The following is a 124,105-nucleotide window of genomic DNA, read 5'->3' as shown; positions in this document are numbered from 1 at the left end:
TTCTTCAAGCGAATAATCAGGTTTAGGCACACCCATTAGTTTTATAGTAGTATATTCAAAATTGTGGTGTGATGATCTGCACAAAAACCAATAAAGAAAATATAACCCTCATGTATTTTCTATCATCAATCTTATATTTGCTATTTGTTCATGTGCCCTTCTGCTTTTTCTAAAAGATGTCTGTTCATTTCAGATTTCCCTGTCTACTGTTCTTTGAAACTCTTAAGGAAACTTTAAGGAATCACTGCAATGGTTTGATGAGCAATATCTTACATGTTTGGTTTCTTGGACAGAGACAGCTAGTACTTTTACAGCCACTTCCCCTGCAGCTCTTATTTAATCTATATCTAGATGTGGTCTATTTGGTTCCTGTTATAACTATCTAGTCTAGTGGAATCTTCTGGTGAGCATATTCTTTCTCTGCAAATAAACTTTTGTTGTAAATACTATGTGAACTCTTTTTCCTTCTAATTTAGGCAAAACTCTGGATATCTAGCAGTATATTTGCTCTAAAATAACAGGCACAATTTCTGCCTTTTATTCTCTAAGCCATTTCTCTTCTTCCACAGTCCTTGTGTTTCTGTTCTTACCAAATATGCTCTAGACCTAGTGGCAGAATGGTAAAGAAACTTATTAGATTAACAGTAATATCTTTACATAATATTGAATTTGATCCTTTCTTTTCTGAGAAAAAAACTCTAAGTTAACTTCCTTGATCATTTCATTAATCACATTGGCATTTCCTGATATTTGTCTTCATGGTTCCTAATGCCATGTATGAATTCCAGTTTGTTCTATCCTCTTATTTTAAATGATTACAAATTTATTATTTATAAATTACCTTGTGAAAAAGACTGATTTTTCTTGATTTACTTTCACAATTCTTTTTTGACTAAAGCCACCAATTTGAATGAAGGTTTCTTCTTTTGAAAATTAAATACACATGCTACATTTCCTTCTTTTGAAAATTAAAAGGAAGCGCTAGATGTTTCAGAAAGTTTGCCCGATTATATCATAATAATTCTGATTGACTGTGTGACTGGCCAGAAACTCTGAAAAGTTTAGTCCCTACACATTTAGGAGCTTCACACAATGTACCATCAATGCATATGTAGATAGTCCTTGAATTATTCATTTGATTATGGTCCAAAGCTTCAATGGCCTTGGAAAAAATGATTTATGACCCGTTCTTGTACCTATGACCATTACACCACACTTGAGGTCACATAATCACAATTTGGGTGCTTGGTAACTGGCTTGCATTTACAACCATTTTCAGCATCCCATAGTCATGTGATCATGATTTGCAACTTAGCTGGCTTCTGACAAGTTGCATCAATTGGGGAAGCTGGATTCACTTAATGTCCATGTGATTTGCTTAATAGCCACATAATTTGCTTAATGTCCATGGTAAAAATGATTGTAAAATCAAGTCCAGTCAATGATTCATTGATTCACTGAACTGCATTGCTTAGCAACTAAAATTCCAATCCCAATTGTAGTTGTAAATTGAGGACTACTTTTAGCCATCTAATGCTATGCAATTAGGTCTGCCAATAGCAATACCCCCAAATCTCATCAAGGGAAGATCTTTTTCAGTCCCATTAATTACTGTCTGAAACATGAAGAAGTGAGAGGCTACATCTTCTGTATGTTAACTGGTGCTCTGCGCCTAAATATTGTTTGGGTTTGTGGAAAGACAACTTTTCTCTTTTAAGAAATTACAACTGGTATTAAACCACTCTGCATCACTGCTCAACCTAAGAAACATGAGTGGTACACTGCAAGCCATAAGGTGCTTTGCCTCTTGCCACATATTTTGCATCTTTGTGGTATCCCTGATAATGGGCAGCAGGCTATTCCCTTACAAGCGCAGGGTTACAATACTGCACGGGTGTTTTTCAGAATTACCTAGTGATTAAATTTTCATGCGAAAAAGTGAAGAAGTGGGTTTTATTTTATAAAAATTAAGTAATGAAAATCAAGTATTATCCTCCATCCCTTAGTTTAAATCCATGGCCTTTTTAAAGAATGTTAAGGACTTCCCCAGTGAGTGCTGGAGGAAGTAAAATGCTTTGACTGGGATTATAGAGAATAAGATTGTCTTGTTCTCTCTAACCCCAGTCAAAATGCAAAGCATTGAGCTCATACATCTAGATTGTCACGATGTTGCAAGGTTTTGTTAAATTGCAATATGTTTCTACACATGATCAGATCGCAGACATGCTTAACAAACCACTTGCCGCAAATCAACACGAGTATCTGCGAAAGAAGATGTGCCTTAATTGATGATTTGATGATGTCAGCCCAGACTAGCAAAAGAAGGGGTGTCACGATGTTAAAACGTTTGCTAGGCCTGAACTGCCTAAACTGACATTCAAGAGTTAAACTAAGAAAGCTTTATTGCGCAGGTCATAAAACAAAAAGTTCTTATCTGAAAGTGATTTATTGCGCACGCGTTACACATTCCAAATTCCTCTCTTCTTTGTTCGGCAGCCAACTTTGGCAAACGTAGCTTTCATTATCAAAATGTAACCAATTAGTTATTTTCTGTTTCATTTACTTTTATTATTTTATTATTAAAGTTTGTTTATTAATTAGAATACTTTAAAGACTTATTTTTTCTCAATATCTCAAAAGATATGCGGAAGGGAATCAGCCACGGTCCATTGATCTCCAACAGGGTGTTTCTCCCCTGACATAGATTGCCACATTCAGTTTATTACTTGTACCAATCACAAAATTGTTTGAGATGCTTGTTGCTTTTCTGTGTGCAAAGTGGAGAAAAAGAAGATTTCATGAGAGGACAACTGTAATAGTTTTAAAAGGAAGAGATTTGTTATTACATTAAAGCAAAGATTTGATGTAATTGAATGACATGAATTTGGTCCTAGCAATGCTTCAAGAGGCATTCAGCTTGAAATAGCTGAATCTACAGTGGAATTTGCTTTTATTTTGCTTTCTAGAACTAGTCTGTGATTTTGTTAATCATACATTAAGCTAAAAGTATATTTTTATCCCTTATTGTAATATGCCTATAACATTATTTTTTAAAAAGTCAATATTACTGTTGAGCTGTAACCAAATACCCTATTTTCCATAAAAATATCACTTCAGATATTTCATAAACTGAAATAATGCAACCATTTTGCGAAATTCATTAACTGCTCTAATTGAGACCTACCTATATTATAAACGTTGAATGGAATACTGAATGCAATGGCTTTTGTATTGATAGACAGTCTGAGATGGGTGGGATTCAAAAATTTTAGCAACGGGTTCTCCGTTACTGGGTGGGTGTGGCCTAGTTGGTCTCCTGCATCATGAGGGGGGGGGCATTTTCATCCTCCCTGGGTTCTAGAGGCTTTTTTTGAGCCTCCGGGAAGGCAAAAACGGCCTCCCCTGGACTCTGGAAGCCCTCTGGAGGCCAGAAACGAGCCCGTTTCTGGACTTCCAGGAGGCCCGTTTTTTGCCCTCCCCAGGATGTGGAGGCTTTTTTGCGACTCCAGGAGGATGAAAACTCCCCCCCCCAAGCTCCGGAGGCCCTCCAGAGACCAGAAACGGGCCTGTTTTCGGCCTTCTGAAATTCGGGAGGCCTGTTATTTACCCTCCTCGAGCCTCCACGTGGCCCTGTACCAATGGTGGGTTTCAAAATTTTTTAGAACCTCTTCTGTAGGTGTGGCCTGCTTTGTGGGAGTGGCTTGCTGGCCATGTGACTGGGTGGGAGTGGCTTGCCAGCCATGTGACCAAGTGGGGGTGGCTTGGCAGTTATGTGACTGGGTGGGCGTGGCTGTAAAATGTGGTGAAACTCACTTAACAATGCTCTTGCTTAGCAACCAAAATGTTGGCTCAGAAACTCTGGCATTTGAAGCACGCAAGTCTTAAAGCTGTCAAGTTACAAGACCTTTGCACCCCTAACCCTTTAGAAAAAAAAACCCAGGGATGTTCAAACTTGACAGCTTTAAGACTTTAAGATTTAGATAGGACTCTTAGAGGCGGGCGGGGCAATTGGTGAGCCAGCCAATCACTGAGCGGTGGGTGGGGCAAGTGTGGTGCGGACGGGCGGGGGGAGGGAGCTGAAACCGGTTCTAAACAACACAGTAGATTTGTGGAACCTCTTCTATAGAAGAGGTTAAAACTGGCAGGAACCCACCCCTGCCCTGTACTTACCTGGCATCCCAAACGGGCCACATGGAGACTCCTGGGAGGAGAGGGGTGGGTGGGGCAGGGTGGAAAGGGCAAGCAAGGGGTAGGATTTGTGGGTTCTCTGAACTGGGCAGATCCTTAGCTAGAGGATTGCCCGAACCCATGCGAACCCCCAGCAGCCCACCCCTGGTCTGAAAGACATCTGGTACTTCCTGACTGACAGGAATTATCAGCTTTTTATATGCCTTCTTTGCTTAGCTACATTATTTGCTTTTGTTTTCCGTTCCAACAAAACATGCTAGAACATTCATTGTCTAGACATTAGGATCTCTCCACTTTTGCTGGCCACCTGGGCTGGAACAAGAAACTTTGCCGCCTAAAGGGGACTTTAATCTGCCGTCGATGGGAGAAGCGTCTGAGGGGGTTCGGGAGTTCATGGCTTCCATGACAGCCATGGACCTGACCCAATTAATTCAGGGCCCTACTCACGAGGGAGGCCACACGCTGGACCTTGTCTTTGTCTCTGGCCAGTGGACGAGTGATCTGGGAATAGGGGATCCAACTATTATTCCCCTGTCATGGTCAGATCACTCACTTCTCCGGCTTGACTTCCCCGGTGCTACCCCCCGCTGCGGGGAGGCGGAACCGGAAGGTATTAGATGGTTCCGCCCCAAGCGCCTGATGGAACCAGATAGGTTCCAGACGGAGCTTGGGCCACCTCCTGTGGACCTGACCCGCCCCCGAGTGGAGGACCTGGTAGACGCATGGAATAGTGCGACTACCGGGACCCTAGACCGGGTGGCGCCTTTGCGGCCTCTCCTGCGGCGACGAACCACCCTGGCCCCTTGGTTTACCGAGGAGCTAAGGGTGATGAAACGCCACAAGAGACGCCTAGAGAGTCGTTGGAGATCCTCCCATTCCGAATTTGACTGAGCACAGGCACGAGCCTATTTGAGGACGTACCTTGTGGCATTAAGAGCGGCCAAACGTCAACATTGCGCCGCTCTTATTGCGTCCGCAGATAACCGCCCTGCTGCCCTGTTTCGGGTGACTCGCTCTCTCTTGTTTGAGAGACCGCGGGAAGCCCCTTTACAGGGCAGAGCAGAGGAGTTTGGGAAATATCTACAGGACAAAGTCGCTCAAATCCGGATGGGATGGGCCCCTTTCAGTGGTCCAGTTGAGACGCCCGAGGCGAGTCTTGAGGGACCGCTCTGGGAGGAGTTTGACTCAGTTGCCATCGAGGATTTGGACAGGTTGCGTGGACGTCTGCGACCTACCACATGTTTATTGGACCCGTGTCCCTCCTGGCTTGTACTGGCATCCTGGGAGGTCACGCGCAACTGGCTCCTGGGCCTAGTGAACGCTTCGTTGGGTGAGGGGTTTCTGCCGGCCGCCTTGAAAGAGGCGGTTGTGAGGCCCCTGCTCAAGAAGCCTTCCCTGGACCCATCGGATCTAGTCAATTATCGTCCAGTCTCCAACCTTCCTTTTTTAGCGAAGGTTGTAGAGAGTGTGGTGGCACAACAGTTTCCACGTCACCTGGAGGAGAATGATTATCTAGACCCGCGCCAGTCCGGCTTCCGACCCGGGCACAGCACGGAGACGGCCTTGGTTGCGTTGGTTGATGATCTCTGGAGGGCCAGAGATAGGGGTTGTTCCTCTATCCTGGTCCTATTAGATCTCTCGGCGGTGTTCAATACCATCGACCATGGTATCCTGTTGCACCGGCTAGAGGGGCTGGGAGTCAGGGGCACCGTTTTACGGTGGTTTGGCTCCTACCTCTCTGGCTGGACGCAACGTGTGTTGGCAGGGGAGCAGAGATCGACCCGGAGCCCCCTCACATGTGGGGTGCCACAGGGGTCGGTGCTCTCGCCTCTCCTGTTCAACACATACATGAAACCGCTGGGCGAGATCATCCGTGGTTTTGGGGTGGGATATCATCTGTATGCTGATGATACTCAGCTATACATTTCCACCCCGAACCACCCCAACGAGGCCGTTGAAATGATGTCCCGGTGTTTGGAGGCCGTACGGGTCTGGATGGATGGCAACCGACTAAAACTCAACCCTTCCAAGACGGAGTGGCTGTGGCTTCCGGCCCCCCGGTTCAACCAGTTACTTCCATCTCTGGCCATTGGGGGCGAGCAACTGGCCCCCATGGAACGGGTGCGCAATTTGGGCGTCCTCCTGGATGCCCGGCTGTCCATGGATGACCATGTAACAGCCGTGGCAAGGGGGGCGTTCCATCAGGTTCGCCTGATGCGCCAATTGCGCCCCTTATTGGACCGGGATGCCCTACGCACAGTCACCCATGCGCTAGTGACGTCTCGCCTGGACTACTGCAATGCTCTCTACATGGGGCTTCCCCTGAGATGCACTCGGAGACTGCAGTTGGTCCAGAACGCGGCCGCGCGGGTGATTATGGGGAGGACTAGATACTCCCCTGTAACACCTCTCCTGCGCGAGCTGCACTGGCTTCCTGTAGTCTACCGAGTGCGTTTCAAGGTTTTGATTATGATCTTTAAAGCGCTTCATGGCACAGGACCTAGTTACATGCAGGATCGCATCCTGCCCCATACATCCCTACGACCAATCCGCTCACACAGAGAGGGACTTCTTCGGGTGCCGTCCGCTAAACAATGTCGGGGGGCGACACCCAGGAGCAGAGCCTTCTCTGTGATGGGCCCAGCCCTGTGGAATGACCTCCCCCGTGACATCAGGATTATTTCCGATCTCCGCTCCTTCCATGTACAGCTGAAGACCCACCTCTGTCAATTATCTGGCCTGGCTCAACCGTAAATTTTTTCTTATTCCTCCTGACAGTCCATTCAAATTTTTTAAATTTTTAAATTGTGTTATTACTAATGGGGTATTTTAATGGTGATTTTTAACTGTCTAAATGTGATGTAATTTGTTACCTCCTCCGTGCATGTATGTCTTTGTATATGTGTATGTTCATGTGTTTGTACATATGTTTTATGTTTTATATGTTTTATTGTACGCCGCCCCGAGTCCTGTCTGGAAAGGGAGCGGCTAATAAATTCAAATTTATTATTTATTATTATTAAAGTAAAGGTCAAGGAAATGGTCTTTTTGTAACTCGTGTTGAATAGCTGGTATCAAGACAGCATCCTCCATTATGTCTTATAGGAGCAAGCTAACTCAGGAGATTAAAAGCAGGTCGTACAAATCCGACATGTCACTTTCTTGCTGCTCCCTATGTTCAAATATCCATCTGATCTAATAATGAATCTAGCATTATTATAACCGTTCATAACATGGGACTGTCTGGCTCATTTAACTCAGGATAGTTACACCCAGAGAAACTGCTATGATAAGTCTTCTTACTAACAATCCACTCATGTACACCCATTTTGCAAATTTCCATATGGAAGTTTCATAAGCCGGATGTGATTGCAGGCATCTATTTAAAGCTCAGGGGATAAAGTCCAGAACGCTTTGTGTTACTGCCTAGCTACAGTGTAGTGTAGGACAAGCCAGAAAAAATGTACACGATTAGGACTTTGGATCTGAGGGAAGATTAGTTGTTCAGACTAAAGTTGTTCTTTGACTGACTCTTAGAGGTAAGCATATGTTCCACTCCTACCCAAGAAAATATCATTTTGTCACTGATGGAATTTTAGATTTTTTTTTCTTTCCAATGGAAACAGACAGGTGAGGGTGAGGGTTCATTCTCCGAGTTTGTGGGTTGGTTTCCAAACATTTCATTACCAGTCTAGGTAACATCTTCAGTAGAGTTTAAGGATATCAGTGTTCTTCTGTTGGATTCACTGAACTGCATTACCTAGCAACCAAAATTCCAATCCCAATTGTGGTTGTAAACCACAACCTAAACTCCACTGAAGAGATTATCTAGTCTGGTAACAAAATGTTTCAACCTTCATCCTCATCCTACACCCGAGCTACAGATACTTGTCACCTGGCCTAATTCCAGCTTTCCCACCTCAGTTTTATTTTTAAATTTTTATGATTGGTTTTATGGTCTAAGTTTTTAATTTTTATAAATTCGTACAGGGGCTATTTAATCTAATTTTAGCTATGTATACTATTGTTTGTATGGTTTTTAAATGTATACCTGTACACCGCTCCGAGTCCCTTCGGGGAGAGGGGGCGGTCTAGAAATATAAATAAATAAATAAATAAATAAATAAATAAATAAATATTGGAAATAGAATTGTGTCAGCTTCCTGGAAAACGTCTCCAAGCTTTCACAAAATGAGGGTGTATATTAAATACAGTATATCCTGATTTCAAATAAAATATACTTTTATTTGCCAAGCACAACTCTGTAACAGCAAGAAGATAATTCAAATGTAATTCAGATGTGTTGCTATGTCCCCACAGCAGATTAACTCTGCTGTAGAAAGGAAGAAAATATTCAGCTACTAAGTACATAGGATGGAAGCCTGAAAGAATAGGTTTAACCTCCAGCTTCCAAAAAATGTAATACTGTCTACAAAAAGGCTAAAGCAAGCCCACCATTAAGTGTGGAATTCAGATTCTGCTAGGTATCCTGTCTACTTTCGCTAGACTTAGTTACAATATGGCACAACCATACAGTAACACAAAGGTCACAAAATGCAGGTGAGATAAAATAGCTGCCTTCAAAGGCAAGTCCAACATTGTCTTCAAATTGGTGGGCTAGCTTGAAGGAAGATGACTATTGGTGATTTGGACTGTGCGAGTATCATTCAACCCATTAAGGGTTCTGCAATCTAATGGCTCTTATGTTAGGACTGCAGAATTACCTCAGGACATACTAGTTAAAGATTCTGCTTATAGTCTTAGCATCTCCGAGGCAACTCAACTGGTTGGAAAAAGCTAGGAGCAGTTTAGAGCACTTCAATGAGTTATTGTTCTTCCAGATTACATTTTGCAAACAGTCAATGTAACAAAAGAAGCAGAATTCAAGGTCTTTCAGTTGCATAGCTTTTAGGAATATTGAATAGATTTTATTGATCAAGCAGACACTTTAGCTGGGCCAGCCTTCCCCATCTTGGGCACCCTTTAGTTCAGGGGTGTCCAAACTTGGGAACTTTAAGACTTGTGGACTTCAACTCCCAGAATTGAAGTCCACAAGTCTTAAAGTTCCCAAGTTTGGACACCCCTGCTTTAGTTGAATAGATTTTGAGTTCTACCGTTCCTAGCCATTCCAGGGATTGCTGAGAATTCTGGGATCTGAGATTCAGGCATCTAGAAGGTAGCAGATGGAGGAAGACTAATGTATACAAAGATCACTAGAAAACACGCACCTTTTAGTATTATTGTTGCCTGGAACTGCCATATCCTAAGCCTGTAAGTGATGCTCAAAAGGTAATCTTTTTTTAGATAGTTCCCAGCATATGGAGATCTGAGGTTTACATGTGTAACTGCAGCTTTACTTGCCTGCCTGTACCAGTTTATATTAGCTAGGAAAAAGCATATTATAACGAAAGAGAATGCTGTTGCCACCAACATTCAACTACATTTTTGACCTCTTCTGGACTTGTCTGGGCGCTGAGAGCTAAGCAGGATTAGAATTCCAGAGCTACAGGTGCCTTTCAATCTTGGCAATTTTAAAGTCTGTAGACCTCCATTCCTCAAATCCCTCACAAGCTTGCTACACTAAAAAATTTAAAAATTTATCCTGGAAGGCATTGGCAATCCTCTACTATGTCATTGTCAAGGGAACTGCATGGCTGTGTCGTAAATTGACTCTGATTGAACAAGTTTACATAAGCTTTATATACACATTCAAGGTTAGGAGCCGCCTTCAGTCTAGCAATAAAATCTTTATTGCCAAACTTGACCTCTTTCTTCTGCTCAATGATAGCAAAGTACTTGTCATACTCTCGCAATGCATCACTGAAATCGCACCGATTTGGCCAACAGACTTTGCACCGACTACGATGAAGAAATGTGTAACATCTTTGCGAAAAGGCCCTCATTAAATGTAAAGTTAAATAAACCAACACCACCGCTCTGGTGCGACGCATTCATATGTACCCTTCTCAGTCTGCGACTATGTTGCAAAACATTTCTAATGGTTAATGAAGTTTAACCATTGGCAGATGAGCATCAGGTATCAACAACTGCTTGAAACAAAATCATTTATAAGAATCTATTAGAAAAAAAAAAAAAGACCTGGTCCCACATCCAAATAAGTAACCATTTATAGATCATCTCGCCAAGGAGAACTACAGGTAGTCCTCAGCTTACAACAGTTCATTTAGTGACCGGTCAACATCACAACAGCACTGAAAAAAAGTGACTGATGGGCCTTTTTCACACTTAACGACCATTGCAGCATCCTCATGATCATGTGATCAAAACTCAGACCCTTGGCAATTGACTCACATTTATGACGGCTGCATTGTTCTGAAGACACGTGATCGCTTTTTGCCACCTTCTGACAAGCCAAATCAATGGGATCAAAGGCTGGATTCATTTAACAACCTTGTTACTAATTTATAACAATTGCAGTGATTCACAACTGTGGCAGGAAATGGGGCAAAACTCACTTAACAAATGTCTCATTGAACAACATAAATTTTGGGTTCAACTGTGGCCCGTACTTGTCATACAAGAGAATAAGCCCTCTTCCATGATAAACATTCACCAACATGGGATCGTCTTGGGGGGAATGCAGGGAGGACTGCTAGATATGCTTTGAACAAAACAAAATCCAAATATAGAATTACTAGATAGGCTGCTATGATAGAACCGAATGATTTCTCCTACTCATGTTGTTGTATCAATCTGGCATTTTAAAGTCTTCAGATTCCATGGGGCCCTTAGCACTCACAGGATAACTGCAACGAGGAACATAGCTCAGATGCTGCTGGATAGAGGCTCAGTTTGTCCATTAAAACCAGTCCACAATGAGCCCACAAGAGCTACTGGGGCAGTTTATGATCACCATACAGAAATGAGATGTGGTTTACAAGATCTCTATTTAAAGTCAGGGTCCTTCAGCATAGCAGTGTTTGCAGAACAGATCTTCAAATTAAAAACACAGCAAAATCCTGCCCTGGGAATACAAATCTGAAATAAAATATTTTATGTTTCAGGAACCAAAACAAAGCAGCCTCCCAAAAGCTATTGATTCCAACTGCTAGCAACCTTCCCTGTTGGCCAAAGAGACTGGGATCGATAGGAGTTGCAATTTAAAAGCCATATGTATTGCCTATCCCAGATCCAGCTGATTTCTCCTTTGATTCACTAAAGCCATATCAGGTAGCTTCCAGAGTTCCTTGCTAGAGTCATATGGAAGATTACGGTGGACTTTGACCCACAGCTAGAACAATAGGAACCAGCCTCGCCCCCTTGCCTTTGGGGATATGGGAAAGGAATCACATTTGAAGTTTTGTAAAATAGATTCTCCTTGTTCCTTCAATCACTAGGAGACAGGAAGAGAGGTGATGGCAAAGAAGAAAGCCCTTGGAATAAGACGGTTAATCGGTATTATATTTTCATTAATAAATAAGTTCTTTTAATAACACTGAACATTTCACAGATCTCCCCCCCTCCCTGCCCTCCCCTATTGCCTTTCTTTCCACACATATACACAAGATCAATAGAAGGTCATTCTCTCCTCCCACCCATCCCAGCTTTATCTCAACGGGGAAGGATGCCTGGGCACCTGTATCCTAGATACAGAGAGGGGTACATGTGTCGGCCCAGGGGGAGAAAGGAGAGATGCTTGCACTCAGTCCGCATCCAACAGGCAATTGACAAGCAGCAGATGGACGTGATGACCTAGGAGGCCAAAGGAAGATATTAACTGTGCAGTGGCAAGGCAGGATAGTGGTGGTGGTGATTTTTTCCCCCAGTTCCTTCAAATATGCGCAATAGTCACCAGAGCTGCTACTGTCCATGATGTTGCTGTGCCAAGCCCCAAGCCTTGCACCAATCTTCGTTCGAGCCGTCCAGCTGTACTTTGCCGTTTCCCCCTCCTCCCTGGATAGGAGGAAGAGAGGGAAAGTGGATCCTTCTGAACTTTCCAGCTCTGGCTTGGAGGAGCCAAGCCATTCCCTGAATCCCACCCTAGAGGGGCCACCTGGAGGCCCTGAGTCTACAGCGGTTCCATCACCACCCTCTGCGGCCAGCCCTTCACATGACAGAACAACTTTTTGCTTTCTCCTTCTTGAAAGTGGAAGAAATGAGCTCCGATCGGCTGGGAAGACGGAGAAGTCTCTTGGGAAAACTCCGGGCGGGGCTCTTGGGGCCCCCCGGGAGGCCAGGCTTGGTGAGACAGAGGGACGCCACTGTCCGGAAGATGCTGTGGACACTCTTCTCTGATGTGAAGGCGGAGCATTCCAGGTAATTTTCTGCTCCCAGCTGCTTGGCTACAGTACAACCCTGGAAAGGAAAGGAGGCGTTAGGACTCACTTAAGGGCTTTTGTCAAACAAACACCAGACTCACGGTAGGATCTTCAAGGGCCAGAGCAGGGGTGTCAAACTCAAGACCATGGGGCTGGCTTCGGCCCACGGGGCCGGCCTGGAAACAGCAAAGGACTGGCCCACAGTGCCCCTGCCAGCGAAAATGGCGCTCAGAAGGGCCACGTATGGCGCTTGCTAACTCCGTTTTCACTGGCAGAGGGCTGCAGGAGGCCGTTGCAGCTGAAAACGGAGCTCGGCAGAGTGCTCGTTTTCACTGGCAGAGTGCTTGAACGGCCACAGGTGCTTATGACATGACTGACATCAAGCTGGCCACACCCACCCAGTCGTCCCTTCGTGCCCCCCCCCCCGAAGGTCAAACACAACCCTGATGCAGCCCTGAATGAAATCGAGTTTGACACCCCTGCTGTAGAAGAATAAGGATATGGAGGAATAAGGAGTCCCCCATGAGGACTGGATTATCTATCTTCATCCTTCAGGAGCTGACCAAGCAAAATGACCTTTTGCTTTCTATAAAAGAACACTTTTCTCACTCAATCAGGGGTCTTTCCTTTCACAAAGAAGAGACCTCCAACACTGATGCAATACACCTTACAATAGAAATCAGTAATCTAAAATCAGGATTTTAGACTACAGTTTTCAGAACAGCAGTAGCACTTAAGAATTTTATACTGCTTCATAGAGCTCTCTATGCAGTTTACAGTAGCAGCAGCATCCCACCCCCAAACCATTTGGGAACCAGGGAGCGGTTCCAGGGAGAAAGGTTTTTCCCTGGACTGGAAGGAGTGGTTTCGCCTGCTGCCTGCATCCTGCTTATGGGGCTTCGCTTGTTTGCGCGGCCCAGTTTCTGGCATGCCATGGCCCAGTATCAGTCCATGGACCGGAGGTTGGGAACCCCTGATTTACAGAGTCAGCCTATTGCCCCCAACAATCTGGCTCCTCAGTTTACCAACCTCGGAAGGATGGAAGGCTGAGTCAACCTTGAGCCAGCCAGTGAGCAGAATTAGCCTGCAATACTGCATTCTAACCACTGCTCTATCACGGCTCTTATTTTTCAATTTTCCTTGATTAATCTTAGTATAACTACGGGTCCAAACCATTTAGAGCAGTGGTTCTCAACCTGTGGGTCGGGACCCCTTTGGGGGTCGAACGACCCTTTCAGAGGGGTCGCCTAAGACCATTGGAAAACACATATTTTTGAAAAAATACAGAAAACATAAAATAATTTTATGGTTGGGGGTCACCACAACATGAGAAACTGTATTAGAGGGTCGCAGCATTAGGAAGGTTGAGACCCACTGATTTAGAGTATACCAGGTTTCTATCTCTGGCCTGGAATCATCATCACTGGATTAACTTTATGGATTTAGATTTATCTGGCCACCCATCTCAAGTACTGTACATGACTTTGATAACAAACAAGATATTTTTGCAGGAATCGGCTGTGATCCAGCAGAGGTTTTATATTCTTATAGAAATAATGCTTCATTGCAGGCATTTCCAGTAACACAGCAATACTTGAAGGTGAAAGATGGCATTAATCAGCATAGGCAAGTCTTAAGTCTAGCATTCCCGATACTATTTTAGTCATCTTGGAAAGAGGGAAAAAAAGGTAAACTAGAACAAGTTTGAAAATGCGGACTCCTGATACTCCAGGAAGGGTCGGTGTTGAAAGAATGGCAATAGATATCCAGACCAGCAACCTATATTTATGCCTCACCTGTTCGTAAGAGATTGGGGCTTGCTTTTGGTGAGACAACTCCATCAGAGTGCTGAGATCAGTACGCAGGTCTATCTTACATCCTATCAGCAGCACACGGGTATTGTGACAATAGTCCAAGATTTCAGTTTTCCACTGGAAAGAAAAAGTACAGTGAAAGAAACATTAAAAGACATTTAATACAAGCCTTTAAAAGCACATCTTGGCAGAGAAACTGCCCTGCTCTGCCATAAAAAAAAAACCACATCACAAAGCAAAGTAATTAAACAATTGGTGCCACCATTTCCCTTTTTGCCACAATGAATGCAGGCTTTTTAAAAATATCAAATGTCCCTATGTGAAATAGTAAGGTCCTTTCAAATGTACACAGAAGAAATCACTATAGCTTGATCTCAACAGTTCTACTTCCAAGCCGAGTTGCATTGAATACAATTAGAATAAGATTAGGGAAAGAAACTTATGGAGTGACATTTCTCACAAATGCAGCATATGGTTGAAAGTACCTAGTAGGAAACTCTCAAGAATCTGAAACTTAGTTGTGATTTTGATTACAGTAGTGTACTTTAAAAAATAGTGTAGAATTTCCTTCTCAAAATACAACAAGCAGTTCTTCCTACAATCCTTTTAGAGGCTTATATACAAGTTCCAGAGTATTCAAAATGCTTGCTACAACAATGAAATTTATCTTGTGGGGAAAAATCAAAATGATGCCATGCAACGTGAGTAATTATATGAACTGTATTTAAAACTACTATATGTAAATTATGTTTAAAGTAGGGTTTTGAAACTGCAGCTATGTTTTGCTTCTGGTCCGCCCTACTTTTGGCAATGTTAGCTTCTCTCTCCTCAGCGCCTCAAAGTCACTAATATTTTGTTATAAGGTGGGGCCTTTTTTTCCCTTTAAAGAGTAAACATCCTCAAACCTTTAGATCAAGTCAAATCCCAGTAGGCAGGACAATGGGATCACACCTTCCTTACCTTCTTCATTGCACTATCCATGGTCTCAGGGCGACTGACATCAAAACAGAGCAGGACAGCATCTGAGTCACTGTAGCATAGAGGGCGCACATTGTCATAATATGGGGATCCTACGAGAAGCAGTGAGAAAAGCCATGAAGCGACTCAACGCATCCTCTCTTCCCCTTTTTGCCAATATCGTTGGAGGCGGGGGGAAAGGTTGCTTGCTCTAATGCCAGATGATATAACTGCCCAGTGCTAGGATTAAATGCACTTCCAGGTTTTGTGCTTTTAACACCCCCTCCCCCAAAGGAATAACATGAAAAAATAACAGGAATCAGAAATCTGCAGGGCTTTGCTTACTCACTCCCATCCAGAATATCCTCAGGAAATAGTTCAGCCGTGTTTTACATAAAAAAGGCCATTTCCTCTTTCACACCTGACATGTAAGCAATAACTGAAATGTGAAAAAGGGGTACAGGCTTTTCCATTTATAGAGATTTACGAGGAGGGTATGCAACTTGGAGGGAGGAATGGAGTTGCCTAGTAACATCTCTCATTAAACATGGAAAAAATGAGTTGTGCATGTTCCAGGCATGTCATACATGCAGGAACAGAGAATGGACTATGGCAATGTACTGTTGGTTGGCTGCAAAGTGAGGGAGGAATGAATAATATACACAGGCTATTCTCCCCCCCCCCCCCCCAAGGAACTGCAGCATCCAAAATGTTTCTGCAGCCCAGACACTTCGTGCCTAGAATAGGAATCAGCCCCTGGTTTCCCTGCACCAGCACAATCACCATGGCAACAAGGGGATCCAAATAGCCAGGGTCCCCCACTTACAGTCCCCTTCAAAAGAGGGGATGATGCCCATCCCTAGTTGCTAGGAGAACTCTCTACTTGGCACCTCCTCCATCACACATACAATACTTTCAAGAGCCCCCTTATTGTAAAGAGCTGCTTTTCCCCTCTCGATTTCTCTTGCAGAATCCACTGAACTCCTCTGTCCTGGGATTCTACCTCCATGTGGGTGGAAAATGGGCAAACCACACACACACCAACATTCCAGGAGAGAAGAAATGAAGGGATGGAGAAAATAGATGGGAGGGGGTTCAACAGTCTTCAGAGGATTTATCAGGAGGACTGGGGAAAAAGCAGGTGCAAGCAGCAGGAGGGGTGGGATTGCTGCATTTTTACTTAAAGTCTTGGATACCGGAGCATCTTATTTAAGAAGCTAGAGAAAGTCTCGAGCCCAAGTTTGAAATCACAAAATAGATGTTTAGAAGTTCTCTGCCATACCCCAATATAAATCCTGTAGGTTTAAGAGATGTTCATTTCTGCATAGAAATGCAAAAAGTCTCCTTCCAGTCCAAGACAGCAACACAATATGCAAAACACATTATCCTTTCGTTGGGCTAAAAGCTTTGAAATACCTATACATTCTGACTTGCCTCAAAAACTACCTCTAAGCCAGGCCATGTATTGTTCCTAGTTATGACAAAAAGCACCTTTATGCATTTTTATCTGCAGTATAATCTTCGTGACTTAAAAACTAAACAGATTAAAGTCTTCTGCATTCCCCTTCCTCCATTAGAAACAGACAAGATCTCCTTCTCATTTCATACACCAGACACTAATCTGTAGCAAAGGCTTTTCAGCATTAATATATCTTGGCCAGCTACTAACTAGGTCCTACACAAGTTAGTTCTTCAGTTAGACCATTCCATTGCAGCATAAGGAGAGGATGTCAGTCATAAGGTCCTGAACAGCAGCCAAGCACAGAAGGAAAGAGGTGTCCCATAGACTTACCAGATGTGTCCCATAGACTGAGCTCCACCCGTTGCTCCTCCGTTTCCAGGCATGCTGTGTAGTTCTCAAAAACAGTGGGCACGTAGGTCTAGAAATAAAGGGAAGATAAGAGTCACCTGGTGGACACGCAATCTTTATGTCGCATGTGTGTTTTTTGGGAAAACAAGGTGGCTTTAGCCAAAATGGCTTACCTAGCTCCAAAAGGGAATGTACAGGAGCAGAAATGGAGATTTAGGAGGGGGGGGGTTGCCAGCTCCTGCGCAGGACTTGCACACAGCTCGAAATCATAATTACCACCAAGCAAACAGCAGAGGTGATCAGTGAATGCTTCTGCATCTCAAGCCGCTTGCAAGAGGGAGGGGAAATAACGACAGACTGCAAAACCGACGAAACAACCGCCCCGAAATAACAGGGACCCTTCGCGCGCAAAGTACCCCAGGAAAAGCTACAAGGGGCGCCAAATCTGGGCAGAGAAGGAAACCAATGCTTTGCAAGACGATCGGGCTTCGGTAAGACAAGAGTCCCAGAGAAGGGTCGGGGAGCCACGTGAGGCCATTCTATCCACTTCGATCTCCGGGCTGGAGGATAAAGCCGCATGGCAGGCGAATTCTGTTGACTGCAGTTCGCCAGTTCGAATCTCACCAGGCTCAAGGTTGACTCAGCCTTCCATCCTTCCGAGGTGGGTAAAATGAGGACCCAGATTGTTGGGGGCAATAGGCTGACTCTGTAAACCGCTTAGGGAGGGCTATAAAAGTACTGTGAAGCGGTGTATAAGTCCACGTACTATTGCATGAGGACCACATCCAATCATCAGCGAAGAGGGGCAAAAGAGAGCGCGGATGCCAAAGGGAAGCATAAGAGAACTCTTTTCGCTCTCCCGCAATTGCAGAGGAAGCCCCCCACTCCCCATGGCTGGTCCTCTTACCTCCGGGTAGCAGTCTTTGGCCAGCACCTGAAGCATGGCCGTCTTGCCGCAATGTACATCCCCCACCAGAACCAACTTGCACCGGGCCACTACTGGCTGAGGAGTCCTTCTCTCCCTCATGGTGGTGGTTAAAAGAAGCGGGCGGTGGCGGCAGTTACCAAACCAGCGTTCGCGACTTGCAGCAAAATCCCAGCAGTCCCACCCGCCGGCTAAATTAATACAGCGGGCGGGGCAGAGAATCCTGATAGGGAATGTGGGTAGCCAATGAAACGTACAGTTGGGCGCCAATCAGCCAATCAGAAGAAGCTGGCCCAATGACCACTTGGAGGGGGAAGCTGAGTCAGTTTTTTTTATTTCCCCCCACCCACCTCCGTTCTTACCTGGGCGGGTCATCTTTTGCCACGGGAGTCAATCATTCAGCCAAGAGGCGACTTATCACCCACGCTGATAAGGGTTTTCCCGTGTTTGTTTTTCCTTAGAGTACGCAGCATTACAGTCGTCCCTCCGCCCATGATAAAATAGGTCGATTCTTTCAATAAAGCAATGAGTGACTAAGACGACCCGCATCCTCCTCCGCTGGCCGCGCCAGGAGGAGGAAGTTGCCTTCACAAACCTTTCAGAAACACCTGGATGGATAACAGTTCATTTGACGTACTCCTGAGCGTGTTTTCGTGCGACCCATTTCTAAAGAGGGTGTGTGGTGGTGGTGGGGAGGTGTTCCACTTTCTGCCAGGCCAAACACAGCCTTTCTGATGGTCTGCAGCGGTGGCCCCCAACTAAGGTAAGGAGTGGGAGAACGATCATCTGCCCTGTTTTGGGGGTCATCGGAGGCTGCTGTGAGCATACACACACACACACACACACACACACACACACACACATATGGGCTTTTGACTAGTCAAGACTCTGCCAAAGTTACTCCAATCTCCCAACTTATTTTGCAAATTAGGCCAGATCTGGCAGCAGATCTCCCAAGTTATTAGGACTGGGAAGGATGACAAGGTACTTTGGGGGGGGGGGGGGAGAGCAGCTCTTTAGGCATCAGGTCTCCTATCCAGAGATCTTCCACTTGGAGAACTGTTGGGGAGGAGGGAAGCTGCTTGTTAGTGCCACCCTCCAGGGTGCAACTGCTTCTTGTTCCAAAGATTTGGGTGAGGCCATTTTTGACATGTGTCCAGTGGGGAGATCTGAATATATTTTCCTATGTGTTCAATGTTTTTCAACCCAACTGGCACCCAAAATGCATGCTTTTCCTCCATTCTTCCCTTATCTTGCACACGCTTGCAAGAGAAATGGGGAAATCAGGTCTCCTCTCTCCTTGCAGCTGTTCCCATGGCTGACAGAGAAACAGGGGAGAGATGCATTAAAGATCTTTTGGTGCCAGTCCTCTGATCCCATAGAGCAGTGCTTTTCAAATGGGGAATTCTGGGACTTGAAGTTCATACATTTTAAAGTGGCCAAGTTTGGAAAACAGTGGCATAGAGTGATGCTAAGGGGAGTTAGAAAACTGACAGCTGAAGATCAATGCTGGCAGAGAAGGCTTTCTTCATCCCATCTCTCTTCTCAGGTTCATATGAAGAGAACCTGTTCTTCTTCAGGGGTCTCACGGCCAGCGGGCCAAATGCCACATGCTGGCCACACCCATGTCCGATTTAGCGAAGGGGAAAAAAGTCACGATACATCACATGACAACCAGGTGGTATTCTGCCAGTTCTGACCAGTTCTCCTGAACCCGTAGCAGAAGTGGCAGATAACCCCAGCCAACTGCCCGGGCTCTATGGCATCCCATTTAGGACCTTTTTAAAGGCAAAGCACATGCGCGGAAGACGGAGCACATGCACGGACACGCTCTCACATTGGTAGGGAAGGTAAGTAAATACCACCCCTGATGATGACATGAGTTTGACACCCCTGTTCTATTTCATTGCTAAAGTAGAAGAATAATTAGCAATCAACACAGAAGAATTTGCTTTCCTTCCAGCTTCCATACTAGAGAATAGTACTTCAATGCTATTGTGCAAACGTTTGTTGGGCCAGTGACTGAGTATTGTTTTTCTTTCAGGGATCCTATGTTAGAGGAAATGTGAAGGTATCTATATATGGTTTTCACCCAGAAAACCAGCCTGCATGAGTATGTGTGCAGTCATCTGATTCAAATCTGCAGTGGAATCTGCTTGTGGAAAATGTCAGGTGTTCATAAATTCAGAAAGGGGCACATAAACTTTTCAGCACTGATATTTGAAATATAATCCTGAGAGCAGGTTTTCAGAATGTATTAAATGTTTAGAGAGCTCAGACGGAAAAGAAGGTTTATAATTATTAAAAATAACACTATATTCTCATTTAGGGGGTACAATTGGGACATTTAAGTGAAACTGGCTGTGGCATATGATCCTACTTCAGCTTTGCTTTAGAGGCCCGTGGAGATTGTAAAAATTAGGATTGGTCATAAAATTACTTTTTCATCGCTGACATAATTCTGAACTGTTGCTATATGAAACATTCACTAAAACACAGTTGCTCAATGAGGCAATTGCTAAATGAGGACTACCTGTAATTATCCCAAGTCCCACTAATAGTCTATTATGTACTTAAGCCAGCAGTGGCTCTTCAGGTTTACAGTTGGAGGTCTCTTGAAGCTTTCCTTAGGCCTACATTAAGTGTGCCATCTCCCTAGTCCACAGAGAACTATACCTGGCTTTATTTTATTATTTATTTCTTAGATTTTTAGACCGCCCCTCTCCCAAAAAGGGACTCGGGGCGGTGTACAGTCAATACAATAAAACCAGTCATAATAATTAAATACATTTAAGCTACATTTAAAATACATTTGGAGGGGGAGATAGGCTGTACTAAGAAATAAATACCTAAAAACATCACAATTAAAACCCCAAACCCTAAAATAAAATAAATCCCTGGGAGGTAAAACTAAGAAAGTGCCAGGCCAGCTGATTGAAATAGGTGAGTCTTTAACTTTTGCCGGAAGGAACGGAGGTCGGTGGTAGTTCGAATGTCTGGGGGGAGGTCATTCCAGAGGGTTGGGCCCATCACAGAGAAGGATCTACTCCTAGGTGTCGCCCGCTGGCATTGCCTAGCAGACGGCACCAGGAGGAGCCCCTCCCTGTGTGAGCGGATAGGTCGCAGGGACGTATGTGGTAGGATGCGATCCTGCAGATAACTAGGTCCTCTGCCATGGAGCGCTTTAAAGATGGTAATCAATACCTTGAAACGCACCCGAAAGGCCACAGGTAGCCAGTGCAGCTCGCGCAGGAGAGGTGTTACGTGGGAGTAACGTGTACGTCCCATAATAACCCGCGCGGCTGCGTTCTGAACTAGCTGCAGTCTCCGGATGCGTCCCAAGGGAAGCCCCATGTAGAGGGCATTGCAGTAGTAACATTGTAAAATGTTATCCTCATCACATGCCTCTTCTGCCTGCATTCTCAATCACTGTGTTCCCCTGACTTCCGGAATGGATGACGAAGTCTAACAGGTGTTCCAAACCTTGAGGCTAGTCTTAGTTGGTGTCAGAGAAACACTATTTCAGCACTGGAACAGCCAAGAATCATCTAAGCTTATCTAACTATGGGGATGGGAAAGAGGGGAAAGGGAATGTTGTGAGAGTGATTGAAAGAAACAAGGTTGCAGGCCATACTTTACTGTAGTTTGGCACTAATTCAGTTGAAGAATTTCAGATCCTTTTTTATAAGATAACTCAGATCCAATTGGCCTGCAGATCATGTGTTTTAGCATCAAATTGTAGTCTTTTCTCATGTAGTGGAGATCAAATGACATTTTTGTTTTTGTGTTCTTTGACAATGTATGTTTCTCAATGGCATATTCACAGTTCTCTTGTTTTACTTTCATAATACTCACATAAGGAAAATTATTGCCTGAGAGTTATTGGTTACCTGAAGTACATTATTAAGCATGGAATTCAATTCAGGCCTCTTAAACCTAAATGCATCAGTCAGTTCACTGCAACAAGCAAGTCAAAATCTGAGCAGGCTGTGAAAAAGATGCTTGGATCAAATTCCACTTGTTAGAAACCAAGATATACTGCTTGATTCTTAAAGCTGAATTGTAGGCATAGGTCATGTTGCACAGTGCTGACCTAATCCAGTGATAAACCAGCAGATGTATTACAGCCAGGCAGAATTATTTGAGAATAATATCCCACTTTCAGAGAACTGTATCTGGACACACAATGGGTGTATTCCTGTCCATGCACACCCTGTCAACAATAAGGGCTATGGGTAAAAGCTGTGAATTTACTAAAGCTAAGAACCATGGCTCTCTTTCAGTTCCCAAAATTGGATAGCAAGTAAGTGTGTATCCTGTTTCATTATGAACCATGTAACAGCCTGGCCTGCTTCCTCATCCACGATAATGCTGCTAATGTGTGGAGAACATGAGTTCTTCCACAAATCTGCGATAACCTTCTATATTAGGATGTAGCTGAAGGTCAAATATTTATAAGAGATTTATAAGAGACATGGCTTTGTTACCTAGTTTTAAGCAAAGAGTAGGAGGTGCCAAGTCCTCCATTACTTAACATCCTTTGAGGAAGCAAGGTAAACTAGCAGGCAGTAGCAGTAATAAACAACATGGTTCAATATTACCTTGGTTTCTGGACTCTGTGACCCTTTGTTAATGCTGAAATTTGAGTAGACAGTCCTCAAACTTCTTCAAATATAGTTTGGATTGATGAGATTTCTGCTATGAAACTGTTTGGGAACACGTTTGTTTACTTGGGAATAAACAAAGCAATACACAGGCAAACAATAGATACAAACTCAAGGTAAACCACTCCAGACTCGATTGCACAAATATGACTTCAGCAACAGAGTGGTCAATGCCTGGAATGCTCTACTTGACTCTGTTGTTACATCCTCAAACCCCCATAACTTTAATCTTAAACTGTTTGGCGTGGACCTCACCCCTTTCCTAAGAGGTCTGTAGGGGGCCTGCATAAGCGCACCAGCATGCATACCATCCCTGTCCTTTTGTCCCCATTTATTCGTACCCATTTCCTGTGTTTATGTCCATGATTAAACTTACCTTGTACATGTTTGACTAAATAAATAAATAAATAAAAAATTGGTTGTATACTGCCAGCAAGTCCATGAGATAATTCATGGCGGCTGTAGTATAACTCAACTATCGTTTATCTTTCCTTGAGAAGAAATCTATCATGACGTGAACTCCACTTTCTAAGGTATTCTAAATTGTTCCAATAACTGGATAAAGGGTTGTCAGCGGGGACATTGTATGCCAGTATAGTTTTCTGCTGACGGCAAGGTAATAGATGCTATTTCAGCTCAGGAGGGGGGAAAGTCTTCTGCTTCAAACCACTGCAGTCTTCTGACTTCCTTCCTAGATGCTGTGTAAGAAAATCTAACAGCGTGTGATGTCTATTGGCATTATCAAAATAATAGGGAAAAGAATACTTGAATACCAGTGCAATGAGGGTAGCAGCTTCAGCCTGGCTCATTCATGGACTGGGGATGAGATAAAGAACTTCATAGGGAATGGCAGAGGAAAGATGTGGCTTCAGCACAGGTGGGTTTCTACTGGTTCGCACCAGTTCGGGTGAACAGCTAATGGTAATTTGGCCTGGGTCGCAGAACCGGCAGTGACCCAGACTGGCCACGCCCCTGAACTGGTTCCCTGATCGCCGCTGCTGGCATATTTTAAAGTAGTTTTTCATGTTCTTCATGCATGCGCAGAACTATTTACAATGAACTGTGCATGCGTCCAGGCCACACCCAAATCAAACCAGTAGCAACGCTGGTAGGAATCCACCGCTGCTTCAGCATGGTTGTGCCATAATTATATGTAAGGGGGAAAGGCATAAAGGTTGATATTGGAGGATGGAATTCAGTGAATCTAAATAAGAATCTACTGGCCAACCTCTGCTTTAAAAATATAGAAGTAGTCCTCGATTTACGGCCACAATGGAACCCAAAAGTTCTGTTGTTAAGTGAGACATTTGTTAAGGGAGTTTTCCCCCTTTTACAACCTTTCTTGTTAAGTGAATCATTGCAGTCGTTAAGTTAGTAACATGGTTGTTAAGTGAAATTGGCTTCCCCATTGACTCCTTGTCAGAAGGTCGCAAAAGGGGATCACATAATCCCAGGACGCTATGACCATCATAAATATGAATCAACTGCCAAGTGCCTGAATTTTGATCATATGACCATGGAGATACTACAATGGTGTGAAACCAGTCATCAGTTTTTTCAGAGCTGTTGTACGTATACAGAAGAAATAATGCAAAGAGGAATAATTATAATGGCTGCTGAGCACTGGCTGCCAATTGCTTAACATTAGTTTTGTTTTAATGTTATAGCTTGCTTTTTCTGTTCTCCAAGCAAACAAAATTAGAGATGAATAAAATATAGCAGGGTCGAAGTTTTAAAACAAAATCAAGAAGGGTTTCAAATCTTCATTCAAACATGACCCAGCCACCAAAGCTTGGAGGAAACCTGAAATCTTTAATGTTATATAATAACAAGACAGATTTGGGAGGGGCAGAACATGGTGGAAGGACTCTTCCTGATGCAGACTTTGTCCTCTTTCCTGCTAAAAGTGAGGCAGATCCCGGCAACCTCTCCCCCACCCTGACTTCTTCATTTCATCCCCAACCCATATCTGAGGCACCTTTACAATTCTTCTGGTGTTAAAGCTATCTTTTCCTCCTTAAGCAGGCAACAACCCATCTCGTTTTAATGAGCATATGATCCAATGTGTTTCGTTGACCATTCTGTTGTTGCAAGAGAAGGAATGATGTTTGGGGGAGGGAGAACAACCTAGCATGTATTGTATTGGCACATTAAGGTGAGGCAGTTGTACCTCCTCATGCCTGCTCAATGTTCTTAAAGGCCAGCCACAGCTTCTCACATTTGCATGGGGGGAGTAGTTGAGACCAGTTTGTTCTCATGTTGTTTGCTGCTGAACTTGTTGGATCTACCCCAGGGATGAAATTCAGCAGATTCTAACAGTTTCTGGAGAATTGGCAGTGGAAATTTTGAGTAGTTTGGAGAACCGGCAAATACCACCTCTGGCTGGCTCCAGAGTGGGGTGGGAATGGATATTTTGCAACATCAGAGTGGGGAGGGAGTGGGGATTTTGCAGTAGCCTTCCCCAAGCCATGCCCAGAGAACCTGTAGTAAAAGAAAAATCAATTTAGCCCCAAAACCCATATGGGCAGGATAGGAATTGGCATTGGAACAATAATTTTATGATGATATAGTTTTCTGTCAGGGCAAAGAATGAGGGGGGGAGGGACACATTAACTTGGCAGGGGTAAAGGCTCTTGCCAGTTCAAGAGCAAGAGAATTAATCCCGGCCAAGCAACCCTGACAGGAAATTCCCTGTAATTCTTCTGAAATGATTTGGGAAGTTCCCAAAATAGCTTGTAATGGAAAGTAACTTGGAATTAATAGACTTGTTTTTGCATGCATGCCTAGATCAAGGAAGTGTGAAATCTTCTGCTTTCTATTTTAAGGGTTGATTCACAGCCTGCCCGTAATTAGCCATTTTAGATCATTCACGTCCGTTTGTAGACTTGCTGCAAATACAGTATGTCTGAGAATTGTGAGATGGGAATTTTAAAAATCTTATCCTAAAGTATGTATAGGCAGTTGAGCATGTCAAAAATTTATACTTTATGGCAGAAGGGGAAAAAAATGAGGCACGGAACTATGAAGATACCTTAAAGTTATGAAGATACCCTTAAAAGCCGTGGTGCCACAGTGGTTAGAATGTAGTACTGTAGGCTACTTCTGCTGACTGCCAGCTACCTGCAATTTGGCAGTTCGAATCTCACCAGGCTGCCTATCCTTCCGAGGTTGGTAAAATGAGGACCCAGATTGTTGGGGGCAGTAGGCTGACTCTGTAAACCGCTTAGAGATTCGAACCGCAGTTCGAATCTCACCAGGCTGCCTATCCTTCCGAGGTTGGTAAAATGAGGACCCAGATTGTTGGGGGCAGTAGGCTGACTCTGTAAACCGCTTAGAGTCTGTAAACCGCTTGTGATGCGGTATATAAGTGCTACCACTATTAAATGTGGTTACCGGCACCTCGGTTCAACCAGTTGATTCCATCACTGGCCATAGGGGGCGAACAACTGCCCCCTGTGGAATGGGCGCGCAATTTGGGCGTCCTCCTAGATGCCCGGCTGTCGATGGATGACCATGTGGCAGCCGTGGCAAGGGGGGCGTTCCACCAGGTTCGCCTGGTGCGCCAATTGCGCCCCCTATTGGACCGGGATGCCTTACGCACAGTCACTCATGCGCTGGTGACGTCTCGTCTGGACTACTGCAATGCTCTCTACATGGGGCTCCCCTTGAGATGTGCCCGAGGACTACAGCTAGTTCAGAATGCGGCCGCGCGGGCTATCATGGGCAGTACTAGGTACTCCCACATAACACCTCTCCTGCGCGAGCTGCACTGGCTGCCTGTGGTTTTTCGGGTGCATTTCAAGGTGCTGATTACCATCTTCAAAGCGCTCCATGGCACAGGACCTAGTTACCTGCGGGATCGCATCCTACCGCATACATCCCTGCGACCAATTCGCTCTCACAGGGAGGGACTCCTCCGGGTGCCGTCCACCAAGCAATGCCAACGGGCGGCGCCTAGGAGTAGAGCCTTCTCTGTGATGGGCCCAACCCTCTGGAATGACCTCCCCCCCGATATTAGAACTACTACCGATTTCCGCTCCTTCTGACAAAAACTTAAGACTCACCTGTTTCAATTAGCCGGCCTGGCCCACTTATAGTTCTACTCTTACCTCCTGGCGGATATTTTTATTTGGAATAGTTTTTAGGGTTAATGTTTTTTAAATTTTTAAAATTTTAATCTAACTTAAACTAAATCTGTACAGTGAACCATTGCTACCTCCTCCAGTCCTATATTTATTTTATTTATCTTATATTTATACTATGTATATTTGTTCAATTGTTTTAATATGACTGTACACCGCCCCGAGTCTCTTCTGAGAGAGGGGCGGTCTAGAAATTGAATAAAGTTAAGTTAAGTTAAATGCCATAGATTATTATAAAGTGCACTTACTTCCTGTTTTTAAACATATTGGCTCCATTTTGAAAGCCAAGAAATGAAACTTGAAATCCTAGTAGTCTTCTTGTAAATGGCTCTTCCCCAGATTGAACACATCCACAGTGACAGGCACTGGCTTCGGAAGGGGGGCAGTGATTAGAGGTTTTTGGACTTGATTGTTTCCTCAGGTATATCTAGAGTAGGCATGAATAGGCCTTTTGTTTTTATTGGATAGCTGTGTATATTTTTTAACTTCTCTATCTTTAATGTATGATCTATGATTGTATCTTTTAATAAACTAAGGATGCAGTTGGGTGATTGCAAGTTGTCCTTGACTTACGACCGCAATTGAACCCAACATTTCTGTTGCTAAGTGAGACATTCGTTAAGCGAGTTTTACCCAATTTTCTTGTCACAGTTGTTAATTAGTATCATGGCTTCCCCATTGACTTTGCTTGTCAGAAGGTTGCAAAAGATGATTACATGACCCTGGAACTCTGCAACTGTTATAAGTATGAGTCAGTTGCCAAGTATCTGAATTTTGATCATGTGACCATGGGGATGCTGCAACCGTCATAAGTGTAAAACCTGTCATGTCACTTTTTCAGTGCTGCTGTAACTTCGAAAGGTCACTAAATAAACTGTTATAAATCAAGGACTCCCTGTAATGCCCTGCCTCTACTTAGGTGTATGCAATGCTTGCAACACACTTTAAAAGGGGATAGATAGGACTTTGATCACCTGATATCCCTGCCATTTTATAACCAGTGATTGTCACTTCAGATGCCGCTGCCTTGGGCCTCCCTCAGTTGGTTCAATATATCTATTGTTTTTGTTTAGAATGCTGATTTTTGGCCGCAGGAATATAAACTTTTAAGTGCATATTTCTTTGATGATTGAACTCCTTAAAATATTTGCATAAATAACAATTGGGAACTTCAACACATTTTATTCAAACTGTAGGCCATTTCATCACTGATGCAGGCATTAACTTTTGCTGTATACATTGGATTTATGCTGGAATTGAACACAGTAGATTGCTCTTTAGGGGTTTATCCAGCTAACCCAGCTATGATCCTTTTTGAGAAATTCTATTCGTTTTCCCCATTGTTCATTTTATCAAGAGTTCAGTTATCAATGATTTGTTTAGTAATCGTGTCCATAGGCTGCTCCAATCTATATAGATGTTATATAGGTTCCAAGCACAATAAATTAAAAACCATAAAAATGAACTAAATTTGATGGTTGCCCAGATACAACTAGGGGCCAAAAGCACACTGAAATAATACTCATTTATTTGCTTTCACAAAGAGTTTGGGACATTCATACATAATTCAAGAGAAAGAATTTTTGGTAGAGCAGAGGCTACCCCGGAAAAGGCCTGTCACCTGCTCCACCATCCATGTGGCTCAGCAGGAGGTGGGATTGAAAATGTTGCATTGGACAAGTGGATTCTATTTTGGAGATGGTTGCCTTGTGTATCTCAGTGCTGGACTAATTCTTTATTGTGTTATTTGTATATATTTGTATCTGTTTTTATCTTTTTATCTTTATCCATCCATCGTCCGTCCATCCATCCATCCGTCCATCCATCCATCCATCCGTCTATCATGTCTCTTCTCTCTCTCTCTCTGCTTGTGTCTGTACTTCTGCAAACCCTTTTCAGAAATATCTTGCTTCCTTGCTGTTATATCTGGCCCTGAGTAGGTTCTTCAAATTCATCTATCATTCACTGACAAGAAAATAATTCAGTATTTTTGGTTACTGACTATCAGTGGTTACTCCCATTCTAGAAAAACAGCAACCTTGAAATCCACTAGAATTAGTAATTCTTATCCACCCTCTTTTCTTTCTTTCCTTCCTATTTATCTTACTGGCCCAAATTCAAGTTCTTCACAAGGGTTAAGATAAGAACATCATTGCTTCCAGTAATATTATTGCAGCTACTTTTTTTAAAAAAAGAAAAGAGCAACTACAATATGGCTTCTAGATGTGTTTTTCAATGTAGGTTTCCCTGCCAGTTGCTTGGCAAAAAAGATCACTGCAACTCCCATTGGTCTCATATGTTTCAATACCAAGGTGCAATAGTGGATTTCTCCTATTAACCCTCTAACTTTGACCTAAACCTGTCCCACTAATTATTTTTAAATGCAATATTTTGATAATGTTGCTTCTTCATCATCCTCAGCCCACAAGAGAGGTATCTTATAGTCTTTTTGCTCGTTCCATGTTTAATATAGTGCTTTCCCTTTCCTTGCTAGACAGATTTTGTTGTAGATCCAATCAAATACGCTTCATTGACAATGTGGTTGCTGAATAGATCACAATTGGGATCTGCCCTGCAGCTATTAGACACCTCATCCCTTCCAGTTGATGAAGCTTGCCCTCCATTCCCATTTTGACTTTGGCTGCTGGACAAACCAGGCCCCTGTCATCTGTAAAAGCTTCTCTGTCCGTGTAATGTCTGATACTTTCTGAAGCCCTTAGCAGCTAATAATTCAGATTCCGTATATATATATATGTGGGTTAGTGTTCTTTTGAAAGAATACTGGGTGTTATATACTGACAGCCAAATGGGAGGCTCCACCAAGGTCCTCCGATGCAGCGGGAAAATACTCCAAGCTGATTGGCCGAGCCGCTTGACAGCTCCCTATAAAAGGGCTAGCTGTCAAACAGGCCGGTGCTGGATTTGTAAATAGTTGTCTAATAAAGAGCTGTTGTTTGTCACTGAAGCCTGAGTCTGTCTCATCCATTCACCCGATCTAACACTGGGCCTGTTTTTAAAAATGTTTTTTTGAGCGTGCTAATCCTATGTTGCTGAGAAGGGAGATCTATCAGTTTGATTAATTTTCTATTAGTTACATTATTTAGTGCTTAAAAAACATTGTGTATCTGGGCATACAATTTTCTTAACAATACAAATGCCATTCTTACTCTCCCTCCCTTTTTCCCAACCATTGGTAGAATAAATTCCAAGTTTGATAATATTCTGCCTCTTCTTTCTGTTTAATTTTCAATATAAGTCTGTCCATTTTTGCAGAGTCTAATATTTTTTTTAATTATCTCTTCACCTTGGGGTGTTTCTTCACCTTTCAAATTATATGAAAATAATCCTTGCTGCTGTTAAGATATGTAAACTAAATACACACTTCTCTTATCAGGTTTTTCTAATATCATCCCTAATAAAATCAGTACAGGTTTAAAATATATATATTTCCCTATTATCTTTTCTAGCCATCTATGTATTTTTGTCCATTTTTTTTGCTTTAGCACAAGTCCACCACATATGTGCCCATCTTTTGATTATATTTCCAAATTTTTGAATACCAGGACTGTTTTTTAAAATGTTTTTTTGAGAGATCCAATCTTGTGTTGCTGAGGAGGGAGATTTAAAGTGGAAGTCAAATTCAACCAGCTTTGGTTGCTGGTTTGGTCACCAATGATTGCATTACAGGCTCTTTACGGCCTCTGTTTTGTGTGGCCATAACTTTGAGGGTTAACATTCTGATAGCTCTTAAGCTGTTTTGCTTATTCCACAGGGTATTTCTAGGTGCTAGTGGTCATGGCTACTCCCTGCCAGGTCTGATAATTCTTGGCAGGCATGGTAGAGGATGGAACTTGCTTGTTATCAAACAGCCGCTCCCTCTTTGTCCGGTACCATTCTTCCGTGCCTGTTGACCTGCCTAATGGGTCAGAGATACAACGGAAGTGTAAGGAATGAAGCAAGGAGAGATTTTTTTTTTTGTGAAAGTCATCAAGACCACAAACATTTTCATTAAGATTTTGGAAAGGAGGAAGCGTGGAAGCTGAACTTGACTGAGTCATGTGGTGCAATACAGGTTACTAGAGGAAAAGCTAACTGGTTGCAATCTATGAGAAAACAAATTCCTAGATGCACTTGTCCTTCATGTGGTAAAAAAGAAGAGAGACCAGCGAATTGAAAGAAGTTGGGTTTTGATTACTTAAATTTTGTGTACCTTGCCCCTGAGCTTCCCTCCCATAATCTGGAGATTTTACTACTGTATACAGGTAGAACTTGCTTATTAACTGGTTGCTTAGTGACTATTTGAAGTTACAATAGACCTCTCCAGAGCTACCGGTACTTACAACCCATTTTGAAAGTACTGACGGCCACGCCCCTCGACGGTTATACGATTGAATTTTGGGTGCTTGACAACCAGCTTGCATTTTACAGTTGTTTGCAGTGTTATGTAACTGTGATTTTCAACACCTTTTGCAGGTTTCTGGTGTTTACTTCTAGTTTTGGGCAAAAAGTGACCATTGGGGAAAACACACTTGCTTAATGACCAGTGTGTTCACTTAACGATCACCACAAAAAAGATCATAAATTTGAGTGCAGTCACGGGGTGAGCCACTTAGCCAGCATCATGATTTACAACTGTAAGAGCCGGTTTGGTCTGGTGGTTACGATACCTGGCTAGAAAGCAGACGACCACGAGTTCAAGTCCCAACTTACTCATGAAAGTCACGTGGGTGACTTCGGGCCAGTCACTCTTTCTCAGCCCAACCCACCTCACAAGGTTGTTGTTGTTTTGTTGGGAAAATAGGAGGAGGGGGAGGAAGGTATGTTGGATATGTTCATCGCCTTGTGTTATTTGTAAACATAATAAAGGTGGAGTATAAATTAATAATAAATAAGTAAATCTAAAAATTCCTGTCTCAATTAGAGTTGTAAGTCGAAAGCTACCTGTATAGTTTGGCAAATTAAAGGAAGTGCTAGCAATCAGGGTCTCTATGCATTGGACATTAGAAGTTCAAAATGGCTCCTTCTTCCTCCTGCCAGTGTGTACCTTTCTTGGTAGTTCATGAGCAACTGGCAAGAAGGAAAAATAGCCACAGAGGAGGAAACAGAATGCCTTGTCATGCTGTCAAGGTGTGCCACATAACAACTAGTCCTTCCGACTCACCCTAAAAAGTTGGCTTTTCCAGCAAGCCGGCCTGGCCTGTTAATTTTAATTTATTTTAAATGTATTGTCTTTTAAATTCGGTTTGTTTTTTGGACATGTATTTAATTTTTTTAAACTTTTGGGATGTGTGTTTTTTTAATGTTGTACGCCGCCCTGAGTCATTTTGGAGAAGGGCGGCATATAAATCCAAACAAACAAACAAACAAACAAACAAACAATAATGGATAAAGAGCAGCACAAAGATTGCTTTGAAAAAAACAATATATAGCCCAACCAACTGAAGGGACCTTGTGAGGTACTGGATAAAGTGGGAGGGATCTTCGTAAAATTTCATCTTAATGTTTCCTCTTCATCTTCTGGGCTACGTTTTAAAAGAGCACTAGTTCAGAAATAGATGAGCTAATAGGCCACGGATGCACATAGCCACTGGGTGAAACAGAAGGAATGTTCCTTACAATCTCTTTTTCATTCTTATGACTGATGGGAGACAGGCGGCATGCTGATTTAATAATTTATTATCCTCATTATTTGAGTTATTTCTGAACAACATGTTTAAAGAAAAAGTCTAGTGCTCTTTTAGAAGAGAGCTAGAGCCATGATCAGATACAGCTTGTGTGACAGGGCACAACTCTATGCCTGTGATCTATCAGATAGGCAATGTGAAAGGTGATGAAGACTCCTTCATACCCATACTCTTTCCCACAACTATGCCCCACCACTCATTAAGGAGAGGAATCGATGATTGTTTTATCTGCTGGAAGAATAATGTTGAATTGGAGAAACAAAACTGGAGAATCTCTAATCACTTTTCTTAAGCGTCCCAGATTAAAAGTATAAGGATACCAACCTTCATTGGCCTTGCTTTGGAAGCACAATTTATGCTGGTGTACTTTTCTGGAGGAAATCATCCTCATGCAGTCATGAAGAAGACCACCTGTGTATGTGGGGGTGAGCAGGGAATGGAATGCAAGAAAAACTGATGCAGTTTTCATTGTAAGAAAATAGGAAATCTTGCTTCTTGCTGTTGCTCTAGGACAGGGGTGTCAAACTCGATTTCATTGAGAGCTGCATCAGGATTGTGTTTGACCTCGGAGGGCTGGGATGGGTGTAGCCAACTTGATGTCACTCGTGTTGGGGACGCCTGTGGCGGCCCGAGCACTCTGCCAATGAAAACAGGTTCCCGAGCTCCGTTTTTGGCTGCAATGGCTTCCTGCAACCCTCTGCCAGTGAAAATGGACCGCCTACGTCCCTCCCGAGCTCTGTTTTTGCTGGCAGAGGCACTGTGGGCTGGTCCTTTGCTATTTCCAGGGCAGCCCCATGGGCCAGATTTAAGTATCCTGTGGGCTGGATCCGACCATTGGGCCTTGAGTTTGACTTCCCTACACTAGGAGGAAATATTTTGTTCCCTGAAAGCAACCATTTGTAAGTTTTTGTTGTTCAGTCACTAATTCAAGTCTGATTTTCACAACCCCATGAACATAGCATGTGAGCCCCACCTTCCAGTGTCTCTCAGAATCCACCCAAAACCCATGGCTACCACATTGATGATACTACAGTATCTAACAATCTCATCTTCTTCGATCACCTCCACCTTTTGCCTTCAATCTTTCCCAACATCAGGGTCTTTTCCAATGAGTCCTGTCTTCTCATTTGGTAGCCAAAGTACAGGTAGTCCTCTACTTACGACCACAATTGAGCCCAACATTTCCATAGTTGAAACACTTGTTAAGTGAGCTTTGCCCCATTTTGCGACCTCTCTGGCCTCAGTTGTTAAGTTAGTCACCCAGTTGTTAAGTGAATCTGGCTTCCCCATTGACTTTGCTTGTCAGAAGCTTACAAAAGGTGATCACATGACCGTAGACACTGCAACCATTTTGCTCACATTTTCATGGGGATGCTCCAATGGTCAGAACTGAAAAACTGTCATAAGTCACTTTCTTCAGTGCCGTGGTAAGTTTAAACAGTCACTAAATAAACTGTTGTAAGTTGAGAACTACCTGTATTTGAGGTTCAGGAAGAAGGATGATGGCTTCCTCCTCCAAGTACATGTATAATGAGGACAAACCCCTCTGTGAGCTAGAGAAGGAAGAAGTGAATTAAAGGGCCATCCCACATCTCTTCAAAGTTTATTGTTTCCATGTTAATGACCCCTTACTCTGATTGACCTAATAATGTGAGCCTCTCTGAGAGCTTCGGGTACTTTAAATAAATACCATAAAATAAATCTCAGGTAAGAAAGCAGAACTAACCTTGACATATCTGAAATTAGGGGATATATTTTCAAGATGATGTAACTTCCAAGCAGCCTCAGTTCCTGGCATGTTTAGTGAAGAATTTAAGCTGCTTTGGTTTCTTCAGAATGTCACAGATGTTGCAATGCATATATTAAACATTAGCTACTCAAAAAATTCCCTGGCAGACAAACTAAAGGTAAAAATACCCTCAAATCCACCTTAGCCCTGGATGGATGCCTTGTATTCTTGTGGGCGTTTTTTGGCATGATACGCCCTTCTGTTTTTGGAAATCAAAATACTGTTTTCAATTTCCTCATTTAACCAGCTTCTCTGGAATTTCCAGGTGGGATCCCATCCAAGTATTAACCAAGCCCAGCTCTCCTTAGCTTCTGAGAGTAGTGGAGTGATTAAAACACTCAAACAGCTGGAGTACAAACAGTAAAATATAGCAATGAACAGCATGGGGAATATAGAAAAAAAATATGAATGCCATTATCCCTACAGAAAATGGATATTAAGAAAATAAATTCCTATAATGATTTCCAAAATAACTGTCTCCCCTTAGGAAAAGCTTTCCAGAGGCAGAGCCCCACAACTGAGATGGCCTCTTTCTTGTGGCTAGCCACCTAACTTCATTTGGTAGAAATATCTGAAGTGGACCTCCACATGTGGTCAAAAAAGGAAGAAGGGGCTGGTTATTCCAGGATTCTCTTATTACTGTTCTACAGCACTGTGCTACAAATTTTGTAATACTCCAGAAGTTACTAAATCCTAACTCCCAGAAGGCCATAATATCATGGCCAATGATGAGGAGAACAGGGTCTTGATAATCTTCCACACCTATCTCGTTAACCATAGCACATTCCAATTTCTATGTAGAGAATATTCTGTGAGAATCTTTGGGGATCTGACAGTGGTGAGTTAAAAGTGATGAAAATAAGTCACATGGGATGGGTAAACAAATCCAAGGTGAGGTTGTTTACTTGGGATAATAATCCCAATGTTACACCATTCGATTTCATAACACCTTCCTCTGTTTATTCTTTCTCTTCATTCTCCCCCACTCCTCTCAATAAATAATGCAGACCAACCCATATTTGAGAGAGAAAATTTATTACTTAATCCCCTTTGACTGCTGGAGCATCAGTGAAAAACGGGGTTCTAAATTTAGCTTAAGCTTTGGGCAGATTTACTTTCTGAATATACATGAACCCATTTGAGTGAATACACACTTATGCCCCCTTACATACCCCAATTTCCTCGAAAATAAGCCCTATCCTGAAAATGAAACCTAGTATGTTTTTCCATGTGCACCTAATATAAGCCCTAAACCCACAAAATAAGCCCTACTTAAGAGCCTGCAGAGTCAGCCACCCACCCATTCCATCTGGTTGCTCGTGCTGCAGCCATGAGGCAAGGCGGTGTGGTGGTGGAGCTGCCCCATATGCCCTGAACTGGCTTATCTCTGGGCCCTCACAGCCAGACCATCCATGCCCCAACATCTGCCTCGCGGTGGCAGCACTAAAAACTTGGTGCAGTAGGAGCACACGTAGCCGCTGGCCCACTTCTGCTTGCATACTGCTGCAGAAGCCCAAGTAGTGTGTTGGTGGTCTGCTTCGGGGGCTCTGAGCTAAGCCAGTGTGGGGCACATGGGGCTCCATACCCCACCTTGCCTCATGGCCACAGCAGCAATGTGTCACTCAGCTTCCTGCTTCGTTGCAGCTATGAGGAGGCAGAAGAAGTGGGCTATTGCTCACAAAGAGTCCTGCTGGATGGGGCTGTTGGAGCCGCTGCCACGAGGTAAGCAAACCTCAGGGTGAAGTGGGGGGCTGGCTGCGGGGGCCTGAGGTAAGCCACTATAGCGTGCATGGGGCAACACCACCTCGACTCACAGCGGTGGCACTGGCACACCACACAGCCTCCTGCCCCACTGCAAGCAAGTAGAAGAAGTGGGCCTTCTGTACATGGAAAAAAAATAAGACACCCTCTGAAAATAAGCCCTAGTGCTTATTTTGGGACCCAAAAGAAAATAAGGCCAAATCTTATTTTTGAGGAAATACCCGTAACTAGAAAAATATGGTTAGTGTATCTGGATCAGAAGTGGTATTCAGCCCATTTGCAGTGGTTCACCCAAACCGCTGGCTGCCATTTCCCACAGGTTGGAGAACTGGTAGCGATGGCCGGCTGGCCACACCCCTGAACTGGTCCCAATGTCGCTGGTTGCTCATCCCGCCCGCTGTTCGCCCTGCCTCACTTTTGCAATGCCAGCAGCTTTGGAAGACACTAGCCCAGCCAGCGGGGATGTGGGGGGCAGCCCAGCAAGCTTTACAGCATTGCAGCTGCGGCGGGGACAGGGGTGGCGGCATGGAGGGTCAGGGCAGCTGCATCCTGTGCTGCGGTGAGCTGGAGTTGGTTATCTTCTGGGTTCTTTGTGGGGTCTGCTACTATGTCATCTACAGAGAGGAGCTGGCCCAGGTGAGTGAGCCGGCTGGGGTGGAGAGCCTCCTCCTCTGGGCGCAGTATACCCAAGGGGGGCGGGGAGTTCCAAGCAGCGGGCGAAAGGTGAGCGAGGACCTAAAGCAGTTTGAAGGAAGTTAACTACTTAATCATTTATTCTCAAACGTGGGAGATGATTGTAGGGACAGTAACTTCAGCCTCAGTAAGGAAGAAATGCTTAAAATGAATGTGAAGAGCAGATCTAATGGAGTTTTGGGAGACTCAATTCTGGTCTGCATCTTTGCTGCGTTTGAGTTCCAAGGTACTGTAAAGTTTGTTCCAAGTTCAGTAATTGGTTGTTGGATATGATGAGAAAGAAAGTCCTAGGATTTGGTGCAATATACAGAATCTGAAATTTTATGCAGTATACCTTGATTCAGGTTATCCTTGACTTATGAACACAATTGAGTCCAAAGTTTCTGTAAGTAAGTGAGACAGTGAAGTGAGTTTTGCCCCATTATATGACTTTTCTTCCCACATTTGTTAAGTGAATCATTGCAGTTGTTAATTTAGTAACACGATTGCCAAGTGAATCTGGCTTCCCCATTGAGTTTGCTTGTCAGAAAGGTGATCACATAACCTTGGGATGCTGGAACCATCCAAAATATGACTCAGTTGCCAAGCGTTGGAATTTTAATCATGTGATTTCTTCTAATATATCAGCTAAGGGTTTTTTTTTTTAAAAAGGTCATGTACAGGGTTTTTAAAAATTGCTTTGAACTTTTTTGTATGTTTGCTTTTGTTTCACTAGTTTATATGTTAGTTGATTAAGTATTTGGGTTTTGTTGTGTTTTGTTTTGCAAACTGGAATATGAAGGAAGTCGAGGAGGGGAGGGACCTATGTAGAATGACACGAATGTGGTGATGAATAGGAGAAAAATGCTGCACCGCAGAGTTTCATTTTCTAGCAATGTTTTCCTGGCTTTGGGATCATATCTGGAAATTCTGATGATGTCAATGTAAGTTTACAACAGTCAAAAGCACCTTTGATGCCTGGAAATTGTGAAATGGAATGCTTGAACTCAAAGTCAGTTAGAAAGGAAAATTTTTTAGCTGCATCTGTTTTCCTTAGTAATCCCAGATAACTGGGTGTAGAAAGTCATGTATGGAACAAATTTAGTGGCTAACCAGTAAAGTTGTTGTTCAGGAAATCCTGGTTCCAATCTCATTTCAGCCAAGAAGTAGGTCTCAGATGATCCACGTATCCTTTAAAATAATGTTATACCAATATTGTAAGAATTACTCAACAATTGCCAAGATGAGCACTGCAATAATTACACAGCTATTTATTTATTTAAAATATACATACACCCCACAGCTTCTTTATGGGATAAAAAACAACCTTCCCTAAATAGCGTGAGAGATTGGGAGAGTGAAAAGGAACAAAAGGGACAATAAACGTAAGTAATGTCTAATAAATGACAGATCAGCCCAGGTGACAAGAAAGCAGGGAAGAAGTATTTCAAATTATTCAGAGACTCTAACCTGTTGAATGAATTCACTGAAAATGAGATGGGAAATTCCTCTGGTAGTTTCCAAGGCTCTGTATTTTCCCCAAGATTAGTATTAAAGATATTTTACTTGAGTCTTTGTGGAAGGAGAACCATGTTAATCCATGGTAGTAAGAAATGAGAAAGTGGTACTTTTTTCACAACTAGTATATTTTATTAAAAGGCATCATGAGCTGCAGCCCACTTTAGCAGATGCATAGGGTGGCTAGATTGATATAGATTTAAATGAGGGGAAAACAAGCGTCGTTGTGCAGAAGTAGGTTACCTCACCAGAGTTTAAATCCTAATGCATTAAAAAGTTGGTATCTTTTAATTAAAGTTCTTAACTGGAAAAGCTGCTACCCGACTCCTCCTGATCTTTTACTGAAGTCTTTTTATGTCAATATAGCCTGGGCCAAGAAACAGACACCGGGGGGATTCTAGGACTGCTGTTTTTATTATTTCCAGTATACAGAATCTTAAAAGTTTATGCAAAACCTTCACTGCTCCTTTTTAAAGACGAGATCAGGACAGGAATATGAGAATGGGCTTGTCAGGCCTGGAAGCCATCTTTTGCATTGGGCTTTCAGGCCTGCCACATTTAATGCTGTGGGAAACTGGGAGGGGGGATTATATGGAATATGGGAGATACAGTCAAAATAACATTCCTTTCTCAGAGAGTCAAGGACATCTTGCCCTGCAGCTGCGATGGGGTGACTGGGAGGCATCCTGATTGGACCATGTGATGGACATGTGGGGTGCTGGGCAGGGACTTGAACTTTCACTTGGTTGGGGAAAACCTGGAAACTTTCAGATTCGGGTTTTTCCAGATGTGCCAATATGACATCTCTAATAAAATGGAACTTTGAGGAAACTCAAGCCTCGGAGTCTTCTTTCGTTGGGGGTGTTACTTGGAACCCTGACATGGTTTCATTCAGTGACATTGTGAGCAATGTCCATCTATTATGGAATATTGGAACTGACACAGAATTCCGGGATCAAACAGAAAAGGTTTATTGCGCAAGATTCAGTCGCTACACAAGAAAGCAGGACTCAATCCTGAAGGATTCTAATGCAGTTACTTTTGTACATACTTGTGACATTTCATGATTAGTTACATTTTCTGACAGCCCACAGCCCCCCTCCCTGTTGCTATGCAGGTCACAGGCAAATCTATCTACGTTTCCTGCCTAAGCTTCCTGTCTTCAAGTCTGCGGTTTGGCTATGTGTTATTAAGTCACATACATTACGATTCCTATTATCCCATATTATTCCATTCCATCTTACATCCTTCAATATTCATCCCTAAGGCCAAGTCACACAGTCCTTGGTGGTGCATCTGAATTCCAAAGCAGTTTGTTATAAATTGTTCTCATTCGTTATTTAATCAATATGAGGCAGCCAAATTATTGTACTGTACATAACGAGGATCTGGGCAGGCCTGGTGGATGAGTATATGCCATTCTCTTTTTAAAATGTGCAAGCTGGATTTCAAGTTAGGCAGCAGAGTCTAGGAGAGAGGAGACAGGATGGCTTTTTCTATGTGGAGGTCTGTCCTTAGAGCTGTGCCCCATAGATAACTGGAAGGGAGACTCTCTGGATCAAATTGTGCTCTAGGAAAACTTGGGATTGCTCCTGCTGTACTGCGTTCTCTGTTGCCCAGCATCATCCCTGCCCCATTTGCTAGACTTCATTGCCAGGTAATCAGCAATTTCAACCTGCCTCTGGAGACATTTATTCTGGGACAACTCAGAAGTTCAGAGTTGCTTTGGTAACCACGAACTTGTCCCAAGTTATTGAAGGTTCAACACATACCAGTGATCACACACCTATTTGTCTCAGGGCAGTTGAAACACATCTGGCAATGAAGAACATTACTGTTGCTCCTTGTCGTGGTCAGATCACTTTCTGATTGCTTTTTGGCTTGCTAGTGCAGCTATCTCAGGCACTGCAGAGAGGTAAGAACTGCTGAATTGGTCTATACAATCAACTAATTGACTCTGTGGGGCTTCAGAGAGGGAGTTTTGGGGATTTTCCTTGAAAATTTGTAAGCAGTTTGGTCAAGGACTTAATCACATCTTGGAATGGGTAGGTGATATAGGGGTCTTGGATTGAATTTCTCCTATGTGCCCTCTCAACTTTGTCAATTCCAGAGTGTTTCTTGATTCTCCAAGGAACTCTGGGAGAAGAAGTGCCATAAGAGATGCCCAGAGGATCACTGAAGAAAAATGAAGAGTAAAATCCAATCAAACATGAATAAAAGCCCACACTGTAGATCACATCTTGGCGGCAAGAATAGCAAAATGTATTTATTTATCTGCTCTTATTGTGTATGCCAACAACTATCTGGCAACCCTGATCAAGGATGATACTGTATATTTCTTGCTGGAGAAGAACAATCTGTAGGACCATCAGATGCTGTGAGAAATCCAGTGGATAAGACTGCTATCTGGAAGATAAAGTCTCTCTAATCTACTTGCAGTTGGACTCTTGACTGGGCATGTCTGGATGAGCAGCCTGAGGCATGGTCTTGTGATGGAGTGATTGAGCCTATGACTCCCAAGGCAGTAAACAGGGTCCTTCAGATTATGAATCTGGCCATTATTAAATCCATGTCCTTCTTGGCTTGTTAAGTCTCCTTGAGAGATGTTTTGCGCTTGGATCCATGTTATGATGTCACTTCTTTGAGGGAGAGGTTGGTTTTACTGGCCTTAAAAGGAGGTGGGGAGGGGTACATCCCTTCTCAAGAAGCTATTGCTGGACCCAACAATTCTGGGAAGCTTTAATCTCCGGTGTTCCTTTTTTAAGAGAAGGTACTTTATTCTAGACCCGTTTTGGTTAACTTTCAGACCAGGATATAGTGTCAGGCCTGCAGCCATCTTTTCTTTTGGATCTTTGGCCTGCCACACTTTCTAATATTCTACTATGCATTTTCTTTTTAAAAAAATATTTTTGTTTTCTATATACAATTATAGGTATACATTCACATAGTTATTATTCTTTTTTTACATTCATGGTTCTTATACATTTGCCATTCCATTTACAGAATTATAATATTCCATTTGGGTTGCTTTGTTTACCATCCCTCGCCTGTTTTGACACCACCTTCTTCCTTTCTTTTCTCCCTCCTTACCTTCTCTACTTCCTTCCTTCCTCCTTTCCCTTCCTTCTTCCCTTACCTCTCTCCTCCTCCTCTCTTCAGGAACGGAATCCTGAACCCACCACTGGGGGGATTGTAAGGCGTGAGATACTATGTAGCCATAAGAACATTCTTTCTAAAAAGCCAAGGTCATCCTTTGTCTTTTTACTTCTGCACTGACTGGAACTGGATGGGTGGAATTGCCAGCATGGTAGTGGAAGATTGGACCATGTGATGGACTTGTGGGTCTGGGGGAACTTTCAACTAGGTGGGGAAAACAGGGAAGCTTTCAGATTCGGGTTTTCCCAGATGTGCCAGATGTCTCTTAATAAATTGGAAACTTTGAGCAATACTTTGCCTTGGACTCTGATTTACTTTTGGATGCTATTTGGAACCCTGACACATAGTATGAAGATGACACTGATCACCTTTGTTGGTGACTTCTGATGGAGCTAGCACAGGGGTGGCATGTCCTTCCTGGTTCTCCGTGATTTCTCACCAGTTTTTGGTACCATTACACTGGGACCCTTCTGAGATTATTATGGAGATTGGGGAGGGGGGTACATCATATTGCACTGGCTCTCCTTTCCATGCAGGTTGGTTCCACAGTGTTGAAAGAAGGGAGAGTTCAATCCGGTAGCCTCCCACCCCCCATTTGTAGAGTACTTATAGTTCAACTCTTATGCTTTTGGTTTGCATCTGCATGAAATCACTGAGTGAGAACTTCCATCAGTCTGGAGTCTGGCCTGCTGATGACATTGAATAATGCGACTCATTCCTGGGCTACCCAAGCAATGTTGTCAGTGCCTTTGTGTGCTCTTATGACAACATTGTCTTGCAAACTAAACTGGTTGCCGGTCAGCTTCAATTCAAGGTATTAATTATCATGTATAAAGCTGTTAAAGGCCTGGCCATTTCAGGGACCATGTAACTCTGATAATTCGTGCCCTTCCTATGCCATATGGCAGGATGGGCCTTTTGTAGGTTCCTTCACTTAAACAATGTGGTCTGTCAGCTCTAGAAAGCAGACCTTTTCTGTTGCAATGCCTGCTCTGTGTGTAGTGTTGCACACCGCTCAGAATTGTTTGGCGTTATTGGCCTTCTAATCCCAAATTAAATAAAACAAAAAGGCAGTTCTGTTCTGTTTCTGGTGCTTTTTACTTTCCCAGGGTCAAGTAATCATTCCATTCCTCTTCCCCACTTCCTTTTCAAGGCCAGAGTTAAATTCCCCTGACCTTAGCTGCCGGTAGCTATGTAAGCCTTTCAATTACAGGTAGTCTTAGACTTACAACAGTTCATTTAGTGACCATCAAAGTTACAACAGCACTGAAGAATGTGACTTATGACCATTTTTCATAGTTACGTCCTTTGCAGCATCCCCATGATCATGTGATCAAAATTCAGGTGCTTGGTAACTGACTCGTGTTTATGACGGTTGCAGTGTCCCAGGGTCATGTGATCCCCTTTTGCAATCTTCTGACAAGGAAAGTCAATGGGGAAACCACATTCACTTAACAACCGAGTGACTAACTTATGAACTGCAATGACTCACTTAACACCTGTGGCAAGAAGAGTCGTAAAATGGGGCATACTTGATTGTTTTAGTTATTCAGTGTTTCCATGTTCCATTCTAATATCAATAATCTTCTTAAACATGCATAGTAATACCATCTTTCAATCTCTCATCTTTCCATCTTTACTAAAACAATCGAGTATGTTAATATTGGGATTATACAAGTTTGATTTGTTGCAGAAAATGACAGACTTAGACTTCTCAGGATACAGGAGGAGTTTATTTGGCAGCCAGGTTCAGAAAGCTAGCCCGTGGCTAGCATTGCAAGTTCTGAACAACCTTCATTATTGCAGCACACATTTTTATACATTCTCAAAGGCAGCGTAACACGGAAACACTTAACTCATTTCTTATTGGTTACCTTGAGGAAAAAGCCTTATAACGAGATGGGGTCTTACTTCTCCTTTTGTCTTGGACCATAGATGCTGACTATGTGTCTTTATGTGAACTTTAATTGAAACTTGTGGTTTTGGACTTTTGACATAGGGACGTTTGCTGGAACATGTTGTGATTGAAGGCTGATGACATTTCCCTGTCCCTTTAAGCAAACTTCTAACTGTCCCTTTTATGCCACATCTTCATTCTTATATTTTAATCCATATTTTATTCTATTTTAGATTAATGTAACAAATGACTGTTGTTATTTGTATTAATATGAGTTATACCCAGAGGTCAACTGTTCAAGTATTGATATTGCTTTATGTTTAAAAATAAAAATCCAATAAAACTTTTTTTTTAAGTCGTAAAATGGAGCAAATCTCACTTAACAAATGTCTCATTTAACAAAAGAAATTTTGGGCTCAGTTATGGCCATAAGTCAGGGACTACCTGTATAGCCTTTAATTTTATTGGGACTACAGCTCCCAGAATTCCTCTCAGCAAGTTTCACAGCCATGCTGATTTGGAATTACTGAATAAGAGGCCTCATACACATACATGGAGAGAGCCCACTGTTTAAGAAAGACAAGGGTGGATATTTACCCCTTCTTTGGGGATTTGGGAAGAATATCAATGTTCAGGAAACAAATCCGATTTCTATTTTAGGGTCAGTTTTTGGAAGTTTTCAGATAGATAAGTATGCAATAAGAAAATAACTAACTGCATTCCCCCCTCCCCCTGAAAAAAACATGGAGTGAATGAAAGAAAATCAGAAACACGTCTTATGCATTGGGACAATTATATGACTGATAAGAGTTCTATATTTTATTTATTATTTTGCCTCATTTATTTCATTGTCTGGGTATTTGTTTATTCAATTTCTATACCACCCAAATCAACCAAATGCGCATTGTTGGACTCAATTTTGGGAGAGAGGCAAACAAGATATATTCTAAGTTCCAAAAGGGAAGAAAAGACCTGTTATGTTAATAAGAGTATTATTTTATAGTTTTTCAACTTTACTCCTTTAAGAGCAACCTAACTGAACATTCCTGGGTAACTGATATGCACTTAAGGTATATATTATGAGAAGATGGGAGTGAATTGAAGAAGAAAAAAAACCTACAGCCATTTGGGACTACAACCAAGCTTTTCCCTCTCATGCCATTCACACTCAGAAGTACTTTTGCTGCCGTTGTTTCTCCCTGTAACAGCTGTTTACTTCAAATAGCATCTTTCAGGCTGAATAGTAGTCATGGATGACACTTTTAAAGAGGAGCTAGGTAGCACTTTTACAGGAACATAATACCATTGACACAGCATTAAGTTTTGTCTGGAGACCACTTCATTGGAAATAGTAGTTTACTGTGGACCATGTATATGTTTTAGCAGCCAGTATGAATATGGTTTAAAGGCATGGATAAGGTGATTTCTGGTAGAGGTATTCAAACAGTTCATCTATATGGAAAGGAAAGAAGGAACGAAAGTAAGATAGACCATATTTTAGAGCAGCTAAAAGATAGTGCAAATGTAACTTTCTACCCAAGAGCTCCCAAATTAGGATATATTTGGATCATTATTTAGGATACTACTGCCACAACCCCCAGTGTGCACAATGAGAAAAATTTCACAGCATCCTCAATCCCTGTCTATCAATTATCTGTTGGCAGCTCAAGAAGTTGATGGAACATACGAATTAATCCTCTTCAGATGAGATTTAACGTTTAAACTGGTGGTTTGGAAATGTTGGGAAACGTTTAATTTAGTCTTCCCCAATTTGGTAGCCTCCAAATATATCTGGGTCTCAATATATCTGGCAGGCGGAAGAAAGGGAAAGGTTGATGGAAGTTCTATTGAATATGATGGTCCTCAACAGAACTGCCTCTGTGTTCATCAGGACACATCCTCGGACTAATAGCAACTAGTTGAAAGGGCTGCCACCTTGTGGTATTTCATTTAGAGATATTCTGGGGCTGGAGAAAAAGAGCAGGTAAGATTTGTTTGTAGTTTTATTAACAAGGCCGGGTGATATTGTAAGCGGGAATATAACACTTTCAGAATAAGTCCAATGAGCTGTTTAACTTCCTTTCTTACTTCTCCGAGGCAATGTTGATAAGATTGTTCTGAGAGCTGAAAAGAAGGGAGTCTATTTGTCCAATCTTTGGCACTGGCAATCCATTTGAAGCAAATGAATTCATATCAAACCCCACTATTTAAAGAAGTGCCCTCCCCTGCAAAAGTAAATCAGGAAACACATATGTGCATTTTATTTTTAATTTCATGTAGTACAGAAAGCTGTTGCAAGGAGAAAAAACCTTTCCCCCCCAAACTGGGATGTGCAAAATGGTTTCTTTCTTTTCTTTTTTAACCAACAGTACTTCGCTCTTCTTAGACCTTGTTCTTTTAGGAATAGAGGAACCATCAGTATCTAGATTCTGCTAGGGTTCATTTGACTATGTTCCTGTAAAGCCTTTTCTGAAACTCACTACATTTTAGCTTATCATAATTCAGTTTTCCCACTTGTATTTTTGAAATTCTAAAGAAACAGTTCTTCTGCGGTTATTAGTAACGGTGGGATGCTTTTTGTCATTTGAACACTGTAAAATTTTTGAACTCTTATTCTTTGAAAATGCCCCCAAAGGATGCTTGAAGGATAAAGAAAATGGAAAAACTTTTCAAGATTCATAGAAAAGGACATTGTGGTGAGGCAATCAGCTTCTTCTTTTATTTATTTGTATCTCTCCCTTATTATTTTTACAAATAATTCAAAGAGGTTGATATACCAACCTTCTTCTTATTTTCACCCAGCTGGCCCTCATGCCTAAAGCAGAACCTGAAGTCAAGATCACCCGTTTTCTAGCCTAGTGCTTTTATACCAATTTATATAGCTGCCCATCTCACAACTGAGCGATTTGGGCAGCATACCAAAGAGTTAAAATACTAAAATATACAAAAACCAATCTAAAGCAAAGAATGATAGTTGAAGGGATATTAAAAATAACAGAGCCACCTTCACTAGTTCATATTTGTTTGTCTCCCATATTAAATCAAATAAAAATGAAGCCATCTTAAGATATAGTTGTTTCAGATTTCATTCCATTCTTCAAATTTGGCAATGAAGGTGGCGAGATGTTCTGTCCAGAGAGTGGTTAATATGATCCCTGGCTGGTGGATAACCCAGCTTTTTCATTATTCCCGCAGTCCTATCCCTGTTGAAAGAGCAAGAACCAGGCACTGTCTTTGTGTTCCTGAAGATGCCTCTTGGATGAAAGGTCAAAGGTTTTCAAAGAAAAAAGCCAAGAAAGGCCAATTTTTTGGGGGAAAGCACCTGTGGAACAATTGTTCTTCCAGATTAAAGAAGAGGAAACCAGGAATATAAAATGAAGTTAAATGCAAAACATCAGAGAGAGAGAGAGAGAGAGATGGAGAGGAAGAGAGATCTAACTTCACTGATTGTGTTTCATAGGTCTGTGTGTGTGTGTGAGGGAAAGAATCTCTCAATGCCATCTCCTTTTCGCTTTCCATTCTAGACCCCTGACATCCTCCGCCTGAGTATTTATAACACTTTCAATAATAGTTTGTGGAATAGAAACATCTTCATGTGTACTTCTTAAAATTTGAGGCTGGGGTGGACTAATTTGCTTATAGTGTAGGATTCTTATTGCTTCCTAACAAATCGAAAAGTAGCCAGGTATTAATACACATCTACTTGGGGATCATGTCTTCCACTGAGAAACCTCGTCTGGTTTTCCTAAGTAGGTTAGAAATAATCTTGGCAAGCACCTTCATCACCTCCATGTACTAAAGTTTGCCTAGTCACCCAACTAAGCTGCCTGACAAACTGCTCGGAAACTCCCCAACAAATTGAGGCAACCAGCTGGACCCACAACTGTAGACCATCTGGTAGAGATTCATGATAGCCATGAATCTCAAAGTCCTGAGAATACGTCATGATTGTGATGCAATACTAGCTTCTAGCTTCAGATCACGTGTCTGAAGGAGAAAAACGGATCAAATGTGTGCCCTGCACTGTAAATTTGGGCCTTAATTATTTGGGATGATTACTGGATTTTCATCGTAGCAATGAAACCCCTGTTCACCCAGACTGAGCTCAACACAGAAATGCTGATCTGGTTTAATATTTTACAGGGATTATTCCTCAAAAGATTTTAGTCGTGACTCTTTTCATCCCTACTGCGCTTCCTCTTCTGTACTGTGTATTTTGCTCCCTTTCCACTGGAAATGTAGAAGATGACCTAAAATTAAAAGGGGGCTCCTTGGCTATATTTAGACTGCAGCTTCCTAAGGAGGTCCAGGTTATATCTGAATAAGTTGACTACCAAGCGCTGTTGCCATGGCAACTGAAACTCTCTCATCTTCAGACCAGGACATTGCTGTTAAATACTGAAGCAAGCATTCAAATATCTCAGGGGAATATCTATAGGAGCACATATGTTAACTGGCTCTATTTGGCAGCAGGAATCAATTTTCAACCCCAATTTTATTTTCCTTTGCTAAGGCTCAGACTAAGTAGATTTCATATGTCCCCCTTTGCCAAGAAGAAAAAAAAAACAGAAGCAAACCTCAAAATACCAGCATTTAGAATTGTGGGTTTCAAGGATTAACTTCCAGGTAGATTTTGAGTCACAACAGAGGCAGTTGCAGTGCTGATCAGTAGATGACTCCCAATAATTTCCATCCTCTGTAAAACTAAGAAATGCCTTTTCTGTTCCCTTTGTATTTTATACTTTGGTTAATAAAAATTTAAATGATAATAATCTGGTGGAGAAACAATCTTGAGCTTCTGTACAAAAGCGAGATATAGACTTCATTAATACATACAGTCTACTTTTTACTTATTTAAATGTATTACCCATCCGGTACCAGTGGACTCTCTTGGCCCAACTTTTGTTAAAGGGAGTTCAACCGGGTGGGGGGGAATATCACAAGCCTACTCAAAGAATGAACCGTTCAAAATTTCCAAATATGTTTCCTGGAAAGGCCTGGTTTTCCCTGGGGAGGTGGCTGCAGCCTCTCCGGTCTCCCTCAATTTCTTATGCGTCGCTTCCGCTTCGTCCTTCCTTCCCCGGGGCTTTGTACACTATACCAGCAGGGCGCAGGGCACTCTAAGGCCGTCCTCCTGGACAAGCCCGACTAGGGGGCGCTGTGGCGCTGGAACGTCTCCCCGGTGCGTCTCCGGGAAAGAGGCCGTTGCTAGGAGACCGGGAAGACTCGGCTTGGAGCAAGCGACCCGCTCGCAGAGAGGGAGGCAGTGGGTCGAGGAGGAGGAGGAGAGGAGGAGGAGGAGGAGGAGGAGGAGGAGAAGAAGAAGAACGGGAGGGCCGGAATAAATAATACACGATCAGGCTCTTTTGGTGGAAAGGTCGGTGTCAATTCGTAGGGAAATCTTGGGCTTGCGCGCGTGTGTATCTGTGTGACGGTGATCGAGAGTCAATTCCTATTATGGGATGATGACCGAAAGGGAATTTTTGAAAAAAAAACCACATGTATAAAACAGTTTTGTTTGCTCTGAATATCTACAGGTAGCCCTTATTAAGTTCGTTTAACGACCCTTCAAACTTACAACGGTCCTGGGAAAGGTGACTTATGACCGCTTTTCACACTCACCACCTTTGCAGCATAGGTGGGATCAAAATTCAGCTACTTGGCATCTGGTTCATACTTATGACCATTGCTGTGTCCCAAGATCATGGGATCCTTCCTAACAGGGAAAATCAATGTGGGGGAGCGAGATTCGCCTAACAACCAAATTATTGAATTTGCACACTTTTTTCTCCTAAAAGAGGCGCTAAGTGTATTGAACACTATAAAAATGAAGGGAAATCTAGACAAATGAATTGGCCAATTAAAATCCTGTTAATATAAAGACACAGTATACAGCCACATTAAGACCAAATTGACAGATAATTAACTTTAATGTTAACACATCTGCCTAAATAAAAACATATTTGCCTACTATTGGAAGAGGAGGAAGGAGAACATCAAATTGTATTTCTTTGGTAGGGAAGTTCAAAATGTGAACCATCCATTCAGAAGGAATTATTTTCTATTCTCCTTTAAACTGCTTCTGATAGCATTAGGACCAAGAGAATTCCAGTTGTAAAATTTGGGATCATTGTACAGAGAACGTGATATTTCAAGTATCCATTTCTTATCAATCATCAGCAGAATTTTGAGTTATAGAAAGGAGCATAGTGACACTCAAAGAAGCAACTACTGTAGAGTCACAGCTCCTAAAACTGGTTCCATTCAATAATTTGGCCAAACATCCCTGATCAGCTGATGCTTCTAATATGTTCAAGTTAAATTGTGTTACAGTAGTTCGTACAGGATGCAACTGAGCATTTGGGAAACGACTTCAAATCCCAGCTCATCTGCAAAGCACATGGTAGACTTTCTGTTTCTCAGCCTGAACCTCCTCACAGGGTTATGAGGGTGAAAGGGTGGGACGGGAAAAATAATATACTATGTCTAAATATTTTAGAAGAAAGTGAGGATAATTATGTATAAAGAATGGTAAGCAGACAGGATTAAAGGAATGAGCAATATAACCATTTAATTTAGAGATGTAAATAGCAGCTTGTTTTAGCAGTCAGAATTGTATCTCTTAGCTTAAAATGGGATTTCTCAATTTAGAACTTTCCAGAAGTGTTAGCTTAACAATTTACATAATCTTTAGACAGGATATGTCCAAATCAGAAAATATAATAGGCATGCAACTTAATACATCTATATGCCAATATATTGGAAAATTGGGTCTTTCTTCTGACAAATCTCTCCATTTTCTAAGTATAAACATGCCGAAAAAGAAGGGAGCCAAACGGGCTGTACTCACTGAAGAAGAACGGTTGCTTATGATGCAACAAAAGCTGCTGGCTGAGGAGGAAATGAGTAAGAAGAAGGAGGACATGTTGATCCAATTTCTAAAGGTACTACTTGGTACTCAAAAGTTAAAGAACACCATGCTACAATGAAGCCAAAAATAAGTGAGACGTACTCTGCTCTAAGGAGAGGACTGTTGGACCAGCAAAATATGCTGCATTCTATCAAATGTGAACGATAACTTTATAATATAGACATAGTATTTGTATCAGATATATACAAACTTGCTCAAAATCAAAAGTCATGTGTCAACATTCTCTTTATGTTACCATTGAAGCAGAGCATGGCTTTCAAATGTGAATAGCATGAATCACAAAATAGTAGAAGCAATATTAATAAATGATTGAAGAATACCCTGTAGTCTGAAATGTTTTATGCAAACACATTAAATATAAAATAATATCAACATCTTTTACATATATTTTTGGACCTCATGTTTTGATCAGCCTGTGACAGAGTTTAAAATTAATGAGGTGAATTGAATAAGAGGTGATTGTATAATAATGAATGTATTTGCTATTTGAAAAATGATCGGGAATAGGCTAGTGGTTCAGAGGGATGGGTATAAGACAAGGAAGGGTAGGTAATGCCGTTAGTCAGTATTTACTGGAAACTCCCAGACTTATTCACATGGAGCTTAAAATGTTTAATCAGTGGAATAATATTTGGCCCAGAATAATATCTAACATTCAAAACAATGGTTAAGATGATACAATTCCACTGAGGGGGATTATTTTCACTTTTCCCTGGCAGCTTCGGATATGTCTTTAAACTCCTCTTTGATGGGAAATCTTTGGAACAGATTTTAAAGGGCAGGGTGCAAAGGGCTGGAGAGGCTAGGAGACATCTTCATTGTATAAACACATTTCAGCTTACATGGCAATGAACTTCACCCTTCAACTACTAGGCACCTGTAATTTTTTGAGTGAAGATCTTTAAGTCAGTATTGGGATGACAACCAATAAATATATATTTACATTATTTCAGTGCATACTTGCTTCAGTTTGTACAAGAACTCTAATCAAACAAATGTAGATAGTTGATGAAAACAGTTTCCATTATGAATTTTGCATGGCCCTAATTGCTTCATTTCCCATATTTTTCTCAGTGAAAAAATATTCAAGACATTTTGATCTTCAGAATCATTTAATATTTAGCCACTGCCTGCATTGACTACTTGATTCAGGAGTAAACTCTGGAGGAATTGCATTGTAAGCTGTGACTTGCATTTCAGGACAAATTGGCCAAGGAGGAACACAACAGCTCAGTGAATCTGCATAAGATCAACTTGCAATGGCGCACTGTTCTCCGTGAAGTCAAGGCCAGGGAACTACGTAAAGATATTGAGATTCTCAGTCAGACATTTGAACGTGTTGTGGATTGCAAAGACAATGTCATTAAGGTGAGCAACAATCTCTAAAAGTCCATGGAAGAAGACTGTATCAAACAATTGGGGATACTCTTATAGAAAGGCAAGGCAGGTAGGTATAGAAAGCAACTTGTGAAACTCTCTGGCTATATGGCATTATGCAAAAAGAGTATGAGCTGTGAAAACAAATTATATACATTTAAATAAAAATTGTTCTCAGTTGGTATCATCTTGTGCAGTATTTATCTCTTTTATATATTTTAGTCGTCTTGCAGGGATAAACTGTCACATATTGTATATAGTGAGGAAAGGCAAGATGTATTAATATAACAGTGTGTTAGCAAACATACAGACATAACTTTAAGAAGCTTCTCTGAAAAATAGAAGTGCTTACTATCTCACATAAAACAAGATAGGTAATAAAGTAGTTTGCTTTTGTTCTCTACATTCTCAAGCACAGAAGACCAGCAATATTGTTCCCTCTCATCTGTCTAAAGTTTAGTTTTAAAGTATGCACAGTTATTCCAGGCTGCATAGTGCATTGTTTCATTATGAGGCTTGGTCCTCTCTATGAAAACAGAAATGGGACAGGAAGTGCAGCATTCCAGTTGTGTGAAGTTGCCGCACAAGCTCAGCATCAGGAGCCAATGTGATGCTCTTCAGGAAGAAGCCATGGAAGACCCAAAGGTGCTTTTCAAAAGGCAGCTGGACTTTCTTGGTTTTTTTTCCTTCATCCAAGAAGCTTCTTCAAGTCAGAACTGAAAAAGTTTCTTGGATGAGTAGCGAAACATTTTCAAGGAAAAAAACCCAAGAAAATCCTGAAGAACAACCATGACCTGGATGATTGAGAATCTCCATAGACATTAAGCCATGGAAGAAGCAAGGCACAAGTCAGTATATCATCACTTTGGGACCACCCTCAGAAAACTGGTGACCGTCAACATAACCCATCTTTATGGGTTTAAAAGGGTCCTCTGAAGGGTTGTTCAAAATAATACAATTCCAAAATCTTTGCAGCTTTAGTGGGTAACCTCCCACATGTCCAGCTACACTGGCAGCTGATGTAGCTTGTATTCCTACTACTTTAGTAGTATTATCAGTATGGAGAACAAAAAAAATCAATAGCTTTATATACATTTGCCTGCCTGATATAATTGGTCTGACTACTGTAGATTTCTAATTTTTTTAATGCTGATTTCCATAGTTGATTCAAACCTACCTTTTGTCCTGATTTTATGGTTTTCTCTGTCTCCCAGTCCCTTGCTAAAGACCTAGCTGAAGCAGAAGCTCAGTACACCCACGCCTTGCGTAGCCACTTACACAACATAGATCAACTGTTGAAACTCCAGAACTGCCGCCTGGGCTACTTAGAAGAGGATTACCAGACAGAGCTGCGGGCATTGCAGAAGGAATTTGACACAGAGAGGTATGGATATGAGAAAAGAAAGGACATAGGGTTGGGATAGATAGTCATGAGGGGACTTGATTTGTGAAATTCTTGATGCTCATGGGACCATTTCCATTTCTGCCAGGAAGTTAATCTTAGAACATCATGAGGAGGAGAGTCTCTATCTCCAGGATGTATTGTTAGCGATGGAGCAGAACTTTGCTGAAAATGAATATGAAGCCAGACTTGATTTCCAAAGTACACGAGATGATGTCAAAAATAAGGTGTGAGTTAAGATAAGGGAGCAAACTTTTGGATATTTTTGAATTTGCTGTTAAATGGGAAAATCTGATCACAATTTAGAGCAGACAGATGAATCTGCAGGAAAAATCTTTACGTGCAGGTTTCAGCAATCGTATAGCCCTCAATTTTTTCTTTAGCAAACTGTAATGACATATTGATAGAGCAGTCATTACTTATGAAAATGTTCTCTTTTTCTTGTTATGAATTTATTGGGTATTATCTGAGAATTATATTTTTGTTTTATATTGGTGTGTTGATTTTAAAAGGAAGATGCTAGTACTGGTAGGAAGAACTTGGAGTTGTTTGGCAGTAATCAATCCAAGACATCCTATCATAGTTCTAAATAGGTCAGGTGTTTGATATCAGACCTCACAACCTATTCTAGTTACAGTGTTTGTTGTCTCTTTGCTTATTAATACTCAAATCTATATTCTTTGATAGGTTGTTCTTTCTCCAGTGCATTGTCATCACAGTTAAGATACATTAAACACCCGGCTAGGACACATTGGCTAGGTTCATACATTAAACTAAGCTATGGTGTGGTTTCCATGGTTATAGTTTAGTGTGTTGTATGAATCCAGTTGGTGTCAATACTGGTAGTACTGTACTTTTTGGCTTAAAAAGTGTGAACCTGGCTGATTATGACACATTCGGTTAAATAAAGATTATGGCATATTCAGTGAAACAAAATATATGATGTTGAACCAGGCTTCTGTAATCAAACTACTTGGAGGAAACTCAATAATCCTTTTGTTATTTCAAGCTGATATGTATAGTTGAATTCTGTAGCTGAACTGGGCACAATCTGTTTAAAGATTGTGGGTCTGTTCACTGGGTTCATATCATTGTGCAGCTGTGATATATTGAAAACGACTACTATTAGGAGGGTTCATGCAACACAAAATCATATGCTACAAACTATGTTGATCAAATTTGCACAGCTTTGCCAAACCAAAACCAAAGGGCTTAGTGTGTTTTGGGAACCAAGGCATTATAAAATATGGAGCCATTTCTGCTTTCCTTTATTTTCTCTCCTCTTCTAGATACCGCGGGGTATAACATGAGCCATGAGCTAAAGTTGAGGGACTATGAAATATGCTAGCAGCTTGGGAATCCAAACTGATTAACTCATTATGGATGCTGTCCTTATTTCCAATACTTTGAACTGCATCCACAAGGAATAAGGGTTATGCTAACAGGACCCGAAGCAATCAAACAAATCAAGTATATTTTCTTGTGTCTGCAAGGAAGTCATTTTTTTCCCTTGAGAAATGTCACTTGATCAAACAGATAAAAAGTACAGTACAGGTAGTTGGAGAAATCTAAAGCTAGCAGGGAATGCATTGGGGGAGTGTTGACCCATTTTCATTCCCTACAGAATTTGGAGGACAAACATTACCTTCGCATGCAGTTGGAAGGGAAAGTGGAAGAGCTGTGGAAGCGCTTTCAACTGGCTTTACGTAACTACACCGAAGCAACAGAGGATCGTAAATTTGCTTTTGAAGGTCTCAAGCTGAGGGATGAAAGGAGCACCAGGGAGATAGAAATGCAGATGAAGAAATTGCAGAAGATTCAGGTAAGGATTCTTCCCGAATGAGTGACACAAATTGCTTCAGCTGTACAGGTAGACCTCAGCTTACGACCACAATGGAGCCCAACAAGTCTGTCATTAAGTGAGACATTTGTTAAACGGGTTGCACCCCATTTTTTGACCATTCTTGCCATAGTTGTTAAGTGAATCAGTGCAGTAATCCATTTGTTAAATGAATCTGGCTTCCCCATTGACTTTGCTTGATGGGAGATTGCAAAAGGTGATCACATGATCTTGGGACACAGCAGCGGTCATAAGTAGGAACCAGTTGCTAAGCATCTGAATTTTGATCACATGTCCATGGGGATACTGCAATGGTTGTAAGTGTGAAAAATGGTTGTAAGTCACTTTTTTCAGTATAGTAACTTTGAATGGTCACTAAATGAACTGTTGGAAGTCGAGGACTACCTGTATTTTCACATTTCTAACTTCAGGGAGCCCTTTCTGGGTTTAACTGTCATTTGTACTTCTGTCCTGACACATTGCGGAGGATTCTGTGGCATCTTCTAGGCTAGGGGTGTCAAACTCAAGGGTGCTTATATCTGGCCTGCAGGCCTGCCCTGGAAACAGGGAAGGACTAGCCTGTGGTGCCTCTGCCCGTGTAAATGGAACTCGAGGGGGTGCCCTCCCTCCCCCTGAGCTCCTTTTTTGCCGGCAGAGGGCTGCAGGAGGCTTTTGCGGCCGAAAATGGAGCTTACAAGGACCCCACACAGTCCTCCTGAGCTCCGTTTTCACTGGCAGAGGGTTGCAGGAGGCCATTACAGCCAAAAACAGATCTCGGGAGCCTGATTTCACTGATAGAGTGCTTGGGCCACCACAGGTGCCCCCGACATGAGTGACATCAAGGTGGTTATGCCCACTCTGGCCATGCCCCTCTCCCCATGCACCCCCAAGATCAAACACAACCCTGATGCGGCCCTCAGTGAAATCTAGTTTGACACTCCTGTTCTAGGCATTTCCAATGAGATGACTGTCTGGACCTCATTATCACGTTGCATGAATTCAAAAGTACTTCCTAAATTACAGTATTGATTGGGCAACTACTTTTCAAGGATTTTTGTCCAGAGTTTTCTTATTGATGAACTGCTCTTCAGCTTCCACATACCCCCAAGATCCCATTGGGGGAGAGGTCTGGAAATCACTTTTCCTTTCTTTTTCCTCACATGGTACATCTCTTATCCTCAGCATCCATGCCCTAAAATTAGCCACAATGCATTCGCCTGGGATTTCTTTGATGTACAATAACAGTAGATAGCATGTCTAAAACTGCTATTTAGCTGCATTTCAAGCTGCTGCTCTACTTTTCAATTATAGCGCCATAGAAAACATTCCTTTTAAATCGAGGACTGAATTTTGGATGTGACGGGGGACTACCGGGTGTGGGTGGGTGTGGGTGGGATCCCATTCCTGTGGTAGGCAAAGCAATAATGGTCAGGATTGGAGCCAAAGAGTGTAGCCAAATTTGTAAGAATATCCTTTGTTCTCTTTCTCTCTCAGTTCCCTTTCTTTGCTTTTCTCCTCTCTGTTCTCTGTCATTACAACGAATGTTCTGTAGTCTGAAAATATCTCCTTTGTGGTCACCAGGATCTCATTATCAGTCTGAAGAACAAGATTGCAGTCCACGCAAGGGAGAGTGAAGAACAAAATCGCCATGTCCGTGATGAGAAGGAAGTGGTTTTGAAACAGCTGCAGAAGCTCAAGAGCCAGATGAATCGGGCAAGAGCTAAAGCCCGTAACAATCTGGCTAAGCTGACGAAGGAAAGCAATGCCACTCTCAAGGCCTTGGAACACGTGGTGGGAAAGGTAAGCTCTTTGGAGACTACTCCACTCTTGTTTGAGACTTCTTTCCTTGCAGTGTTATGACCCAGGTGGTTAAGGCAAAGCAGGCCTCTCCAGAGAATCCTTCATTTATCTCAACAATTGGTCCAGCAAACAGCCCTCCCAACGACTGGTAAGGCTCCATGCTATCTTGAAGGCAGCCACCCTTAGTCCCGCAAACAACAGCCCCTATAAGTACAGATAAAGTCCCCAGAGTAGGCGCACGATCACAGGGGCAAGGACCAGGGTTCCTAGTCTGGTGAACAAGGTAGAGTCCAGGTACAAGACAGTGGCAGTCCTCAAGGCAAAGAAAAGGTCCAAGGCGAAGAAAAGGCCCAAAGCAGCCCATGAAACAAGGGCAAGCGTCCAAGACAAAAGAGCAATCCTCCAAGCAAGGCAAGGCAAACAGCTACAGGCATGAGTTGAAGGGGGGTGGGGGAAGTGTAAGCCAAAGCAAACAATTGTTCCTGCCGAAGACTAAACTCTCCACGGCTTCTCCTTAAGTTACTGTACTCTGGGTGTTCTTTGTGAGGAAGGGTGGAGCGACCTCCTCCCAAGTAGCCTCACAGCCCTTCTCTGAGCTTGCATACACTCTTCTGGCTCCTTGGATCGAGTGGGGGAGGGAGCTGTTCCTCATCAGAGGAGATGTGCTGCCTATCAGCATCACTGCCTGTCAGCAGCCGATCCTCCCCGGTGCCTGTGAGGGCAGGCAGCTATCTGTCTGGTTGACCACCTTCCCCAATGACTGAGGGGCCCGGGGACAACATCGTCCTCAGCCCCTGACCTCTCCAAACGTGCCAAGGGAGACATGCCATCCCTGTCCAAAGGTCGCACTTCCAACTCCAACTCCTCCTCTGTACTGGGCTCCAATGGGGCCATGACACAGAGGCTCCTAAAGAAGAGAGGGAAATAAAATTAGGCTTAATTATATTAAAAACTGCTTAACCTATCCACACAATACAATCAGTCCTTGACTTACAACTGCTCACTTAGTGACCGTTCAAATTTACAATGGCATTGAAAAAAGGAACTTATGACAGTTTTTCACACTTACGACCATTGCAGCATCCCCATAGTCATGTGATCAGAATCCGGATGCATGGCAACTGACTTGCAGTGTCCCAGGGTCACCCGGTCAGATTTTACAACCTTCTGACAGGCAAAGTCAATGGGGAAGCCAGATTCATTTACCAACCGTGTTACTAACTTATCAACTGCACTGATTCACTTAGCCACAAGGGCAAGAAAGATTGTAAAATGAGCAAAATTCACATTTCACTTAGCAACAGAAATTTTGGGCTCAATTGCCCAATAAGTCAAGGACTACTTGTATCTGCTTGGCCTGAGTTGATCCTGATTTTGTGAAAGCCATTTTTCAGATTCCAGGTGTCTGATGTTTTCAAAGTAAGAAGAAATCAGTCAGAATTTTCTTTCCTGGTTTCTCTTCCTGAATGCCAGGTATGTGACTCATAAGCACTGCACACACACACACACACACACACACAGACACACATACCAGTAGTAGTATCTTGGACCTTTCCCTATTCTCCATCCATCCTTGGGTTAGCAGAAAGCCTCATTGGCGTGGCATTTGCTGTTCTCATTGCCAATATTTATTCTAACCTTATTCCCTGCTATCACTGATCATCTGCCTTTCTTCCAAGTAAGGATGACAACAACGTGTCAGATTTTACATACCTTGAGATTGTCCTTGGGCAGCGTTGGACTAGGGGGAGAAATACCCTTAGTCAGTGCAGCTTGTGAAAATTTAAGGCTATCTTATTCATGGGATGAAAATGAGACAAAAACAATATTACAAGGCCATTGCAGGAAAGAAGAGATCGCCAAGCTATTTTTGTTCAAGAGAGAAACAAAATGGACTATATGTGGATACAAGAATGATCAGAGGCTGCCCTGTGCACTAGGAGAACAATGGTGTTTGGCTTTTATTGAATGTTCTTTCTTATAATATTTATATATTGCTAATACTTCACACTGACTCCCAGGAATATTTCCCACAAAAACTGTTAACACCTGAAACCATTAAAATAACCATTATTCCTCTCCCAACATCCAAAATCCCAGCAAAATTTATCATGCAGGATGAAAGACACGGCACTCAGCCAAGTTGAAGTACAAAAGGGGAAAAGGGAATAAACTAGTTCTTGGTTACATTTTGGGCATGTGGCTATTTTCATTCATCATTCCTGATAAGAGTTTATGGGATCTTAGTGGGAGATAGGTAGGTAATCAACTTTGGCACATCTCCTGTTTGTCTTGAATGTCTGAAAACCTTTCCAGATATTATGTAGCACAAAAATCTGTCACATATTCTCTACTTGCCAAGGAGCTGCTGCCACTTAAAAGTTCTTCTGTGATGGATGCATTTCCAAAGATCTGTTTATCACACTGACATATGTTCTCTTTAAATAAGCAATTTAGCACCCTTAAAATTCCATGTAAGGGAAAATATGTATCAATGTGTGAAAGTTGTGCAAATGTCTAATTTTGTCTTCATCATCTTGGGAGTTACTTTCAGATATGGAAGGGTAGCCAGAAAGATAACACCCCATCAACAACAAACTTTCCAAAGCCTACCCTGCTTGAATGAAGAGGAATTGAACCACCATAAATATAGCAGCTTTGAAAGCCTAGTCATGAACATCTTTCGGTTATTATTGGAAACACTGCCTTAACTTTTAAAATGTAAACTGGCTTATGGCTTAATCTATCTGGAGGACTTTTATCTTGTTATCAGCCAGCCCAGAAATTTTGGCTGGCCGAAAAGACTCTTTAAAGATGCTCCACTTTAAGAGGTCCATTTGTTGGGTCTGTGAGAAAGGGCCTTCTTTTGCATTGATCCTACACTAGGGAATCTACCTGTTTTCACCTATTCCAAGTAGCTGGCCTGGCTCAACTTTGATCTAACCATATCGCTCCTGACGGGTTTTTAATTGGGTATTTTAATTATATTTAATTATTTAGGGGTTTTTTAATCACTGTATTCTAATTGTTTTTTATTCATCAGCCGACCTCCTCCTTGTGTATGTCTCGGTATATGTCTCTGTTATATGTTTGTTTTGTCCACATATTTATTTCATATGTTTCATTGTACGCCGCCCCGAGTCCTTCGGGAGAGGGTGCGGCTAAGAAATAAATATTTATTTATTTATTTATTCTGAATCTTTAAAAAAGAATTCAAGGCCTTTCTTTGGAAGTAGTCATTTAATTATCAATAATGTCATGCATTTAGCTTCACCATTGACTCCTGATGACTGCCTGGACTAATTCCTGCAGTTTTCCTGGCAAGATTTTCAGAAGTAGTTGCCATTGTTTTCTTCCTAGGGCTGAGAGATAGTGACTGGCACAAGGTCACCAAGCCATCTTTGTACCGAAGATGGGACTAGAACTCATGGTCTTCCAGTTTCTAGCCTGGTGCCTTAAGCACTGCACAAACTGGAGTCTCTATTAATATTAGTTGTTGTTTGAACTTTGTTTTATATTTTGGTAACTATTGTCAGTCTTCTTGAACATTCTAGGAGAGAGAAAGAGAACATAGATAAATAGACAGATGATACGATGCCAAGAGAAACCTAGGAATTATAATTCCTAATTTAATACTACATTACAGATAGTCCTTGACTTACAACTGGTTGCTTGGTGATGATTCAGAGTTACAACTGATCAAAAAAAGGGAACTTAGAATCTGATTCAAAATTCTTGACAGTTGGGCACCCTTTGTGGTCACCATCATGACCAAATTTTGTGCGCTTGGCAACATGACTGCATTTATGGCTGTTTGCAGTGGCCCTTGGTCACATGACAGTCTTGCTGAAAACCAGCATTTCCAGTTTTTTGGCAAAATCTCACAGCCAACCATTGGTTTGCTTAACAACTATGGCATTTACTTTGCAACTGTCACGTTTGCTGAACACCCACCTGAAAACATCATAAAATGGGTCAAGGAGTACCGGTACTTGCACTGATTCTCTTAAGCTCCAGCACTTTCTAAATATACTGTGCCAAAAAACCTAGCAAAAACCGCATCGTCACTTTTTTCCTGTTTTTGCAGGCAGAGATAATTCTGCGCCTGGCTGAAATGTGCCGTAGGCTGGAGTCGGAGGAGGAGAAGGTGCTACCATTTTACCAGAACTCCCTAAACTGGGAAGAACAGAAAGCAGTTGATAAGTTGGCTTTGGAAAAACCAGTCGAGCCACTTGCTCAGGTGAATTGTCTGAATTCAGAAATGGGTGGGATACATTTCTTCTTTGTTGCCAAATGGAAGAAATATTTCCTTGGTTTATTGTTTGGAATAATCTGTATATTAAAATTAATCTGTATCTTCAGGGTTTATCAGTTGGCATTTACTGTGCCTCTCCCAGGAGGGATGATAAGATTGAGGCAAGGACTCGTTGAAGTTAGGAGGGTTTATTTTTCTGAGTTTGGCACCAGCTGCTCGGAGGGATTTTCCTTGAAACCTTAGCAAAAGGGGGGGGGGGAAACTTAGCAAAAGGGGGAAAAAACCATTAAGCCTCACCCTCTCCTGATCCTCAATTACCTTTGAATCTGCTTTTCATAGGGAAAAACTGATTCATATGATCTGATTGGTATTTGGTGCAGATTGACTCTCTAATATTTGCTCAGAATTTGCCTCTGGCCTTTTAACATTCTAGCATTTTGCTTTCCCCTCTGCAAGAGCAAATTTATCTGAAGTGGGGCTTTTCATTTTGGTATTGGGCTGTTACCCACCTAAGGGAACTGGTCTTTATCATCTTTCTAGTGGCTGTATATTTCCCATAAGGATCTCCCAATTTAGAATTGGCTTGGGAATTGCATGTTTCACACAGCAGACATGAAGCTGGGGGTTTTATGTAAGCAGGGTCTTGAACACTCAAAAGTTGCGATGTAGTTCCTTGCAACCAATCCAGGCTTTTCAACATTTTATAGATGATGCTGGACTACGTGGGTCTGGAACGCTTTTGGCAAAGATACAACAAGGTGAGGTTGGAGCAGCTCTCACTAGAGCGGACGAAAGCTGTACTGATGCAAGACAATTTTAAGTTGAGGCATCTCCTCAAGCAGTACTTGGATGGTATCTCAGTGAATGATGAAGTCCTGAGCCAGGTCAATCCTCTGATGATAATTAATCAACCTACAACTGTCTCAGATGGGTCTCAGGCAGCACCTGTCAGAGGGTCCCAAGCCAAGCGGCCCATCTATAATATTATAGAGGCAGCCCATGAAGTTTCACATATCCTCTGAATTGGTTTTTCTATTGTGTTAACACAGCTGTTGGGCACAAAGAAGAGCCAGCCCATTCTAGTTGCAGTCTATGCTGGGACCTTTTTAGAAAATTTCCCCCAAACTGCCATTAAATGGTAACTGATGTGTCTTGTGGCTTTTTCTTCCATGGTCAAGCCAATCCAGAGACCTGTACAATGGAAGCTGAAGATATGCCCCATGCCTATATGTAAACTTGGAAACACATCTGTCTCTGTGCCTTTGCAGACTGGGCATTTAATAAAGCTTTTTTTCCCTTTACCATACCCTCTTTTGCCTGTCAAATCTGTTATACACTATGTTTAAAATTCCTCTTTCAAAAACGTGAAATACTCCATGAATGGAAACTCTACTAAGCTACTAAAGAAAACCCAACAAGGACATTATTTTGACACCTTTGCAACCAGAACACACAGCCTGTGAGCCACTAAGATATTTATTCCAAGGTCTTTTGTCTATCTTACAAACTTATGCTTGATTTATATCAATGTAATTGATATAATGTAATTGTCTGTTACAAGGCAGTAGTATTAATCTCTCACTATCTTTATATCCTTATACGTTCTTATTTCTTGGGAGATGGAATGGCCATTAGACCAGTGTAAGTTTGGACTATAATTGGGGTTAAGCTACTTGATACCATTTAAGTCCACTGGACAAATTCCTATCATTCTCAGGCACTTATTAAATGTACCTGAGGATTTGTAAAGCATTCTCCTATTTTAGCTATCTTTAGTATGAATGTTTAAGTAAAACCTATACTATAAAGGCATATGATTAATAGACACCCTATATAAACTCCATACAGTGACTTCTTAAATTAACATATTTAAGTCAAGTATGCAAAAACATTCAAAACCACTCTTCTGTGCCACTTACATGATTAAATCTTGTGCAAACTATTAGATCAGCCTTCATGAATCCAGAGTCGTCTTAGAAGCTCATTGGCTAGAAGGAAGTAGTTGCGATCTCACATCTAAAGGGCAATACAATGAAGTTCATGCAATGATGGGAACTAATTCCCCATCCTTGGCCTTTTGTGCAAGAGTTATGTCTAAGTTGTTTAGATACTGTGTACGTGTGGGAAACAGTGTGAGCACTCCTCCCCTACACACACATTCCACTCAAAGATGGTTGCTCTGGGTTCGGCTGAACTGATAGTGGTGATTTGGCCTGGGTCGCAGAACTGGCAGTGACCCAGGCTGGCCATGCCCCCGAAGCAGTTCCCCGGTCTCTTCTGCCATTGCTGGCATGTTTCTGCGCATGCGCAGAACAAATTACAGTCAACTGCGCATGCGCAAGCAATGAGTGGCGGATGCGCACGCAAAGCAAACCGGTACCAACCAGTACAGGAACCCACCCCTGATTCCACTGGGAAACAATGTTGAAAAAGATAAAGAACAACTTTATTTCTTTTTGGCCTTGTTTTTCTTCTCTTCCTTGAGTTTCTTCTTAGATATTCGGGGCATCTGGGCTTTTTTGTAGAGATAGTAACCAATCAGTCCCAGCAGGGCTGGGACAAGCCCAAAGCTCAGCAAGGGGAGTATGTCGTTGGACAACTTCTGCCAGTAATTGGCTCTGGAGAGCTGGATTAATTCAACTTCAAATTGCAGAACAGCATTATCTGGAAAGAGATAAAATCTGTGAAACATACCTAGAAGATCCTACATAATACCATGTTCCACAAGGCAAACTAAACCTAGAAGTTTACCTAGAAGTATTTTTGAGTTAATATGTTTGCATGCATACTCCTGAGTTATCCTTTTGTGCATTTCCTCTTCACCACAGTTTTATAACCCTTTTTTCTTAAGTCCTTCCCTGCAGCACAGATGTGGCTTTACAATATTACTTCCTAAATGCCCCCAGTCAATTCCTTTCCAGTCTCTTTTTCCTGGCCCAGTTAGATAGCATGTCCAATCAACATTACAAAACAACAGGACTAGACATCCTTGTCCATACAGTGCTAAATATCTGGCTACCTCCTGCTCCAGTAGGCTGACTGGCCATTAAATAATTGCTGGTAACCGAATCCTACCTGGTATAGCTGGTGGGGAACCTCGCTTGCCATATGCCAGGTGAGGAGGGATAATGATTCTTCGTTTCTCCCTGCCGGGAAAAAAATGAGTAAAGGCCAGGTGGGTACTGATAAGATACAGGTGCACAAGGTTCTTGGTTTCAGTGGGATTTTGCCAACTGATCACCTCTAAGCTAGAATAAGCATTGCAGCCTTTAGCAAAACAAGCTATGTCCTTGAGGAGAGGGGAAGTCCTGGTAAAACTGGGCAGACATGCTGGACCAGTTTTTCTGACCAGATTACCTATTTTCATGTGTGGAGTGACATTTACATAACTGGAACACAATTTTTTTATTTGAATTTTTGAAATTAAGGCCTAGAGCACTTTTGAATGTTAAGATAAGAACAGAATGAATTGGTGAGGGCTTGCATTAAGGTGTGAAAGAAAACTAAATGAGATTTTTTTCAATTACATTTTGTCCTCCAAGCAACATTGTTTCATTTTCCTCTGCACATATTCCAGTTTGTTAATCTTAATCTTCAAGCATCAGGCTAGAAATTGTGAGGAGATTCTTAGTTGTAATCCATCTTTTAGGTACAAAGCCAATTTAGGCCAGCCTCTCTCTCTCAGCTCTAGAAAGGGGGCAATGGCAAACCACTTTTGAAATCTTAGCAAGAAAACTGCAGGATTTTCTGTCACCAAGAGTCAAGATTGACTTGAAGGCAGCCCCTGTTGTCCCCCAAATTTTTATCTTTGGCAAGTGAAACCCCTTACTTCTTTGTGCTTGCCATCTTTTACTTTATTTTTTTATCGATTTTCCTATAATTTGATTAATAAATGTGAGCAATCCAGAGTTGTTGAGCAGCATGTTGTTAAAATATTCTGGTTGATCATACAGCTGTCAGATGTTTAGACTGGATTTGGGATTTTTATCCACCTAATGAGTCTTTCCCAAAAACCTGGGATAGCCAGGTGTTGTTTGTTAAAGGCACTGCTGCAGGATGTAAGCTGCCCCAAATATAGTTGCTTCCTGCAATTGACTGATGGTGATTTTGTCAATGCTGATGGTATTCAAGTGGTGCTCCAGATGGTTTGGGATGACACAGAAGGTGCCTATTACTCTTGGTACAATCTTTGTTTTATTATGCTTGTTCTTGCAAACACTTTTCCAGCTCTTTCCCTTCTCTATTGACCACTGCCTTTTTAGCAGCAGCTCCTCTTTGATGCCCATCTCTATATAATCACAAGGATGGGGGCTATATTCTTTTTCAGATGTTCAATTCCATGTCCCATAACTTCTAGCAATACAATCTCTAGTAAGGCATGCTAGCAACTGCAGCATTATATTGAAAGGGCCAGGGTTTTTCTATGGTGGTCTGAATAAGCAAATAAGAAAAATATCTCTGAATGCAGACAGTATTTTTTGTGTCGCTTGGAAACTGCAGCCTTCCTTGCCTTTTCACAGAGAATGAACAGAATTTAAAACAAAGAAGGCCACAGGTTTGACCAGAGTATAGCAACTACCTATGAAGGTTTCCAGTTACTGGGAGTTACTTACCCAACACACATATTCAGCAGACCCTGTTCTAAACCTGAATTGGGAGGAAAAAAAGAACTTAATTAGAAGCCTTTCTGTCCCCCATACACCCTAGAACATTCAGATCTTTTATGAAGAGCTGTTCATGATAAATCTCTGTTTGGTTGCCAGAACACAGGTTGAGATTAATCTATCAAACCAAAAAAATAATAAACAGGCAGAAAATAAAGTTGGGAGCCTAGGAAAAAAAGAATGGCATATATAATAGAGCATGCAAATCACAATCTTACACAATCCCACAGATGACTACTGTAGTTAGTGCTGGAAGTCTTCTAACTGAAAGCACTATACTAGGTTGCAGGATCTAATGCAGTGGTTCTCAACCTGTGGGTCGGGACCCCTTTGGGGGTCGAATGACCCTAAGGCCATCGGAAAACACATATTTTCAAAAAAATATGGAAAACAAAACATAATTTTATGGTTGGGGGTCACCACAACATGAAGAACTGTATTAAAGGGTTGCGGCATTAGGAAGGTTGATCTAATGCTTTTATCGCTAAAGATTTGTTTTAATCTTCAACTAGCATCTATCCTTCTACAGTGGGATGCATGTTGAGTTTGGGTCTTCTTCACGGCCAAGTGGTTTCCATCAATCCTTTAGGTATCATAAAAAAGATACCAGTGAAATATGTGTTAACTCCTTGTCAGCCTCTATCCTGCCACAGGCAAGATGTCAGCAAATGTTGCTGTCCTAACTCAAGTCATACAGAACACTTTAAGGAAAAAGAACTGGTGGATACCCTTGGCTTTGTTTCCAGGTCTTTCCTACCAAACATCAGCAGTCACCAGGAAAGCATCCATTATCAGCATAACATTTGGATGGAGTTGGGGAGAAGATGAGTTTTGCCTGCTGGCTAGAGCAAGAAATTTAGCCATTTGTCAAAACTTGCTCTGTTTTAGTACAAGTATTTTGCATGGATACTGTTCAATGGAAGACTTAAGCAACAGTCAGGCTCCATTCCTTTTGATATTCCAAAAGAGTGTTAACCCCGTGTCCAAAAGCAGCCTGAACAATATTTAAAAGGGTTGGAAACAACAGAGATATAGTCTTCTCCCTCTCTCCACTTCACCATGCAGCTCCATACTGTCATCATGAGCGTGCTGAAGGGAAGGAACATATCTGCATTAACAAGATAATTCGAGCTAATCCCATGTCCAAAGGAACATATCTGCATTAACAAGATAATTCAAGCTAATCCCATGTCCAAAGGAACATATCTGCATTAACAAGATAATTCGAGCTAATCCCATGTCCAAAAGACAACTGAGTGCACCACTTCAACAATCAGTAAAGCATGTCAGATTGTAAAGCATGTGTCCAGAGCAAACGCTATGTTGGGAAGATAAGGGAGGAAACCACCACTAATGGTACAAGCTAAAGATGACTGAAAGTTCTCAGATATAATTTGGGGTCAAATGATGAAGTCAAATTTCATGAGGACACAGCAGGAAAAAGAAGCTGGTTGAACATGTTTGTGCCATAGCCACATACAAGTGAGAAGAGTCTCAAACTCTACTTTTGTGGCAACTGTAAAATAGGAACAGTGGCATAGTGAGAAAATACTTATTTAGTGAAGAAACAAGTATGTTTCTTTGACCAAAGTTTGTGAACACAGATTTTTTTTCTCCCTACTGCTTTCCTTGGTGTGTTCCTCAGTTAAACTAAGCATCTTATGATAAAGAACAGAGGTCTACCTGGGATGACTTGTCTTTTGCCCAATTCCACTTGCAGTGGATCACGGGAGAGTGAGGTATCAATAACACGGCCATCTTCAAGAATACCCTGTTAAAAATATTCCTTAAATTGAGGGTATGTTTGCATATTTATAACATCAAATGACAATTAGCAATTGCCCTATGCAAAAAAATTTTTGTTTTAAATCAAAAGAAAATGCTGAAACCTGTAACTTTGCAAGAAATGAAATATCATTATGTCCCATGATAAAAAAGGATGGACAGCAATTTCACGTAGGTCAATTTAATTTTCTATTATACTTCAAAACAAAAGTACTGCATGCAAACATGGGGAACCATTTTAGGAGAAGCCGTTTTTCCTCTTTAGTCACAGGGATGTCTTTTTCATAACAGCAGTTCCTGCAACTACCGTAATAATTCAGGATAATTCAGAATAGTTATTTTTATTCATATTCAAAATTACAGTATATAATCAATTTATGAATGACTAATTCTCACGGAAGTAAATCATGCTCCCTTTCTTTCAGAAGATGATTAGACATACTAAGAGAGCTGGTTATGATGCTGTTCTGAGCAAAAATTACCTTTTTTAAACTTACTGATACTTGGATCACTATCTCAGTTTGGCTCGGGGCACAAAGATAGGAGGCCCCAGAGGAGTGAACTGCATATTTTCCTGTTAGGATAAAGTATCTGAAGATGATTTCAACTCTTACTCTGTAGATCTCTGGGTAACAAGTGATAAAAAATAAAATAAATTGCTTCAAAATAAAACCAAGTCCAAGGATATGCAATATACTCTGACTAGTTGTGGCGAAAGTGATTACAGTTTGTACTAACCAAGAGTTTCCACATTAGCTTCAAGTATCTCCACTCATAAAGAATTACAGCAATTTAAACTAGAGGTTACCAGGCCTCTTTACATAATTGCATAAAACAAAAGATGTGGGCAAGGCCTGTGCTACTGGACTCTTGACAAGATGGGCTTCCTGCCTTCCCAGAGCAGAGGCTTTCCTATTTCATCCATTTGCTTTCATATCCTTTTCATCCATTTGCCTACTTTACACCTGCCTCTGTGCCTTTAACTGACATAGCTCTTTTGCATTAGTAGTATAGACGCCTCACCACATCCCATCCCAACAGCTACTTCCATCAATCTTGGCTAAAACATTTGGAGACACAGGTTTATCCACACTGCATGAAGGAGATGTTTCATGAGCACTGTGCAGTAGCTGAGAAAGCTACTGCACAGTGCTTTTCAAATTTGGCAGCTTTAAGATGTGTGGATTTCACATCCCAGGTACATTCTATTGGGGAATTCTGGGAGCTGAAAGTCTCGTATTATTTTTTTATCCTGCCCTTTTTTCCCCACTCAAGAGGCAAACATACCAATATTCTTCCTACTGTTTTTCTCACAAAAAACCCTGTGAGGTGAGTTGGGCTGCGAAGGAATGGCTATTTGAAAAACACTGTCTTATTGGATGTTACTACGTTCCTAGAATTAAAACGTTCAAGGAGTAACTTGGGCCATGTCCTATCCTGGCTTATGCAGGAATACAAATTAAACAGGTAAAAGTAAAGGTTTCTCCTGTCCAGTTATGTCTGACTCTAGGGGGCAGTGCTCATTTCCATTTCCAAGCTAGGTTGTTCAAATTCAAGCCCTCTACAAGTAGTCCTCGACTTACGACCACAATGGAGCCCAAAATTTAAATGTTTGCCCCATTTTACAATCATTCTTGCCACAGTTGTTAAGTGAATCACTGTAGTTAAATTAGTCAAACTGTTAACTCAGGGGTGTCCAAACTTGGGAACTTTAAGACTTGTGGACTTCAACTGGCTGGGGAATTCTGGGAGTTGAAGTCCACAAGTCTTAAAGTTCCCAAGTTCGGACACCCCTGTGTTAAGTGAATCTGGCTTCCTCATTGACTTTACTTGTCAGAAAGTTGCAAAAGGGGATCATGTGACAACCCCCCCCACACATACACTGCAACAGTCATAAATATGAGTCAGTTGCCAAGTGTCTGAATTTTGATCACAACTTGACCATGCGGCTGCTACAATGGTCATGTGAAAACTCATCATGTCATTTTTTTCAGTGCTGTTATAACTTGGAACGGTGACTAAACGAACTGTAGTAAGTCAAAGATCTCCTGTAGTAAAATAAATGAACTGAACACACTCAATGAAGGAGAGCCCGTTTCCTCTTAAGGGGACCACCCCCCAGCCAATAAATTCAACGATCTAAAATAGATCAAAATAAAATAGAGATGGTGGCAGGTGTCACACATAAGTTGGTGGATCACACATCCCCCTTTCTATTTCACGGGGGTAAGGCAATATAGAAACCTACGGAATATGATTCTCACACTATAGCTGCTACGCGTTGGGCATAAAGGTAAAGGTTCCCCTCGCACATATGTGCTAGTCATTCCCGACTCTAGGGGGCAGTGCTCATCTCCGTTTCAAGGCCGAAGAGCTAGCACTATAAGATGTCTCAAACGCCAAACGTTGTTACCTTCCCACCAAAGTGGTTCCTATTTTTCTACTTGCGTTTTTACCTGCTTTCGAACTACTAGGTTGGCAGAAGTTGGGACAAGTAACGTGAGCTCACTCCGTTACATGGCTAGAGATTCGAACCGCCAAACTGCCGACCTTTCTGATCGACAAGCTCAGTCACCACGTCTCTTACGCCTTGGGCATTTGCCTTCCAAAACTTCCGCAGTTTAAGCGGGCCACGAAATAAGCCTCAGTCCATCTCTGCCTCCACCCCCTACGCAACGCGATTGGAAGGACACTCCCTTAAAACCTCCCAACGCTCCTCCCAGCCGGCGCTGGGCATCTCACAGGAAACTCTACAGTAGATTTTCCGAGACTTCCTCCTCTATCTCGATTTGTGTTTCCGAAAATAGGAGGTGGAGCCTTCGCAAACTCCGCCCACCCGTGTAGGGAAAGCCCCCCCCCCCAGCTCCCCCCCTTCCACCCAGCAGGAGGAGGCTGTGCTGACGTGTTCGTGCGGCTTTGCTTTGCTTCCCGGCGATGCGCCTCCCTCCCCCCTCCCTCCCCCCCTCGCTTTACTCACTGTGTAGTGGATAGCCAGAGTGTCTCCTGTCGCCGAGCGCTCCGTGCAGCCTTCAGGGGATGCCACCTGTGGAAAGGGGAAAAAGAGGGGGGGTTGGAGAAGTGAGAGACGCGGGGAAGATGAGGGAGGGGGCGGCGGCCAGCTGTAGCTCATCCTTCCTCTCTCTCCTCGGTTGAGAGCAATGCGGGTTAAGCCTTCGCGGGGACAGCAGCTTTCGCCCTGGAGAGACGCGCGCGCAGAGACGCTCCGTCCCGAGAGGGTGTTGTTATTCTCCTTTCGCCCTCCCCAATTCGCCCGCGAGGCGAAGCATTAGTACGTGAGGGAGCGCCTAGAGTCCTGCATCCTCTCGCCTCCAGCTGTCATTTAAAAGCAGCCGGAGGAGGCGAGGCGTGCCGGCTCTTCCCCGCAAGTAGCGGAGCAGCGGCGGCGGCAGGAGCGAACGGCACATCGGTTCCTCCCAAGCCAGATGTGCCCACGCGCACTTACCAGGGTTTCAATCTGCAGCGTCTGGAGCGGAGTTTCGCTTTTGCTCTCCTGCTCCTGGCCTCTCGCCCCACAGCTCAGGAGGAGGAGGAGGAAGGAGAGGCTGACACGGAGCCGAAGTAACATAGCTAGGGGAGACGGAAGCGGCTCGGGTGGGCAAAAGAAAGAACCAGCAACTATTACCCGGGCTTATACCTCAAGGCTAAGGGTGCCTCCTGGCGCCGCCCCTTGTTGCCCTCTTCCCCGCCCCAGAGGGAGGAGAGCAAGAGAGAGAGCAAGCGGGAGCCCTCCTAGCAAGCGGGAGCGAGAGGGGAGACCGGGGCCTTGCACCCTACCTCCATCCAAGAAATGGTCCGATGCAGCGATCGGGCCCTTCGCGACTGATCGATAGTACCTGTGGATCCTGAAAGTGGAATGGATTTAACGGGGGATGGGTGTGGCCCTTATGAGAGAAGAGCCATCATTTAGAAAGTTAATGAAAGTTGTTTTATTTATTTATTTTATTTAGTTTGTCAAACATGTACAAGATAGCAAGTATAAGTATGAACATGGACATGAGCAGAGGAATTGAGTACAAATAAATGGGGACAGTAAGACAGGGGCGGTAGGCATGCTGGTGCACTTATGCACGCTCCCTTTACGGACCTCTTAGGAATGGGGTGAGGTCCACGGTAGTCAGTTTAAGGTTGAAGCTGTGAGGGTTTGGGGATGTAACAACAGAGTCGGTAGAGCATTCCAGGTGTTGACCACTCTGTTGTTGAAATCGTATTTTCTGCAATCAAGTTTGGAGCGGTTTACCTTGAGTTTCTATCAATTGTTTGCCCTTGTATTATTGAGGTTGAAGCTGAAGTAGTCATTGATAATCTAGGCAACTTGCACAAATGGTATATATATCAATGTTTTTCAACCATGGCAATTTTAAGACGCATGGGCTTCAACTCCCAGAATTATTGGCTGTGGAGTTCAGAGAGTTGAAGCCTACAAAGTTGCCAGGGTTGAAAAAACTCTGGTGATATAGGTTGGCACAAACAACATACACTTTGGAAAGGTATAAAGAAAAGGTACCAGTGGAAATAGGACACTGGCTATGGATATAATTGCTGAAAAAAGCCACTCTGCACATAATGAAAAAATGTTTTTGTGTGATTTACAAGTATATAGGTTTGGTGCCGAAAAACAAGCTCTAGTGATGAGCATGTACAACAATAAGATATTGTAAGAAATGATTTACTTTATAGAATAGAACAATTGTTTGGATTCACACAACATGCTAAACCAGGAGTAAATACCCTAATGATCCTTTGGCAACATATAGTTCTTGAGGGAGGGGGCGTGGTCATGTGGCCAGCATGACTAAACGTTGTTTTGAGGTAGGAAATAACCCAAAATATAATGTATGTGCTAACATGAATAATGATTCTTTATTACAGTTTATATAAATTACAATTCTGTAAAAAATAAAATTAGTCCTTTAATATTGCATCCCCAATTCACTTCCTAAAAAAAAAGCTTTTGTTTCATGTTTCTGACATCATCATCATCACATTCCCACCCAAGCTGTGAAAATGGTATATATTTTGTGCCTGCCCATACATTGGTGACATTGGAGAGCCAGTTTGATCTAGTGGTTAAGGCTAGAAAGCAGGATTGTGAGTTCAAGTTCCAACTTAGTCACGAAAACCCGATGGGTGACTTTGGCCTAGTCTCTGTCTCTCTCTGTGTGTGTGTCTCTCTCCCTCCCCCTGACCTATCTCACAGGTTGTTGTGAGGAAAATATACCACCTTGAGTTATTTGTAAAAATAATAAAGGTGGGATACAAATTTGTGTGCGTGGTTATAAGCTAAAATGTTCCTGCCCATGGAATCTTTAATAAAATATGAAAGATTAATGTAATCTGAAGATAAACTGTTGGTAATATGTGAAATTGAGTTATGTCTCAAAGTGGTGTGGAAAAAATGCGAGTTCTCCTCCAGCAAGGTGAAAAACAACAAAAATAATCTACTGTAAAATAAACTAAAATCCAAAAGTTTGATTCTTAGATCTCACAGAACAATTTTGGTTGAAGGGGTTAGCAGAGTGAGATTTCCAGATCATGTGGCCATCTGTTCTTTAAGTTCTAATAGTAAACCAGAAATATCCTGCAGATACATTTTATATTCATAATTTTTTAAGTTTAAGGGATAGTAACTCTTCTGTTACATTTCAGGCTGCAGAATACATTTCTCTAGCCACACAACTTCTCAAACCTTTGGCTCAGATAGATTGTTCTATTGCTTCATGACAATGGGGGTGGGTGGGAATTGATTTTCTGTAGCAATCTAGTATTTTTCTTATTTATAACACTAGTCAAAGACTTGTGTTACAAATGTCTCTGCAAAAGCAGAGATGACAACTGCATCAAAGTCTGAAGAACTGGTGAGTAGAATAAGGAGAAGACAAGAGATTGCCCATGTATGCTCCAGATGGTTTTGGCTTGTGAAGAGGGCCATGGGGCAGTGGCCTTCCATGGATTGAACAGTGGAAGATGAAGGGATTAGCCATTTTGTCTGCAACTGTGGCAGAGCCTTTTAAGGGACACTAAAGTTTGCAAGCCTCACATTCTAATGACTTTCAGAATTTGTTTATTAACCATCTTAACACTATCAGACCTTCGGAACAACAAGTTTGAAGAGTCCCAAAGTAGTTTAGTTTCAACTCTGAACAAAAGAAAAATGAATTAGTAGTTTAAGAACTTAAAGAATTTGAGATAAACATTTAAAAAGGATATGATTTTGAATAAATAAGTTACAAATTTAAATTTAGAATATCGGTTAAATTTAGAATATAGGTTAAATTTAGAATATCGGCTTTACTATAAGGTTTTGGAATTAATTATAAAAAATAAATAAGTTCTCATGGAAGCCAGAGTTATTTTAGCTATATTGGCTCATAACAGACATTTTTTAGAAATTGGAAATTAAAGGGGATTAAAGATTCTAAGTAGAAGGAAAAAGAAATACAAGCCTGGTTTTAGTCTTGGTTAACTAAGACACACAAAATTATATAAAGTGGCAAGATATAAAGGGGTGGGAAACATAGTTAGGATAGATTAGCGAAGGTAAGGGAATAAGAAATTATACTAAATTATATTTGGGTTTGCGGAAATACCATCCCAAGAAAACATAACTGAGATTTGAAAGAGACACCTATAACAACAGAAAAAGAAAGGGAGAGGAGGAGAGAATTAGAGGAAGAGAGGAGAAAAGAAGAAAGAGGTAAGGAGAGGAGAGTGGAAGGGAGAGAAAGAGAAGGAGAGCAGGTAGGAAGGGGAAGAGAAGAGTAAGAGTAGGGGAGAGGTAAGGGAAGAAGGAAGGGGAAGGAGAGGAGGAAGGAAAGAAGTAGAGAAGGGAGGGAGGGAAAAAAGAAAGGGAAAATAAGGTGGTGTTACAACAGTTGGAAGGGATGGTAAATAAAGCAACCCAAACTGCATACAGTATTATAACCTATTAAATGGAATAACAAATGTATAAGAATGACAAATGTAAAGAAGAATAACAATTATGTGAATGTATACTTAAAATGGTATGTAAGAGAATTAAAAAAAACATTTTTGATATTCAAAAATTATACAAACCGTCATAACATTGGAAATATTGAAGAACATCTTCGAAGAACAGAGCCAGAAATCAGTAGCTATAAAATGAACAGTGTCAGTAATGATGTTTGATTCCATGGCTAGATTATGTCAAAAGAAATGATAATGAGGCAATGACAAATGTGGAGCAAATTTTATCTGACGACACAGTACCCAAAGTAGAATTTCAAATGATAGGCCAAGAGATTGATTTGGAAAAGGAAGTTACAAGAGGCAGTGAACCATTTTATGTGATTGAGCCAACTGTTCTTTGGCAAATCATGGCTTAGCATCATGTTTGACACTGAAGCAATGATCATATCTGTTGCCCTGTCAGATAATTAAACTCCTATGCCAAGGTGACACAGAATGAGTTATGTAAACAATCTTTTATTGGTTTATATGAAATATCATACTTAAATGCAGACATTCTACGAACAAACTATTCATGATTCAAACACCACATTCTGCCCATAGAAATATACCAGGATAGAGAGACAAATGATGACATGCTTAATTGGGGGTGGGGGAGCCCTTTAGAATTCAACATCTATTCAGCTACAAAGCTTCTCCAAACATACAGAATGAAAAAAATTTCAAGCTTTACACATGCACTTTTTCAAATTGCATTGCGTTTGCCAAGTAAACAAACTAGTTGTTTTGTAATACCTACTATGTTACCTTGAGACAGGAATAAAACACTGTAAAAAAAACAAGATGATATCTGGAAGAAAGAGTGAAAAGTCCAGTCTTGGCTCTCAAAACAGTTCACAATTCAATAGAGATTGGTGCCTTGAATCCCAAAGCTGTGAAAAGGATAAATTTCACGTTGAGAAAAAATTAAAATGAATTTACCAATGTTGTAATCCTCCTATACAAATATTGAACTGCTCTGTAGGGTTCAGATCAATATACTCAGCAAAGTAAGCTGAAAAAGGTATAAAAATGTTGTTCTCAGTTCTGAAATAATATTTTCTCTAGGATGAGATTTTTTTCCTCATCTTAAAATGAGAACTACGTATATGTGGTGTATGGGAGTGAGATAAAAATATGAGAGGTATACAGAAAGTAGATACAGGTAGTCCTCACCTTGCAACAGTTCATTTAGTGACCATTCAAAGTGAAAAGGGCACTGAAAAAAGTGACCCATGACTGTTTGTCATACTTGCAACCATTGCAGCATCCCCATGGTCACATGATCAAAATTCAGACACTTGGCAACTGACTCATATTTATGATGGTCGCATGTTATGGGGTCATGTAATAAGCAAAGTCAACGGGGAAGCCAACAACCGTGTTACTAACTTAATGCCTGCAGTGATTCACTTAACAACGGTGGCAAAAATGATCATGAAATAGGGCAATTCTCACCTAACAAATGTCTCACTTAGCTACAGAAATTTTGGGCTCAATTGTGGTGGTACGTCAAGGATTACCTGCGCTGTATCCACATTCTTTCATTGTATTAGAACCCCTGTAATCATTGTAGAATAGATCATAAAACAATTGATCTATACACACGGGAGACAGTGTAACAATAGCTAGAAGCTAGAATGGTTTTATTAATAAGAAAAAGGCTTGTCAAATGAGTTCCTTGTTTATTTTTATTGTTCAGCGGACATAATAAGTGAGGTGCTAGAGTTTTCAGTCCTGGGCCAGGTACCTATCAACCCTTTCATTTATGAGGTAGATGCCATAAAATAGAGAAAATAGTACTATAGAAGATGGAAGCAATATGATTTAAAAAAAGCTTTTGAGGGGTTCAAATGCAAGACGAAGTAACAGCATTGTATAACATTTACAAGTGCAAAGTTCGCTATTGAAAAAAGTATAATTAAATGCACAGATACTATCTCATTGTATTTAAGTAGTCCCTTTCGGGAGAGGGGGCGGTATATAAGCGCTAATAAATAAATAATAAATAATAAATAAATTAAGTACAATGACAATAAAGATTATACTTATAAGGCAACAGAATTTCGTTTGTGGTGTGTCAGTGAGCTCACGGTAAAACAAATGACAATAAAGATTATCACATTATGATGGGGGATTTTCTTTTATTTGAGAAAATTTATGTGGCCACCCAACTCACTCTCAGTGACCCGATAGAGATACCTTTAATTTTTTTTAAAAAAAAAAACTTTAATTGTAGCTGATCATAAGCAGAATATGAGTCAGCAGTGCAACATAACTGCTAATAATGGTAGATCTGCTTTTAAGACATCCTCAACAGAAAAAGAATTTTCAAATTGCAGCCTGAATACTGTTGCTATATTCTGCATTAACCAGATCTCAAATACGTGTCCTATTGTAGGAGTCCCATTTTAAGGAAGAAACTAGAAAGGCTGCAAATGAAAGCTAATGGGGATGATCAAGGAGCTATAAATGAATTCAGAAGTATTTATTTTACTAAACATAATGTTGTTTGTTTGATTTTCATTCTTTTTATTTTTATTTTTTTGCACAAACACAAACAAATACAACACAAAGATTCCTCTTTCTTTACATACTATAGAAAGTGTTTCAATTGGCCGCTTATCCAAGGGGAGGAACGGATTGAACATTCTTTTTTAAAAAGCTGGCAGTCTTTTTTTTTTTCCTCAGTCAAAAAAGGGAATGGGGGGGGGGGGAATTTCCACCTCACCACATTGCAGCTGCAGCCTTCAAATCGTCAATCTCGCCCAGCTGCCTCGACGCGAAAGCGCAGAGAAGCGCCTCCCCTTTTGCCTCCTGGTGCCTAGGGCAATGCAGGGAGCCCCCCCATGGCTGCCGCTGACACAGGGGACCCCCCCGCTAGCCACCCCCTCGGCAGGGGCCCCTACGAGGCTCCCTGTGCCCCCCCGATCAGGGGGGAGCCCACCAAGATCGCGGGGGGCGAGCAAAGCATGCCCGTCGCGATCCGCAGTCCCCCGGAACCGGCTTTAAACTGCTCTCTGCCCCCGGAGGAGGAGGAGGAGGAGGGAGAGCGCTGGAATGAAATCACACTCATAGCAAGCAGCAGATTTATTTTACTGCAATTGTGAAAATGAGGTGATGATCTGTCTTTTTGAAAACTTTAAAAACTTTTGGTCTGTTGCCTTCTGATCCCGGTGCTGGCAAGGCAAGATGGCACACTTCCCTTGTCTTCATGTACTCTGAAATTTGACTCCACCCACAGAAATTGTCGGCATTTTGTCTTTGTCTCTGGGACACTCAGAGATATCTCTTGATACATTATATTCTGGACTTGGAACAATGGATTTTGTTGCCTGGATTTGAACCTTAGAAAAGGTCTTTCTTGGTCTGGACTGCCAGCCTTGTGATCTCTCTCGGCTATCCACTTTTACAATTGCTTTACACAGACATTTCTGAGCTCTTCTTACTATAATGGCACCAAAAAGACCACCACCTGGGAAACCAGGCTTTGCTGGCTCTGCCCCAACATCCTCAAGGTCCAGCCCCAGTGGCCAACAGACACTAACATCTTTGTTGCAGCCCAAACTCCCTGAGGAGGACCTGACCCAACAGATGTTCCAAAAGATTTTAAAGGGGCAAGAGGACTTGAAGAATCAACTAAAAGAAATGAACGAACAGCTCAGAGAAAACCAGAACCGAACGGCCCAAAATACGCAAAAATTGGAAGCTTTGGAGGCGGGGACGGCTGAGATGAGGAGGGAGGTGAGGGGGGTCCAGAGGGGAAACCAAGAACTTGAGAACCAGCAGATAAAAATGGAGTTTGAAAGGATGTATTTTTTCCTTAGATTTCAAAATGTAATTGAGGCTGATGATGAAGATTTGAGGGAAATTATGACAAAGCTACTGGCTGAATATATAAAAAAAGACAGACAACAGCTGGGATGGGAGATTGACCTGGTCTATAGAGTAAATTCAGCATATGCCATAACACATAATGTTCCAAGGGAGGTCCACATTAAATTTCTTAGAAAGACTACAAGAGATGAGATTCTGAGTACACAAAGTGGGCAAGTGTTAAAATATAAGGATAGAGAAATAGCCATCTTGAAACAAATCTCAAAAAAAGTTAGAGATAAAAGAAAAAATTATTCGCTCTTAGCGAAGAAATTATACCAGAAAGGGGTGTGGTTCAGATGGCTCATGCCAGAAGGTATGCTCATATTCTGGGAGGACTCTAGAGTTAGAATTAACACAACTAAGGAGGCCGAGGCCTTCATGGAAAAAAACAAAGCCCTCCTGGAAAAAGCTGATGATACCACACGGGACATATAGGACACGGGAGGTGCTGAAGCCTTGCTGGTGGGGGGAGAAGAGGCAACACCGAGAAAACTTAGATCACAAAAGTGAATTAGAAAAACAATGCAATTGCTAACACAGAGAACTTTTTCTGTTTGATATAAAATAGATTGAAATTATTTGAAGATAAAAGGTTAAAAGATGCTGACAAAATATTACTAAGTAGTAACAACTTAATGTATTAATAAGTGAAAGTTATGAGAATTGGGGGGAGTGCTATTTCCTGCATAATGTAGCTGTCAAAATTTGTAACCTTATCCACCATCCCTTTCCCTGAATTTTTTTGTAAAACCAATAAAAACTTTGTTTGGAAAAAAAAAAGTGTTTCAATTGGTTACAAAAAAGCTTTTGTGCATCTCTTCCACAGTCATCATCTATATTTCATATCAAATCATATATTTTAAATCAAATATATTTATAGATATTACTATCATCATACCTCAATTTTCATTTGACTATAATTGTTTTAACGTCCTTTTGCATAGAATATTTTTTTTTCATTTGACGATCTTTCTTTATTAAAAGAGTTTTGTACAAACAAATTTCCCCCCTTTTCACCCCCCCTCCACACAATATAAATCTCATACAAATGCTATACCCCCCCAACCCCCCCGCAAAAATTCACATTCAGATATTATACCAAACACTTTACCCCCTCCTCTCCCCCCATCTTAAAATAGATTACTCATAACCCCTCTCCTCCCAACAAAAACTATATAAATTACTCTTAAATTAATAATAACACATTGATCATTTTCTAAGCTAATTTAACATCTATAACTCTTAATATAAATTTCTCCTAGCCTAACAATGTTTCATTAGTCCCATCTTCTAATTTATTCATACATATATATTGCCCCACCCTCCACCCTAACCCTCCCCCACCTCCCACACAAACCCACCCCCCTGACTTCCGCTGTATACCACTCTAACAATTCCAAACATCCCATATACTATTTACTCAGATCATCTATCGGTCTAAACATTCTTACCTAAAGGCTAGGTAATAACTCCTAGTCTGGTATTTATTCTGTATATAATCAATCCATTTTGCCCATTCCTGTGTGTAATCCTCCTGTTTCTGAGCTTTTAAGAAAGCTGAAATTTTTGCCATTTCAGCGAACCCCGCCACCTTCTGAATCCATTGATCAATTGTCGGCAAAAAATCTTTTTTCCAATGTTGCGCAATCAACAACCTAGCTGCTGTAACCATATACAAGGCCAATTTTGTTTCCCCTTTGGTAAAATCCTTAACTATACCCAATAAAAACATTTGTGGAGTGAATTGTATTCTTTTCTTAAATACATTCTGCATAACCCACCATATTTTTATCCAAAAAGCTTTAACCTTGTTACAAGTCCACCATACATGAAAAAAGGTAGCATCTAGACACCCGCATCTCCAACATTTTGGTTGAACATTTGGGTACATGCATGATAATTTTTTAGGATCTAAATACCATCTGTAAAACATTTTATAAAAATTCTCCCTTAAATTCTGTGACTGTGTAAATTTAACATTCTGAACCCATATTTTTTCCCACGTTTCCAACATAACCACTTCACCAAAATTCTGAGCCCATTTAATCATACAATCCTTAACCAATTCACTTTCTGAGTCTCTTTCTAACAGTACATTATATATTCTTTTAACTTGTTTTGGACCAGTCTCTTTTATCTGCTTAATCAGTTCCACTTCTTTATCCATAAAGCCGACCCTGCGATCTTCTTCCCATCTCTTCTGAAGCTGTATGTAATGTAACCAATTTAAAGTAATTCCTTCTTCCAACAGCTGTTCCAAAGTTTTTAACTTCCATTCGCCCCCATCAGCAATAAGCACATCTTTATATAAACACCCCCCGAGTGACTTAATATTCATAATCCCCATGGTGTCTGCAAGATCCAACCAAAGCGGTATTTTATAATCCCAATTGGGCCGGTGCTTCTTCCATATTCTCATCAAGGCACTACGGAGAACATGGTTGTTGAACATTTTATCCACCCTGTCTTCATAAAAAAGATATGCATGCCATCCCAGAACAAGATCATGGCCTTCTATATTGAGCAATTCCATTTTTGTTTTCCCGAACCAATCTGCTACATGCGTTAATACCGCAGCTTCATAATACAATCGAAGGTTTGGGAGTCTAAGGCCGCCTCTTTCACGTGTATCTTGCATAATCTTCATCTTTACTCTCGGTTTTTTCTCCTTCCAAACAAATTTATTTAATGTTGTTTGCCAATTTAACAAGGTTTTATCTGACTTGAGCACCGGAATCATCTGGAATAGAAAGATAAATCTAGGTAGAATGTTCATTTTAATTGCTGAGATCCTTCCAAGCAAAGACAATTGTAACTTTTTCCACGCTTCAAGATCTTTCTGTATCTTTTGCCACAACACTTCATAGTTATTTGAGAAAAGTTTTGTGTTTGATTCTGAAATTTGTATTCCTAAATATTTAACTTTAGAAACTATTTCAAAACCTGCTAAACTTACAAGTCTCTTTCTTTGAGTCTCTGTCATGTTTTTAACCATCATTTTCGTTTTGTTTTGATTTAGTCTAAACCCAGACACCATGCCAAATTCTATTATGATATTTTTCATCTGGATTATTGATTTCAAAGGATGTGAAAGGGTAACAACCAGATCATCGGCGAATGCTCTAGTTCTGTATTCCTTTTGCCTGATAGCTATGCCATTTAAGGATTTTGAGTCCCGAATTGCGTTCAACAAGACTTCCAAAGTTAAAATAAATAACAATGGGGATAATGGGCAACCTTGTCTTGTGCCTTTTTGTATCTCGAAAGTTGTTGACAAATTTCCATTAATAATAAGTTGTGCATTTTGTTGCTGATAAATTGCTCCAATCGCCTGCCGCAATCGTGGTCCCATATCCATCTTTTCCAAAGTCTTGGTTAGAAAGTTCCAATTCACTCGATCGAAGGCCTTCTCTGCATCCAGGAAAACCAGCATAGAATATTAAAACATAACCACATAATGGCATTTCGTTAGCTATTTCCAATATCATCCAATAACATTAAATCCTTATGACCTATTCTAAATAAAAATCAATAATATTTAGTAACCAAGTTTCTAGTCCTCCTTTCCAAATCACTGTTTACAATTTAGATCCAATTTCCTTTTATTAAGCCTATGTATGTATGTATGTATGTATGTATGTATGTATGTATGTATGTGTTACAACCCCTAGTATGCCCAAATATGGGAGGGAACTCACTACTCCCCCTTTCTGTCTATCGCCTCACTGCAGGAGACCATCCAGACAGAAAACCATATTTTTAATGTTGCCTTTTTTATATTTGTGTTGTATTTGTTCTGATAAATAAATAAAAGGAGACTAGTATAGATCTATTTCAAGCTATTTAGCTCTCATCAGATAGCCATACCCGAACCATAGGTTCGAATCGCAGTAAGGGTATGGCTAGCTGATGAGAGCTAAATAGCTTGAAATAGATCTATACTAGTCTCCCTTTATTTATTTATCAGCACAATTACAACACACACACACACACACGTATGTATGTATGTATGTATGTATGTATGTCCTTTCCCACCATCATTTGGTGGTAGAAAGTATTTTCTAACAATTGTAGATAATCATTCTAGATACGGATTTGTATATCCTATGAGAGAGAAATCTGAGACCTTTCAGATCTTTAAAGACTTTGCAACTTTTGTTTCTACACAATACCAAGTCTGCATCGCCAGAATCCAGAGCGACCATGGTGCAGAATTCATGTCTCAGCGTTTCCAGGACTGGATGCGTAAGAATGGAATTCTTCATCAGACATCCGCTCCATATACACCGGCTCATAACGGAGTCGTAGAAAGAAGACAAGGAGTTCTACAAACCATGATGCGTTGTCTCCTAGAAGATGCCAATCTCGGTAGCATATACTGGGGTGAAGCAATCAAATATGCAAATTACATTGTCAACCGTACTTGGAGCAGTGTAATAAATCAAACTCCTTTCTACATGCTGTATGGCTACAAGCCTGATCTCAAGAACCTCCACATTTTTGCTTCATACACTATGGTGAACACTCCCTTAACTCAAAGAAGAAAGGGAGGTCCAGTAGCAAAGAGACTGAGATTTATGGGCATTGATGATAATTCAAAATGGTGCAAATTTATTGATCCTAAACATGTGATTGTCATTTCACAATCTGCTAATTTTGAGGAAGATATTGACTGGTCCAGGATTCATTCCAATGATCCTGGAGTTTATTTTCCTAGAGATGATATTGCAGATGCCACGCAGCCTGATGACAATTTACAGGCAGATATTCCTTCTACCAGTTCTTCACAACCTGATGTTCCGTCTTCGCAAGCCGCGGATGCTGATGCTAGCGATGAACGTGAGGACGAAGAAGAAGAAGAAGACTGGACTGTTGTCCGACACGTTCCAAGAGGGTTACAAAAGGAATCCCTCCACAACGATATTCGTGGCAATTGACAAAAACACCATTGCCTTTGATTTGCAATGTTACTCTTCCTCCTGAGACATTCACACAAATCAATCAGCTTCCTGATTCAGAGCAAGACAAATGGTATGATGCAATGCAGGATGAAATGGACAGTTTAAAGAAACTTAATATATTTACTCCTGCAAAACCTCCAGCAAACAAGAAAGTCATTGGCACTCGATGGGTCTACAGAATCAAGAAGAAACCAAATGGTGAGTCTTTATACAAAGCTGTATCTGTTATTTGTTGTTGTTGTGTGGACTGTACACCGCCCCGAGTCCCTTTTTGGGAGAGGGGGCGGTTTAGAAATGCGAAGAATAAATAAAATAAAATAAAAGCCAGACTTGTAGCTCAGGGTTTCGCTCAACATTATCCTGAGGACTACACAAACACTTACTCACCAACAGTCAGAACTGAAAGCGTAAAAATTGCTTTAACCACTGCAACTATTCTTGGTTTAGAAGTTTCCAATTTGATGTGGACACAGCTTATTTACATGCAGACCTAGATAAAGAGATCTACGTGAGAAGCCCTCCAGGATTCCGAAAGCAAGAAGCGGATACCTGGTTCCTGAACAAAAGTCTTTATGGTCTGAAACAGTCAGGTTTAATGTGGTACTTATGTCTTACTGACAAACTAAATTCAATGGGCTTTATTAAGTCCGAAACTGATGAATGCGTGTTCACAAAAAGATCTAACAATGCATATGAGATAATTCTTGTTTATGTTGATGATATTGTTTATATTGGTCCAAATAAGAAAATGAGTGAGATTTTTGCCAAAAGATTGCAGAGATACTTCACACTGAAATCTTTAGGACACATTAGCACTTATTTAGGTGTTCAGATTGAAAAAACACAGAAGGGGTTTAGTCTTTCACAAGAGGAGAAAATTGACCACATTTTGCATCATTGCAACATGAAAGATGCTAACACAACAAAGACACCCATGGAAACAGATTTTCACAACTTAACACATGAACCAGGTCCTGAGTTCGAGGACCTAACACTTTATCGTTCAGTCATTGGTTCACTATTATACATTAGTAGTTGGACCAGACCCGACATTGCACTTAGTGTTAATCTTTTATCACGACACGTAGGTAAGGCAACACAATTTCATTGGACATGCATTAAGAAGTTATTGAAATACCTGAAGCACACTAAACACATGAAGTTATTGCTAGAACCAACACACACTGATCATCCAAAGTTATGTTGTTATGCCGATTCTGATTGGGCAAGTGATAAGAAATCACGCAAAAGTACTTCTGGTTACATGATGTTCCTGAATGGATGTCCTGTTTACTGGCAAGTGAGAAAACAGAGTTTTGTTTCATGTTCATCTACTGAAGCTGAATATGCTTGTGTTTCAGATGCTTGTAATTCTCTAACGTGGTTTGATGCTTTGATCACAGATATCTGGACACGTCCGATTCGACCAATCACCGTGATGGAAGATAATGTATCAGTGGTTTATATTTCTGAGTCACATTTTACAGGTTCTAGGTCCAGACACATTGACATTTGTTATCAAAACACAAAGCGATTAGTTAAGCAAGGTTTTGTTAAATTGCAATATGTTTCTACACATGATCAGATTGCTGACATGCTCAACAAACCACTTTCAGCAGTTCAACACGAATATCTGCGAAAGAAGATGTGCCTTATATGATGATTTGATGACATCAGCCCAACTAGCAAAAGAAGGGGTGTCACTGCGTTAATTGGTTTGCTAGCCGAGCTGAAAGAGTTATTGCCCAGGTCATAGGCCTTTATCAGCAATGATTTATTGCGCATGCTTAACATGTTTATAATACATCACACATTCCAGAGACTTTTTTCCTTTTGATCTTTGTTCATCTTCAAGAAGGTGGACAACATTTGTTCTTGCCAAAATGTAACAATTAGATGGATTTGTTTTATTTCTATTTTGTTATTTTTGTATTAAAGTTTGTTTTCATTAGAACATGTTCTCGGTTTTTTTTCATTTTCGCTTCTTGAAGATATGCTGTTTGGAAAAGTCGTCGATTCTAGACCTCATTAGCTCAGGGTGAAATTTTTCCCCTGACAGTATTTGTGCTGATAAATAAATGAAGGGAGACTAGTATAGATCTATTTCAAGCTATTTAGCTCTCATCAGCTAGCCATACCTTTACTGGGATTCGAACCTGGGCTGTATTACATATTAGGCAGATGTATTAGCCACTAAGCCACAGGCTCTCCTCCTTATCAGCTGAGCCAGGGAAATAGGTATGTATTTGTGTTACAACCCCTGGTATGCCCAAATATGGGAGGGAGCTCACTACTCCCCCTTTCTGTCCTTCGGCTCATTACAGAAGACCATCCAGGCAGAAAACCATATTTTTATTTTTAATGTTGCCTTTGCAACATTAAAAACAACATCAACATCAAAGCAACATCAAAGGCAACATTAAAAATAAAAAATATGGTTTTCTGCCTGGATGGTCTTCTGTAATGAGCCGAAGGACAGAAAGGGGGAGTAGTGAGTTCCTGCGTAGGCAGGAAACCTTACACCACTTCAGACAAATGGTTGTCCAATCTCTTCTTAAAGATTTCCAGTGTTGGAGCATTCACAACCTTTGGAGGCAAGATGTTCCACTGATTAATTGTTCTAACCGTCAGGAAATTTTTCCTTAGTTCTAGATTGCCTCTCTTCTTGATTAGTTTCCACCCCTTGCTTCTTGTCCTGCCCTCAGGTGCCTTGGAGAATAGTTTGACTCCCTCTTCTTTGTGGCAACCCTTGAGATATTGGAACACTGCTATCATGTCTCCCTTAGTCATTCTTTTCATTAAACTACAGCATACCCAATTCCAGCAACCGTTCTTTATATGTTTTAGCTTCCAGTCCCATCTTTGATGCTCTTCTCTGCTAAAAAGGCTCATAGGAAAACTCAAATTTTCTAACTTTCTTCCCCTAATATCATGCTGAAGGAAAATAAGCATTGTATGGAAATGTATGACTGGCTTATTCTGAGCAATGGAGGCTAAGATGTAATAAATCATCTTTGCCTAATCGATTTGTCGTAGAGTTGAATTTCAGATGGGTCCTTAAAAAAAAAAAAACCTTCAGGTTTCATCAGGGGTGGGTTCTTAAACTGGTTAGTTCTGGTTCACTGCGCACGTGCTTTGGACATTTGATTAAAAATTGCTCTGTGCATGCACAGACCCATGCCGGCAATGGCAGCAGACACTGGAGAACCGGTTCGGGGGCGTGTCAGGCCTGGGTCATTGCCATTTCTGCGACCCAGGCCTGAATTCCACTACCAGTTTGGCTGAACCAGCAACCCACCTCTGGGTTTCATCCAATCAATGTTTTTCTACTTTTACTCCAAACTTCTTTCTATTACCTTCATAGCTCCCAGGTGCCTGATAAACTGAAGTTTTACCTGAGCTCTGTCACAGGGAAGCGGGCAGTGGTGGGTTCCAGATCCCGTTGCAACCGGTACGATTGCAACGGGGCCCGGCGTCTACCACATGAACATGTGCAGCGCGCGTATTTACCTCTTGCGACGCCTCCGCGATGCTTCAGCTGCTTGGCGAAGTGTTGCACAGGCACCGTGTGCAGAAGCGCCAAAGAGCTGAAATACAGATAAGGAGCTTGGGCGGGCGGATGGGCCCTCCGGAGCACCGTACTGGAACGGTACCCAGTGCTCCGGGCAGGCACCAGTATGCCCATATCAGAGCGTACTGCCTGCAACCCACCATTGGAAGCGGTCACAAATGAAACCAGAGGGTGAAGTGACCCAGCTACTTTTTGTGTTTCACAAATTAATCAGGGCTGCTTCAACAATACTGCCAATAAACAAAGAAGCACATTCAGAAACAGTCTACGTTTGTCAGATAGTGAGGTTAGACCATTTTGATCCATTTTCTATGGTACACAGGTTTATAAAGCGGCCAGTATATAATCCATCAATGAGTGATCTATCCGTGACAGTGGAATTACAGGTAGTCCTTGACTTACAAGAGCTGCAGTGGCACAGTGGTCAGAATGCAGTATTACAGGCTAATTCTGCCAATTGCCAGCAGTTCAATTCTCACTGGCTCAAAGTTGACTCAGCCTTCCATCCTTCCGAGGTCAGTAAAATGAGGACCAAAATTGCTGGGGTCAATAAGCTGACTGTAAAACTGCTTACTGAGAGCTATAAAGGACTATGAAGTGGTATATAAGTTTAAGTGCCATTGCTATTACTACAAGCACTCGTTCAGTGACTGTTTGAGTTACAAGGGCACTGAAAAATGTGACTTACGACCCGTTTTCACATTTATGACCTTTGCAGCAGCCACATGGTCAAAATTAGAGCACTTGGAAACTGGCATGTATTTATGACAGTTGCACTGTCTCAGGGTCATTTGATCATCATGTGCAACCTTCCTAGCCAGCTTCCGATTAGCAAAGTCAGTGGGGGGAAGCCAGGTTCGCTTAATGATTTGGGACATGATATTTGATTTGCTTAACAACCGTGGCAAAAAAAGGTGGTAAAATGAGATGCAACTCACTTAACAACTGCCTTGCTTAGCAATGGAAGTTTTGGGCTCAGTTGTGCTTATAGGTTGAGGACTACTTGCATACAAATAAATACAATTCCAGTGTGCAGTCTGCTCCATTCATAGGGTTAGATATCAGTTGGGACAGGTCCATGAAAGTCATTGCCGATAGAAAATCTGAATCATTCCTAATTTGGAAACTTCTGCATGTCCATCATGTTCCGTGCGCCTTCGGCATTTAGTCATGCGGGCCACATGACCACGGAGACATCTTTGGACAATGCTGGCTCTTCAGCTTTGAAACATAGATGAGCACTGCCCCCTAGAGTTGGGAACAACTAGCATATATGTGCGAGGGAAACTTTACCTTTAACTTACATGTCCATCAAACTCCCCTAATGCATTAAGTCTAGAGTAGCCCAAGGCTATGCCATATAGATCATTCCAGCTGCCCCAGGAAGAGAATCTGTTATGCACCAGAGAAGATGGAACAATAACAGCATTCCCAAATTATTCCGGCTATAAAGCCAACACTTAAAATTTGTAGCCTGTAAGACAAAGTTCTAGTCATTGAGATGGAATTCGTAGAGGACACCGCCGCATCTTCCTCAAAGCCTGCCACATTTCTAGAGGAGTACATTGCCACACCCCACCCTTAAGGCCTAGCCCAGTGTTTCTTAATCTTGGTAACTTTAAGATGTGTGTATTTCAAGTTCCAGAATTTCCCAGCCAGCTAATGCTGACTGGGGAATTCTGGGAGTTGAAGTCCATAAATCTTAAAGTTGTTAAGAATGAGAAACACTGCCCTAGTCTGTGGCTTCACCAAGTAACTCAGTGGACATCACTAAAAGAGACTTATTCCTGCCTCCTCCCAAACTGGTCTCAATAATGCTTGCCAGTTCAGCACTAGATATTAGATGTTTTCTGAGAAGCCAATCTGCAATTAAAAGGAAGAGCTTTTGGGTTCTGTTGGTTTGAAGAAAACCACCACAAGCACTTTGTAGTTATAAAAGCTATTAAAATAGACCCAAAGCCATATATAATTGGACCAGTGGTGGGATTCATTTTTTTTTTACCACCAGGTTGTTGTTTTTTACCACCAGGGGTCAGGGTTCTCCTCCTCTGGGTGCAAAAAGCTTGATTTTTAAAAACAGCAAGAAGTACAATTTTTAAGCATAAAATTCCATCCTGAATCAAGTCCCCTCAAGGGTTTTTCAATTTGGGCTCAAAAAAAATTTGGCCTCCAAAGCATCCATTTTTCTGACCGCCGGGTCAGGGATTTTCCTCCTCCTGTTGCAAAAAGCTTGATTTTTAAAAACAGGAAGAAATAAGATTTTTAAGCATGAAATTCGACCCCAAATCAAGTCCCCCTCAAGGATTTTCCAATTTGGGCTCAAAATTTTTTTTTTGACTCCAAAGCACCCTTTTTTCTGACTGCGTGTTCAAGAATTTTCCTCCTCTGGGTGCAAAAATCTTGATTTTTAAAAACAGCAAGAAATACAATTTTTAACATGAAATTCCACCCCAAATCAAGTCCCCTCAAGGATTTTCCAATTTGGGCTTAGAAAAAAATGGCCTCCAAAGGACCCTTTTTTCTGACTGCGTGTTCAGGAATATTCCTTCTCTGGGTGCAAAAACCTTGATTTTTAAATACAGCAATACCACTTTTAAGCTTGAAATTCCACCCCAAATCAAGTCTCCTCAAGGATTTCCCAATTTGGGCTCAAAAAAAATTTGTCCTCCAAAGCACCCATTTTTCTGACTGCGTCAGGAGTTTTCCTCCTCTGGGTGCAAAAAGCTTGGTTTTTAAAAACAGCAAGAAATACAGTTTTTAAGCATGAAATTTCATCCTGAATCAAGTCCCCTCATCCGTTTTTGCATTTGGGCTCAAATAAAAATTTGGCCTCTGAAGCACCCATTTTTCTGACTGCGTCAGGATTTTTCCTCTGGGTGCAAAAAACTTGGTTTTTAAAAACAGCAAGAAATACCATTTTTGAGCATGAAATTCCATCCTGAATCAAGTCCCCTCAAGGGTTTTTCAATTTGGGCTCAAAAAAAAAAATTGGCCTCCAAAGCACCCATTTTTCTGACCACGGAGTCAGGGATTTTCCTCCTCTGGGTGCAAAAAGCTTGATTTTTAAAAACAGCAAGAAGTACAATTTTTAAGCATGAAATTCCATCCTGAATCAAGTCCTCTCAAGGGTTTTTCAATTTGGGCTCAAAAAAAATTTGGCCTCTGAAGCACCCATTTTTTTGACCGCGGGGTCAGGGATTTTCCTCCTCTGGGTGCAAAAAGCTTGATTTTTAAAAACAGCAAGAAATACAATTTTTAAGCATGAAATTCCATCTTGAATCAAGTCCCCTCAAGGGTTTTTCAATTTGGGCTCAAAAAAAATTTGGCCTCCAAAGCACCCTTTTTTCTGATTGCAGGGTCAGGGATTTTCCTCCTCTGGGTGCAAAAACCTTGATTTTAAAAAACAGCAAGAAATACAATTTTTAAGCATGAAATTCCACTCTGAATCAAGTCCCCTCAAAGATTTTCCAATTTCTGCTCAAAAAAAAATTGAGCACCCTTTTTTCTGACTGCGGGGTCAGGAGTTTTCCTCCTCTGGATGCAAAAAGCTTGAATTTTAAAAACAGCAAGAAATACCATTTTTAACATAAAATTCCACCCCGAATCAAGTCCCCTCAAGGATTTTCCAATTTGGGCTTAGAAAAAATTGGCCCCAAAGGACCCATTTTTCTGACCGCGGGGTCAGGGATTTTCCTCCTCCTGTTGCAAAAAGCTTGATTTTTTAAAACAGGAAGAAATATGATTTTTAAGCATAAAATTCGACCCCAAATCAAGTCCCCTCAAGGATTTTTCAATTTGGGCTCAAAAGAAATTTGGACTCCAATTTACCCTTTTTTCTGACTGCGTGTTCAAGAATTTTCCTCCTCTGGGTGCAAAAAGCTTGATTTTTAAAAACAGCAAGAAATACCATTTTTAAGCATGAAATTCCACCCCAAATTTCGTCCCCTCATCCGTTTTTGAATTTGGGCTCAAAAACATTTGGCCTCCGAAGCACCCATTTTTCTTTTTTAAAAAAACCCATTTTTATTTGTTTTTCAACAAGGACAAACAAACATAAAAATAAAAATAAAGAAACCTATCTTCCATTACAAATTGTAGAAAGTGTTTCAGTTGGTTACAGTATTTCCATGCATCTCTTCCATAATCACCACCTGCTTTTTATATCAAATCACATATTTTAAATTCACCTATATTCATGTATATCACAATTATTATATCTGAACCTTAATTTGACTATAATTATTTTTACATCCTTCTATATATAATATTCAAAATCTAGAATAGGATCATATGATAACATTCTCGTTCCCTCATCCGTTTTTGCATTTGGGCTCAAATAAAAATTTGGCCTCTGAAGCACCCATTTTTCTGACTGCGTCAGGATTTTTCCTCCTCTGGGTGCAAAAAAGCTTGATTTTTAAAAACAGCAAGAAATACCATTTTTAAGCATGAAATTCCACACCGAATCTTGTCCCCTCATCCCTTTTTTAATTTGTGCTCAAAAATATTTGGCCTTCAAAACACCCATTTTTCTGATCATATCGTCAGGATTTTTCCTCCTCTGGTAGCAAAAAAGCTTGATTTTGAAAAAGAGCAAGAAATACCATTTTAAAGCATGAAATTCCACCCCGAATCTCATCCTGGCAGCAATTTTTGAATTTGGATTGAAAAAATTTTTGGTCTCCGAGGCACACATTTTTCTGACCATGGCATCAGGATTTTTCCTCCTCTGGGTGCAAAAAAGCTTGATTTTTTAAAAGAGCAAGAAATACCATTTTAATAGGAGATTTGGAGATCAGTGAATCTGTAACTCCAAAATCTGTAAACCTTTCTGTATTCTGTCTGTCCTTAGGAAACAAACACAGCAATAAAATATGAAGATTTTTTTTAAAAAATGAATTAGAGTAGAAAGAATTTATCTCTTTTTAAGCCTTTAAAACAGGTGTAGGAAGTTACCACCCAGCCCTCTCCCAGAAAAATGAAATATCCTAGGAAATATTGAAGAGGCAGAATATTATATTTCCCTGGATGTGAAAAGGAAGAAACATGTTTTAAATTGAGAGTAGCTCCCTGTAGCTTCCTGCCTCCACCCACTTTGTCAATGGGCCATTAAGAAGGCCAAGCCAGTCCCTTTGGACAATAGAACGTGTTTTGTCCTCCTTTTCATTGTAAAAAAGTTGGTCACCTTATTTACATAATAAAGAGTTCTCCCCTTCAGCTCCAGGGGGTTGGGAATGAAGGCATGATAATATAAGCCTTTACTCAACTGACCACATGGCATCTGAGAACTCTGAGAATTCAACCAAACCTGAACTCAGCCTAGAGAGTTACCCTTGCATGGGCCCATGTGAGTCTGACAACCAATCAGAATACATTTCTTACACAGGAACAGGAAACAGAGAGGTGGGACTGAACAGGTTATAAAAAGCCTAGAAAGCCCCTCCATCAGCCCTCCTCTTCTTCTCCACCAACATTGAAGCATGTGATCACCTTTTCTGTTCAGGATCTCAAGCCATGTGGTCCTGTCCACCATTAAAAGCATCTTTCCAAGCAACCTCCATGTCTCCAGTGTCTCTTTCCACACTTGGAGCCGAACCCAGAAGAACATTTCCTCCAACACAGGACTGCACAATTTGTAGAGGGAAGGGGGCCATACTAATAAATTAAAAATAATTGCAGGCCACAAAAGAATAGCTGGCATGCCAATCAATTTTATGCTGATTTTCATGTGGCAGCAGCAAAGGAGCTGGTGATGTTGGTAAGGCTTGGATGCATCGGAAAGTATGGGCAGATTCTTGGCAACAACAATGTTTGACTGTATGTTTTGCAGTCTGCTTTAAATATTTCAAATGACAAAGACATGTGGATTGTCAACATAATTAATAATATTTAATACTGCCAAAAAAACTTGAAACCTGACACACAAATATTCTATTCCATATCCTCAATTTAAATCATTATGTTAAACTTTAAACAGTGGTGCTATTCTAAATGCTAATCTGATAAAATATCCAATTATTTATTAATTAACCTTGAGTCCTATTTGTAGATTTGCTCACATCTCTCTAGTTCTATATATTTCAGGTAAGAACTGTAGCCCAATAGGAATTGTTTTGAGACAGAATTCTGGATATGATTTTTTTTAATAAAAAAAATGAATTGCAAAATTAACTCTCATCAGATTAATTAAGACCAATAAAAGGCAGGGAACATTCTGAGACCTTCTGCTCTAAATTATTTCAAAATTACCCTGGCTTCTTTGGATCTTTCTCTCTGTCTGCATCTACTTCTTGGCTATTCAATCTAAATGTTTCTCCCATCACTACCCTCTTCCACTGCGTAGCTTCCAAAATATCTGCCCAAACCCCTAGCTCCCTTTTGAAGGTATCTTCCTGTATCTCCAATTCTCTATAAACTCTCTTAAAATACCCCCACCCCCCCCCGGTTTAATTAATCAATCACTGTTATTTTTATTATCTCCTCATCTTCTTTTGTTTGCTGGTTCTTTGGTTCAATCACTTCCTCCATTTCTTCGTTTAGGTCCTCCCTTTTCTGAGCATCTTGAACCCTAATCTTTACTCATCACTCCTCATTAAGTATTTTCCATTTTTTGTCATAATCTCCTTAAGTTCTTTCTCCATGATATCTTTTGTGCTTTGGAAAATCAACACCATCTCCTACAAAGTTCCACTCCTTTTCTTCTTTGTTAAGCATCTTATTTTGTTTTTTAAAAAATAGTCCAGTAGTCCAAGAGCCATTTATTCAGACCTATAACTGCCCTTCAAGAAGTACATTAATCACAGTTCTTTATATCCCATAGGTCAGTGATGGCGAAACTATGGCACGCGTGCCACAAGTGGCAGGCGGAGCCATTTGTCAGGGCACATGAGGCACTGCCCTGTTAGCTGGCCAGCGCTCATGCCCGCGCTGGCCAGCTTAGTTCACCTTTTTAAAAGCTATTTTTCACCTTCCCCAGGCTTCAGAGGCTTTATAGGAGCCTGGGGAGGGGCAAAAAGAGCCTCCCCCCCCCGGAGGCTTCAGGGACCGTCCCTGAAGCCTTCGGAACGCTTAAAGTCACTTCCGGTTTGCTCGGAGGGTGGTTTTAAGCGCTCCAAAGGCTTCAGGGACCGTCCGAGGCTTCCCTGATGCCTTCGGAGCGCTTAAAATGACCCTCTGAGCAAACCGGAAGTCACTGAAGCCTCCGGAGGGCCTCCGGGGGGTCGGGGGAGGCTATTTTCACCCTCCCCAGGCTCCTATAAAGCCCCTGGAGCCTGGAGAGGGCGAAAAAAGCATGTAAAAATGGGGGGGATCGCGCGTTGTGCGCACATGCGTACTGAGGGGTCGCGCGTTGCATTATGGGTGCGGCATGCCCGCACTCGACCCCCCTGCGCTCCCCCCACTTGTGGCACGCGAGCCAAAAAAGGTTCGCCAGGTATTCAATCAGTTCCATTTAAATAATCCCAGTTATCAGGTGCTTCTTTACATTCCCTCTACAGATTCAATTTTCTAATATAACATTCAGGGGTCACTTTAATTAAATAACTTCCCTATTCTCATATTTCAGTCTCCAGTAGTCATGGGGTAGTTAGATATAGCCCATTAAATATTTTCACAATCCTTCATGTCAGTATTCCCAGACTTGTATATTTTCTTTTTGTCAGCAGGTGGCGCTCTCAGCTTAAATTTCAGTGTTACAACTAATCAATCTTATTTTAATATTTTAATCGTAATTTTAATAATAGTTCAATTGTACAAGCAGAATAATTTTTAAAGCCAATAATTCCAGTATTTTAAAATGCCTTCTCATTACTATCTCTTCCAGTTTAAGAGTCCAATATTCTGTATTTGTAATTTTTAATTATTTTTCTCTCTTTAAGTCATTTCCTTTCAGTGTGGTATTTTTCTCAGTATGCTTAATCACTACTTTAACAAATAGTTCTGAGCACATAGTTCTACATTAGTCCTTGGGGTTACATTTTAAGTGAAAATGAATCCTCTTCCCCAGTTCCAGTCAGTGAAATCAGAATTCTCTTTAACAAGATATATTAAGATGAAAGAGCAGTCATACAAGAATCCCAGCAAGTGAATTCATTTTCAGTTTAAGTGTCTCAATGTAGATTGTGGTAGACGCCTTCTTTTTTTTGTCACAGCTGATGGTGCACTGAAGGGGAAGCAGTTCTGTACAGTTATAAGGGGTGACTTTGCAGCTAGTTTTAAGTAACTGTGGCTTGAATCTTTGTCAGTCTGAGAACCAATCCCTGTCAATATTAATCATGCAAATTATATTAAAATGTTCAAGTAGAATTTAGTAATGCAATACAAACATAAAAAATTCATACTAGATGATTACTTAATGCATTCACCTCTTAAGATTGGAATTGATTTTTGTCAACAGATGTTTTATACAGTGTAATGTCTGATCCAGATTAAAAATGTGGCATCTGAACAATAGCCAGCAAGTAAGTTATACTGAGAAATAACTTGCTGTAATAAATTACACATATTGCAGTACAGTGTTTGAATTTAAAGATGACAATGCTGAAATGCTTCTTAGTGTAGCCAGTATTACATATAGCAGGTAACATTTCCGGGAATCGTAAATGATTTTTTTGTCCATCACAATGCACTATAGTGTTGCAGAAAATTACAGGCTTAGACTTCTCAGGATTCAGGAGTAGTTTATCTGGCAGCCAGGTTCAGAAAGCTAACACATAGCTAACATTGGAAATTCTGAACAACCTTCATTATCGAAGCACGCATTCTTATACATTCTCAAAAGCGGCGCAACACGGAAACACTTAACTCATTTCTTATTGGTCGTTTTGAGGAAAAAGCCTTATATAAGTAGATGGGGGTCTTACTTCTCCTTTTGTCTTGGGACACAGGTACGGACGACGTGTTTTTATGCGAACTTTACTTGAACCTTGTGGTTTGGACTTTTGGCATAGGGACGTTTGCCGGAACGTTTTGTGGTTAGAGGCTGATGACATTTCCCTGTCCCTCTAAGCAAGCTTCTAACTGTCCCTTTTATGCCATGTCTTCGTATTTATATTTTAATCCATATTTTATTCTACTTTATCCCCCCCCCCCTCTAGACACTATTAATACCCACAATTGAGTCTAGCCTATTTGATTAACAATATAAGCATGCAGAATACATAATAGCAAAAAAGCAAGGAAACAAGCAATACACATAGAATAACTCTGAGGGCTTATCTTCTAGCAGAATTGTTTTCTATTCCTAGGAGTGCAATTTGAACCTACGAGCTAGTATCTGAAATTTCATCTACTTCGAGGGTATGTGGGATATGGTTAATAAGGTTTTCCATTAGCATTAATTCCTTTCAACCTGTATTTCTTTTACAGACCTTATAATCGCCAAGAAAAAGCAAATTGCAGCCGGCAACGAAATCTGAAAAGAAATTGCAAACAGTGTTCATGAGCCCAGCCAGCCAACCTCGCAGGTTTTTCAAGCTCACCTGGAGAGGCTTTTTAAAAAAAGAAAATCATGAAAAAGCCGCAAGATCCGGAGAGATGGTTGGTTGGTCTTTTTTTTGGGGGGGGGGTATCCCCAGAACCGGGTTGCCCAGCACCCCATTGCTCCAGATCTTTTATGGCTTTTTTGGCTTTTTTTAAAGCTCTCCAGGTGAGCTTGAAAACTTCTGAGGTTGCTTCTGGAGGGGGCAGGTGGGCAGCATTCCCCCCCCCTCCCCAGGTGCCTGCAGCCTCGGAGCCTGCAGCAACTTGCACAGTAAAGGCAATTAAGAACTTCTCACACATATGAGAAGATTTTCTTTACTGTGCAAAAGCTTGATCCAAGGCTGAAGGCTCTGAGGCTGCAGGCACCCAGGGAGGGGGGAAATGCTGCCTGTCTGGCCCCTCCCAAAGCAACCTCACAAGTTTTCAAGCAGCAAGATCCGAAGCCGCCAGTCTCCGGTAAGATGCGCATCTCGTGGCCTGGCTCGCCCCATTCCCTGCCCTACCTGCTGCCCCCAAGTTGCATCCCCACTGTGAGCGTCTCTCAGCCATTGTGTGCATTGAAAACACTTGCACAGAAAAGAAAAACATAATGCAAGAAGCTGTTAATTGCCTCGCACTCATGAGAAATTTTTTTTTTTACTGTGCAAGATTTTTTCCTGCACACAACGGTTGAGAGACACTTGCAGTGCAGCACAATTTGGGCTCAACCCCCCACCCCAAGGCTCTCCTGCCTCCTTGCCCAGCACTCACTTAGCCACCCCCTCTCCCCAGTGTTAGATACTCCCCCCTCTAGTTGTTGCAAGGACAATAGTAGTTTCCAGTCAGGTCCTCTCCTTTCAGGTGGAAACAGAGAGAGACCTGATTGGCTGAAGCGCTGGTCAGCTCCCCTTTAAAAAGGGAGCTGCCAGACCTCTCACTCAGTGGATGCCTGTACTTGAGCAAATAAAGAGCTGTTGTTTTCTTAGCCTTTTGTGCCTTTCATTACCCAATCTAACAGCCAGCGACTGGGAAGTGAGTTCGTCCACTGCCTGTTTGCCCAGTGCTCACTCAGAGACCTCTTAGCTCCTACCCACACAGCCACCTCCCAACATTCCTCCCCACCTGGGCTCAGCCATTCACCTGTTCTTTCTTCTTCTGGTTCCAAACTAAGCCTTGGTTGGTTGGTTGGTTGGTTGGTTGGTTGGTTGGTTGGTTGGTTGGTTAAAGTGCGGGTTGGATCCTAATGCTCCATCACTGGAGGCTTTTAAAAGGGAGAACATTTCGTCGGCTGGCAAAGAAAGCTCTCAGTCATGACTGGCACTTCTGCCTCTCCCGCCGGCTAAGCGGGCAAAGGAAGTGGGTAAGCAGGGCAAGCATGGTGCAGATGGACGGGCTGAGATCGAGGGCGAGTGATGACTGGGCAGGCGGGGGGAGTGAGCTGGAGCAGGCCAGGGGACCGTACTGGTATGGGGGCATGGCCAGGCCGCCGCCATTACCGGTCCGCAAACATACGGCTGATTTCAGCTACCGGTATGCCTGTACCAATGCGTGAGGTGAGCAACCCACCTCTGATCTGGTTGTTCCTGCCTGACACAACCTGAGGTCTGTTGCCTCATAATATTTTTTCCTTCCTTCCTTCCTTCCTTCCTTCCTTCCTTCCTTCCTTCCTTCCTTCCTTCCTTGTTAAAACTCTGGGTGGTTTGCAGTACCAATAAAGCCCAGAAATAACCTCCAACAAGAATAACCAATCCAACCCAAATTAATTAGTAAAAATAAATAATAAAATGAACGATACTATCAAGACCATCCATCCATAACATTGTTGCATTGGAATAGGATTAATTTTAAAGAATGTCTTACAAAAAGACAAGCTAGGTATGGGCTCCGTCAGTCTTGGGACAGAAGGAATTCTTTTGAATCCTTTTCTCCTTTAATTTATTTAGGGGAGAGACTTAAGCATCCTGTTTGAATGAATTCATGTCACTGGAAATCTCTTAGAGATAGTCCTGAAAGTATCCAGCACCAAGTTGTCTAAGACTAGGTAGATTAAAACTAATTGAATGATTTTAACCTGATTGTGCAGGAAGGTGGAGGAGACAGAAAACCAGAGGCTGGTTTCCTAATAAAATGTTCTAGAGTGGCCTTAGGGAAAAAATATACAAAGGAGTCTAGTGAACAAAAGGTTGTTTATTTATTTGAATTTTATCCTTTCTTTAGTTTTGGGTAACTCAAGGTAACATGCATATCTGCCACCTATTTTCGATGCATCCCTGAGAGATGGGTTGGATTACAAGACAGTAGCTCGTCCAAAACCATCCAGCTTGCCTCATGCAGAAGGGAGGACTGAAACTCACAGTCTCCTGGTTTCTAGTCCAGCACCTGAGCCACTACACCAACTAGCCCTCATTTTGCTATAAGCAGTTGGGCAGCATGAAGCCATGTTGGGCAGCATGACTATTGACTGCCACAACGTAAACCAACACATGTTGTTCCAAGGTTTATAGTACCTAAGGATTTCCAACAACCATTTGTTTTACAAAATAGTTCCCTCTTACTTTAAATTACATTATTTAAACAAAGAAAGACTTCAAGAAATAATTTGTAGTGTTGTAAGAAATGTCCTTCTGGGTTCTGCTCCAAGTGGGGAAAAAGACATTGGAGACATGGAGGCTGCTTGGACAGATGGTTTTAATGGTGGACAGGACCACATGGCTTGAGTCCTGAACAGAAAAGGTGATCACATGCTTCAATGTTGGTGGAGAAGAAGAGAAGGGAAGAGAAGAGAAGAGAGGAGGAAGAGAAGAGCCTTGCAGAGCTTTTTATAATCTGTTCTGCCCCACCTATCTGTTTCCTGTTCCTGTGTAAGAAATGTATTCTGATTGGTTGCCAGACTCCCATGGGCCCGTGCAAGGGCAACTCTCTAGGCTGAGTTTTGAATCCAGGTTTGATAGAGTTCAGATGCCATGTGGTCAATTGAGTAAAGGCTTATTATCCTGCCTTAATCCCATCACTCTGGAGTTGAAGAGGAGAACTCTTTATTATGTAAAGTGGATTAGCTTGGCCTTCTTAATGGCCCATTGACAAAGTGGGGATGGGCCGGAAGCTGCAGGAATTTACTTTGTGTTTAAAATGTGTTTCTCCCTTTTTCACATCCAGGAAAATATAATATTCTGCCTTTTCAATATTCCTAGGATATTTCATTTTTCTGGGAGAGGGCTGGGTGATAACTTCCTACAGTAGAAAGGCTGTGAATAGTTAGTATATATTCCTAATTTCATAAATCTCTAATTATAGGGGAGGGGTTTTCTTTTTGCCAGGCAAATCTTAAAGTTCAAGAAAGAAAAAAAAGGGCCCTTCCTGTTGGTGTTGCAGCAGAACAGCTGTGAGTTAGCGGGGCTCCGTGAAACCTGGCTGATTTCCTTTCATTAGGAGGTCTCAATGGGCCAAAGTTACCCTGGAAGGTGTGACAAAGAAAGAAGGGATATTTTGTTGATCGCGGGGAAGTGGCGGCTCTTAATGGAAGTGGTGGCCATTAAAGTCAGACCGAAGCTGTGACAACCGGGACGAAGAGAAGCACAGAATTAGCGTTTGGTGAGCAGTGTGCTGGGACTGGGTGAGAACTCCTGTAATATCTACCTTGGAGTTTTTACTCAAAAATAGAGTTTTGAAAATCAATACTCTCTAAAGGATAGAGGGAGGGATTTTACTTCAACCTCAATAAAGTAGTGATCTAATATGTTAAGAGAAAAATGACAGATCCAGAAAGAAAATTTAACTTTAATGGGAGAATATTAAACCAAACTTTAAAGAAATGACCGGATCTGAAAGTATAACTATTTGGAAAGTAAGTTAAGACTTTGGAAATATTTTCTGAGGTTTTTTTCTTAATATTTGGATAAGTGAACTATTTTAAATAGAACTAAACTATTAGCTGTAAAAGCAGGAAGAGAGAGAGAGTGAGGATGACATCTACTGGTGGAAAAGATATTATAATAAATTAAAGTAAATTCTGGAAATACACAAGAAAAAACAACTTTGAAATCGAGAAGGAGACAGAAGATAAGGAAGACAGCTGCAAGGTTTCTTTATTGGTTGTTTTGGAACAGACAGTGAGAGCCTTTTGAAGCTTCTTGAACTCTTGTGAATTATAAATATTATGGATTTTATGGAACTCTTTTAATTGCTTGTGAAACTATACAAGGTGGCTATCTGGTTCTTTGACTCTTGTGTATTACTGAGACATTGGGGAGCTTGGTGGGCAATTTTGGATTATAAATACTGTTGCAAGGTAAAAGAAGAAAAGTTTAAACAATATACACAGACTTGGACAATGCAGACAGAGCAAATTCACTGACTCTGTGGATTATAAATATAGCTGACCCTGAGGAATTGCTATATGACTGTGCGAATTGGATTTTGAGTTTTCTTTTCTTTTTTTGTCTTGGCTCTTTGGTCTCTTGGACAATTGGGGCATTGGGATTTTGGTGGTCTACTTTGGATTATTGTCTTTCTCTTTTTAAGAATCAATAGATTTAACATAAAATTTGGGGTTAAAAATGCAATAGGGAATTGTGGGAGCAATTGAAGGCAACAATATATTATTACATAACTATCATATAGATTGATAAGATGGTAGGACTATAAGACTATAGGGGGAGAATGATGAGCACTCCAAACTTAACTAAAATTGGTAAGAAAGCATCTTCCACACCAACATCAGCTGCTTCCAGCCCATCAAATCAAAGATCAATAAATGCAATGCTACAACAGGAAAAGAAGGAACACATTTCAAAAAGAAATACAATCAGTGCTCTAATTCATCCAAGAAGCCATGGCAAAGAACCACAATGAGATGAAAAATGATCTGGGAGAGATGAAGGAACAGATTTAGACATGGATACAAGATAAGGAAATTTTCAGCAAATGATAATGAAAACTGAACAAAGAATTCAGAAAATAGAGGAGAAATCAGAAGAAGCAGAGAAAAAAGTGGAGGAGATAAATCAAAAATTGACACAAGAAAATAAGGACCTGGAAGAGACAGTTACAATCCTTGAAATGGAGAAGGCAGCCCATTTTCTAAGATTTTGGAATGTAGAGGAGGACAAAGAGGAAGACCTCCCTAGTGATGATAGAGTTACTGGTGGGAGCTTTCGAGATTGGCAAGCAAAAGATGGATGCAGAGGTAGATGAAATATTAATATTAAACACGAGCTACACAAGGAGACATAAGGTCCCAAGGGAGGTACATGTGAGATTTGTTAAAAAGTTAACTAGGGATGAAATACTAAAAAGGGTGAGAGATGAACCATTGCAATTTAGAGGGAAAGAAATTGTGGTCTTGAAACATATTCCTAGGAGGGTAAGAGACCTTCAGAAACAGTATCAATTCCTGACTGGTACCAGAGGGAATATTACTGATTTGGGATCAGTGGTGGGTTGAAAACTTTTTACTACTGGTTTGGGTGCGCTTGCATGCGTGCAATGCTTCTGCGCATGTGCAGAAGTGTCCAGGCAGGTGGGTGGGGCCTCCCGCTACCGCTATTACTTGTTCAGACGAACTGGGCTGAACTGGGAGCAACCCACCACTACTTGGGATGGTGAAATATACAGATTGCATTCGTTAGACAAAGCAATAGAATTTTATGACAGCTATTTTACCACAAATGAGGGACAAGAAACAAGAGAAGAAATGGAATGTGAAAAACAAGAGGAACCAATAAGAAAGGAGAGGTCTATAAGATGAGAAGAAAGTGAAGCAGATAAAGCAGAATGAGAAGGAGCAAGAGCCAAAGATCAGAGACAAATAACTAGGAGAATAAGACCTATATATAAGTGAAGAAGATGGAAGGGGAAAATGAGATGCTGTCAATAAATATAAATGGATTGAATTCCCCCATAAAAAGGAGGGGAAATTCACATGATTACAAAAATCCAAAGCAGATATAATTTTCCTTCAAGAAACACAAATAAAAAAACCAAAGTAAATTATTAGAGTGCCCTAAAATAGGGAAATTATATTTTACATCAGCACAACAACAAAAAAGAGGGGTAGCTTTATATATTAAGGAAACAATAAATTCCAAACTAATATATGGATGAAGAAGGAAGAATTTTAATGGTGGAGATAGTGAAAAACCAAAATTAGATACTTTTGATAGCAATATATACACTAAATAATAAGCAAGAAGAATTTTATAAAAACTTGCACAAGAAGATAATAGAAATGGAATATGAAAACATTTATGTTGTAGGAGATTTCAATGCAATTGTAGATGCAAAACTTGATTATAGAAGGAGTAAATCTGGGGGGAAAGACAAGGAAGATACTGTCTCCGGCTTTTTTTTAAATGGCAGAAAAGACTTGTATACAGGATCTGTGGAGATAAATGAACCCAGGGAAAAATCAATATACATTTTATTCAAATAGGCACAAATCATGATCTAGAATTGATATGATATGGATGTCATCTGAATTAAGAACCAATGTGCAAGAGATAGAGATAAAAACCAATATTTGGGCTAACCATAACCCAATAAATATTAGCTAGAAAGGGCAAAAGAAAAAGTTGGACGGACACAAAAGAAATGGCATTCATCTTTAAGGAAAACAAAACAGGAGAGACCTCATTGCAAAATCTATGGGATACAGCTAAAGCATATATTAGGGGACTAGCTATAACATACATAGCTAGCCACCCTTCCACTCTCTCTGCTTAGCTTACATGGTATATTTCAGCATCTTTTAGTATAGTAAATAGGAGTTTCTCTGAGTAGCGTTTTTAATACAGTAAGTAGGAGTTTCTTTGAGCAATGTTTTAGTACTGTAAGTAGGAGTTTCTCTGAGTAACATTTTAGTACAGTAAGTAGGAGTGTCTTTGAGTAACGTTTTAGTACTGTAGCTTGGAGTGTTTCTGTGAGTAATTTTTTTTAGTACTGTATGTAGGAGTTTCTTTGAGTAACATTTCTAGTATTGTAGCTAGGAATGTTTTTCTGAGTAATGTTTTAGTACAGTAAGTAGGAGTGTCTTTGAGTAACGTTTTTAATACTGTAGCTAGGAGTTTCTCTGAGTAATGGTTTAAGTACAGTAAGTAAGAGTGTCTTTGAGTAACGTTTTAGTACAGTAAGTAGGAGTGTCTGAGTAACATTTTAATACTGTAGCTTGGAGTGTTTCTGTGAGTAATTTTTTTAGTACTGTATGTAGGAGTTTCTTTGAGTAACATTTCTAGTACTGTAGCTAGGAATGTTTTTCTGAGTAATGTTTTTTAGTACAGTAAGTAGGTGTTTCCTTGAGTAACGTTTTAGTACAGTAAGTAGGAGTGTCTTTGAGTAACGTTTTAGTACTGTAGCTAGGAGTGTTTATCTGAGTAATGTTTTAGTACTGTAGGTAGGCGTTTCTCTGAGTAATGGTTTAAGTATAGTAAGTAGGAGTGTCTTTGAGTAACATTTTAGTACAGTAGCTAGGAGTTTCTCTGAGTTACATTTTTAGTGTAGTAAGTAGGAGGGTTTTTTGAGTAACGTTTTTTTCCAGTACTGTAGCTAGGAGTATTTCTCTGAATAATTTTTTTTAGTACTGTAGCTAGGAACAGGAAAGGTGTGTTGAGGTGTAAGATGGAGGTGGAGGCAGCGCGGCAGTAGCTCGCAGTGGCCACTCCGGATCCAAAGTGGTGCTATTTTTATGTTGTATCCCGTCCCACGAAACATATGAATGTCAGAGCAACTGGCATTTGCGTGTACCTTCGGCAGACACTATGGAAATACAGAAACAACTCCAACACCATTAATGATGATTTGCGGGAGAAGCTGTGCAAACTCGGCTTGCTCCAAGATCCATGCCCTCAGACCCCGGAATCGCCAGAAGCCAATGGATGGAGGAGGGGGCATCGGAAGCGGTGCGAGAGAAAGCGGAAACACGGAAAGCGAGCGGGGGTTAATGCTAGGCTAAAGGCAAACCCTAGCCAGCTGCTCTACCATCCATCCTGCTAGCAAATGTCTGCTCCCTGGACAATAAATTAGATTACATCAGACTCCAACAAGCCACACGGAGTGAATACAGACACTGCTGCATCTTTGTTTTCACGGAGACATGGCTGAGTGATAGAGTTCCGGATGCTGCTATTCAGCTGGACAGGTTAACTGCGTTTCGTGCCAACACAAATGCAGCTCTGTGCGGTAAGACTCGTGGCGGTGGACTGTGTGTATACATCAACACAGAATGGTGTAAAAACTCTGTCCTTGTTTTCACCTACTGCTCACTGCTTGTGGAGTTTATGGTTGTGAGATGTAGACCTTTTTATTTACCCAGGGAATTCACCACTGCTATTATACTCGGCGTGTATATTCCACCTAGCGCTAATGCTAAGGAAGCGCTCTGTATACTTCACCAGACCATCAACAAACTGCGGAACACACACCCTGACGGATTGTTTATTGTTGCCAGAGATTTCAATCATGCAAATCTCAGGACTGTGCTCCCTAAATGTCATCAAAATGTGGACTTTGCAACCAGAGAGGAAAACATGCTGGATGTTGTTTATACAAACATTCCGGTTGCATATCGGGCAAAGCCCCGCCCCCACCTTGGCTACTCAGACCACATCTCTGTTATGCTAATTCCAGTATACAGGCCACTCATCAAGTGTTCAAGACCAGTTCAGAAGCAGGTGAGGAGCTTGCCAGCAGGAGCCATCTCTGCTCTTCAGGACTGCTTTGAATGCACTGACAGGGACATGTTCAGGGAGTCTGCAACCAATGGTGACTCCATTGACTTGAAGGAGTACACATAATCAGTGACCGGCTATATTAGCAAGTGTATTGATGATGTCACAGTCTCCAAGAAAATTATCTCACACCCCAACCAGAAGCCGTGGATAACTGAAGAGGTGTGTGCTCTACTGAAAACCATTCAGGGCAGGTGATAAAGCAGCCCTAAGAACAGTGAGAGCGAATCTGTCCCAGGCCATCAGAGAAGCAAAGCGTGCACATGCCCAGAGCATCCACCAACACTTCACGAACAGTGGCGACACACGGCATATGTGATAGGGCATCCAAGCCATCACTAATTACGGAACATCATCACTTGCCTGTGAGAGTAATGGCTCACTTCCAGATGTGTTAAACAGCTTCTATGCCAGTTTCGAAGCACAGAACAACATGACAGCGAGGAAGACCACACCTCCTTCCAATGACCAGATACTTTGTCTCTCCACTACTGACGTGAGGAAAGCTCTAAGCAGAGTCAACCCACGGAAAGCTGCGGGAGCAGACAATATTCCTGGCAGAGTACACAGAGGATCTGCAGACCAACTGGCAAATGCTTTCACCGACATCTTCAACATTTCTCTGAGTATCACTGTTGTCCCAAAGTGCTTCAAGACAACGACCATCATCCCCGTGCTGAAGAAACCATCGGTGTCCTGCCTCAATGACTACCGTCCCATTGCACTTACTCCCATCATCATGAAGTGCTTCAAGTGGCTCGTCTTGAGGCATATAAAGACCTTGCTGCCCGCAACATTGGATCCACTGCAGTTTGCATACCGCCCGAATCACTCCACTGATGATGCCATCTCCACTACACTCCATCTAGCCCTCACTCACCTAGAAAACAAAAACTCATACATACAAATGCTGTTCATAGACATTAGTTCAGCATTCAACACTATCATTCCCCGACATCTGATGGGGAAGCTGACCCAGTTGGGCCTGAACACCTCCCTCTGTAACTGGATCCTGGACTTTTTGACTGGAAGACCTCAGACAGTCCGGATCATGAACAACACTTCTAACACCATCATACTGAGCACTGGAGCCCCTCAGGGCTGTGTGCTCAGTCCCCTGCTGTTCACCCTACTGACGCACAACTGTGTAGCAATGCACAATTCAAATCACAACATAAAGTTCGCTGATGATATGACGGTGGTAGGTCTTATCAGCAAGAACGAGAGACAGCATACAGAGAGGAGGTGGAGAAGTTAACAAATGGTGCAAAGCCAACAACCTGTCTCTGGATGTAGACAAAACAAAAGAGATGGTTGTTGACTTCAGGAGGACACAACACGACCGCTCCCTGCTGAAGATCAATGGTTCTTCCATGGAGATCGTAGAGAGCCACAAATTCCTTGGTGTTCACCTGGCAGAGATTCTCACCTGGTCCCTCAACACCGGTTCCATAACAAGGAAGGCCCAGCAGCGTCTTTACTTTCTTAGGAAACTGAGGAAGGCACAGCTTCCACCACACAATCCTCACAACCTTCTACAGAGGGACCATCAAGAGCACCCTGAGCATCTGCATCACCACCTGGTTTGGGAATTGCATCGTTTTGGATTGCAAGACCCTACAGTGAATAGTGAGGATGGCAGAGAAGATCATCGGAGTTGTTCTTCCCTCTGTCATGGACATATACACTATACACTCCATTCGTAAAGCCAGAAACATTGTGGCTGACCACACACACTCCTCATACACGCTCTTTACTCTCCTGCCATCTGGAAAAAGGTACAGAAGCATTCGGACCCACAAAAACAGATTGTGTAACAGTTTCTTTCCACAAGCCATCAGACTCCTCAACTCTCTCTAAGTTCTTAGATTTAGAGCTATATGTAGTTCTGTGTTCTGCTCTTTTTCTTTTTATCTATGTTGTCTGATGTAGCACCTTGGTCCTGGAGAAACGTTGTTTCGTCTCACTGTGTATTGTACTGTATATTATTGAAATGACAATAAAACCTTCTTGATTTGACTTGACATAGTGAGGAAGAATAAGAAAAAAACAGTATCAAAAGGCAATAGAAGATAAACAAAAAAAATTTGAATTAGAACTACAAAAATATCCACAAAAGAAATATTTAAAAAATCAAATGGAAATAATAAAGCACAAACTGAATTTAATAGAAAAAGAACTGGTGCAACAAATTAAAAGAGCAAAACAATTCTTTTTGAAAACACTAACAAACCATGGAGATGGCTAGCATATAAATTGAAAAAGGAGAAAGAGAAGAAAGCAAATAATAAGCAAATTACAAGATGAGAAAGGAACTTTACAGCATCAAAACGAGATAAAAAAGAAAATTGTTTTAGGAGTTTTATGAAAAACTATATGATCAAGAAAAAAATCTCAGAGGAGATGATAAAGCAATACTTGGGAAAAGCTAAGTTACCAAAAGTGCCTGAAAACATTAAAGAGATGTTAAATGAAAGAATAACAATGATGGAGCTAACGGAGGCAATAAAAAGACAAAAAAATAATAATAAGTGAACAGGACCAGATGGATTGCCTGCAGAAGTTTATAAGCACCTAGAGGAAACATTGAGTCTGTCAATGTTAGAGGTTTATAATGAGGTATTGCTAGAAGCTAGGATACCAAATTCTTGGCTAGAAGCAAATATCACTTTAATTCCAAAAGAAGACTCAGATTTAACACAGATAAAGAACTACAGGCCTATATCATTATTAAATGCAGATTATAAAATATTTGCATCAATAATGGCAGAGAGACTAAAAAGAAAAAATTCATTCATTACTCGGATCAAAATGGATTTTTTTTAACCAAAAAGACAAATTAAAAACAATTTAAGATTTTAAATACACTGGAATATTCTAAAGTGCACTCTGAAAAACAAATGGTGTTGATTTTCTTAGACACACAGAAAGCTTTTGATAATGTAAATTGGCAAATTATGTTACATCAACTAGACTATATGGATTTTTGTGAGACTTTTATAAATGTGATCAAGATAATTTACTATAGACAAATGGCAAAAGTAATAGTGAATGGGGACCTTAAAGAGAACTTTAACATTAAAAAAGGCACGAGACAAGGGTGTCCATTGTCCCCATTACTATTTATACTCACATTGGAAGTCTTAAATAGAAACATTAGGCAAGATGCAGAAATAAAATGTATAGAAATAAAAAGGGAAAAATACAAACTACAAGTATTTGCAGATGACTTGGTATTTATTTTAGAAGAATCACTGGAAATGGGCCCTAAATTAATGAGAAGAATAGAATAATATCGAGAAGCCACAGGTTTGAAAATAAATAAAGACAAAACTAAAATAATAACTAAAAATCTCACAGACAAACAAAAAGCTGAATTGACAAAGAAGATAGATCTTCAGGTAGTTAAGAAAGTAAAATATCTGGGAATATACAGCAAGATGTGTAACAATTAAAGAAGATGATTATATAAGCCTATCCAAATTAAATTGGATTTGGAGAAATAGAAAAACTTGCAACTAGCAATGGTAGGAAGAATAGCAAACCATAAAAATGAATATTCTACCAAAGCTACTCTTTTTGTTTCAAACAATTCTTATAAAACTAGAGAGAAAATATGTTTGGCAAGGGAAAAAAGCAAGAACAAGACTGAAAATGCTGCAAGAAGCAAAAAACAATGGGGGTTTGGGGCTGCTGGATTGGGAGCTCTACTACCAGGTTTCCGCATTAACATGGGTGAAAGAATAGGTAACTCTTAGACATAGGAGATTATTGCTGTTAACTTTACTTACTTTACTTTATTCATATTTATAGACCGCCCCCTCTCCCAAAAGGGACGCGTTAACTATCTCACCTTCAAGTCTAGAGACTGGCATGGAATTCTACACAGATCCAAAAGATGAGATAGCCCCAATCAACTTTTCATCATTTATCAACCACCAATCGACTGCCAGACATTTACTAATATCCTTTTGATCCCCAGACATTTATTGATCCCTTGGAACATCTCATCAACCATTGACTGTCAATACTGACCACTTGGGGGAACCCTACAGTCGCCAATTGCCTTTCCATTAGGCCCCTGTCCAGATGTACCGTTTTAGATTCAATGTTTCTTTTGCCAGCTTCTTCCATTCTACCAAATGTCATCCTGTTCTGACCATTTTTTAAAAGATGTATTTCTGACAGGCAGACAGAATCCGGAGTCTCTCAAGAAACGTAATTTCTTTCCAAAATTTAGTAGTGTTGAAATGTATGAGCAAGCTGAGTATGATTTTTAGGATTCTTTCTAACCTCTTTGCCAGTGGTCACAGGCATAGGCAATGATTTTCTTCAGTGTAAATAAATAGCATACTGGTCTGTTTGTGTATTCCATACATGTGCACAGGGTGAGTTACATATATTTTCCTCTGAGTCACATGACCAGGAAGGAAGAGGATTAGAATGGGCCAGCAAACAGCATTCTGAGTTTCTACCAGCTGCTTCTTCCTTTAGGACATTTTGGGAGATTTTTATTTTAATATTTTTGGAATGTTTTTCTCTCTAGAAGTATTTATATAATAAAATTTGATCTTTCTTTTGCCAGGAATTTTGCCAAATTCCTCCTACACCAAATTGGGTCCCATTTTGTTCTTTTCAGAGAGTTATTCGGTTAAGGAATTAGAAATAGTATCCCAAGCGCTTTTATATTATTTATTTATAACATCTCGTTGGCTTTGAAAAAATAATAATTAAAAAGGGTAACTGAAGTTGTGAAAAAAAACCACTTTGCTTATATTATTTCATCACTACTGATAGTGATTATATATACCCTAATAAATTGTTTTATCCATTGTGGATATATATTGTTTTATTGCATAACCTGTTCAAGCACTCTCCGAAAAATAATTAGATCTGGTTGCAAACCTTCTAATCAACACAAGGTGGTGCAAATCATTTTCTTGAAGAAGAGGCCATTCTTTATATATATATATATATAAAGAATATATATATATATATTCTTTTTTTTTCTTTGCTTATATTATTTCATCACTGATTATAGTAGGGGGATGCGGTGGCTCAGTGGCTAAGATGCTGAGCTTGTCGGTCAGAAAGGTCGGCAGTTCGAATCCCTAGCGCTGCATAAGGAAAGCTAAGGCTCGCAATGAAGAAAGGCTTGCCACAAAAGTAAAAAATAACAAAAAAAAGCTTCTTCCAACATGTTAAAAACAAGAAAAGGGTTAAGGAAACAATTGGTCCATTGCTGGGAGAAAGTGGCAAGAAGGTGACAAGCAACAGGGAGAAAGCAGAACTATTTAACTCATTTTTTGCATCTGTCTTTACACAAAGGGATAAAACAGTCCAACCTATCAAAAACAGCACCACAAAAATCAGATTAGGAACACAAATTGAAATAGGGAAGAAAATGGTAAGTGAGCACCTGTCTACCCTTGACGAGTTCAAATCACCAGGAACGGATGGATTACACCCCAGGGTTCTGAAGGAACTGGCAGATGAGATCTCACAACCACTGAACCATATCTTTCAGAGATCCTGGAGCACCGGGGAACTGCCAGAGGATTGGAAAAGAGCTGGTGTGGTTCCCATCTTCAAAAAAGGGGAAAAAATTAGATCCAGGGAACTACAGACCTATCAGACTGACTTCAATACCAGGAAAGATTCTGGAAAAGATAATCAAGCAACGAATTAGCGAACACCTAGAAGTAAACAAAGTAATAGCCAAAAGCCAACATGGGTTTGTCAAAAACAGATCATGCCAGACTAATCTTATTGCATTCTTTGACAAAGTGACAAAATTAATGGACCAGAGGAATGCCGTCAATATAGTTTACTTGGACTTCAGTAAGGCATTTGATAAGGTAGACCATAACCTATTACTAGATAAAGTAGAAGAATGTGGGTTGGACAGCATTACCACCAGATGGATTCGTAACTGGCTGACCAACCGTACTCAACATGTAGTCCTCAATGGAACTACATCTACATGGAGGGAAGTATGCAGTGAAGTACTCCAAGACTCTGTTTTAGGCCCAGTACTCTTCAACATCTTCATCAATGATTTGGATGAGGGAATAAATAGGGAAGTCATCAAATTTGCAGATGACACTAAGCTGGCAGGAATAGCCAACACTCCAGAAGACAGATACAGAACGATCTTGACAAACTTGAACATTGGACAATATCTAATAAAATGAAATTCAATGGTGAAAAGAGTAAGGTTCTACATTTAGGCAAGAAAAACGAAATGCACAGGTACAATATAGGTGGTACCTTGCTCAGTAGTAGTAACTGTGAGAGGGATCTTGGAGTCCTAATGGACAACCATTTAAATATGAGCCAGCTGTGTGCAGCAGCTGCCAAAAAACCCAACACAGTTCTAGGCTACATAAACAAAGGGATAGAATCAAAATCATGTGAAGTGTTAATACCACTTTATAATGCTGTGGTAAGTCCACGCTTGGAATACTGCATTCAGTTTTGGTCGCCACGATGTAGAAAAGATGTGGAGACTCTAGAAAGAGTGCAGAGAAGAGCAACAAAGATGATTAGGGGACTGGAGACTAAAACATATGAAGAACAGTTGCAGGAACTGGTTATATCTAATGAGAAGAAGGACTAGGGGAGACATGATAGCAGTGTTCCAATATCTCAGGGGTTGCCACAAAGAAGAGGGAGTCAAACTATTCTCCAAGGGTAGAACAAGAAGCCATGGGTGGAAACTAATCAAGGAGAGAAGCAACTTAGAACTGAGGAGAAACTTCCTGACAGTTAGAACAATTAATCAGTGGAACAGCTTGCCTCCAGAAGTTGTGAATGCCCCAACACTGGAAGTCTTTAAGAAGATGTTGGATAGCCATTTGTCTAGAACGGTATAGGGTTTCCTGCTTAGGCAGGGTGTTGGACTAGAAGACCTCCAAGATCCCTTCCAACTCTGCTATTGTATTGTATTGTATTGTATTGTATTGTATTGTATTGTATTGTATTGTATTGTATAATGGAGTGAGCTCCCATTAGTTGTCCAAGTTTCTGCCAGCCTAGCAGTTCGAAAGCAGGTAAAAATGCAAGTAGAAAAAATAGGAACCACCTTTGATGGGAAGGTAACAGCATTCTGCGTGTCTTCGATGTTTACATGGCTACATGACCATGGAGACATCTTCAGACAGCGCTGGCTCTTCAGCTTTGAAACGGAGATGAGCACTGCCCCTTAAAGTCGGGAACGACTATCACATATGTGCAAGGAGAACCTTTACCTTTACTTTTACTTATAGTAGCCCTGCAAACTAGGCTGATTTTATCAGCTTATCATATAAATTGTGACTCAAGTGAGCTTTGAACCAGAGGTGTGTTTAAAGATGATAATTAGCCAAGAACCTGTGAGTTGTCATCAGCAGACTTCTTTCTAATATCTGATACAGATTCACTAACACTAATGTGTGTTGATTTTCTATTTTTGAAATCAAACATAAGAAATACAGGCCCAAATGCATGTCCTATTATGTCTCAAACAGTCTCCCAATGTAGTTTCTCCTTGAAGAAACTTGAAAAAGTCTTAGTTTGTTGCTTGCCTGTGTCTGGAAAAAGGTTGTAAAATCTCTATTATGTAAGGAACAAAAAGAACAGGAAATGTTAGCAGTATCAACATAATTTATTCAGACCAACACATACCTAGGGCACACTTTTATTCACACTACTCTTAAAATAAAGCAGCAATAATCAAACAACTACATTGTTCCATTTTCAAGTGATTTGTAAATAATCTGGCAGATTACAAATGGCTAGTTTAGCTTATTATATCACAAACTATATAAGGGTTATCAAGATGGGGCCTTGGCTTGGATTTAGGTGGGATTTTACTGGTTCGGACCAGTTCAGGTGAACCAGCAACTCCAACGATCAGCCTGGAGCAAACCGGTTCGCTCTGTCTTTGAAGTGTGCCCACTCGCCTGCCCCTGTGTTATACTTACCTATATTTCATTTTCCGAAGCCCAGTTGATTGCTGCATCTCAGCTGTTTTCCTCGCTGGCAGTAATGCGGAAGATTAGTTTTCTTCATGATATTCATGCATGTGCAGCGCACGTCAGGTGCATGTGCTCAGCGAACCAGTTGTTAAACTGGTAGGATCCTACCCCTGGATTTAGGATTATACCCTTGATGTTATAGATTAGTCCTTTCCAACAGTCAGACAGGTTAGTTTGGTTTCTCTGTATTATTGATTTACAAAAATGGGAAATTCTGAAGCAGCTGAAGAGACAAGCTTGAAATGTCAGTGTTCTCCGTCAAACACCATTGCAACATAAAAACCTGTTTTGCTCAGTGCTCCCGAAAGCATTCAACCTAGAATAGTTTATAATATGGGAAGCTGCTGAATAATTATGCCTTTCAAGAAGTGACAAAAGAGCACTGCCTTTTGCTGTTGGATCCTCTTGACCTTTAGACTTTAACTGCAATAAATTCATGTGACTCTGATAGGAGAGAACATCCTAATTCCATTTTAATGGAAGCTAATGGAACAGTTATTTTAATTATTTAGAAAAATGAACACTAAGTGTATATTTAAATTTTTCTTGTATGTTCAAAGTTGCCATTTTTTAAAAATAACGTTGAATTCTGTGTGTTACCCCTACTTTCTCAACAACCTGATACTTTTCATATTCCGAATTAAGACCTCTTCCTTGTCATAAAATAACTTTTGAATAAGCAAAGGTCTAGAATAACGACAGATAAGATGAAAACTTTGAGGCTAGAAGATAACTGAAAACAGATTCCCTTTCAATCCACTGACATTTATCTTTCCATCATAGTTTAATGGAGGAAATTCTAGAGAGGCTTTGTTAATGGAAGTATAACCAACAAATTAAAAAAGAGATTATTTTCATGCAAGGATGGGTGAAATTGCTGCCTTATCTGCTTGTAATACAAACCTGTGAACATCTACCCAGCAAGTATTCCACTGTGTTCAAGTATTCTTAATAAAACTAATTCTCTGTTAGGAAATAAATAATACAAAGGATTTCCACTATTATTCACCAAGAAACTAAAGTATGATGAAATTATTCATATATATCACACAAAGCTTCTCTTTTTTAATCTACTTTTTGGGTTTCAAGAATAGGTGAAGAAGTAATTTTATTAGAAACTTTGGCTACTGGGTGAAGTAAGTACTTTAGGCTTATCTTGAAGAAGAATGTAAAAAGCACTGGCTTAGATGGGTGAAGCAGCACTCTTTGCAATAAACTGCAACAATAACACATACAATGATGTCACTGCACAAATGCCAGCACACATTAGTTCTTGCCCTTCAATGTCTGATGCAAGTCCCTTACTTGTGACATTCGTGTGATGAATCATCACATATGCTACCATTTGCTCCCTTTTGCGCTCATTGATGATGCTCGTGTGTTGGAATACATTAGTCACTGCTTTGGGGCAGTACCCTTCCTCCTGAGGTAGTTGAGGAATTGTATCTAGGTAAAGGTTCCCCTCACACATATGTGCTAATCATGCCTGTTTCTAAGGGCCAGTGCTCATCTCCGTTTCAAAGCCGAAGAGCCAGTGCTGTCCGAAGATGTCTCCATGGTCATGTGGCTGGCATGACTAAACGCCGAAGGCGTACAGAATGCTGTTGCCTTCCCACCAAAGGTGGTTCCTATTTTTTCTACTTGCATTTTTACCTGCTTTCGAACTGCTAAGTTGGCAGAAGCCGGGACAAGTAACGGGAGCTCACTCCGTTACATGGTGCAAGGGTTCAAACTGCTGACTTTTCTGATCAACAAGCTCTTATCTGATCAACAAGCCCTTATCTAGCTAGTTCAGCCCAATTCATGAAAAATTGTTTTGAAAGATTTTCTAGGAAAGGGCACTTATACACTCAGGCTTCAACAGGACATTTGGGCTGTATGCTTCTAAGGGTGATGGAGCAGCAACACAACCCTACTAAAGGAACCAGATGAAGCAAGTCCAAACACGTCATAGACTAACCACATAGGGTCGAAGAAATGGCATGCCCGTAATACAGGAAGCTTTCTCTGAATATAATGCTTACCTTACCTAATCTCAATTTGCTCAGTTGCTGCTTAATTTAAATAAAATCCCTAAATCTACAGTTTGATTTAAAATAAATATATCATTCAGTTCATGTACCAACAATTAAGTATTATGAGCAGAGTCATTTTGGACTACAATTTTATATGACATAAATGATGAATTTACTTAATAAATTACTGAAGATAACTAACAATATATATGCATTTTCCCTTAAATGACTCTGTGTGGCTTACAGCTAACCCCCCCAACATTTAAAATGAGTATAACAGACCAGAAGGCCAAAATACAAATCCCAAAACAACAATTAGACCAAAAGGAGAAAACAGGCAAGACAAAAAGGCTTGAGAAAACAATCAAGGCTTCAGTATTTTCCTGAAGGTTAAGACCAACTCATATCTCTAGAGGGGAGATTATTCCAGATGATAAGAACAGTAATACACTAAGTTACCAAGAACCAGTTTGGTGAAGTGATTAAAGCATTAAGCTAGAAATTTGTGGCAATATAAACCAGTTTTGGTATTTTGAGGTTTTGTTGTACTCTAAATGCTTTCAACTACATGTGGGAATGGATTATTTGCAGAAATCAAATCATGATGTGGCTCAAACCTTTTTTCTTTATTGACTGTTCAGCTAGTTTCAAAATCTGATCACAATTGTCTTTGATGATAATCTTACAGAACATTTTGTAAATGTGTTGGAGGACAGAACTGGAGCTTTCTGTTGTGGCCTGCCGGCGGCCAGCAGAGCTGGCAGCAGATTCTGACAAGGAGGAGGAACATGAGCCAGTCCTGGAGACTGGGGAAGGCTCTGACAAGTGCTTTGCATTGGAAGCAGAGATAGGGCCAGGGCCATCTGACAGTTATCAGTTGCCTTTGGAGTCAGACATCAGTGGGGCAGACGAACAGCTGGAGTCTGTTCCCAGTGTGCGCATGTGCAGAGTTGCCAGATGAAGGGAACAGCTAAAGAACGGGTCAACTTGGGATTAAGGACACAAGTGGACGATGAATGTCCCCTCCCAAAGGAAATAAAAGAGGAGTTTGCAGGAGACAATGAGTTCGCTAATTGGTTAATGACTCTCCGGGACTCCTTGCCAAGTTCTGCAGATATCAGCCTGTCAGCTCTCCAAGCCAGATAAGTGTGTGACTGTAAATCCTCCCTTGAAAGACTTTGCCATCTATGAATGAACAGAATTCACAGTAAATAAATAAAAGGTTTATTGTTGGTACAAGGAGTTTGCTTTATGCTCTTGGGAAACCTAGGTCAGAACACTTTTGATATGAAATGTCATTAATGGCTTGATTCATAAAAACTCAAGTCTATTTGCATGACGTTATGGCAATGACAAAGGGATGCAGTGGCTCAGTGGCTAAGACACTGAGCTTGTCGATCAGAAAGACTGGTAGTTCTGCAGTTCGAAACTCTAGCGCCACATAATGGAGTGAGCTCCCGTTACTTGCCCCAGCTTCTGCCAACCTAGCAGTTCAAAAGCACGTAAAAAATGCAAGTAGAAAAATAGGGACAACCTTTGGTGGGAAGGTAACAGTGTTCTGTGCACCTTCAACATTTAGTAATATCAGCCACATGACCACGGAGATGTCTTCGGACAGTGCTGGCTCTTTGGCTTTGAAACGGAGATGAAGAACGCCCCTTAGAGTCAGGAATGACTAGCACATATGTGTGGGGAAACCTTTACCTTTATGGCAGTGACATGGATGGATTTTATTACAACAGTTATTTCTAAGAATTACTGTATGTAGGGAAGAAAAATTAAAAAAAAATCTTTACTGGAATCCACCAAGGATTCTGTGACACTGCTGTCATTATATATCAATCAAATAACTTTTTCATATCTGCATCTACATTACTTCAGGGGTATGTCTAGTCAACCCCTAACATTAGCATATTGGCAACAGAAAGTAACTGCCTAAAACCCAACGCTTAAAACTTTGTTAACTACTGTGAAGAATTTGTACATCATCTGGAATGACATATGATGCATATATTTTCTTCTCAAATGTTCATGACTCTGGAACACATAATATTAGTTCTGTCTCTATAACTTGTACATAAAACAATTAGAATAGGAAATGCAGATAATTTGGATTATTGCACCTGAATTAAATCTTGTTTGGTTAATAATTATAATAGATAAAATTTATCTTTCTCATATAAGAACATTAAACCTGGAACATATTAGTATTTCTGCTTTTAAAAATGCAATGTATTAAATTCAAGTCATTCACTTAAAATATATTTTGTTGTTCTGGGCCAATGTCTATGGAGATTCTCAAACATTTAGATCATGGTTGTCCCAAAGATGCTTTTTTCAAGAGGCAACCAGTTTTTCTTTTGAAGACCTTTCACTTCTCATCTAACAAGCTTCTTCAATTCTGACTGGATGGTGTGGAATGGAAGGATCTATGCTCCTTGAAGACAGCTGGTCATTTGCATTCTTTTAGAGAGTTGAGGTCGCCTGGAAATTTATCTGTGTCCTCAGGGTCACCTGAGTAGTGCAAATGGGTATGGAGCAGTGATGGCGAACCTATGGCATGCGTGCCACAGGTGGCCCGCGGAGCTATTTGTCAGGGCACGTGAGGCGCTACCTTGTCAAATGAGTTCACCCTTTTTTAAAGCCATTTTTCACCCTCCCCAGGCTATAGAGGCTTTATAGGAGCCTGGGGAGGGCGAAAAGAGCCTCCCCTGCCCCACCCCAGAGGCCCTCCGGAGGCTTCATGAGCTTCCCTGAAGCCTCCAGAGTGCAAAAAACTGGCCCTACGGGCAAACCGGAACTTCAGGAATGGACTTCCTGTTTGCTTGGATGGTTGTTTTGATTGTTTTGGAGGCTTCAGGGAAGCCTCTTGAAGGTCCCTGAAGCCTTCAGAGTGCTTAAAACGACCCTCAGAGCAAACCGGAAGTCACATCTGGTTTGCTCGGAGGGTCGTTTTGAGCACTCCAAAGGCTTCAGGGAAGCCTCTTGAAGGTCCCTGAAGCCTTCGGAGCGCTTAAAACGACTCTGTGAGCAAACCGGAAGTGACTTCCGGTTTGCTCGGAAGGTCGTTTTGACTGCTTCGGAGGCTAAAGGTCCCTGAAGCCTCCGGAGGGCTTCTGGGGGGGCGGGGGAGGCTGTTTTCGCCCTCCCCATGCTCCTATAAAGCCTCTGGAGCCTGGGGAGGGTGAAAACAGCATGCAAAAATGGGGGGGCGTCTGTAGTGCGCACATGCGCAGTGGGGGGGTCACGCATTGCATTATGGGTGCGGCACGCCTACACATGACCCCCCTGCGCTCCCCCCACTTATGGCACGCAAGCCAAAAAAGGTTCACCATCGCTGGTATGGAGCCTCCTTGGAACTGCTGAAAGGACTGTGTTGTAGACTGGATTAGATTAGATTAGATTTATTGCATTTCTAAACCGCTCCCTCTCCCCAAAGGGACTCGGGGCGGTGTACACTCGGAAGTTAAAAGCATATATAATTACATAAGCATTGCATAATGTATATACAATTACATTTATATTTATATAGAGGAGGCATTAGGACTCATAAAACCAATTCATTAAAATCAATCCAATAATGGTAAAATTAGTCCAGTAATGGTAAAATATAATACAACATTAAAAACTACCCTATAGTTTAAAATAACTGCCAGGAGGATTAGAAGGTAATACTATAGTTGAGCCAGGCCGGGTCTTGAGTTTCGTACGGAAAGAGCGGAGGTCGGTGGTGGTCCTAATATCTGAGGGGAGGTCATTCCAGAGGGCTGGGCCCATCACAGAGAAGGCCCTACTCCTGGGTGCCGCCCGCTGGCATTGCTTAGTGGACGGCACGCGGAGGAGTCCCTCTCTGTGAGAGCGAATTGGCCGCAGGGATGTATGGGGTAGGATGCGATCCCGCAAGTAACTAGGTCCTGTGCCATGGAGCGCTTTGAAGATGGTAATCAACATCTTGAAACGCACCCGGTAGACCACAGGTAGCCAGTGCAGCTCGTGCAGGTTAGGTGTTACATGGGAGTACCTGGTACTCCCCATAATTGCCCGCGCGGCCGCATTCTGAACCAGCTGTAGTCTCCGGGTGCATCTCAAGGGAAGCCCCATGTAGAGAGCGTTGCAGTAGTCCAGACGGGACGTCACCAGCACATGAGTGGCTGTGCGAAGGGCGTCCCGGTCCAGTAGGGGGCGCAATTGGCGCACCAGGCAAACCTGGTGGAACGACCCCCTCACCACGGCTGCCACGTGCTCATCCATCGACAGCCGGGCATCTAGGAGGACGCCCAAATTGCGCACCCGCTCCACGGGGGCCAGTTGCTCGCCCCCAATGGCCAGTGATGGAATCCACTGGTTGAACCGGGTTGCTGGTAGCCACAGCCACTCCGTCTTGGAGGGGTTGAGCTTGAGTCTGTTGTCTCCCATCCAGACCCGTACAGCTTCCAAGCACCGGGACATCATTTCGACAGCCTTGTTGGGGTGGTTCGGGGTGGAAATGTACAGCTGCGTATCATCAGCGTACAGGTGGTATCTGACCCCGAAACCACGAATGATCTCACCCAGTGGCTTCATATATGTGTTGAACAGGAGAGGCAAGAGGACCGACCCCTGCGGCACCCCACAAGTGAGCGGCCTCAGGGTCGACCTCTGCTCCCCTGCCAACACGCATTGCGTCCGGCCGGAGAGGAAGGAGCAGAACCAACCGCCGGCGCAATAAGATACCATGGTCGATGGTATCAAAAGCCGCTGAGAGGTCTAATAGGACCAGGATGGAGGAACAACCCCCATCCCTGGCCCTCCAGAGATCATCTACCAACACAACCAAGGCCGTCTCTGTGCTGTGATCAGGCCGGAAACCGGACTGGCGCAGGTCTAGATAGTCAGTTTCCTCCAGGTGACATGGGAACTGTTGTGCCACCGCACTCTCTACAACCTTCGCTAAAAAGGGAAGGTTGGAGACGGGACGATAATTAGCTAGTTCCGTTGGGTCCAGAGAAGGCCTCTTGAGTAAGGGCCTCACCACCGCCTCTTTCAAGGCGGCCGGTAAGGACCCCTCACTCAATGAAGCGTTCACTAGCACCAGGAGCCAGTGTCGTGTAACCTCCCAGGATGCCAGTACAAGCCAGGAGGGACATGGGTCTAATAAACATGTAGTGGCTCGCAGTCGCCCACGCAACCTGTCCATATCGTCGGCGACAACAGAGTCAAACTCCTCCCAGAATGGTCCCTCAAGACTCGCCTCGGACGTCCCCCCTAGCCCACTGAGGGGGATCCATTCCCTCTGGATTTGAGCGATTTTATCCTGCAGATATTCCCCAAATTCCTCTGCCCTGCCCTGCAAGGGGGCTTCCCGCGGCCTCTGTGACAGGAGGGAGTGGGTCACCCGAAACAGGGCGGAAGGGCGGTTGTCTGCGGACGCAATAAGAGCGGCACAATGGAGATACAGTAGATGATGTTGTATCTGTCCCCCACTGTTGAGAGAGGGTATTCAATTTGATATAGATGGCCTCTTTGACCCCTCTTTCAAACCAGGGGTCCATACAAGTTCAACAAAATAAACACTCTCTTTACAGCCACCCACACGTGTCTGTATGTGTCTATATGGGTGTGTTTCTGTAGATGTGTACCAACCTCTCAAAGCAAACTAGTGCAGTTGCTTCCCATAACCTTTTCTAGCCCTCAGAATGGTTGCTTTCACCCTAGGCTACTTGCATTTTTTCCCCAGGGTGGTGGAAATATTTCCAGATAAAATATTGGGTTGCAGCCACATACCCATTTCTAGTTACTGAGTGTGCTACTGAAGTCAATATAGAGTCCAGAGGCATTTGTAAAAAGAAAGGTGACTCAAGAGGTTGACATTCTCCTTTAAAGGAGCCGATTTCCTGTTTAGGCTATAAAATCAAATCAATCTAAAAATTAAAAAGATTAGCTGAGGCAGGAAGCTTGCTGGATGCCAAGGAAGGGGTCTCTAGGTATATTAGAATAACAGGCTTCTGTGTTAGACTCTGCAGGATAATTATTTGCTCCCAACTTCAAATGATTAATAAGCAAAGAGCAACTCACAGAAGTTCTAATTCAGTACTTGCAATCTCATCCAGCTCTAACATGCCATCAGAGACATGCAAGCATTAAAATTAAATTTGAAAATATTAATATTTCCTGTTATTATTTGACCCATTAAACAGAGATGATCAGAAAATAAGATAGAATCTTCAGATCATTTGAAGAATGGTTTAATAAAAAGTTTTATTCCAAACTTGATCATCATAGTTTCCTAGCTCTGAAACAATGGGAAACTATGATTAGTTGAAGATATCTTAGTTCAATCAAGGCATACAGGGAAGAGTGTGAGAAAAACCTGTATGGATCAGAAAAGAGGTCCATAGTTTGAATTTATTATAAATTTAATATCATTATTAAATTTACGAGTCCCTTCTGGGAGAGGGGGCGGTCTAGAAGCACAAATAAATTGAAATTGAAATTGAAATTATTCAGTAATCATGGAAATCTTCAAAGGGCAACCCAGCAACTACCAAAAATAAGATCATGACTCAGGAAATATTGTTCATATTTGTCTCTCAACAGCCTCAAATATGTTAAATGAGAACACACCTCTTTCCCTAGTGTTTATTTCCTTTGTATTCCAAATTTAGAGTAGAACTCCCAGAAAGCTAATTAAAGAATAGCATTAGCTGGGAAAAGCAACCAAAGAGAGAGAAAGAAAAAGAAATACCTTTAAGCAAATCCTTTTTTATAACTTGCCATTTTTTACTGTATACATTAAACCATCTTGTTTATAAATTATGTCATCGTTTATTTCACATGGACCATTTCTATGCAGCCACCAGCCTTCTCCTTTAAATCTCTGGCACCAATTATGTGCTGCCCTAAAGTATTTCACTTCTATGCTTCATCCTCTCTTGGAGTGGGCTTTTGACCATAGAAGGAAGAGCGGAAATCCCAGTAAAAAGGATGAGGTGAGTGCTCCCAGTGAAGGGAAACTGCCTGCCCCATCAGAAGAAACGTTATACAACTGTCTGCATAGTTTCCCCCCTGAAAATAATCATTCCTCCCTCAGCTCCTGGTCTCAAGCCAAGGGCTCCTCACTCCCTTACAGAAATTAAGCCATCATAGCAACATGGTTGCTGAATCATTTCCACAATCACTGGTAATGGAGCAGAGGAATACTGCCTGAGTGGCTTTGCCCTGTCCCTCCTAATAGCAACCGTTTGGGGTTTTAAAGGAATGACTGAGCAACTGCACAGTTTGCAACACTCAAAATACGGAGGAGAATATGGGATTCCCAATGAAATACCATGTTCCCATTGGCCAGTTGGAAGAAAGTACTGATCGGCTCAAACTGTTTTCAACAATTTAGTTTGGCATAGAAGTGGCCTTCCATTACTTCCTTTATCATTCCAGCTCGCTTCTGCCTGTTTTTCTTCAAATGACTTGGCTTGCATGCCATATCTCTGAATTAAACTGGGTTTTAAGCATTATGTATGCATTGCTTTTCACTAGATGAATGTATTGGAGAAGGGCTTCTTGAAGGTAGACTCAAGAGCAGTTGTACCCACATAATACAGGAGAGAGAAAGAGAAATGGTAACCCATCTGCTGTTATAATCATTTTGTGATAAAGGCTTCCAATAAAAATATAATTTCCTTCTTTCAAAATTTTACTGGCTGCCAAATAGAATAGAATAGAATTCTTTATTGGCCAAGTGTGATTGGACACACAAGGAATTTGTCTTTGGTGCAGATGCTCTCAGGGTACATAAAAAGACAAGATACATTCATCAAGAATCTTAAGGTACAACACTTAATGATAGTCGTAAGTACAAATAATCAATCAGGAAACAATAACAATATAAATCATAAGGATACAAGCAACAAAGTTACAGTCCTGCAGTCATAAGTGGGAGGAGATGGGTGATAGGAACAATGAGAAGGTTAATAGTAATAGTAATGCAGCCTTAGTGAATAAATTGACAGTGTTGAGGGAATTACTTGTTTAGCAGAGTGATGGCATTTGGGAAAAAACTGTTCTTGTGTCTAGTTATTTTGGGGTGCAGTGCTCTATAACCTTGTTTTGAGGGTAGGAGTTGAAACAATTTATGTCCAGGATGCGAGGGGTATGTAAATAATTTCACGGCCCTCTTTTTGACTTGTGCAATATACAGGTCCTCAATGGAAGGCAGGTTGGCAACAATTGCTTTTTCTGCAGTTGTGATTATCTTCTGAAATCTGTGTCTGTCTTGTTGGGTTGCAGAACCAAACCAGACAGTTATAGATGTGCAGATGACAGACTCATTAATTCCTCTGTAGAACTGTATCAGCATTATTATCCAGAAAGGATACCAACTGCTGGGTAATCTTATTTCCTACTAGGGCCTTGATCAAATGCTTACAACACTGATAGGATAGGAAATATACTCTCAATGTACTTATTTACATTTTAAGCTAAGGAAACATGAATGTATTGTTTACACCTAGCACTTATTTAAAAGCAATATGTGGCCGCCTATCTTAAGCAATTCTGTGCAGTGTATGACAATAAATGAATCTTTAAAGATGGAAGCTGGAGGTAGAGAAAGGGTTGAAATTTGCTACCTCCCTAATCTGAAACATGAATTATTTCTGGGAGGGAGAATTAAAAGAAGGAAACCAATTTATAGCAGAACTCGGGCTAGCATTGCAGTACAACAAAAATAGAACCCCTGAGGGGAAATTTCTTCATGGGATTTTCCTGAGGAAAGTTAAAATTATAACTTGAAACATGGTTAAGTGCAGATGAGGAGACTTTGGGGGTCTTCCTTTTCTGTATACTGAGGCACTGGAAGGGAGGTATTTCCAGCAGTAACCAGAAATGTGTGCTTTCTGAGGAAGGCACACCATATTCTCCCTCTGTAGAACATACCAAGAGCTGTGATGGGCTTGACTAAGGCCTGCCTATGCCACTGTGGTTCCACCTGGTCAGGTAAAAGCTCCTGTGATGCCAAAAACAAGATTGCAAACCAGCAGCTTGGCTCCATTCTCTTCTTCAGCTGATCCTGAAAGAGCACGCTTGCTTAGACTGAAATTATCTTAAATTTAATTTCCTCAAAAGGTCATTGCAGTGACAGCCATTCCTTTCTCTTGCTCTTACTGCATCAACTCTTTACACAGACAATGGTGGACCTGCATTTAGAAAAG

The 124,105-nt window shown here is 41.4% G+C and overlaps 3 protein-coding genes across 7 annotated transcripts; 1 reads left to right on the top strand and 2 right to left on the bottom strand.

Annotated features, from left to right (window-relative positions):
• Nucleotides 1–9,236: 9,236 nt before the first annotated feature.
• RND1 (Rho family GTPase 1) lies at nt 9,237–18,116 on the bottom strand. Its single transcript, XM_081939034.1, has 5 exons — nt 17,956–18,116; nt 17,031–17,118; nt 15,242–15,351; nt 14,264–14,398; nt 9,237–12,504 (listed from the first exon to the last, which is right to left on the bottom strand). Exons 1-5 carry the CDS (start codon nt 18,073–18,075, stop codon nt 12,256–12,258), a joined length of 702 nt encoding a protein of 233 aa, XP_081795160.1. The 5' UTR covers nt 18,076–18,116; the 3' UTR covers nt 9,237–12,255.
• A 424-nt stretch (nt 18,117–18,540) lies between these two features.
• Nucleotides 18,541–61,887, top strand: DRC2 (dynein regulatory complex subunit 2). Of its 4 annotated transcripts, XM_081937639.1 has the most exons (10): nt 18,541–18,736; nt 20,018–20,044; nt 50,062–50,200; nt 51,388–51,555; nt 52,779–52,948; nt 53,055–53,193; nt 54,591–54,788; nt 56,388–56,606; nt 60,694–60,846; nt 61,569–61,887. In XM_081937639.1, exons 3-10 carry the CDS (start codon nt 50,069–50,071, stop codon nt 61,881–61,883), a joined length of 1,494 nt encoding a protein of 497 aa, XP_081793765.1. In that variant the 5' UTR covers nt 18,541–18,736; nt 20,018–20,044; nt 50,062–50,068; the 3' UTR covers nt 61,884–61,887. The 4 variants fall into 4 exon arrangements, with proteins under 4 accessions (XP_081793765.1, XP_081793762.1, XP_081793764.1 ...); XM_081937636.1 differs by lacking the exon at nt 20,018–20,044; XM_081937638.1 differs by lacking the exons at nt 18,541–18,736; nt 20,018–20,044 and adding an exon at nt 43,782–43,841.
• Nucleotides 61,888–63,285: 1,398 nt separating this feature from the next.
• On the bottom strand, nt 63,286–70,985 carry FKBP11 (FKBP prolyl isomerase 11). 2 transcript variants are annotated; one of them, XM_081937663.1, is made up of 6 exons: nt 70,774–70,985; nt 70,288–70,353; nt 67,209–67,296; nt 65,475–65,508; nt 63,937–64,007; nt 63,286–63,525 (listed from the first exon to the last, which is right to left on the bottom strand). In XM_081937663.1, the coding sequence occupies exons 1-6, from the start codon at nt 70,894–70,896 to the stop codon at nt 63,308–63,310; spliced, it is 600 nt and encodes a 199-aa protein (XP_081793789.1). In that variant the 5' UTR covers nt 70,897–70,985; the 3' UTR covers nt 63,286–63,307. The 2 variants fall into 2 exon arrangements, with proteins under 2 accessions (XP_081793789.1, XP_081793790.1); XM_081937664.1 differs by lacking the exons at nt 70,288–70,353; nt 70,774–70,985 and adding an exon at nt 67,793–67,935.
• Between the last annotated feature and the right edge of the window lie 53,120 nt (nt 70,986–124,105).

This window comes from Natrix helvetica (assembly GCF_964273705.1).
Source record: "Natrix helvetica genome assembly, chromosome: 1".
Taxonomy (NCBI): Eukaryota; Metazoa; Chordata; class Lepidosauria; order Squamata; family Natricidae; genus Natrix; species Natrix helvetica.
This window is presented reverse-complemented; position numbering and strand designations above follow the sequence as displayed.

Excerpts from the sequence above, each read along its gene's own strand:
- RND1 (XM_081939034.1), bottom strand. The coding sequence starts at position 18,075 with ATGAGGGAGAGAAGGACTCCTCAGCCAGTAGTGGCCCGGTGCAAGTTG. Across the intron at positions 15,352-17,030 it reads CAGTCTATGGGACACATCTG|GATCCCCATATTATGACAAT; the intron begins GTAAGTCTATGG and ends TGCTTCTCGTAG. Across the intron at positions 12,505-14,263 it reads CCCCAATCTCTTACGAACAG|GGTTGTACTGTAGCCAAGCA; the intron begins GTGAGGCATAAA and ends TTTCCTTTCCAG.
- DRC2 (XM_081937636.1), top strand. The coding sequence starts at position 18,708 with ATGGTCTGCAGCGGTGGCCCCCAACTAAG. Across the intron at positions 50,201-51,387 it reads TGTTGATCCAATTTCTAAAG|GACAAATTGGCCAAGGAGGA; the intron begins GTACTACTTGGT and ends CTTGCATTTCAG. Across the intron at positions 51,556-52,778 it reads GCAAAGACAATGTCATTAAG|TCCCTTGCTAAAGACCTAGC; the intron begins GTGAGCAACAAT and ends TCTGTCTCCCAG.
- FKBP11 (XM_081937663.1), bottom strand. The coding sequence starts at position 70,896 with ATGTTACTTCGGCTCCGTGTCAGCCTCTCCTTCCTCCTCCTCCTCCTG. Across the intron at positions 70,354-70,773 it reads CGCTGCAGATTGAAACCCTG|GTGGCATCCCCTGAAGGCTG; the intron begins GTAAGTGCGCGT and ends CCCTTTCCACAG. Across the intron at positions 64,008-65,474 it reads CTGCTGAATATGTGTGTTGG|GGAGAAACGAAGAATCATTA; the intron begins GTAAGTAACTCC and ends TTTTCCCGGCAG.